We start from the raw sequence: 144179 nt of genomic DNA on the forward strand, positions 1-144179 counted from the left end.
TGAGAAGTCGGGCAAGAGGGATGCGCTTGAGAGCAATGTTTACTGAAGATGCAAAAGACCAAAATTATCTCTTTCATATACATAGATCTGTTACACACAACACAGTTGCAGAAAAGTATATGAATCATGGCATTTGAAGTTTTTTTTGTATCTGTAGAAGCTGCAATAGACGATCACACTCGTCCAGTAATGGCAAAACTACTGCCTAGTTTAATATTTAAAAAAGTTTGTGCAGTGGTAAAACATATAGTAGCATTTTATATCCAATCGCTTTTGCAGTTTGAAATAACCGTAAGCCATTTAAAAATATCTCTAAGTATTTATGAACAATATTGCTGTTCCGGTGAGCTGTTATGGCCTGCGACGACTGCTTTTAGGTTTATTATAAGGTGGCGCTTTATTGTACAAAATTTGTACCATCTCATTCGCCCCGCGACAGTAATAGATAAAGCAGCAGGCAACCGCTGAAAAATAGATGGGAAGAGGGAAAAGGGGAAGGGTGCGTTTCTGCTCTGTACAGCGCAGCAGTTAACCCATTGAGTGGGCACTCTTCGTCGAGACTGTACAAAATTAAATCGCGACCTGGATTTGGACGCCCGCTTTTCCCTCCCGACGGTCGAAAGTTACCCCCCCCCCTCTCTCTCGCTTAAAGCCGAAGAAGTCAACTCCTGTCCAAAGGGAGCAAGCGCCGTTTCCGTAACGTGCGCAGGATAAACACGCCATGCACTTTGTTTCACTTTTTCCTGCAGTTTCAAAAACGTGTATTTATTTGATTATTTTATACATGCGGTAGTTTAAAAAAAAACGGAGGCGGCCAGAAGAGGCAAGAGGGTTAAGGGAAGGGCCCATGTCCTGGTAACAATTGATTGCCCTTAGGAGAAGGGTGGAGACAATAGCAGTATCAGAGCAGGGCCCGTGGCCCTTATGAAAAGCTCGACACATCGATCCATCACTTCCAACCCACGTTTTTAGGGTGCACGCTTGCGAGCCAGCATGAAAAATAGAGATTTTTTTCCGTTCCCTTTTTTGTGTATACGCGTACTTCAAATGTCTCACAGGTCACAACCCTGTGATAACCGGCACTCACACTGCTCAACCCTGGATGACCACATTTTTACAAATTGGCACATTTGCAAGTTTTATATGTATGTCACTGATCGGCAAACACATTTGGGCACTTGTACAAACTTTTTCACCCAAAAAAATGAAATAAGTCATTCTAACTGGAAATTTTTATACAGGTAAAACCAACAATTTTAGTAATGTCATACCGTACGGTATTGTGAATTCAAATAATAATAATAGATTATATTCCATCAGCATATTTTCATACAGTGTACTATTACACGTTTATAGGTCACAAGACAGCATTGTATTATGTGTGAGCTTTAATCCCACACGTTTGTATTTTTTTCAAAATTGAAACGGTTAAATCTATTGATGTCAGTTCAATTTTAAATATCAATATACCAAATTATCTACATCAATTTCAAATCATGGTGGTTCCAGTTCAAACGGTGACCTTTGGCGACCCCCGAATGCTCCTTTTGGATCATTGTGACCCCCTTACGGCCTGAGCCACAAATTTTAAACATGTTTAAATAATTATATGAAATTTATTTAGAGACACACAATTTCTATTGTCATTTCAGAATAAATATTCATCAGAATACAATGATATATGAAACGTTTTTTAAAATACACATAACACTTGAAACAATCAGCAGATATACAACCGTTGACCCAAAGGTATTTGTTGTATTATGTAAATAATGACATTAATAATCCACAGCCCTATGTCAATCCACGACTGGACGAAGGCATCTTCGACACCGTGTCAGTCATTGGAGTTGTATGGCCATACTTCACCAGGCTGGTCAGTGGGGGTTAGCAAAGGGGGGGGGGGGTGTGTCTGAGACTCGTTCAGATATTACGAGCGAACAATATCAAGCCGTGGTTAGGAATTCAACTCAAATGTCGGGGTTCATAGAGCAGTGTGACAACCGCTGTGCCACTACTCCAAAAGATAAAGATCCCCCGTACAGCCTTAACAGACTGTAGGGTCAAGTGCTGTTAGCGAGCACCTATCAAGGCCAGCATGGCACATGAGCAGGTTGGTGGCCAGCCCCACGCCTTGGCCGCCTTTATCTGGCGGTACTCATTTGAGGCCTGACACTGGTTCAGGTAATCGTCACCTGTGTTGGCCGTGAGTGGGAGTCGAACTCAGGTGGCCGGGCTCGTCGCGCAGATCGTTAACCGTTGCACTGCCGACAACACTCCACTATCATGTACACAGGGGGTGCTTAATTAATTTAGTTTAAAATTTCAAAATGGTTGGGGAAAATTGGCCAGGCCAGAGATCTTATTGACCCGCAGTTGGATTTCAGCCGGGGCAATGGGGTTAATGTCCCTGCTGCTCTTTATTGAAGAGCGCCTCGGGATCTTTAATGTCCACCGAGTCGAAGGGACCTCGGTTTAACTTCCCATCATAGAGACGGCACCTTGCATAGCACAGGCCCCACAGGACTGGTCTTGGTGGTGGAAGAGTCTTCATTGAACAGTCAACAATTTCTCTAGACTAGTTACAAAATTGCACGGACATGTACAGTCCTTTTGCCAATTCACTTCTTGATGAGGGCCTCCCCATGCCACGTGGGTTGTGGGGGTTATTTTACCATACTGATAAGTACTGATGGGTAAAGGTGGGGAGCATTGATTTTACGGTATATAAGTACGGTAAAATAATATAATGTTTTATCACCACAACATTTTATGCATGGCGCTCGCCCGTTCCAGGACTATTCAGGCTCGGCATTCGGATCACTGGATGAAATGCGCCTTTCAAGTGAAAATTAGTATTATTTGCCCTGCTTAGCTTCTGAGATCTGATGAGACGGGGTGAAATGCTGCTGGTTTGGTCATTGGCACAAAAACAACAGCTCTGCAAATGGTGGATTCACTTATTTGTACTAAAGTACGTTTACATCAGTGTTCAGCTTTTTATACTAATTATGAAATATTAAGGTGCGTATGCTTGACTTAAAAACATTGCATCAATCACAATTTGATATTTGAACAATTCAAAGTTAAGTGGGCTTTACATATGCAGTGTCAGTGTGTGTGCGCGCGCGTGCGCGTGTGCACGCGTGTAAAAACAACGCAATTAACAGACGGCGTGCACGCACGAGTGGCCTCCGCTTTAAAATATAAATACAGAAATCACCGAGCGACGACCATCAATCATGACACAGGACGTAACAAAACCTGTTACAGGCCTCCAGAAGGGGTGGTGTCGAGATGACTGCTTGTGAAGGGTGCACACATTTTTGGCCTTGCATTGGCGGCGGGGGGGGGGGATGTCACAGATGTGGCTTCCAGAAAACTCCATGGATTTTTGTCTCCCTTTTCTCCGAATCCATCTGCAGTGCAAGTGAACAAGATGAATGAGGGCTCATCAGACAGGTTATTAATCAGGAAAGTGTTGGGGGGGTGGGTCGGGTGGGGTATTGAGGAATCACACGGGTTGGGGAGCTGGGTGCAGAATGAGCATGGCGGTGGTGGTGGTGGTGGCGGTGGTTGCTGGTGCCGCCACCACTGCAGCCATGGGTTTGGCACACACATCTCTTCCTCCACCCACTTCTCTTCCCCCCCGCCCACCAATGTTCTACCGCCCCTGCACCCAGCCGCTTCGTAGCTCACGCCGAGAGCCGAGCACACACCTCTAGGAGTGAATAATGTTCCCGTGTTAGGTGCCGATTGAGCGATCAATACGGCTGGACTGTATTCTGGAACGTCTCTCTGGCTACAGAGGAAATAAATAAATAAAACGACGTGCACAAACATGCTCCTGCAATGGACCCACGGCAACCAATTTAAAGCCAAGTAGTCACGTATTATTTGAATACTTTGGCGCACATTATGCAGCGATATATAACGCCAGTTAAGCTTGTATACCCATTTATCTTGTAACCCAGAAATAATGTAATGTTCTGTTCTGCAATTAAGCATTCTCACAAGGTCACTATATTGCCAGAAATGTGGTTGTCATGGACAACATGTGTCTATATAATTTCACAAGACTTTTACTCTTTAAAGAAAGTAATAAAAACCGCAGAAGCCATTAAGTGATATGCAATAAAGTACAATGCTGTGGCATAACTCCACCCCGGTCATTTTTCAGATATGATTCTCTGGAATGAATTTAATATTGCCTCCTCATCAAATGTGTATTAGCAATGTTTGAATGACAACCTGCACACGATATTCAGCACAAATATAATTGAACAGTGTGTTGTACTTAAAATAATTCCAGCATGCAGTGTTGTTGTTCATCACATTCACAGAATATATTTAACACGTGACTATTTCAACAACAATCATTGTAAATAAATACACGTATATACAACAATACACAGGACAATGCATGTGGCTTTGTGCATTATATGCGCACCCCACTTATATACACAACACGCATCGTTTGTTAATATTTTATATTTACACGAATACGTACAATATTGCATTACTCGATAAGACTTTAATAATTACATATTTTAACATAAACCAAAATGTCGCTAAACTTGTTTATGCAAAACAAGGACATCCTCACAAGATTCTAACAGGATGATTAGCACGGCTGATAACGTACGGTGCAAAAGAAGTTCAATGTACATACATACATACATATGCAGACGGCGATGCATTCTCTGCTCTAAAACATTAGGAAATGAGCATGACAGATATGATCAAAGTCAGTGATGTCTTTGCTAAAATAAAATATTCTCCATTAATGAAAGGAATTCATCATTGACACATGAGTAATATAGTGTTTGTGTGTGTTTGATATAAACGGTAGTGCAGCGGTTAGAGCGCTGCGCTACGAACTTGGCGACCAGAGTTCGATTCCTGCTCATGGCCAACACGAGTGACGATTATGTGAACTGGTTTTCGGCCTTCCCTCGGCCGACTGAGTCTCAAATGAGTACCTGGTGCGGTGTGTAAACATCGCCAACTGGGGAGACGAAGCCGGCCGGGGGTGGTGCTGGACACCGACTCCCTCACTTACCGTGCCGACCTTAATAGGTGCTCGCTTACAGCACGTGCTCCAAAAGTCTGTTAAGGCTTTCTTTAAGGGGGATCTTTGTCTCGATATGAACATAATGGCATTCTTATTGATGCTGCTACTTTACAGGTTTGGGGTAGAGAATACGTAAGATAAAGTCAGCAGACAACCTTTGGTAGCATTATAACCACAAAGTTAAATAAGGTTCCCTTAATTAATTTCTGGCCATGCCATTTGCAACGTGTGGGGCTTTGGGCCTAGTGCATTAGGGACAGAGGAAATGCTGCACTTTTCTGATCTCGTTTCCACCTATTTCTCCAAAGCTCATTTGGTAATTTTCAATCTGAAAATGAATAACAGCATAAATTAATTCCTCGAACATTTTGAACAGGATCACTGAACAGTTGAACACAAACGAACACGAATTCACTGTAGATTCCACATCAAATTCAAATACTTTAACTCAATTCAATATGGCACAAATTGGTTTATGCACGTGCTGCATACAGAATGGTAAATGTCTTTTAGTTCTCGTGGATTCCATTTAACAGTATCGAGCCACATTTCTCTGTGTGTGTACATGTTGGGTTTGATTGCTGCTCATAAATTATAATTGAGCAAAATTTCTCGAGATCAATTAGAATAGTTTGAAATTGATTAAAGCTTCCGCGAAATCAATGTGAATAATTTTACATTGATCTGCACCGTTTACCACGGTATCTTCCTCTTTTTTTAAGCACAACCTGCGTGATTAAGGATCTCTGCCCTGGGATGACCATAACGGACATGATTGTGGCAATTAAGTGCCGCGAAATCAAACGTTCGGTAAAACATCCAGCGGTCCGCAAAAACGGCCAATCGCACAGTCCGATACTTTGACCGCAAGCGGGCAGCATCATCGGCCTGCGTAGCCTTGTGGGAATGGCGGCTGGGTTGGACGTGCGAGGCTCACGGAGTTTTCTGGCAGAGTCCCCCGGAGTCAGCCGGAGCCCTCCGGACTAATTGGCACAGCGGCGTGAATCGTGCCGGTATTTCCCACGCGCGGTGGCTTTTATTGTATGTGCCGCGCTTATAAACCAAAATAACGGCACTAAAGAGGACGGGGTCAATCCACACTCAAAACGCCACGTTTTGTGGCCTCTCCACTTGGGGGCCGTTCCGCCGGGTGTTTTATGCGAGCGCCAAACTACAGCGGTGACGGTGGCGAAACCGGGGATCACCGTGGCGCCGTGAGCGAAGCCGCACAGGATGAGTTCATCCCGTGAATCTCTAACGACCTCCCTGCAGCAAGGCATGGCGATTCTGTTGTGCATCCACGGCAGCATTTCCGAATGGCAAAAGCCACTCAGGATGTGCCCGATGTTGTCCGATATTGGAAGCTAAAGCGCAGGATTGAGCCTTAATATTTGCTTCGATGGGTGACCACCGTGCCTTATAGGTGCATTGAAATCAGCTAAACACTCACTACCACCCCAGCCCCCATGATTTAATGTATTTAAATAATATTCCTTATATCTAAGTGGTAAAGAGACCTCTAGTAGAAAAGTCTCAGAATTCCCTTCAAGCATTGCCTTTCTTGGGATAATGGCTTTCTTGGGATGTTTGGACAATGTGTTTTGAATGCCATTGCACGTCATAGGAAACCAGAGTTCTGGAGAAAATCCATGTAAACAACCTGTACATATGTAGCCTTTCGTTAATCCACTGCTGGATGATGGACCTTGTGCTCTTGATGACCGTAGGGGTTATTTAACAAAACTTCACCATGCTGGTCAGTCCAGATTGGTGAAGGCGGCGAGCAGAGATGTTGGCTCAACGGACATCTGTGAAAAAGAGCTTGATGGCTCATCGGATTCCTCCAGTATAAATAAATATTCTCATTATGATTTTGATGCAATTCCCTCCGCTTCCCAGCCCTCCCACGCCTGCTATCCAGGAGGTTGTGGGTTCGATCCTTACCCTGACGCCTGCATGTTTGGAGTTTGCAAGTTCTCTCCGTGGTCGCGTGGATTTTACTCCATGTCCGTCTGTTTTTCCCTCCACATTTCAAATCCACATGCGTTTAGAGTATTTGGCTGCTAGAACTTTCCACGTGAAAAGCCACTTTGTTATCATTTGTGGCCAGGTCGCTTCTGAAAGAGAGCTATATAGCTCAGTGGGCCTTACCTGGTAAAATAAAAACAATTGTTTAATAGCTCTAACAATCTGCTTGTGCATGGTCACCCATCTAGATATAAAGCTTGTGACCCCCAGGTGAAAGGTGCTTTAAAATAATGTCTCATTATTATGAGCCAGGCTAAACGTTGCTTACCTTCTCAAATCTGATAAGATCGGGCACATGCTGGGTGATTTGGTCATAGGCTGTAAATAAGATGATGACATTAAAATACCTGAGTCGATAGGTCAGCCACCTATTTTCTGTTACCCCTACAGGTCTGAGAGAGGCACGGGGAGAGGCATGTCCAGACAGACAGAGAGAGGGACGGAAATTTTGACATGTGGAGAGTGACAGAGATACAGAGACACGTAAATGGAGGGAGACAACTTTGGCTGTCCTCAGTGAAATGGGGATTCCGCATTTGTACACAATCACACACACACACAACAGCATGGCAATGTGTGTCTTGCGTCCTCGATAATCTCCGCGTGATCCACCAACCCCAGCTCAAGAGCAGTAACAAGACCTCACGAGCACGTCACACTCCGCCGTGTGCAGTATACAAAGTGCGCTGCACGTTGGTAAAAATTGTTGAACGCGAAGTCATTTTTTGACCACAGATTTCTGCATAAAGTGTACATTTCAGTGTCCAGGCGTTGTTGTAAGCACTTCATAATTAAAGCGTTACAGCTTGCCAAAGAGAGTGGCAAGGAGAAAATGTGGAGGCGACCGGGGCACGGTCACACAGCAGACAGGTGACACGTTCTTGTCAACTCAAAAGCACGGTTGTGTTCAAATAACGGTGTCCATGTAAACACACCGCAATGCCAGCGTCGGGGGCGTCTGGACGGCGTTTGGACTTCCAGGTGAGGCTGCAGCAATGTCCCTTTGCGACAGGAGCTCCGAGTAAGTGGTGGGGGGGGGGCCCACGATAATCACGGCGATCTCAAAAAAAACCGCGGCAATGATGTTTTGTGGGTGCCTAGCAAATTAGGCTCCTTCCGTTTTCCTGATACTATATCCCCTCGACCGTGCACTTGGCCAAGCGCTACCCCAAACGGGCCCGACCGCCTCCCTCCTCTGCGATCTCCCCACCACCACCAACCCTCCCCTCTCCCCGCACAAACCATCCCATCTCCCCGTGGCTCACCCAGCTGTTAGGAGCCGTCAGTCAGGCGGACGCGGCTTGAGAAGCCTTCATTCTTCTGTCCTGTCAAACAAATCAAAGTTCACAAGCTGCTTCGCGGCTCCGTCTGGCGTCTTGCTCGCTCACGTCGGCTGCGAACTTCTCAAGGCGCTGGCACCGAAGGGCTACAGGACATCTGCTGTGCCTGCGCACGCGTAACTCACGCGTGCGTATATTCGAGAAAGAAAAAGCCATGATGTGTGTGTGTTTGTACAGCAATGCATATATATTCATATATGAAGCCGCAGCCCTCCACCGCTTAGATATGCTGTTAGCGAGCAGCTATTAAGGCTGGCACAGCGCGATGACGGTGTAGTGTCACCAGCATCGTGCCCCCCCTCCCGTCCCCAATGGCAATGTTTATACATCGCACGAGGTAGTCATCTAAGGCCGAGTCAACTTAGAGGGAGGGCAAGTTTTGATATCACTCTTGATCCGAGCTGAGGCCAAGAATCGAAACAAGGGTTTGTTGCACATTGTCCGAGTGACTGCACGAGCACTTACCATATACACACACACACAACATATCCTAATCATTTGGAGAATGAATATGCGACCACAGGTGCAACCAGAAGCGGAGGCACGGTGGTTAGCTCACGGCACTGTGAAATCAGAGACCCGAGTTAGATTCCTGGCCGCGGATAGGTGGCAAGTGATATCTGAACTGCTCGTGGGCCTCTGTTCCACTTACACTTCTGACTGCCATGGTGAGGAGCGCCACGGTGGCTAGGAGATGTTAACTCCCTCGCCCAGTACACAGGAGGTCGTGGGTTCAATCCTGACCCTGACGTCTGCTGCTGTGTATTTGGAGTTTGCGTGTCTCTCTCTCATCATCATCACGGTGGCTAGGAGATGTTAACTACCTCGCCTGGTCTACAGGAGGCTGTGAGTTCGATCCCGACCCTGACGCCTGCTGCTGTATATTTGGAGTTTGCGTCTCTTTCATCATCATCACGGTGGCTAGGAGATGTTAACTACCTCGCCTGGTCTACAGGGGGTCGTGAGTTCGATCCCGACCCTGACGCCTGCTGCTGTATCTTTGGAGTTTGCGTGTCCTCTTCCCGTGGTCGCATGGATTTATCTCCGGGTCCTCCGGGGTATTTGGTTTGCTATACATTTCCGTAAATGAGAGTATTTGGTTGCTATACATTTCCGTAAATGTATAAGCCACTTCGTTGAGCTATCATTTGTAGCTAGGCCACTTATGAAAAAGAGCTATATATCTCAGTGGGCCTTACCTGGCAAAGTAAAACGATGTTGAATAGTTTAGCGAGTATGGTCACACGGCCCCCCATGAATAAGCGACATGAAGTTGGGAGGAGCTTCGTCCAACAGTGGATTGACCAAGGACTGTGGCACATTATTTATTAAATGATTTTAAAGCTACGTGCAAGATGCACGTTCACCATTGCAGTTTTCAGCGTGCTCATTCGTAATTGTTTTCCCTTCAAATATTTCAGTATATAAATAGTGCATACGTGCACATGGAGCTTACACAGTAAATGTGGGCATTTAAAATATATATATCTTCTAAATATTTGACTGCCTCTCGTTTTTTACCAAATTCTTTAATGTTGCACACATCCATATTGATCATCTGCACTCGCATCGGTGTAACTGGTGCCTCTCAACGGGAGAGGCAGGCCAAACATTTTTGAAAACAAGATGTTAGAACAAATTAGAACCGTTATCCACCCAGGAAAGCCTCGCTGAGTCTCACTGTTATTGTTCAGGTGGGCAAGTGGCTCAGTAGTCGGCGTGCTTGGCTGGCACCACTGAGACAACGTGGGTTCAAATCCAGACCGCCATCTGTTATTAAACTGGGGTCTCAGGTGCAGAGATTTGATGCTCACAGCCTGGTTACCAATGGCTGTACAAAAAAAAGAAAAGGATCACGTGAAATGTGGTTCTATGCTTAGCTTGGCTAATTTTAGCTCTGGGAATTAACTTCGATTGTCACGCAACGAAATGTCACTCTCTCTCTCTGCTGTCCCCTGCTGTGTGGACCACAGGTCACTTGAAGTGATCTCAGATGTGGTTCTGTGATATCCGATTCTTGTGGGCTGTGGCCAGAGATCTGAACGGATTAATCTCATTACACCACACCAATATCACAATTGGAATATAATTAGGGGGAGGGGGGAAGACAGAAAAAAGTATTTCGATTTAAAGCTTTCGTGACTGCAGGGATTCATCTTCTTGGTTCTTTCGGTAAATTCACGTAGAAGGGAGATAATAAAATAATAAAAATAAAACATAATAAATAATACAATTCTCACGACGTTTCGGCCACAACGCAGGATGGCTGCTTGCGTTGTGGCCAAAACGTCGTGAGAATTGTATTATTTTATTGTTTTATTTTTATTATTTTATAATCTCCTTTCTACGTGACTTTACCGAAAGAACCAAGAAGAGAAAAAGTATTCTTAATGAGGAGGGTCCTGCATTGTAATCTTTGTTGTTTGTACGATTCCACAAACGGCCATTTGGCTTGTGTCCCGCATCCAACACTTTTCAACCATCTTTCGAACCTACACGTCAATGTCACAACACTGGGTTAGGGGACTTTGACAATTTAAATACACATTTGAGGACAACAGCGGTGGGATATTGCACGACAGAGTAAAGCATGGGGAGGGGGGCTCCACTTGATATAGACGGGGTGGGTGGTGAGCGGTATCGTGATGACCCCCAACGGAGAGGCAGCTTACAGCCTCGCCGAGCAGGCTGGGGGGCGTGGGGGGCGGGTGCATCGCTGAAAGAACAGCCACACTTGGCATTGCTGAGAAAGTGGCCACACTTTCCTCCGCAGAGTCACGCTGGCATCCTAGTGACGAAACTCCACGGGCGATTTGTAAAATTGGTCTGTGTTTTCCCTCTTTGTGTGCATCACTCATAGCCGATTGACATTCCATGACTGTGTCTCATCTGCAGCTTTGCAAGAAATCCCAATCTTCCAAACAGCTCAATGGTGGAGCTGCTTTGAAGTGAAAACTAATCAAAAATCTCAATTTCTCTGATTGGTTTGTAGAAATCGATGCCACACAGTATGGCATGGGAACAATAATGACTCAAAATCTGTGAGCGCCAGGTCTCACTATTTATGACGAGCCGCAGTCAATATGCACCGCTTATTTGTTTGATTAATGCATTGAAGCGTATTTTATGCATTCTTACGTGCGATCCAAAAAAACTGGCAGATGCATTAAAAAAAATACATCACATCGCAAGTTTTAATATTTGTAATCCAAAGTAAGGCCTCCGTGCTTCTGAAAGATTAACGTTTATGTTATGACAAAAAAAATGCCACGGAATGGTAACAGTTAGTGTACTAAATTTTTATATTAAATACTGGTATTAGATTACACAGTGGAATTACATTCCAGTGGCGTGCATATTTGTTGCATTTCAGCAGGAATGTCATGTGGAGGATAAAACCTGTGGCTTGCTACAACACCGCGTTTCTTTTCCAATCGCTGTAGTTTAGTCTAACCGAGCTGGGACCGTTCCAGAACGTCTGACGGGATAAAAGGGTTTATTATCAAATGCCTGCCAACCCTCATCTCTCCCAGTTCAGGCTCATCTCCCATCAATCAGTCGGCTAGCCACGGGAGAGCAGCTGGGAATCTGACAACTGACACGTTTCAGCCTTGCTCTGACTCAACTAATCAAAGAGTGTCAATACGGAAGATATTTTGAAATGCCTCACTGTGTGTCAAAGGCTCACCTTCTCAGAATGTAATCTGTGGCATGGTGCAGCGCTCTCTGTGATCTCATTATTCTCCATCTCCTTCTGTTTCAACTTATTGTCCCCTCCCTGTCACATGTGTAAGCGAAGCGCTACATTCCGGGCACCACTATGTTGCTGAGGGTGAGGAGGGAGAGAGAGAAGGGGGGCGATGGTTGGGATCAGGGGGGCGGGAGTGGTGGTGGTGGGTTTTGTCTTTTTGTTCAGAAGCTCAGAGCTTTCTTCAACTTTCCCTCAAGATCTGCGTTCTGATTAAAAGGCCTCTGGACAGAGTGAAGGACAGAATTATGGCTGCAAGAAATATAGAGGTTACACGTGTGTGCTTTGCTTCCATAATGCACTTGCTTTTTGTAGATCATGAGTTGTGCGGGTTTTTTCTGGGCCGAGGCACAGTGCCAGCGCACCTGTGACCTTCAATTCATCCTGGTTAGAAGCTGCCCTTTGTGATCATCAAGGCTGGCTGGTGCCATAACACTTTGCTGCAGACTCCCACCAGCCAAGGTACAATTGTGGCGATGGTGAAAGTGTTTTAAATATATCACTCAGCTTACTTAGCTCAGGAGAGAACCGTGAATATCAAATTATAGGAAATGTTGTTTCGAAAACACGCACGTGCAAATTAATTCTGGAGATACGTTATCCCTTGAAAATACCACATAAGCTACAAAAGAAAGAGCCCCTGGCTTCTGATGTCATTTTTTGTTTCCCAAGGACAGAATCTGCCGAAGAGCCTACAAAAGAAGACAAAACATAGCATGCCAGTAAACATTCTCAGTTTATTAGCCGATGTAGCAAAAAAGGGTTGATAACAATACAGTCTTTACATAACATAAAAAGAACAATTTTTTTAGAGTTGTGCTTGAAAAAAGTCTAAATATAATATATTCATATAAATGATCCATTCATTTTGTTTTTTTTTAAATAAGTGCAGATTAAGACTGTGTACATGTTCTGGCCTAATCAATCATTGGAAGCCATTTTACTCATTCAACATCAGTAACAACTGCAGTTTTTTAAAACAATGGCGGCAAATATACAGTAACTGCATGAAAATAAGTTGGGGCAATAAACATCCTTACTTACAGTTACATGGAATGTTCTGAAATCCCAAACCTGCAAAATGTGGCCTATTTTTTATGTCAAAAGCAATATGTGGCATTTTTTTTGCTTTAATTTTTTTCATTTTTTTTAATATATATATTTTAATTTCCCTTCATTAAAAAGCCCGAACGAGGGCGTACATTGTTAACCAGTAATATTACAGTAGATCTCTTGAACATAAAAGCTGAACATTTTACCATGCAAGTTTGAACTGATAACCACAGGAGTACAGCATTTTGTGACATCAGTTAACTACCGTACGTATCACACAGCCTGACTACATCTCTAGCCATACACTTCATACAATCAAGCCTACTGCATACCAGGGCTTAACTCGATCACATTAGCAAAGTCTCAATTTACTGCAGATGACTGACAGCATGGTACATCTATTGGTTAAAAGTACGCTACACGAAGCAGGCATCCATTTGTGCAAAAATCGAATAGAATTATAAAATATCGGCAAATGCAGAGAGAGATTTTTTATTGTACCGGTATGAAAACATGCCTTTTAATTAACAGCTTAATTCTATCTACAAAAGAAGTTACAAGGCCTTATGAAAATTGTCCACCATCATTTGTGGCAGTGCATTTTTTGGAACATGTTGAAACATGGTCCATGCCCTACGCCAGTGGCTTTCATTAACTTACCTTCCCTTTTAATTTGGCCACAAATGGGGATCAGCAAGGCTCAGTTTTGAAGTGCACACATACAGTACAGTAAGGTACATACATTGAAAGTATTTTATTTTTTACAAATGAACAGATCTGTACACTAAACTGCTCTTAAGAGAGTCTTTTTTTCTCTCCTTGTTTGTTTTAGTATATATAATGGCCTTTTTTGATGTTAAACAAAATGACAAATTGGTGTAGCCTTCATTGTTCACAGTAAATGCTGTCACGGGTGTTTATGCATTCATCACGAACGTGGCTGCGAGGGACACAGCTGCCGACGTGTCCTCTGATAACCATCATTTCACAAAATAATCTAAATGACATTCGCCCTCATCTGCTGCTGATTTGACTTCGAAGGAACAGCATCATATCTCTTGTCGGGGTGCCCTCCCCACCACCACCACCCCTCGCGCCACCGTTGTCGCGCGCTCTTGTAAGGAATCGCACAACACCTGTACGTCAAAGCCCCTCCTCGATCCTTGCAGGCAGAGCTCACGTCTGCACCGTCTGCATTCAGAGGGGTGATTGATGGACGGTGACAAACACAAAGGCTGCTGGCGTGCTACCTTGGAGAATCCGTATCAGGTGGCACAAAAGGTATATATTTTCACATGCCTCATTACACACTAATGGCAAAGCATCAATTCTTCTCTCTCCCCCCCCCCCCCCATTTATTTATTTATTTGCCCTCTCTCTCTCTTTGTATGTGTGTCTGCGCTGAAAGGATGAAACATTTCTCCGGGATGCAGCGATGTAAAGAAACACAGGAATTTGTGCTCGGCTTCCTGGCAACAAACAGCAAAAGGGTGTCTGCAATCTGCACCATCTTGTCGCGTTTCCGCGGAGTGACAAAGAGCTCAAGCCTTTCAGTCTGGGCCGCCCCGTTCCATCTCCACTAAATCCGCCACACGAGATGCGAAGACTGATGGGCAAGGTGAAGGACACCTGTAAGGCTAAAAAAAACAAGCCACAAATCTGTTTTATGCCACCTGAAACACCTGCACGTCCAAGCTTGCAGAAGCTGGCGGTGGGGAGCGGGCGGGCGGGTGGATGTGGAAAAAAATAAATAAATACACGGAGGCAGCTGACAGTTATTTTTTTTTCTTCTTCATGTGGGTGTCACCTGCTTGTCCCGTACATCTGAAAGGTTCATAGGCCTCCGCTAAGTGTGAGGCAGAACCGCCAGTGGTTTTTGCCGTCCCCACAATCAGCGCGTTACTGACCTCCCGCCGGCTTGAATGTCCTTGAAATCAGCGCCGTGGATGCGCCTCGAACTTGCAGCCTTTGTTCTATTCTTCATTCAGACAGAGATCTGCTAAAAGAGGTCACTTGTACCTCGGTGTGGAACGTTTTAAGCTGCGATATATTCTCTGTTTCCACTTATACATCGATTGATTCTGTTCAAATAAGCATTTTAAACACCTTGCGATGATCAATCACGGCGGCGGCTGCTGCATGCGAATGATTGAGCCCTTTTTGATGCGGGTCCACTCCCTCTCCGACATGTTGCAATGTAAGGTTGATTGTGTCCCGGAACAAGTGGTCATATAACACAAATAAATTTCCTCGGGAAAAGAAAGCTTCATAAGGCCGGTAAAAAATTACACTTCAGTCTGGACAGTATTACTGATATATGGAGCTGGATATTGCGCGCTCTCTCCCTATCCTGCAGCAGCACTGCAAATTTGTCAAATTAATACATCAGAGGCCATGAAGGCGCAGTTAGGCGTTTGACTGAAGCACTTCCAGCCCGCGGAAAGGAACGATTTATCAATGCAAACTTAATAACTGCTATTTCCATCTAACTAAAAATCAATATTTCATTACCAAATTGTTAGCGGGAATGAAGAAAAATTGCCAAAGTCTGGCTGATCTGGGAGGCCGAAGCGTCGGGCGGTTCAATCTGGAGACGAAGTGATTCATGGCCGTGAGGCCGCGGAAGGGCGGGAAGGGCCAGACGGCTGCGACTCTCGCACCCTTACGCTCTGACCTTGAAAGGAAAAAGGGGGGGAGAGGAGGAAAGAAAATGAAAGTAACTGTCGATTTCTGCTTCATGGAGAACAATCAATCAGACAGAAGAATCAAAGTGCGCAAGATTGCTGGGAAGAAAGTATTTTTTTAGTTTTTTTTTACCTTTTTTTCAGGTGAATTTATAGATGCGGTTTAGATTGGTCTGCATGATGTCCACATCACTGATAAGCTCTTGTTCAGTTTCTCATCAGGGAGGGCTCTAAACCTGATTAACAGCCGTATTTCACCCTGAGCTATCCGACTGCTGTGACCCACGCCACATGTAACGCTTGCGAGCCGCTGTACCCTTGCCAACAAGGACGGTATCTCTGCCATTGCACTGTGCTGCCACCTGGACAAAAAGGCTAAGCAAGAACGCATTCTGCGGAATCTAAAAAAAAACACAGAACAAATACTCGACTGTTCAACAAAGCTAATTGGGTCTGAATTCAACAGCATATTTTTGTGTCTGATGTTACATGAATGCTCATGCTATAAGGGCTTCAACTCCTGAAGCGTGACATTTTACACCAAATCAAACATAAAAGCTCCTTGATGTAAAAAAAAAAATCCCCGGTCGTACTTTTGTAAGGAGTAAACACGAAACTTGCTCACAAAGAAAGTACAAATTATTTTAACAAGCACGTTTTATTTCTATACCTGAAATCGGAGACTAATGTGTGCTTTCCAAGTACGGAACCCTTCCTATGCTTTCAATGGATATGGATTTTATTTCACCGGGATTCAGGATTGTCTTCTAAATCCAGAAACTTAACCATTGTGTTATCTTATCCAATCATTTTAAGCTTGGATAATTTTCATGCTGCTTGCCTTCTTTGTGCTGAGAATTAGGTTGATAAACGCTGGAAACCAAATGCTTAGACAAAAGTGGTGGTGGCCGTGGTGGCAAAACACAAGCAGGTGGGCAGTGTATTTTTTTCGTATTACCTTCCCAGCAAAAATGGCATATTATTGCATTTTGAAAACATTCTTATTTTGTTACAATACACCATTTCTCAGTCTTTCTCCTGTAGACTCATTAAAATGCTTACAACACAGCCAGTTAAACACACACACACACATATATTACGTATATTAAATCTCACTTTTCTTGATTTCTTCGTTTTTATTTTTTTGCAGACAAGGTTAAATAATAGCAAAATATGCAAAGCAGACTATCGAATGAGAATATGCATAATTCCACGTCTGATCAATGAGCAAGTGCATTAACAGCCGTGAGTGCAATTGGTCAGAATAAAACATCAGCTTCATTATGTGGTCCTTTTTCCGCATCTTATTGCGACCTTCATTTTACTTTGCAAATAAACCCGACCGACAGTGACGAAAATTGCCAAAAATGTGCATTCTTAATTTTGGGCCATTTTCAAATTGCCCTGCAAATTCATCTCAACTTACTTTCCACTCATCTACGTTTTTTTTCCTCCAGGACTTTCTGTTTTAAACACATGTGTTTATTCCCACATGGAAAAAATATGTTTTTGATTTTTGCAGTGCAGCTCTCTGATAAATTGCCACTGCGGCGTTTCCGGCCAAGACCCTGACATTTAGAGCCGGCGGTTTGCATATAGCCATACACTGACTAATTACATAGCCCCAACGCCGGAATGTCCAATTAGGCCAGGCCTTTTAAACTCCTTCCATCAGCACGGCTAAAAAGAAAAGTAGTCTGAAAATGCATCATACATTTCATTAAAGCCTTCGCTCTGCTCCAATTACTTTCCTTCATTTCTGTTAATTGCATGTGACTGATTTGAGTTTAATATGCTGTTGAGATGAGGCAATCTAATGTCTTGTCGAGCCGCCTTCATTACGAGACAATGAGCAGTGGGGAAGAATAGCACCTCCCAGTCGTTTCATCCGCTCGCTCGTTATTAGCACCCCCTTGCACAGTAATGATGGTTAGCCTGCACTCCCAAGCAGCAGCAGCAGCAGCAGCCTCCGTGGCCAGGCCAGCAATTGGGAACCTCTAAGATCCACATGTTCATCATTACAGTGGTGCGGTTATTTTGCTTAAAGCTTACACGGGGCACAGTCATTTATTAGAAACAATCGGGACGCAACCCGTTTCAGCCAATTATCATTGTGGGTAACAGGTCAACCATGAAGCCGTGCCAGCCCTCGTTCACAAAGCGCACGACGTTGCTCGATAAAGCGCGGAATCTTTGATCTTTGCTCGACGAAAGATCGGCTTGGTTTGTGTCCAAATTGGAGTGAATATTAAGGTTATGCATGCAGTGGTTTTTCGTCTGTGTGCCCTAAAGGCATTTTAATGAGCAATCGACAACACTCAAATCACCAAATCATCCATGAACACTTTTCACTCTTATGATCGCAAAAGTTCAATCCTATCATACTGGTCTATTTAACAAAATTAAATATGACCGAAACAATAACTCATCAGTGGTATTTTTGTTCTATTTTAAGCTAATACCAAAATATTGAATGAAGCTATTTGTAAAAAAAAAACCCAATGCTGCTTTTCCTCACCTCCGATGAGGTAGCATCCACAAGTTACATCGCACACATATACTTTGTATGATATATTAATTTTGCTATTAATCCAATCAAGCAACATCTGGCCCTTATTTCTGATACAATTCAAGGAATAGATATATATATATGTGTGTGTGTATAAAAACAATCCTTACATGCTTTATTCAGGTGCATCATTATTATTATTTTTCGACCATCAAATCTTCTTATACGATGGCCGATTTATATCAGTCGCGTTGTTTTGCGTGCTCGCCCGTCCGCGATGGGGCAGCGGCCGCTTCGTCGGCCCCTCGCGAGCCGGGCGCCGAAGACGCGGCCCCTTCCGTCTGCGCCGCGCTCGCACACCGCGGCGGGTCTGTTGCGCGCGGCACGGCACGCTGCGGTGCAGTTGCGGTGGCCCCGGCACAGTTTATTAGGTTTGAATAACACGACAGAAGGTGTCAATGCCGTTAGGCGCTGCCGGTCGTGGAAGCCTGACTCTACTAAAATCCAATTACGGCGAACGAACGGAACTCTCGCTCGCACCGCCGCCGCTGCCTCCCCTTTCAGGGGCGACGGCGCGGAGTTCGCACGCTCACGAACGCACGCACGCTCATGAACGTACGTACGTACTTTGAACTTCATTCGCACCATACGTAGCCAACCGTGCTTCATCGGAGGTGTGAGGCAAGGACAACAAACTAAAAGGCGAAAAGCAGTTCTAAAGAAACGAGTTTTCAATCTAGATTTTAAAATGTATAGCTCCAGTGGCTCCCTAATGTCATGCACGCTCATGCACACGTGCACGATCGCGCACGCTCGTGCACCCACACACGCAAACTCATGCATGTATGTTGAGCTTCTTTCGCACCGTACGTAGCCAACCGTGCTAATCGGTGGTGCGGGGGAAGGACAATAAGGAGGCCCACGTTCCGCACACCGCACTGGACATACACACTTGGATTCCTTGCTTTGCTGCGAGTCCCGGACATGCCCGTGGATGAGTGACAGGCACAAACCCACTCACGTTTCCACGACCGCTTTGTTTGTTGTATGTTTATTCATCTCTCTGTTGCGATTTGTTTTCTGTAGCATTGTTGCATCTACAAGAATATCGTTTTTAAAAGTAGACCGTGAATTAAATTAATAAATATCCGACAGAGCTAATATGCCCCCCCCCCCGTTTATTGGTGTAAATATTTTCGAATTTTTTATGAAAAAGTACGAACGGCGGGTATTTGTTGCTCAACACAAGTAATTTCTCATCGTCAATTTTACAGCATGGGCTTCGAATGTATTTTTCTATAATTAAAGTTATCAAAGTACACTCAGTTACAGTTTTTTTTTGTTTGTTTGCCATTTGGTGGTAATGTCCTGTTACCCCTACAGGCAACAGCCTCATATTATGCATCACATCAGTATAGCAATCAATTTATATCCCTGCAGAGAGTTTTCTACCATAAAAGGGGGTCAATATCAATTGCATTTTGGTAGATAAATAGATAGCTAGGGATCCCATTGCTATGGTTAATTTGAACTTCAGGCCCTGGGCTTTTGAATTGTTTCCAGAACAGCCGATCAATGCTGTTTTGACCGTCATGTTTCCTCAATCTATTTTACGCTACCTACATTGGAGGGATTGTTTATTTTATTTTTCTTGGCAAAATGTATACCCAGCACATTCGGACTGGAAGTTTATTGGATTTTAATTGTCTTGCAAACTAAAACTTAATTTAAAATGCTATTCACAAACTATTGCACGTTCCAAGCAAGTTGTGTGGCGAATCATTCTGGTTGTTAGCCCACAGGTTTAAAAAACAAAATGTATTGTGTCATCGATGAACACAATACATTTTGTTTTCATTTCAGCCAACTTTGAAATCTACATTTTGCATCCTTAAAGCTTCCTTAAATATTTGAGAAGACGAAACGTAGCAGCAATGTTCCATTCCTTTGTTGTCTTTAGCACTCATTCATTATATATTAAATGAAATGTATTATACATGGGCAACTGCTGCTGCTGCTATCAAACTGAATCCAGTACAAGTATTGCATGTTTATGTGGTTATGGCCTAATGCCATTTAAATTTTTATTTTGCCGGGATTTTTTTCTCCCATTTAGTCCGGCCACGATGTCGCTATTGCAGCGGCGATATATCACTCTGTCTCATGTAGTTAAAATTAGCACGACAGGTTTCGTTCGCGCCGCAGCCACTACAATTTCGCATGGAAGTGCATTTCCTTCCGTTATTGTTTTTTTGTTGTTGTATATATTCCTCGCCAACCTCTCTATCTCTCGCTTGTTCCCCAAAACACTGAAGAGACCCCACCCCACCCCCCCCCCGTTTTAATTTACAGAGCAAAAAAAATCTCACTATCGAAAAAAGTAAACATCCCCCCCCCCCCCCCCGTCTCGCAGGCCATGATGTACCTGTGCGCAGATAATTGCGCTCGGCAATGAGAGTGGGTGCCGAGCGCGGTGTCGGGGATACAATCGACGTGCCGCGAGCCCGTGACAGTGACTAATCCCCATCCAGCCTGCAGCGCGGAGAGAACCCAAGCCCAGGAGAAATTAACAGGCTTCACAGCCCCCCCGCGCCCCCCATGGCCGCCCTCTAATGGTGGTTGGGCGGCCACCGCCGCTGATTGATTCGGCCTCGCCTATATGGCACAACTTTCTTCAGTGACAGTCATAACAGAGTTGGTATTGAAATCTCCGGCGCTGCCAAACACAATTTGAGCTTCCGTGATGTACGCACTCTCGTCCGGAGCCCGTTCGAACGCGTCTCGCGGCACAACAGACGTGTGAAACGCACGCATTATCGGGTTTTCTGGGGTGGTACCTTAGTTAGAGACGCAACTCGCGATGATTAAACATGTTGATCAAATTAATAGTGCAAATGCACACGAGCGTGGTCGCCGATTCATTTATTACGAGTAAAATAAAACTTTGCGCGTGCATTATAAATTGGGCGGGACACATGGCAATCACAAGTGTTCATTATATATATATTATAGAACGTTGATTGGTATGTCAGGTAGTGTATAAACGGCCGTGTGTGTGTATCTCTTGAATGTGGGGGCACTCGACATTTTCTGTTTCACAAAGTAGGAAGACCATTTATTACACTTACAATGCTACGCAATAATATTACGTAGAGTGATAGCGTAATGAATAGCAGACTGTGCTTGGAACCTGGCGACCCGATTTTGATTCTCGGCCACTGCTGATGTCAGTGGCGAGAAATCTCTAGGCTGGGCCCTGGGTGCTTCACCCCCTTCACCACAAAACACACTGACTAGCATGGTGAGGCATGGTCAAACAACCGACATGACCAACACGGTGTAGGGAGGCCTTCTTTCGGCAGAGGATTGACACATCTGAAAAAACGGTTAATTTGTTTGATTGACGGTAGACCAAGGTGCACTTTTACCATCATCGTTTAAACACACTTTGACCTCGATCCGAGATCTTAAAGGCACAGATGAGCGTCAACCTTGCCCTGACAAGAATCCCAAATGCATCGTACAGGATATACAATGAGTGAGGTTTGTATGAACACTAACGATAACACTTTATTTCAAGCATAAGCTGATATTCTGTCCAGTAAATTACACACCAAGGTACGGTCCTTTGTGTCAATCCGTTACTGGATGAGAACCATCCCGCTGCGAGGGTTGTTGTGGGGGTTATTTGACCGTACTTCACCGCGCTGGCCACGTTGAGAGCGGCGAGAGGAATCGAGATTGCGCGAGACCAAAATAGACGTTGGGATGTGTTCTACTGCACAGTGGAGTGCTGTGCCAGTCGTGGACATTTCACATTCCCACAATGGGGAAGTGCGCACATATAGGATAACCGCTTTTGACTTCTAAAAACAGCGGTACACTATTTAATACAACCTGCATGAGGCAACCTTCTGGCCGAGTCAAGTACACTTCGTAACTGCGGCACATGGATATCATTATCAAAAACGTAACTGAAATTATTATCTGATTTTCAATAATACATCTAGATAATTTTCAACCCTTTTTCCATCGATTGCTGGATGATGGTCTCCCTACACGATTTAGTCATTGGGATTTTTTTGTTTGTTACCCAACTTCACGATGCTGGTTCGTGAATGAAGGGGGCCTACGATCAGTGCCTGGCTTAAAATGGAATTTGAGAAACCAGGATGATAACACAGCACACTAACTACTGTGCTACCACTCCATCCCAGCGTGCAATATGAATACAAAAAACTACAAGAGCAAAAAACAATGTGTTTTTGGGTTTCCGCAAGATACCAAACAAATGGGATCCCAAAAATGGGAGATCTGCTGTTTCACCCTGTTGGATTAATGTCAGGGTTCATTTTAAGACTCCAGGCACAGGGCCTAAAACGAAAGTTTTTAATACTACAACAATGTTGCAGTGAGTACAAAAAAGAAAGCAATGGGTACTACACATTTTTTGAAATGCTTTTCTTACATTTGTTCTCCATTCGTTATAAATGCAAAATTGATCCAAATGGGCCACGTTGCAAAACAACTTCTAGCCATCCTCAATCCCACCAGTGGAGGAGGCCTGCTGCGTTGTTTAGTTGAGCCATGCTTCACCCCGATGGTGAGTGCGGCTTGGTGAAAGTGGCGGAGGAGGGTAGGCACCAGTTCAGATATCACTTGCCACTAATGTTAGCCATGGCCGGGAATCGAACCGGGCTCCTCGGGTTCACAGCGAAGCACGCTAAACCAACGCTACGCAAAAGTTGACAAGAACAAGGGCGGACCATTTTTTGCATATATTTCACGATTCAATATTTTGCACGAACCTACGTATTCTGTTGTTGGCTTAATTTGTTCATGGTGGGTTGGTTTCATTTTTGCCAGCACTGTTTCTTCTGTCGTCTGCCAGAGAAGAGGAGAGCTTCTGCACCATGTTTTTTCGGTAGCTACTTGATACGCTGGTGTTTGACATGCAATAATGATACCACACCGTTGGCGACAGAGGGAAACTCGCCTACTTTACGGTAGGAACATGCTTCAGATGAAAAATAAATCAATTTGAAACACAAATCAATTGCCCCCTGATGTTTACTTTCTTAATAACAAAATCGCCCAACGATGTACCACTGCAGAGCCTTGCAACAAGTAATGCACTGCGCAAAGAAGTATCTACGATTTCTGCATAGTGAAGCATCTTGGGTAGAGACAAACAGGGTTAAATTCGCTTTATTTGTGAGGTCAACGTTAATTAGGATATTTTATCTTGTTACGTCTTAGCACCACAAGCACTTTAGCGCCGTGCAATCTGGTGCATGCCCCCTCACCACCACCACCCCTCCCCCCCGTCCAACGCACACGATTGCAAATCGATGGTATAACAGTGATACATTTCTTGAAACTTTACCGCTGGTGTGATCTCCTTATGAATTCTCTGTTGATGTCGGTAATATCCTCACATCATCACCCCCATCATTACTGGTTTAGTGATCTGCAAATTCAATTTCCACTGATTTAAAGACTCGGTGAGGCAGACTCCAACCCATTTAATTCGAGACACCCCTTCTCTTGCTCGCCGGGACTCCGTAAATGCCAGAGCCCCTGTCCCACAATCTCGCAGCCGTGGGCTGTCCCAGAAGACCGCGCGTGTGTGTGTGTGGAGCTACAACATGCCGGACCAACACAAACCCCCTTATCCGTAGCAATCTCTCAAAAGCAATGACGGCAACGAAACTAAACATTCGTGCATTCTGAACTTGAATGAAAAAAAACGACTGGAAATATGAATAATTTTTAATACTGCAAATTATTATTTTAACACATCAGTGTATGGTTTAGAAGTCACTGAATTAAACATGTAACTGCCACAGAAGTGAAGTGTTTTTAACATGATAAAATTATAATTTGCTAAATTAAAGAAATGTATAACATTTTTCACCATAATATATTTTACTGTTCGTGATAAGTTGACAAGAGACATTTCAAAACCATTTCAGAAGCGACAGACGTGTTATTTCATCTCAATTAATTTGTCTACCTACTTTTTGCAAAGCTGTTAACAGCATCTAAGCACATACACATTTCACTGGTAGTAATGCGCGTGTGTTTACGTCTTCATTTTGTCCCAGGCACATATGCATTAGCCATGTTTAACTGATGGTCCTATTTGCTTCTTTAGAATTGCTGCAGACTCTAAAGTGGCGGTGTCGTGGGGTGGCAGGGGGACGGCGGGGGATTAGAAAGAACTGCCATTTAAGTTAGTTTACTTTCATGTCATGAGACCGTCTGTGTTGGCAGGACAATTTGATTTGATTGAGTTTTCAGGTTTTGACAGCATATTTTAAAAAAAACACACGCATAGCTATGCAAACTATGCACGACCTAAATGCCACCATAAGGCTCCAAGTATTTGTGGCCCTTACCAGAACCATGAAGCCTCCAGGCAAGGGTGACAGATGGCCTGGCATCACACAGCAATCTCAGTACACCGGTCAGTGTTAGATTGCTCTGCTTGTGTTTGGCACAAGTCGGCTTTACTTGATGCTTAATATGTATGGTGTGCTTTTTTGACTGCCTTTCTTTGATGCGATTACTGTATTGTCGTGTGGATTTTTGTAAACTAAAAAACCGATGCATATAAAACACACACGTACATTAAATTCCACGAGATGAGCAAGGTAACGGTCTGAGAGCCATGATCTTGCTACACACGGAGGACCTGAGCGTAGCATCAGGAGATGGTTTTCTTTTTATAACACCGTTGGCTCAATGTTAAGCTTTGGGATTCAGACACGGTGTAGTCTTGTAAATAAATGTCACGAGCTCCTCACCGTCCAACTTAACTGCAAGGCATGCAAGCTTTGGTTGCAATGTACCGGTGTTTTTGGGCGACTGGTCCAATGCAGCCTTCCGGTGTAAACGATAACTCAGGTGGTGAGTACATTAGCAGTTTATCCATTCACCTAATGTAGACCACAGTGCATGCTCCAGACTGGACCACCATTGCGGAAGTTATATTATATCATAACATCATATTGGCTGCTTTGAAAAGTAAGCGGGCTTGGGCAGAAGGAATGGTGGACCGGCGGTTGAGACTAATGACAGAGCGGCAGCCAAAGCAGGGAAAGCACCATGGAGAAGGAGCGATGAAGCGAGCTCATGTGCCGGAGCTAGGTAGGTTGCTGCATCGCGAAACAACGGGGGGAGACCTTCATCCAGCAGTGGATGTCCTTGGCCCCCGACAATTGTATTGCAATTGTCCCATCATCAAGTCTTGAGCCCAAGTGTCCATGTGAAACGTTCAGAGAGCAGTGCATCACCCTGTGCGTTTGAGAATGGCCCACCGGTGCTGTCCCTTCGTGTGACCTCTCACCCATACTAAGGGATGCTGCACTGTCCTGCGTGCCATACTCAACCGAGATGTTTGTCGCATTTCAGTTAAAATGCATATTCTATATCTCATAAATTAAATGTTCTTACACAGCGAAGAATCAAATTTCACGACAGGGTTTTTGTTCTTGTTGCAATAATTGGTGACTGGGCTGAGCCCTTTACCTCGCCGCTCTTGAAAACCCGGTTTAACCACAAGTGGCAGAGATCTGGATTCAAACCGAGGTTCTCAGCGTTGGCTGCTCAATTATCTGGCTCGTGAGCCACCCAGCTACCTCTTGACCAACAACTTCAATCGTGTTAAGAGACAGTACGTGCAATTATGTGCATCATTTTGGAAAAAAAATTGGGTAGATTATTTTATTTTTAGTTTGGGAGCGGTGCTTTTTGATTTGTGTGTCACTGATATATTGTCGCGTGTTTTTTTTCTCACTCGTGTGTTTTTGTAACCATAATTAAAAGTTTTGTTATACTGTACGTAGCTCTGAAACCTGCTTGTGTTCTGTTACGCTAATATTTAAAAACAAACAAATAGAAAAAAACTAGTTAAGTACTTCTTAAAATACAGCAACATTCATATTAGTATCTTCACATCATGGAGTGCAGTGGAGAAATAGTGGTTAGCGCCCTGCGCACTGATCCCGGTGGCCTGAGTTTGATTCCCAGCCCTGACTAAATTTCGTGGCAAGTGGTATCTGAACCCATCGTGACCCCTGATGTCACGAACCCTCCTCACAATTGGCACGGTGTGGGGAAGCCTTAAAACAGCAGTGGATTGACAAAGGGGCGGTACGTTATTATCATCATCATATGTTTCATAGTATTTGTGAGATATGAGGCTCTCTATTGACAGTAAATGTCAACGTCGAATGAGCATCAAAACAAGTGGCAATTATAAAAATATCGAAATTTGCTATTAACTTTCACTAATTAGTCCTGGTAATTTTTAAACAATTTTAAAGCTATTTTGATAACAGTAAAATACAGTAAAAAAAGCACATCTTGAACGCGTTTTTAATTGATAAAGTTGATCAACTGTCTAACCCATTTCTTTAACATTAAACGCGAGTAAACGATTTATCATTAAGGCTTTAAATAAAAAACATCCTCCTTGTTCTAAAAGTGATCACAGCTTTTGCAGGATGGGCATGTATTGACCACTTTGTGGGGAATATGCGATCATGTTCTTGCGGTTTAGCTGCAGACATATTATTAAACACGGTGATATCATTGTGTATGTGACATCACCTTAGGGCACGTAACTCCTCTTACGCCCCCCCCCTTCCACATTGCACCATTTGTAAAAATGCGAACCACTCCCAATTGCGGAGGTGGAAACTTTCCTTTCAGTGTGACTTTAAAATTAGCCGAAATAATTGCCAACACTGTCGCGACAACCGCACCTGCGCGCGCGGGAGACGCGTTCCAGAAATATCGCCGTCAATTACGTGGTCCATCGTCGCAGGGCTGGGAATGCCTCGATTGTGGCCTAGCGCAGCCTTAGCGAAGCCCGGCTCCCTTCGACATTTGGACTCTCCGAGAAAAATAACTCCAGACGGCCACTTGCACAAGCGGTAAAAGGTCGCAGTAAAGAGATGAGCATTGCCAACAGAGCTACCTAGACCTTAAGCAAAAAAAACAGAGATGGAAAATTCCATTGGTGTTAGGCCCCAGCAAAAAATGGCAAAGGTATACGGCCCCATAATTTTACAATTTAATTGCACGCTGAGAGGAATATGGCGGGGTTTTGGTGAGAAAAAAAATGTGCACTTATTTTTTTATATTGCCGCATTGCCTTTGGGGAGCAATATTGTGGCCTAAGCGGACATCACCGAGAGCTTTGGGAAGTGTTATTTAGGAGCAGGGACTGCAGCAAGTCATCGCAGTCGAGGCAAAATAGGCAAATTTGATCCCAGGAGGCTGCGCTGGGTCCTGTTGCTCACAATATCCATTGTCGTGGGGCTTGCATGGCTACTATTAATGGGCGGACACATATAATCAACATCTGGTGCGATACACCAGCAGTGAAAATGTAGATGTCCAGGACCTTTGCTTGAGAGGGCCACAGAGTGGCCCTGGACATTTAAGACTAAACTTGCTATCAGCGCTACCTGCGTGATCACGCATTAACACTGGTACAAATGTATCTCGCGAGCCAAATTCTCTCCTTTCCCGAATGTGCAACACACTGGACAGTCTTGTTGAATAAACCAGAAAAATATATATTTAGTCGTATCGACAATTTATAATCCTATTGTCGTATAAAAAATATTTCCAATCATAATTTGCACATTGCACAATTGGTCTCAGAGCATAGAGGGTTGGATTAATTAGTTATAAAAATTCCAGACGCAGAGTGACATTTATCACTTAGTATTGTTGGTTCCATTGTCTGACACGCATCACACGCACAGTGGTGGCATTTAAAGAGCCTGCATATTAACCACCCATTACGGCAGATTAAGAAGGCTGTTTAGAAGGGAGGACGAATTAATATTGTTTGTATTGTTTCCCAGAGCATATTAAGCAAAGATCTGACCCTATCAATCACGCTGAGCGACAGACTTAATGTTTTCTGACCTTCCGTAGCCCAGCTTCAAAGCCAAAATGCAAATGAGTTTCTGGCTGTTATAAATGCTAATTAAGGCTGACTAATCGAGTGTCTGTGCCGCAGTTGGGACGACGGGACAGGCAGTAAACAGGTACCTGCTTGATGCTTTGCCACCAGACATCTGCCAGCAACTACACGCAATTACCACAAAAACTACACGGCGCGTTGCGCGACGCCGAAAGACGGACTTTTTTTTCTGCAAGTTGCAAGTATCTTGGCCAAAGCAAACCGTGAGCGAAAGCGCAGTCGTATCCACAGCCAATATTTATGCAAACGGTGAAACAAGGTAATACACTTACGCTCATTTACATGTTTAAACATGTATATATCTGCATGCGACATGAGGGCTTTGCTGAAGCAATGCATCTCGGACAAGGGTCAGGTGCTAGCTAGCTATACAGCCGTGAATTGCTTAATCAATAAGTGCCAGTATGCTATTACTACATGCGACGCAAGATTCAAACCAATACATTACCGGTATAACCCAATAGTTGCATAAAATGTCAAGGTAGTATTTAAGCCTTCATTTTTCCGGCGTGATTTTTGATCAGCGCTACTCTATATTTTTTTATGCAGTCAAGCTGAAAAAAAGGCGCTGAAATTTATATGGATATTTCATTCTCACCCCCCCCCCCCACTCAGACAGCACGCCCACAAGGGAGATGGTCTTCATGTTGACTCTTACACTTCTGACACCTCGAGCAGGCAGAGTATATAACCACCTATTTCCAGAAGATGCAAGGTAGCTGTCAATGATTTTCATGTGCTGTTAGTAGCAAAGGGCCAACAGTTGCGGTTAAACAAGATGAAATGTCAGCGTAAATAAAGATGTATGTCGTGTTCGTAATGCAAATCAGACTGCGATGCAGCAGTGCAAAAACCCAAAGGGAAAACTCAAGCTTACAGATTTCAACTTTACCTCCCTAAAACTATGCCTTGCATTACTCGGGAGACGTCAAGAAACTCAGCCTCACTTTACCCGTGGCTAAAGACCATGCCTCGCGTTTGAGGTTACAGCACTGAAGTTGTGTTTAATTAACCAACGCACGTGAAAATGGTAGCCGGTGACCCGACGCACTGTTTTCTGAGAGGAGATGGATGGCCGTGGTCTTTGGGACCCCCACGCTAACATTTCTGCTCATTGCTCGGTTCGCGAATGTCACAAAGCGCGCAGGGGCTGTAAGGCGACGAGGTTCGCGGAAATCGGGCAGCCTCCCTCTGAATTCGGCAGTAAAAATCAGTCTTTGCGAGATATGCTGCTTTAACAAGCTGCGCTCGCCTCTTCCGACCGGGTTTTTTTTTCAAAGCCGGGGCTGGGGAGAAATTCCTCTACCCCACCAACAGTGCCTGCCATGACTCATCTGTCACATGCCCAACGGTTAATCCAGCGCTGATTTATTGACTGACATCAGCAAATCCCAAGCCGGTGCTTATGAAACCCACTCTTTTCTGGTGCCCCGGTTTATTTTACCAGTGTGGCTCGCCTATTTCTGGCCCTTAACTTTTTTGTCCAAAAACATCAGGCGAGGAAGTGCTGTGCACACAACCGTCTGTTGGTAGTTTCTCTTCTTCTGCTCACGTATCATTAATGTAAATCTGGTAGGTTACACATTTCGAACAAGTGGGGGGGCATCTTTAGCCGCAAAGAGTAGAGAGAGAGGGACAGTGTCAGCGGCTGAGCCAAACAGACCGTGGGCGGTACGGGGGCCTGGATATTATTTACGGGGGAGGTGAGAGTGCCAGACGTCAGGCGCAGATGAACAGGAGAGACATCCAGCGGAACCGTGGCTCTTAAAAAGCAGACTCTCTCACGAACACGGCGTGTCCCCCGCTCTCTGCTGCTCGATTCCACGGTTGTTTGCATGTCACCGTTAAGGTGTAAACATCGAATACCGATCACACCGTTTTTACAAAAGTGGGCAAAAAAAATCTTTCCGACTGGATTCATGTTTCCACGCTGCTTCATAAGATTAATAGCCATGATGTAAGTAGCCCACAATGTGTTGGATGTATTTATTTGCGGCTGTGATGCAATGATAAATGTTTGCACAACCCATTACATACAAACCCCCCCCCCCCAAAATATTGCTTACACCGTCCCTCCAAAACTAAAGAAATGTTGTGTTTGGGTCATATTAATCACATTTAATTACACAAAGCTCTCGGAAATATTAAATGCCTCGCCACTGATTTCCAAAGAGGTTAAAAAACACACAAATATTTTAAAATGTGCAGTAATTAATACTTTTGTATAGCGTGCTACAAATGACGGAACTTCTGGGGGTATCTCATGACTCGCTTTTCTGTAGAGTTCCTCCGCTGCTGTCCACCCCGCAGTATGAATGGTTACCTTGCCGTCGGTTTCCTGGAGGGGTAACGTGTTGGTAATCTCGCCTCTTTCAAGATGTCTGGGAACTAAATACCCTGGAGATGGATACTCTCGAGCTCCTCGATAGGAGGCCTTTGCGGCATCAGTGGTGTAAAGCAAGCATTTGCAGGGCAGCACCTTCGCCTTTCATCCGTGCTTATTGAAAGACGGCGGACAGGACAATATCATTTCTCTTTCCTGCCGTCAATTATTTAAGCGCGTAAAAACAAGTGTACGGAAAACTATAAATTGTTCCGTATTAACACCACTGTGGGAGAAATTCATTAATCAATGGACGGATGAGCAATCAAATCAACAAGCTCAATCACCCAAGCTGCATTATCCTTCATTAAGGAGGTTAGCGTGGCACGAGATGGGTAAAGGGGGTTGGTGGTGTTGGTGGTGGTGGTGGTGGGGGGGGGGGCAGCGGATCGGTCCGGTCTCACGCCGCGGGGCCAGCGGCGACGCAGGGGTGAGCGTCGTGGGCGACGGGCGGGACGACGGGAACGACGGGAACGACGGGAAGACGTATCTGATGTGTGTCAGCAGCGCGGAGGCCGCGGGGCTTGCCGGGGCTGCCCTGGGAGCCGACACTGGCAGGACCGGACAGCTGACAGATTGGAACATCTTCCCGTATCGCTGACAGCTGTCAGCCTGCCGAGCCCCCAAGGTGGGCACGGCCGTATGCATGACGCATCTCACTCATATCACTGCAGCCGCCACCGCAGCGCTCGTTAGATCGCCGAGATGAACGAAAGCCCCCCACCCGCACCACCCCCCTACCCCCGCCACCGCCCCCCTAAAAAAAACCTTCATGCGCTCGGGGTCGGGCCAAGTGCCGGACACAGAGAGATTCATTTACTGCGCGAAATACAACATGCCAAGAATTTGTCTTTTGACTTTTGAATAACGTGGCGTGTTGAGCTTTCTAAAATCCCCGAAAAGTAAATTCAAAGGAATGCTTCACTGAAACGGTGGGCCTGGCGGGCAGGCGGGGGGTTGGAACTAAGCTACACAATAACAGAACGGTTCGATCAGTAAGAATTTTGTTATCTATTTCTGGATCTACGGCCTCAAAAGTCTATACACCGCGAGACAAAACTTGTTTCTCGGCGTATGATGGTGAAACCTAATTTGATACGGAATTTTTTTTAACCTTCCCCCATGAAGCATACTCAATTCAAAATACCATAGGGCTGACAGTCGTGTAAGTGAGACAGGAGGATAATAAATCGATGTCGGGGTTGGGGAAAAGGCCGCTTTGCCTTGTGAAAGCCTCAGCAGACCGTTGTGTGTGGGGCGGGGTGGGGGGGAGACGGGACGGGACACAGTCAGGGCTCCATGAAAGAATCGTGACATCTCTTCTATCACTCTCGTCAGCCGTGGTAAAACGCAGCTGCAAACAGCAGACGTGTATTTCATCCGCGGCGCATTTTTGGCATGAAAGCTTGTTTTCCTCATGTCCGATATCTGGGGACCTGATGCAATGCAGTTCTCCCCCCCCTCCACCCCTTTCCCTCCCTTCTACCCCTAGGGGGCCAGGCTTGTTACTGGCGGCTTGTGATTTATTGGCAGTTGGAAGAGTGTTCATGTACACTTGTCATTCAATCCATAACAAACCAGAGGAGGAAAGAATTCAGCTCAAGTTCATGTACCGGCTGAGAAAGGCCTCGGCGTCACTGCTGTGTGCTCGTTCTCAGTCGCCTTATAAACTTCTGCGCTGGCGGGTATAAGTTGCTACGGCTTTGTGGCTACATTCCTGCCAATGAGAGAGAGGCCACTCTTTTGCGCACTAACCTGGTTTTAAAACGATTCTCAATTTGGAGTTGTCTAGTTTAACATTTTCACAAGTTGTAAAAAAAAAGCCCGAGCCTGTCTGATTAATGCTCAGCTTTGTATAAACAATGTTTGTATCGTTTCTGCCAACTGGCACTGAACAAAATGCTGTAGTATTCTACTGCTAATATGCCTGTGTCTGGCAAAGATCACTCCTGTTCCAACAATGGATTCTCATGCCTGTAATACATGAATCAAGTGGGTCTACGAGTGAAAAACTAATGTATTTTTAAAAGAATGCACCGTTAAATATTTTACTATTCCTACCTTTTTTCGGTGTACTGTAGCGCAGCGCTCATATATCTATGCCATAAACGTATCCATGTTTAAAACTGTTTAAAGCTTCAAAACAAATTATATTTTATCTTTTAGTTACACACAGCCCGAGTAGGGACACGCATTGTATCGGGTGAACGCACCGTTAAGCGACACTTTTTTTTTGAAAGGCAGGTGAGGCTCAGCGCAAATGTGCCATTCATGTGTGAACCCTTAATTTGATGCCATCCTGGGGCAAGCCCCCGAACTAGACAAACAAAGAATAGATCTGAAAACCGTCAACTTTTCGTCGACCGTTCACATTACCGTGGCTGTAATTAAAATCAAAGTAAAATTCTGCGAGCAAAAAAAAATTACAACTTTCCCCAGCATCTTGACGAAAGAGGGAAGTTGGCCTTTTGGCAAATAAAAACGTGGCGGGGTTTAATGGCGGGCGGCCCTTCGTGTTTGGACGGGGCTGACAGCCCTGACAGACCACACAGGGAGGCTGGGCTGGGGTCAGGTGGGCTCCTCTTATACCATCTGCCACCCCCATCTCGAGCTCCCAGCCACCGCCCAACGTCGAGTGTGGGACTGCACGGGCTGGCGCGAGCGACCTCCCCGGCAGAGCCCCGTGCCCCCCCCCCCCCGCTTCTCCCCCTCGCCCCCCACCAACTCCCTCTCTTGCCTCGTTAGGAGTACGAGGGAGCTGTGGGCGAGTCGCGACTTTTGGAAGGAAAATAAATGCGAGGGGAACATATTTTCGCGAAATAAAACTTAACCTGAACTTGTTTAAATTGCTTCGGTCTAACGGTTTTTGTGAAAGAAAAAAAAATCTAAGCAAAACCTCCCCCAAAAAAAGGGGGAGGGGGGAGCAAAACTTTTAAAAACGGGGCATGCACGGTATCCGATAAAATATAGATAAACTAATAATCACGGCCCGCTGTTGTCAATTCGCTAGGTGGATAAAGGGCCGTGTCAGTCACGTGTATTTGTCGACCATACTTCACCATGCTAGTCGATGCGGGCGGTGTTCAAGGGGTATTACACCCAGGGACGGTTCGGACATCACTCGCCGCCGGGATTCGCCGAGATCGGGGATCAAACTCAGGTCGCCGGGTTCACAGCGCAGAACCCTCATCACCGTGCCACCGGTGTCTCTGAAAACATTTCTCAATTCCATATAATTGTTCACGTAGACAAATTGTTCGGTATATTTTCAGACCAAAAAAAAACGCGCTTCCGAGTCACGAAACCAGATCAAACAGCGTGCGCGGAGAGGGGCGGGGGTGTTTGTGAATTCAATTTTTTTTTCACAACGTTTCTTTTTATATATTTCCTAATTTCCTCTCAAATTGGAACATTGGCTCAGAACAACCTTCGAGTCTGGCAGATGGGTGGGTAGATCTAAATTTTCCCTGATGAAAATTCCCTCAAAAGTCATGAAGACGATGGGGGGGGGGGGGGGAGAATGATCTCGCTGCATACGCACTCGGGGAGCTATTCACGCCACGGCGGGCAAAGTCGGCTTTGCAGCCAATCCTCACAGAGGCCCAGGCACGTCCAACCAATCAATCAGCCGACGCCATCGCACCAAACTTAATCACGTAGGGTCGTGTCGGGGAGTGGGGAAACAGATTTAATTAGCATACTATTAGACATGGAAAATGAGTCCTGTCAAAACCATCTCCTGCACAATTATAATATGTTAATTATGTATTTCATTAAGGAAGTGCATTCTGGTTCACAGATGAAATCCCTGGCAAAAGGGTTATGGGGAAAAGAGACAGCTTGTGATTCCCCATCCGTGCACAAAGCTACACTGTCAGACTAACCCCCCACACGCCGCCCCCCCAAGCCCCCGTCCCCCGTGCCCCCACCACCAACAGCAGGCTTAGCCATGTGACGCTGTGGTGCACAAACGCAGCGCACATCACTTAGCAAAAAACCCTAACAACCCGCTGCAAAACAGCACCATTTTAACCCTTTTGTACGCGACACCTTTAACACGTTGAGGGGGGGGGGGCTTGCCCTCTCGTTCAGCCGGTCACTTTTTTTTTGTAGAAGCTGTGCATTCGTATTATTTATTGCGGTGGGTATGTGGGTGGGGGGCTGGGAATGTTGAGGGGGGGGCAGGGAAGGGGGGGGGCAGACGCGAGGTGGCGACTGGCAGTCTTGCGACCCGTTCGCGAGCCGTGCGGCGGCGAGCGAGCGATGCTCGGTGGGCCACTCGCCCCGGGGCCCGGGAAACGCTTGTTCTGCTCTCTCTCTCTCTCGCCCACCCGGTCCTCTAAACGTTCGCTACAAAAGAGAGAGAGATAAAAAAAACCCTCCGCCACGGTTGCAATGCAGAAATACTGCCGTGTATGCGAAAAGGGTTAACAGTGCTAACGAGTAGTGAGCTCCAGGGAGGATAAAAGGTGGTGTGCACATAAAGTTGGCCAGAAAGGACAGAATGGCAGCAACGAAGATGAGCAAATCAGGCTCTCCTGGGGGATATTACCTTGCTCATTATTCCAATGATTGGCCTTATTTCTTCTGAGCATTACGGCGCCCATGCAGAATTGCCAAACCTCGATCGTCGACATGAATATCCAAACCGCCGTCAGGGAGGAGATCCGGGACCCGCATGATACGCCAGCGACTCGACTTCCGAGTGTGACAGCCAAGAATGCCAACAACGATGGCAGATTTTTCAAAACAAAATTCATTTTCTGGGTGGCTTCTATTTGGCTTTAGATTAAGAGATACATTCTTCTGTTATTTAGAAAAAAAATAACCACAACAACCACACGCGCAATTTTCACCCGAGACTTTAGCTTCCGAGTAATACTTCCATGCCAAACTTCGGCGACTGTAAGGTCTAAATAAACTACTCTTAACCACAGACAAAACAGCGTTAGCAAAATTTCACTCTCCACGCATTGTTAGGCTGTCAAGCAGGATTTCCAGTCCGCATTGGCAGCCAGTTATTACCACATATATCTGGTTACATTACAGCCACACACAACGTATCTGGAGCAGTGCTAATATCAAAACACCCCGCAAAAGGGGAGTTTCTAGGGTTACAAGGTGGGGGGGGAGGAGGGGTGTTGCCCCCACTCCCCCCCCCACTTCTTGCTGCCTCCGCGTGCAACAAGTGCTTTGCTATTGACAATGAGACTCAGCCCTGTGGGGAACCACTGCCAAAAAGTATACAGCAGCATTCCTTTAACAAATTAACCGGTTCCAGGTCACTTGCAGGTAATATCTGACAGCCAGTGACTGGCTTCTTTGTCTCGTATCCCTGACAACCTTTTCCCAGCAGCCAGAATGAAAACGAAAGGCAGGGTGTTCTCTCTCTCTCTCTGTGTGTGTTCCTGGGGGGCAATGAAGGCCGGGGTGGGTGTGGGGAGCACTAGAGACGTAATGAAGATTTAGCTGTGTTAATAAATTGTGAAATCAACAGAAGGGTGGGGAAAACATTTAAAGGATGGTTTAATAAAGTGCATTATGCCTGGAAATGTCAAAACCTTTTCTAGTAATTATGTCTCCCTAGATGGAATTACGTTATCCGGATTTTTGCGCGATAACTTTGGTACACAACGTATAGATTTTATATTGTTTTGGTAAATCATTGCCATCGCTATTATGGTGTCGGAAGAAATAGCAACACCCTTCTAATCTATAGGGGTTGGAGGCAAACACTGTGAAATAAATTAAACCGCACAGAGCACAAACTCGTCAGTTTGATGCACGGTCCCTGTTTGTTGCTGTTGCTACATTCTGTCCACTGCAAGATGCTTCTAAGCCTTTAATAATAATAATACAAATTTAAACTCCAGCTCAGATTTTCACGAATTTCCAACAATGTGAACGCGAAGAATTTAAATCACTTCCAGTAACAATAACCACGGGAAAGCCTCCGCGTCTAGCTTTGCTCCAGCATGTTGCAGCAGACATGATTAGGTCAATTGGAGTCCATTCCCCAGTAGCATACTCGCTCCCCTCCCCACAGCTGTATTGCGAACAAATTTGAGCGGCCCCAACACTGGACTCTGACCACCCCGTCCACCAGCAGCTCACACACACCCCACACGGTCCTTCAACGACTACCTCCCCATCTACTCTGTCATGAACCGCCCAACCCTACCCTGTCCCGCTTCTCCATACCCCCCCCTCCACCCCCAACCCGCCCATTGCCCTCCCTCGGAATAGCAAAGCGATCCGTCACGGGAGGCTACCGCTGAGCCTCGTGTTACGGAAAGCAGGAGGAGCTCACGGACTGGCCGACCAGCCCTCAGGCTCGCTAACACCCATCGTCACCAGTGCGGCTACAGTTATTCATTTCCATGCTGAACTTTGTTTGACCCCCCCCCTCTCTCCTCCCAACTACAGGCGCACCGAGCAAAGGGCTGCAGGGATTATAAGAAAGGGTACCCGGGGTGCACACTGGCTCATCGAAAAATTAACTCCATAAACAGCGCTTCCTGTTTAATGGTCCGCAATTAAAGTGCCGGCGGTTAAAACCTTAGCCGATCCTAAAAACAACCAAACGGGTTGTTTTCCTTGATGATCTCGCGCGAAAAGGGGCCCTCTCAAAAGTTTATCTCGCCGATTAAAATGTGTAACAACAAGCCATGTCGGAAATCGACGACCACTGTCGTCGACTCCAGAGGGGAACGGGCGCGCGGGCACACGTCCGCCCGCGCGTTCACACGGGCGGACGCACTTAGTGCGTTAAAATGAAGACTTAACAGGAAAATGAATACATCACAACAAATGGGTAACTGCCAAAAGGCTCTCCCAAAAAAAACGGGGGGGGGCGGGCGGCATTAAAATACTTTCATCAAACAGCTACGGTCACATTAGTCCTGCTTTGCAGCGATCACTTACAATAGCGTTAAGGGGTTGGGCTGATCAAAGGCTGTTTGGCATCTGCACCATTGGGGGCAATGCAGCCAAAACGATGGCCCGGCCAGGAGAGAAGGGGGGGGGCAACAACGGAGATGGAAGTGGTGGGGAATATGACATTATGGCAAGCACGGTTAATTTGCCCATTCCGTCGTTAACAACAGTCCACTTCTCCTCAAGGGGGTGCCATGGGATCTTTAAAGTCCCCAAAGCAGACGGGATCGTGGGTTAAACATCCCGTCTGAATAGCGCGAGGCACCGGGGCTCGATTGGAAGTCCCCGCGATGGCTTTCCGTAGGCAAGGCAGAGTGCATCGAGCCGTCGTCCCAGAGAGGCGAATATCTCTACGGCCTCTCTACGGGCCTCCGTGCGATGGCGTTTAAACACCGCCGGACAAAAGGCATCGTGTCACCAACGGCAAGAGTGAGAATATTTCGATTTAAAGCTTTCGTGACTGCAGGGATTCATCTTCTTGGTTCTTTCGGTAAAGTCACGTAGAAGGGAAGTAATAAAATAATAAAAATAAAACATAATAAAATAATTCTCACGACGTTTCGGCCACAACGCAAGCAGCCGTCCTCAGGTGAAGGTCTGTCTCCCCAACAGACCTGGTCTTCACCTGAGGACGGCTGCTTGCGTTGTGGCCGAAACGTCGTGAGAATGATTTTATTATGTTTTATTTTTATTATTTTATTACTTCCCTTCTACCTGACTTTACCGAAAGAACCAAGAAAAAGTGAGAATATTGTTGAGGATGAATCGGGGTTACAAAACGAGTGCAGCCAAATGGCAAAACATAGTGGGACGACGCTGCACTGCAATTGGATTGAATTACCCGTGTTAAATCATCGGAATTGAGCGCATTCCTTATATCGTGAGCAGCATCACATCCACCGTCTCATCTCTCTACATAAACATAGGCGTTATAACATTTGGTAGTGGATTCATTTGCTTCATGAAACTTTTCTCTTTTTTTCCCCCCCGATCAAAAGTCACCCGTCGCACTATGAAAGTCAAGCTGCTTATTAATACAATAAATGTTTATCCTCTGATAGTTATCAAAAGTAATCTCTATTCATAAAGCCTTTCCCAACCGCCGCGTTTTGTGAACATAAAAGGCACGAGTCGGTGGAAGGCGCTGCAGCTGCCGCGCTTTCAATCTCTGCCATGGGGGGGGGGGGGTCTACAGTCAGTAATCTAAACAAATCACCGCTCAAAACGCGAAGGATATTTATGTATTTTAAATCATATTCATATTTCAAACACCGCCGCGAAAAATGGCCCGCTAACAGACTTGCAAAATAGCAGTTGCCGATCGCTATTGATATACGTTACAACAAAACGTATCTTACACATCTTTTGTCACACATTAACGGCAAAAAAATGTTTGCACGCTATCCGTAAGTTAACTTTCTATTTTTCTAAACATGATTGGGGAGGGGAGGGGGGTAATTAGCTTCAGTAACCGACTGAAATGCTCTCGAGGTAACAACCAACAAAATCATACGAATCTGATTGCATCTAAGCCACATTGGCCTCCTATCTGAAGTGAGTTTAGCAGAAAGATTTCAGGCATGTTTTTCGATATCTCAAGTGTGATATGAATCCAAAAAAATAAATGCCTTTTCACAGTGAATTTGTATGCCCTGCTCTGCATGTGCGCGCGCGTGCGTTTCAGCTCCCAGTGCAAGGGACCTATAGATCCCAACCCGTCACAATTTTGCTCAAACATGCAATGTGGGAAGAATGAGTGCAGAAAGATTCCTTGAATTTATTTTAGCACAATCTGACTGACAAGCACAATTCATAATTCTTTCACTCAAAGCCCATTTTCTGTTACTCTATACCCTCTTGTGTCGTCTTGCATAGCACAGAGGCCCTCCACAAGTCTTTTCCACTCAGCGGTCCGCAGGTAATGTATCGTACCGGCTGTGATCATTTCCGTAATCGCATACATTTCGTGTGCCGTAAAACAAAACCAGCAAGCAGCCTGCGCGGACCGTACGTCTGCAATTTGAACAAAGCCTAGTTCGGAGTGTTCGCTCCTTGTAAATACCCGTCTTCCCTTTCTTTTGTGGCTTTACCCAAAACAGCTAAACGTGGCAAAAAGCATTGCTCGCTAAATTATTAACAGCGCTATAGGCGAATAATGCTCACTGCCTTTCATAACCTACTTAATAAAAAAAACAAATGAACAAAAGTCCATCATGGTTGTGTAACGGCGGGCATTTTTTGGTTGGCAAATGGTTACGTGCCATCGATTCGCACCAACTTTTAATGTATTCATGCGCTTAAAACGGTTGCATTAAGGTGAATTTCAAGTTACTTTCCGTCCCTTATAATTTCATTAAAGCTTGAGCATTACCGGAACTGTGATGTGCACCCATCTTTTACCCCCACTACTGCTGCATTATACAGCGAGTTTAACTGAACCTCAGAACATTTAACCCTGAAGTGGCCTTTGGAGCATTGTAAAAATGGCAACATGTGCTGTAAGCTGAACATTATGTCAAAGTCGGAAATCAATTATAGTAACACAGCCATGCAATATTTATGCACCTTGTAATTACAGTAACAACCAGCTGTCTTCCAGAGCTCAATTTCAACGGCTAACAACTGCGGGCGTCAACAACGGAACAGCGCGTCCCAAATAACTCTGCATTATACCGATAATGCCCCGATAATGGCCGGGCGTATTAGGGATGTTGTACTGCGCATCAATTGAACCCAAACAAAAAAAGTGCCCCAAGTTAGAAAGTGCTTTGCGGAATATGCTTTCCCTATGGGGCAGTATTTCGTGCGGTGGAAAGATCCCAGGGCTTTTCAGCAGTTTTTTTATTGCTTTCTCCCCCCCCCCCATCTCTTTACCGCCTCCGGGCCAATCTATGGCTCTTGCGGCTAATAGGCAGATTTGTCGTAAGCTATTCTATTTTCGGCGGCGTGACTGGCAGCCTCGGATGCTGCAAACTGTCTGCCTTCTTCTGAACTTGTCAGCGCTTAATTGAACACTTGGAGACTACCGTCTTGGCAAGTGGTGCGCACCGGTCAATCGCGGCGGCAAACTCTTCTCCCCGCCACGAGTTCCGACTCGCCGGAGCCAAAGCTGCCATGGAGCGGTCGTCGCTGACCGCTCTCGGGAAGCGGCGGTCCGTCTGCTTTGTTTGGGTCAACAGCTCTCGTCACTTGCACCTCGAGACGGGGGGGGGGTATAGGATTTCTCTCCCCCCTTTCCCCCCCAACTTTAATCTACTGTCACCCTCCCAACCTCCTTGTCCTCAAAACCAGTACTAGCAGAGTCCTTTGAATTATAGAAAGCTGAAGGATATTTGCCAAGACGGCACAGACATTTTTTCTTTGACATCACTCCCCCCCCTACACTCCACCCCCCCCACCTCCCATATCCTTGTAACACAGAAGATGCACAATCACTTGTTAGATCTCGTGGTCTTTAGTCAAATAAAATATACTTCACCAACCGCATTTCTTAATACCAGTCGCGTGTACCTGGCAGGCAACTTTCCGCAGTGCAACAATGTGACGACGCGTGGACAACACGGGAGATCAAACTCATCCTGTGACGTCCGTTTCCTTGAGCTGCCGAAGCTTTCCCCCCTCCCTCCACTTTCCCCACTGTTTGCCTGCTTCCTGTCAATAAAACTCCGAATAATCGCGATGTGCTCACGGGCCCACAATAATAATACAAAAACATGCAGGAATTAAGAAGCCATCAGCGGTGAAAAACTACACATGGAATTTTAAATGATGTTCATTACAAGGCTGACAGTAGGCTTGTGTGAGAGCTCTGCTAGGGGCCACTCTGTCTGCATGCAAGCCTGGCTGCCGTGGCCATTCATGCATGCTGTGCTCCGCACTGACAAGACATGATGAGTTGTGCGTGATCTTCCTCTTTTATTTATCCACAAACCCCTTTCCCGTCTGGACCGGCCTGATTCATCTTTGTGTTCTGCCTCGCAAAGGCGGAAAGAAAAAAAGAGGAAACGAAGATCGGAAGGACGATAAATGTGGCCTCGTCGGTCGGACGGTGGCACATTGGCTCCCAGCAAATGAAGAGATTTTTTTTTAAACGAGCTTGGCATTGTCTTTTCCATTTGCAAATTGTAATTTAATATTTAAATATTTCACCGGAGATTTTTCGACAGGACTGGCCGAAAGCGATATATTTAAACAACACTATTCGGTGTTGACTGCCGGACACCGATGAAATGTCAATACTGAAGATATTCGTTCAACCACCCCCTAGCCCTTGGGTGATACTGAGATGTTACACGATAAGTGACCGGCGGGCCGGAACGGGATAGTGCCCAATGTCTCCAGCCATTCCCATGTGCCTCAAACTGCCAGCTCTCCATATCAGACCGCCGTTTAATTAATTGATCGGCCAATACGATCATCGTGTCCTTATGTGGGTTCTTCTTCTTCTTCCACTGTTTGTTAAACATGGCGCTGCCGCCGTTAAGCAGCTGATGCAAAGTGTCAGAAGACGTGCACGGGAGGACCGCATGGGAAGCTGTCAGCGGTGCTAACGCGCGCGAGCACAGAAGCCCATCACGTGCGATCCCGACTTAAATAAGAACGCATACGGATGATGAAAAAGTCCTTGCCTTAACATTGAATCTAGTTAATATCAACTGCTATAGAAGGCTCTGCCTTTGTAAGGGGATAAGCCTATTACCGCTTATACACTGTTATCCCACGGTTGATAACCTCATTAGCTTGTCACATATCGATCCAGAACCTAACCCCCATTGCCACCAAGTCCACCCCCTTCCCCCCACTCCTCGCTCAGAGTCCACTTCACAAGCTCCATCAGAGATTTCAATCTTGCGCTCTCCCACTCCAAATCGAGGGCAATAAATTAGGCAAATTGCACTTTTACTCTAAACTATATGTGGCCGATCGGCTGAATTCAAATGGACTCAAAATGCAAAAGGCTTCTAATGTCAGCACCTGCTGCTTGTTGCAGTGTGTGCGAAAGGTGTTAACCGCGATGTGGCTTCCAGCACTGTGATTATCTCTTTCCGATAATGCAACCGCAGACATGCAAAAAAAACATACGCCGTGACAGCACAATAAACTTTCCGAGGCACTGCCTGGTCATGCATAATTGATGATTTTAATATGTTCAGCGAGCTGCAAACGCTCTGCCGACCAAATTATCAATGCAAAAAAGAAATTATTGTGGAATATTTTATGCCTGCGTGATGAGCAATGATGATGACTCCTCATTTGCAGCGGCAGAAGGCAGGGGGAGATGGTGTCAGCTCATTAGAATACTGAGTGCGCCATTTGCGCTTGATCTTTCTGCATGGCGTGAGTTCTCAGTCGGTTGTCAATTAACACTGACAATAACTTAGAAATTGGTCGGATGAGGCTGCGAGCGGCCACAGCTCGACAGCGCTGTCACACTGCGCATGCAGGCGGACGGGCGAGCCGTGGGGAGGGGCGGTCATGGTGCAGGGGGGGGGTCAGGCACTCCGGAGGTTAGGAGGAAGTGACGAACTGATCTGACAGCTTTCGTCTGCGGCGCTGCCCATTAGTCCAGAGTAAGCAACGTCCCCGTTTAATGGAGTCGGCTGATTTGTGGTTAACTTCTGTAGCCTTCGCCCAATTTCATATCTGCCCAAAATGAACCTCGCCTCAATAGCAGGTGTATTTCACCGCTCGCGTACACTAACATTACAGGGTAAACACGCTAACGGATCCAAATTGATTTGCTGGAGCATTAACCCCTTGTTAGACTGGGTCACCCTCCTGTGTAAATGCTTAAGGATCCAAAGCGGGTGTTGGTGCTTAATTCGAAAGACCGGATGTTTTTTTTAATCCTTCTTCCAACGTGACAAGACGATCCATGCCTCGTTTATCTCATTCTCTCGTTCGTGGGGGGGGGTTGCGGTAAAAATAAATACAACTTCGCGACTTGAAAGGGCACAACTTTAAGCGTGCAAATGCGTTTTGTTTTAAATTAAATTTGTATTTTGAAACGAGGTTTATTTTAATTAGGCTAAAGAAAAACAACATCGGTAATACATTACCTAATCTTGTTTATTTCATATTAGTCTAAATGTACTTAAGGTATACAAGAGCTCTGAGAATCCAATTTAGCAATTTGATCTAAAAAGCCTGGGTTTTATTTGAAGGTACTTAAGCTCATTTTCTAACTAAATTGCTTGTTTTAATATACAATATCTCTCACTGGAGGCAACCCATTTAGTAACCAAATGTTGTAAAATTAACTGTCTACAATTTCAATGTTTTAATTATAATTGGTGCATCACACCAGTAATTGTCACTAAGCTACTAGCTATTAAAGATAATCACTTTAAAACTTTAACATCCAAATATACAAGACACTGTCTTATAGAAAAGTCATTATTGCGCACACACACGGCATTTTTTAAGCCGACGGGACATCTGTGTGTGTGAGCACGTGAGCAAGCATGTGTTCTACAAAAAAACAGTAACACGGCGAGATGGTTAACAGATAAGGGAGTTAAGAGATCAAAAGGAACTTGAACCATAAACTGCTGAAAGATGTTAACATTTTTTTTGCAGCACAGATGTCCTTGATAATTATTGGATGCTGGGCTTGAGACTTGAAGTGTTTATGGATGTTTTTCATGAAGCTATTCATTCACACAGGATTTCAAAGATGATGCAAATTACCTCTGACTGGTATTTAAAACTGACAAATACCACTTACTCTTGATGTGTTAAATCGTTCCTTTTAAGTCATTGGTGCATAAAATGTGAAGAAAAATTGTCAAATCATACCGATGATACTGAACTTGTCACGAGAGAGCTATTTTTTTTTGCCTAACCATGGAATTACAACCCAAGCAATCTGGCTCCAGACCAATGCATTTTAAGGAAATTTGCAAGCATTTCGGAAAACCTAATATTCTGATTATGTAAATTAGGAAGGTACTACATTATATTCTACTTTTTCTCTTGTTTATTTACTGCCAAGCGGCTGCACAACAATCCTTTGTTGAGCCCTGCATACAGTGTTGTAAAGTGCTAGCGATAAAATAATGAAAGAAAAGAATTAAACCGATTTTTTTTTTCACGTGGAAAAATCACGCAATTTAATTTTAACAACCACGTTAGAGACACCATTCTATTTGTATAAAAATATACCACCTGCTCTGCGAGGTTTCACATTTCAAGTATTTAATGCAACTTGGATTTAAAATAAATATATTCCGGGGAAAATTTCTAACAAAAATCACTTCTGTATTTTATAGGTACGGTATGTTTTAATTGTGACGTGGACTGGATGTAAAAAATGATTTCTGGATTAAATGAACAATAAAGGCGAAGGTGGAAATTTCTCATTCCTATGGTGTGAGCGAGGCTATCCATAGGACAACCAGTGTTGATTTTCCCACAAATTGGCACCTCTTTTAATCACCCTGGAGGGATGATGGGCCCATGTCAACCACACTAGACAGGATTTTAAATCACAGCCTTCTCTGTTTGCAAGCCGCTCGCTCTATCGCTGCACCACCTGGGCATTTGGCGCTCTCAATATACATCTCTCTATGTATTGCCACAATATGGCGGTGATGTTTCAATTAATAATCTGGGGTTCATTGTAGCCTCAGCAACATAAACTCTCTATTATCCTAATTATTTGGTGATGCTGCATTGCCAGTGGTGCACAACCACGTATGACATATATAACTGAACACATTCATCAATAACAGTGCCTTGAAAGGAAAACAATATAAAAAAAATATGTAACGTTTAGGACAATGGCCGTTCTTTCATGGCACATGGATAGAAAGTCCAGAGGGATCGTGGCTTAGAGCCGGAAACTGCACTTTGCAACGTCCTAGAATGTGTCTATCTGCCGGTCGAGTCACCCTTGTACAAGATAGCGCAATGGGCTGTACACTTCCAATTCCTCCGATTCGGTCCTCTTGACCCTCGCTGATCCACCTGTCCATGTTTAACAATCGTCTCCGCCCAAGTGCACGTGCCGGTAAACACGTCCCACCGCGACGCACGGAGCGAGCGCCGCTTCAAATGAAGACAGACGATCTTAATTATGAAAAAAAAACTCGACACACATATTCGTCAATAACGCTGCGCGAAAAGTAAATTATACACATAATAGGTTAACGTTCCAGGCGATGGGCCTTGCTCATAGCAGAGCGAGAAGAGCAATACTGACGGATGCATGCAGGGTTTGTTGCTTTTGCTCACGCGTCACTCCCAATGCAGTACGACAATTTTGTTTCATTTTAATCAGCACTAATACACACATGCACGCACGTACACGCACGTAAACGTGCGTACACGCACGCAAATTCACGTACACGCGCGTAAATGCACGTACACACACAGGCGCGCAAGATCTCGATCTTAATTTGAAGCAAGCAGCGCTATACATCACGTGGAAAGTGTTTACTATTCATCAGGTTCATGCAGCGTGCAACAACTTAATATGCATTTGATCAGGGGAGATTGGTAAAACGTGGAAATGTGGGCGGTGGTGGGGTCAAGGCACGCAGCATAAAATACTGGAATCAAAAATCCCCACAATGTACACCTCCTGCCATTATAACAATTTAGCGGGGTGCACGCAAAGTCAAGCTCTAGGGCGGAGGCCACCCATTTCCCTTCGATAACAGATGGCACCGATATGAAAATGACTTAAACAAATTATTCAATTCTCGGCAATTTTTTTTTTTTGCGTCACGATAATCAAAGGGAGATATAATCTAAGGCAGCAGCAGTGTAAGCGAGTTTGTAAAATAATTCAAGATATTTTTTGTGCTACATTTACAAAAGGGTAAAAACAACAACAAAAATCCCCTAAAACTAATTTAGCAACGCTTATGTGAATTTGTTTTCGTGCTTACGTGGTTTGTCCATGCGTGGCGAGGCAGGTGAGAGGTAACGTGAGCCCAGGGTGGGCTATGTGCAGCACCAATAGCCCAGCGGTTGTTAACCTCCTTCAAAACTGCATGTCCATTCATTGCGCCCGTGCTTAATTGCAACCGCACACTACTTATTCTGGCTTACAAGGAAAAGCGGCGATTTGTGGTGGGTTTCAATGCTTGTAACGATCACATTTAGCGAGTAGCGAGATTTACCCTGTGTGTGCAGCCCCAATGCACTTAGCGCTTTTATCCGTAACACAAAGAGTAAAAAAGAGCGTTTGTACAGTTATTCACGTGCTATTTGAGGACTAATTGAGCCAAATACAAATTGAAATATGGGTACAATGTAAGTTTATTCTATCCAAGTTTTGAGAAAGGTAATTTCAACGTTTAGTCAACTTCTTTTCTCTCCCCAAAAATTGTGCACACCGATTTTTTTAACATTTAAAATCTCACGGAGAGGGCGGGAGAATAACCAAAAAGCTTATACGCTGGCCGCACTCGTCCACCGCGCTCGCCCCGTCAAACCTTACGGACGCTCACCTGTGCTACGGTTTCTCCAGCTCGGTGACGTACAGCAGGTGATCCTCGGGGGACTTGCCGTGAGCCTTGCTCAGGTGAAGCTTGACGGCGTGGCGGCTCGCAAAGCTGCGACTGCACAGCTTGCACTGCAGCGTCACCCCTGTCACGTCCTCCTCCGAGCCGCCCGCCAGCAGCGACGGGGACCGCGCCAGTGGCAGCTTCGGGAGCATCATCTGCTCGCAGATCTGGTCCGCCGAGAGCCTCGACAGGTCCCTCAGGTGGAAGCCCAGGTGGGTCTCCAGGTGGCTGACGTACGTCGAAGGAGTCCTGAACTGAGAAGCACAGTCGTTGCAGTAGAACACCGGGTGGCCAGTGTCCATGTGCTTCAGGAACTTGGTGCCACCGGTCCTCCGCAGCTGGTACTTGACGTTGGCCAGCCAGTGGCTGATGGTGGTCATGCCGAGCCCCGTGAACTTGCTGATGTGCGCCCGGTCCTGCGGGCTGAGGTCCGAGATGACGTACTTGCCCTCGGGCGTCTGGTGGAGGCAGGCGACGAACTGCGCCTGCAGGATGAGCAGGTGCTGCGGGTTCCAGTTGGACTGGCGGCCCTTGCGCTTGTGCGTGGAGGACACCTCCTCCACCTCCTCCAGCGTGCTGCTGCTCGCGTCCGTCTCCGAGCGCTCCGAGGTGGTGCTCGCCGGGGTGGGCGGCTTGGGAGTCAGCCGCCCGGTCAGGTTCTTCACCATGTCCGACATGTCCGAGAGCGCGTTCTCCCCCGACGCGGACGGCGACATCAGCACCCCCGGCGACGGCTTCGGGCTCTTTGGCGCCTTCTTGGACTTGGTCAGGTCGATGGGCTGATCGAGGTTCGTCTGGTAGTAGCACCTCTCGACCGGGTCCGAGTTTCTGCTCTGCAAGGCGGGCGCCGACACCAGCTTGTCCAGCATGCCGCTGCTCATCTTGTACAGCATCGCCATCGGGTCCGGGACGGGCAGCGGCGGCTTCGATATCTTCCCCAAGTGGAGGTTCATTATCGACTGCAGCGCGCTCAGCGGGTTGACGAGGGACTCCTCCGAAGGGTGGTCAGTGATGATGTTCAAGCTGCTGCTCTTCTCCACCGCGATCTCCTTCTTCACGTTCGTCCCGTTTTTAAAGAGTTCGTTTCTGGCGCTGCCGTTCGCCGAAACTTTCTCCGCGGGTTTTTTGCTCGCGATCTGCTGCCGGAGCTCCCTCTTCGAGTCGTGGCTGTCGTCGCTCCTGCACGGCGAGGAGGCTTCCGAAACCGAGGACGGAGACTTCACCTCCGTCTTGATTTTCTTGCCCTCCACCTTTTTGAGGTTCTCGGAAACCTTCTTGACGAGCTCCTCCATCGCGTGGACGTTGTTCTTGAGCGGTGGCGGCGAGCCGGCGGTCGGCGACCGGCTGCACGGGACGGGCGCCGCCGAGCCGGCCTTGGGCGCGAGCGGCTTCACGTTGGCCCCGTACGCCGGCTTCAGCGGAGTTTCCTGCGCCGGGTTTTGAATGACGGACTTCACGGCCCCCGGCAGCTGGTACGCGGCGTGGATGCTGGGGTAGCCGCCCCAGGTCGGCGTGCCATTCTGCGCCTTGTTGATGGCCGAAGCCACGGTGTTCTCCAGCGACTTGAGGATGTCCAAGCCCGTCGTGGATGTGTCCTCGAGATCCTCCTCCCGCAGATACTGAGACGAGAGGTCGTAGTCCTTCCTCTCCCTCTTGTCCTTTTTCTCCTTGTCACTTTTCTCCTTCTCTTCCTTCTTCTCCTCCTCCTCCTCCTGCTGCTGCTCCACCTCCATTTTGAGCTCCTTGTCCTCGATCTTCAGCTCCTCCATGGAGAGCTTCTCGGACGAGTTCACCGGCGACACGGCGGAGGGCGGGGGTGACCTCGCCGGAGATGCCAACGGCTTGACGGGCGAGCTCGGCGGGGACAGCGCCAGCTTCGGCGGAGAGTCGGCGGGGCACGGCGCGTGCCGGCCGCTCGCGCCGGGAGGCGACATCACGGGCTGCGCACCCGTCCTGGACGGGGAGAGAAGCGGTTTGGACGAAGTGCTGGACGGGGAGGAGAGCGGCTTGGCCGGGGAATTCGCCGGGGTTATGTGAGCGTGCGAGATGTTGGTCGGAGGCAACGGGACGGACTGGATTTTCACCTCCGCCAGCGGGTCAAAGATCACGTGCTTTCCCTTCTTAATGTTGGAGTTGGTGACTTTCATGAAGTGTCCCGTCACCATCATGTGGGCGGTGAGCTGCTGCAGCGTGTCGTGGGAGCTGCCGCACTCCATGCACTTCAGAATCTGGGACTTTTTCGCCTCGAACTGCCAAGCGTAGCTGGCGCCATTTTGGTAGCCGTACCGATTGTTGGGCGTCACGTAAGGGTTGGAGGACTTGTGAGACATCCCCGCGGCCGAGTCGGACGAGCCGGTGACCATGTGGGCAGCGCCACCCCGCGTGTCGGGCGTGCTCGCCAGGAGCGGGTCCATGTAAGGCCTCTTCTTCATGGCCGGCGTCAGCTTGGACGACGTCACGGCCGACACGGGCTCCTTGAGCGGAACCTTCTGGTAGTGCTTGGTCTTAATCATGTGCACGCTGAGGTCCTGCAGCGACTCGAAGGAGTGGCCGCAGTACATGCACTTGAGCACCTTCTGCGCCTCCTCCTTGCCCTCCATCTCCATGAGGGAGCGCTTGCGTGGCTTGGACCAGCGCCGCGTGCTGCTGCTGTCCTTGTCGTGGTTGTCGTCCCGGTAGTGCCCCGTCTCGTTCATGTGCACCGTCAGCTCGACGAGCGTGTCGTACGCCGCGCTGCAGTCCTTGCAGCGGAACTTGCTGGCGCCCGTGAAGATGGAGCCGTAGATCTTGCCGCTCTGCCGGTACAGCTGCACGGTGCTGAAGAGGCTCGGCTCGTTGTGGTGGTGCGACATGGCGACGGGCATCGTCTGCTGCAGGGACTTCGCCAGCGCCGCCTGGTGCCAGTCGAACCGGTGGTTGGCGGCGTTGCTGGCGCTCGTCGTGCTGCTCGTGCTGCTCGTGCAGCTGTCCGTGTTCACGGTCGTCGTCGTCGCCGCCGCCGTCGCGGTGGAGGCGGCGGCGGCGGCGACGGTGGCGGCGATGGGCTGGTTCAAGCTGTAGCTCAGCGCCGACCAGTAGGGGTTGGCGAGGAGGCTGGCGTACGCCGCCTTCATCTGCGCGAGGCTGTCGGTGGCGTGGCCGATGGGCACCCCGTTCTCCTTCTTCTTCGGCTCCTCCTTGGCGGCGGCGCTCTCGAAGTCGGCCAACCTGTCGCTGGACTCGCTGAACTGCGACTCGCTGTCGGCGTCGCGGCTGGACGTCTCCGCTCTGCTCGGGTCCTGGCAGGGGGGCGGCTGCGGGTGGTCCTTGGCCTCCTCCTTGCGGTCCTCCCGGAGCTCCTCTTTGCGCGAGTCGTCTTTGCGCGAGTCGTCCGCCAGCTCGCCGGGCTCCTCGCGGAGCTGCGGATCGTCGCGCTCCTTGTCGCGCCGCTGCTCCTTGAGTTCCTCGCCGGCGTCTTCCTCGCCGAGCTCCTCCTTCATCTCCTCGTCCGTGCACTGGTAGTCGCTGGCCGATCCGTCTTCCGTGTCGGCCCCATCGCCCTCCTCCCTCTCGAACTCCCCGGACTTGAGGTCCTCTTCAGAAAGGTACGCTGCGAAGGACACACGCACGCACGTGCACGTTTAAACGGGCGAAGTTGGGACGTAAGTTCACGTACCAACATCGTTTCTGCAATAAAGTATTACGCGTATATATATTTAAAATCACTATAAAGCACGATAGTGAATGATAATTCCTCTTGCAAATTATCAATGTTTGGCACGTGTCGTGACGGGTACTGCAAGATCAGACCATGTCCGTCCAGTGCTCGCCGAGCTGCATTGGATTCAGGTTTCCGAACGAATACATTGTAAGGTCGCACTCACACACAAAGTGATTGCCACAAATCAGCCACAAATGAGCCACGATCCCTCGCTGATCTCGTCAAGGGGCATACATCATCACGCAAACTCCAGTCATCCTCTCAGCGGAATTTGGCTCGCCATCGAACATGATGATCACTGCATCGCGCGCTTTCAGATGCGCTTCTACAGCCGTCTAGAACGCTCTAGAATGGAAACTCATTTCTGTAGAACTGCTTTTTTTGCGCTGAGTTTATTGTCCTCCCTCCCCCCCCAGCAGCTCCGATTGGCACGGCTGGCTACGTATGGTGCCAAAGAAGTTCAACATACACACGTCCGTACGCAAATGACCAAAGGTTACAAGTGCAGAGCAATGGAAGTGTTCAGGCGTGGTTCCAGTCTTTGGAGCAACGCATTATGTAACTGCAGCTGGGTTTAAAGGTAAAGAGGTTAAAACATTACAAAGAGTTAAGAAAAGTACATATCAAATTACAAATGTTTTATGTTCAATTGAAGAGATCTTCCAATCCGCCCCAGTATCCACAATTTAATTACACAGACCTTGAAGGAGCATTTGTCACTAAAAAATCTGATCAAGGAACTGTCAGGTAATGCTGAGCTCTCACTCTGTCAATTATTCACTAATGATGAAGCATTCAGCAGGGCAGTGGGGTGTGCATGGAGAGGCCTGCCTGCTAATCTGCCCTGGGCTGGTCACTGCCTGTCCCTGCGCAGAGGTCATTTAAGTGTCAAATAGACAGGTTCTCAGTGGTATTGCTCACGCCACTGTTCGAAAAGGCAAAAAAAAAATCAAATCCGCGTGGCTCCCCTGCTCCTACGGCTCGCCGCGAATTCTCGCGTGGCGTGCGTGTGCGCGCGTGTGCGTGAATGCGAGCGCGCATGCGTTTTCATGCCGGAAAAACCGAAAGGAAACGCTTTCTTGGAAGAAAAAAAAGTACCCTGCAAAATACTGCATCATCACGGGCGGAAAGAGGCGAGCCAATTTGCGCAACTAATAGCCAAGATTATTTTTGTCAATACAATTTTGTCGCAGTCAATGATTCGGTGGCAGTCATTTGTTCCTCGCTGCTTTCTCCGCCGCCGTCGCAAGGAGCCTTGAACTTGTCTAGATTTGCTCACGTGACAAAACTCTCATCTGACAACCAATCTCGCTTTCTATTTTTGTTTCGCAAATCTCGTTTCCCTATTTGCGGGCACCTTAATTTCCCCATGGCTTGCGAGATATTGCAAGCAAATGCCCTCAAGCACTGCTCTCTTATAAACATACACTTTAATTATTGCCATATTTCGATTATTTGCATATTAACCTAAACTTTTGCAAGAAACGCCGACAGAAACTGGATTCAAAACGTCCACACGATGATGTGGCCTACGCAGTGCTCAGCGACGACTCGTTGTGTGAAGTTAACTCTTCGTGGTTTATTGCGGTGCAGGAACATGAGATGCGTGTTGTAATAAAGCCAAGTGAGAACCCACCGAGTCAGAATATCGCTTTAGCAACAAAAAAGGGACCTCGGATATAATAGCAGACTGGACAGCAAATTAAACGTGAATTGTGAAGAGGGGGTGAAAAGAATATCTGGAGAAAATGTTTTTTTTATGACAATATAAACTGTTAGTAACACGCGTATTAACAATGGAATTAAATAACAAAAGACAAGTTATTACTTTAATAAAAGTAAAAATCAAGGGTCGGTGATCGCAATACTGTAAGAAGCCAACTGCCAAATTGACTTAGCTATAATAGATGCGTAATCAATGTCCAATTAGTTGTACAGGAGAACCTTGTCTTTGCAAACTTATTGTTCGTATTTTTACAAGAGACTTTCAAGATGTGTACAGAGAATCTTCCTGCTTTGCACCAATTTGTACGTTTTTTTATGTCCTTGATTATATTTTCACCAATTTCCACCTGGGTATTTTAGGCTTTACATTCAAAAAATTTGTCTTACAATACCCCAGTAATTAAAATGTATGGCCTGGAAAATGTTAGTGAGGCAGTTTGCTCTAAAGATCGACTTTTACCACAGCGCAGCGTTTATCCTCTTCAAGCAAGGAGATGTCCTATACTTTGGACTCCTATCGTGTTTTTATATTGTTTGTTGTTGTAACAAGACAGAGGCTCAAAAGAAAGCTGTGGACCAATCAGTTTCAAGGACAATGCATATATTATCAGAGTATCTTTTTTGTTTGCATTCTGACCACAAGTACTGTGGTTAATGCAGACATGATTCCTTGTAAAAGGTTTCAGTTTGGTGTTTAACAACTTAACACATCTGTTTTGTTGCAGAAAAAAAAGGAAAACCCTATTTTCATGTTCTGATTTGCTCCTTCTGGACATGTGTGAAAAAGAGCTTTATATTTCGATTTAAAGCTTTCGTGACTGCAGGGATTCATCTTCTTGGTTCGTTCGGTAAAGTCACGTAGAATGGAAGTAATAAAATAATAAAAATAAATAATATAGTTTTATTATTTCCATTCTACGTGACTTTACCGAAAGAACCAAGAAGAAGAGCTTTATAGTTCATCGGATTCCTCCAGTATAAATACATATTCTGATGACTCAGCCCAGCATCCCTCTGGGTCAACATGAGTGACAGTTTGTGGGGAAGTGAAGAACAGTTATCCCAATGTAGAGCACTCGCCTCTGTCATCGTCACGTGGAATGTTACACCGTTGACTCATGTGAGATGACCACTGTCTGAATACTCATATGGGCAACAAATCACTTAGACAGATTTTTTTTGTTCAGCATTTGTTTAATAAAGCAACGTCCGGGATGGGGGTTTGAGCCCTCTCGGTCTCTTCAGCAAAGCCAGGCTTGTTAAACAAAATGCTGCTGGATTACCAGATGTTGTTGGCGAGAGCACTCCATGTAAAATAACGGAACCCGTCCAAGCCAAAAAAGCAACACTATACACAATCTCATTATACGTTTCCATGGAGTTTTATGGGTAAAAACGAATATAAGCAGAACTCCATCCTGAGTCCCCACATAAAGATAAAACACGTTATTTGAAACCATCACGCAAACTCCGATCATCCTCGCAGCGGCTTTTGGTTAACCATCGAACAGAGACGGTCACAGCACGCACGCTTTCAGATGCGCTTCTGCGGCCGTCTGGAACGCCCTTCCTTCCGATATTAGGAAGCCACTGGAGCTATGCACTTTTCAAACAACTGCTTTTGTGTTTAGTTTGTTGTCCTTTCCCCGCACCTCCGATCAGCACGGTTGGCTACGGTACGATCCGAAATGAGTCCAACATACACACATACAAATGATTGGCTTTCCACACCAATATTCTCAAGCAGCATGTCGTCAGCAGTGAACACGACACTCACCACCAGGTAAATAAGTTACGAATGATGTGAGATGGCTGAAGGTTTAAATTGTAACAGGAAATTATCTTGGTAAAAAAAAAGCCATACCAATTTAACCATCTCTTCACTCATTATTTGCATTTTTTCCCTTCTTGATTGTTATCCTGTTTGAAAAAAGTTAATGATTCAAAAACCCACAACGCCTTAATTATTAACCAAAACACAATGAAAACACCATAAAACTTTAACTCAACTATAGTTATAGACAAAGTGCCAATGGGCACACTGTTTTTAAGAGAGACCAACTATTTTACAACCAAGATGCACAGAAGCCACCACCATCACCAGCACCAGCAGCACTACCAGCAGCACTACCAGCAGCACCACCAGCATCAACTAACCAGCCATGTGGCAATAGTTGCTTTCAGAGCGCTGTGTCTTACTGTATGATAATGATGCATGATTGGTATGAGGCGGAGGAGGAGATGGCAAAACACTCAAGAATGCCTGAGTACACATGTGGTGCAGGAAAGAAAAACAAAATGTTTTGGGAGTTTGACATTTTAAGCACATTTCTACACCAATGTAAAGTAAAAAAACTGGACACAAAGTCAGTTAAAAATGGGCCCCCCCCCAAAAAAAATGCACGCCAGGTGTGATTTTTCAAGATCCGTTAACGTTAACAAATCAAAGACGAGGCTGTGTACATGCAAGGCAGGAGGTCAAACTGTTGTGGGAAGGAGACTTAATCTTAAGGTCAGGCGAACCTAGTTCCTGGCTTATATAACGCCAAGCCTTACACGAATCTATTTCACGTGGTCACACAACAGGGGGCGGGGGGGGGTCAATAAATATGAATTTGGGCAACGAATAAATTACCCAAAATGCACCCGATATTGTCACACGTGTCTTGGGAAAGCCATCCAATAGTTGTGGCCAGGTTGTCATAGACTGCTGTGGGGCTCTGTGGTGGTGATGGTGGTGGCCGTCAGCAGGTGGCGGTGCAGCGAAATCACGGTTGTATGCCACCGCAATTTTTGCTCCCCCACCTTCACAAAAACCCTCACTGGCGATTCACGGTGGAAGTGTGGTCCAATAACTACCAAGACCCACGGGGCATGGAGGATGCCCTGGTCCAGCAGATCACGGTGGAAGTGTGGTCCAATAACTACCAAGACCCACGGGGCATGGGGAAGCCCTGGTCCAGCAGATCACGGTGGAAGCGTGGTCTAATAACTCCCAAGACCTACGGGGCATGGAGGATGCCCTGGTCCAGCAGATCAAGGTGGAAGTGTGGTCCAATAACTCCCAAGACCCACGGGGCATGGGGAAGTCCTGATCCAGCAGATCACGGTGGAAGTGTGGTCCAATAACTCCCAAGACCTACGGGGCATGGGGAAGTCCTGATCCAGCAGATCACGGTGGAAGTGTGGTCCAATAACTCCCAAGACCTACGGGGCATGGGGAAGTCCTGATCCAGCAGATCACGGTGGAAGTGTGGTCCAATAACTCCCAAGACCCACGGGGCATGGGGAAGTCCTGATCCAGCAGATCACGGTGGAAGTGTGGTCCAATAACTCCCAAGACCTACGGGGCATGGGGAAGCCCTGATCTAACAGTGGTTTAACAAAAAAGGGCAGTAAGCGTACACACTGTACAAATATCAACAAAGTAAGAGTACTTTAACGGAATTGAGCATTGAATATTTTTAACACCCTGCGTCATTTCCCCCATCACATCCATGCTGTTTTAAGCTTGGAAATAGTTTTGCCATCCATTACCCACACGTGATTCTGAGGTAATCTAGCCGAATTTATTTTACAACGCACACACTGTGGTAACAGCACACAGTAACGGTTCAACAAGCAAGGGAAAATAATCAGGAACTAAAAAAGTACAGGATTTTCAACTCCAGCCCTCGGGAACCATGAGGAGGAAGATCCCCTTGGTTTTAAGTCAACATCTGTACGATAAAAAGTCAAAGTGATTTCTTGAGCATTGAGGAAGTGCTCATCTCCTTTTGGCAGTCCGTGATGCAGTGGTGGAAATTCCACATTCCTATACCAGGGGCGAGATAATCCATACGACATCCTCTGCTGACTTCCCCACAAAGTGGTGTCAATTTTATCGACCCCCAGCGGGATGATGAGCTCAGTGAACCCCCCAACCAGAATTTGAACTCACAACTTTCCAGATTGCGAACAGCTCGTTAGACTGCTGAGTCGCTTGGCTAGTCATAAATAAATTATATGTGAATAATGGCCATGACAGACACGTCCAGTATATAAAATCACAACAGTGTCTTTATCTGTTTAACATGTAGACTTCCGTGACCAATATCATCCATAATACAGGTTTTTCTTGGGTTAGATCGAGTAAATATAAATGTGTCGTTAAACCCGCCACCACCCGACACAGCCAATTAGTAAGGTTTGTTACGTAAACAGAACATGCCAATTCATTACTTGTACAGCACACTGGTGTGTTGGAGAGTAAATCCACAACATCATTAACTAGCATCATGCCGGTTGTAATTACTGGCGAAATGTCGTACTCAGATTGTAAATGTTGTGGATTTACTCTCCAACACACCGGTGTGATGTACCAGTAACGAATTGGCACGTTCGGTTTATGTTACTGATTGGCTGTGTCGGGTGGTGGCGGTTTAACGACACATTTATATTTATGCGATCTAACCCAAAAAACCCTGTATTATGGAGTGTCTTTATCTGTAACAGACTTGGGGAGAATAGTGGTGTTGACCTTTGACCTTTTTATGTAAAATATAATCCACACCGAGAGTGCCTTAGACTGGATTATGCCTCTATAGCCCCCTGGACATGGTGAATTATGCCAATACTCTATAACCCACTGGACATGGTGAATTATGCCAATACTCTATAACCCACTGGACATGGTGAATTATGCCAATACTCTATAACCCACTGGACATGGTAAGGAGTAGAAGCAATATTCTTTGGGTCTTTTGGTAAAGTCACGTAGATAGGTTAAAAAAAATAACAAAAAACTACGACGTTTCGATCGCAACACAAGCGGTCGTCGTCACCGCTTGTGTTGCCATCGAAACGTCGTAGTTTTTTGTTATTTTCTTTGAACCTATCTACGTGACTTTACCGAAAGACCCACAGAATATGAATTCCTGCAGTCACGAAAGCTTTAAGTCAAGTATGAGCAATATTAAGAGCGCACATGCTTATACAGGAATTAAGCTATTTTGTCATATTTTTACCTTCACCTTTAACATCTTTGATGTTAACAAAAAAATTGCTCACTGCCTTCAATGGCCTTTCATACCACACTAATAATAGACGGGTACAATGATTTGAACTGCTTTACATCATTGGGGGAGGCAGTTTATTTACATTACCTTCATCTCCAGATTATATTCAAATTTATAAATGACGATTACTAGTAATAAAAAAAAGGATATAATTTTAATTGATTAATCACCGCCACGCTTCTATTTAGTTACAAACATCTGATATTCCGCGTTTTAAATAATTAAACTACAGGACGTTCGCTGTAAAAACATTATAGACGTCAAGCAATCGGTGTGGGCTAGGCCTGCCATTTAATAATGGAATTTAAGATTCTAAATCTAAGCGCCACACTTTGATAAATTACACGTCCATTATTAAAACACTCCGACATTTGTGTGCTAATGAATTACATCTTACATTTCACACAGCAAAAATCAGGAGCATAAAACCACCATTAATCTTAAACAGATACAGCAAACCAACCTGGAACCGGTCAAGCCGACGCGCTTCGTATACATTGCCCTCTTGTGCAGTGACCGACCTACCATCAAAACCCTTTAACGCTACACCCAAATGTTTCTGTGCCAATGAGAGCTCAGGGCTCATTTCTGTTTACCTTTTTTTCCGCAGGACTAATGGGATAGAAATTTAATCCATCTGTTGACTTTGGCCGAGAATCTACTTTTCTACGCTCATTGCAGGCTCGGCTCACGAGCGAGGGTTAGGTAAGACCTGAGCGAGGTTAAGCAGATCCGGGGTGGTGTGTGCCTGTCGCGATGCAGTAAGGGGGTTTGTTATCGGCTGTGCAGTCACAGGAGCTCGGTTGCAGATCACTTTGACAATGCCCCACTGCATCCAAGCCTAATCAAGCCGGGATAATTAGTCTCATAAGAACACATTTCCACTGTCAGCGTGTAAGGAGTCGGCTCGAAGATCAGAGGCGTAAATATCACGCGTTGCCACAGCTGGTCCAGGGATGGCAACTGGACTTTATTTCTAGACGCGCGGGCCAGGGTTATGAGGATAGCGCCAACGCGAGTAGGAAAGGAAACATTGTTTCTCAACCGCAGGGAAAAAAAGGTAACTTTTTTTATTCATTATCTCCGCGTATTTGTGTTTAACCTCAACAACGCGGTGTGACATTTTCTGTGTGATTAACGAGTGTCGCCGGGATGATGGTTATATAATGAAATAATTAAATCGCATGTACTGCCAAAAGCGTGCTTGTTGTGTTATTTAGAAACACGAACAAGCCACCGTGCTGATATTCACACGCAATGCTCATGGAACTTCTCGCTGTTATATTCAAGCTTGTTTACGGAGCTGGGCTGCAACCCAAATGCTCGTGGCATTACAAAAGTAATGCACAATCATAGTTTACGGTGCCATTATGCAAGCGGCAACCTGATATTTCAGTAACAAGGATTTGCCTGCCATGTGTTTGAGCCTTTCAGCACTACTGCATGTGGTGCGCTGAGTTATTTGAGGGGCGGGAAGGGTCGAACTTTTCTCATAAAGTACTGTACTATGAGCAACAAGCACAACCTGTACACGACATCAGGTCACGATGATGTGCTTCTTAACAGCAACAAGAGAATTGAAAGATAATTAAAGTGCTGTCAAGGAATAAAATTAAGAATGCAAGCCATCAAAAGTATTTCTGAGGCCCGTTGTTGACAATAAACGAGCGGTATATGGTGTGCAATTATCAGTGACAATTAACAAAAATGTGGAGTGGTTAAATTTTGTCAATGTATGAATCAAAGCAATTTAGCTTATTACCCTACTTGTAGTGATTAAAATGAGACTAGGTCACCAATAGTCTTTCTAAGATGTGGGTAAATCCTGTGGATCATAATTATTCGATTTTGATTTTGTCATGACACGTTTTAGTTGGGCATTGAAAAAAAAACTATCATGAATGGATTGATAGCACTTTGGCAGAGATTGGACATGTCACTTCCACCATGTGCTGAATGTACAGATGGCACTCCCTATAGGATTACAGCAGTGGCCCAAAAAGTTGACCATGGCCTGATATTTGAACATATCAAGTAGTGTATTGTGTGCCAATCCTTAAACACACTGAACTGTATTTGGTCAAAAATCCAGTGAGATTTTAAAAAAACCACTGTTAGCTCTCGAAACCTCCCCCCGCTCGTCCCATTAAAAGAGACACAAAGTAAAGGCGGGAACTCTTTCCCATACAGATGGAATGGATCAAAATGACATCGCAGCCTGCTAGCCTAACACTCACTTAAGTATCTGGAGACTATATTATTTAACAATTTTATTTTCTCTATAATTTAAATCCGGCATAAAACTACACCCATAATACAAACGTCGTCTACTCTGAAGTCGGCCTACAGTTTTAGGCCTTTGGTTTTTTTTTGGCGAGAATAAAAATCACGAATGATTTGTGAGCGCGTGAAATATGTTATCAAATTGGATGGTGAACATCTCGTGATACGATTCCCAAAGACAACGAGATTCGCCCAATCCTTAAAATTTTAAGTACATTTTTATACAATGCAAAAAAAAGTCTTCGTATGTTGGCATAAGGGAGAGAAATCACTCAGCGAGAGATAACTGCATGAAAAGGAGTGCTTATCTACAATTTACTAGCATCTCAAACTATAGCATATCCTATGGTAAAAAAAAAACTTAGTACATGTAATTTTTATTTAATGCTACTATTAGATATGGAATGAGAAGCATTCAGTTGCACACGATATTACAACCTGTCAAATCAAGTCAAAACATGTCATCGTTTTGAAAATTATAACCATCTTGCATTCACGACAAACTACTGCTTGGGCTGAGAGAAGAAAAAAAGTATTTTTTTACGTTAAAGTTGATTCCTATTTACAATTTTACGATGACCCAGATTCAATAGTATGAAATGCTTCTGCAAAGCTTGCAGCTCCACCGCTAATTTGTTTAAAAATAACAATGGTTACATTTTTATTTTACGTTGCTCAAACTAAGAACATTGCGTGTTTATACATTTGAAAAATATTAAAGATGCGGTAACAAAAAAGGGGGTACAGAAAAACAAATTAGTTAATTTCCAGAAAAAAAAATAGAATACACTATAGATAGAGAAATTATATATGGTGCATTTGCCTCACACAAGCAATTAAAAAGCAAAACACACGACAAACAGATTTACATGCATCTGACCCAACCAAATCAGCACCGCGCTACATCATCAGACATGGTAAATTGCAAGCACATTCTCCGAGTGGCTTCGCAGTTCATCCTGAGCTGTAATATTCTTATGCGGGCAGAACCATTAATATTTAAATTTACATAATGAGTTGAATAATTTGCATTGGGGGAAAAAAAGGGTGGGTGGAATGGATTTAAAAATCACATGACTGGTGAGAAATTAAACAGAACCCCGTGTGCTGTATATCAAACCGGCGCCACACCAGTTGGATGAAAAAAAGATTAAAGCAGCTGTCCTTTATTTTGTTAAAGCCCTCAAATCAAATTTAAAATTATGCCATTAATAAGTTATATCTCTTTGCAATGATGTGAATCAACCAATTTTGATGGAAAAAAAGAAATGAAAGTTTTTTTTAATGAAAAAAGCAAGTGGTTACGAAAGTCAACGAGGAGCAAAATGTGTATATTTTAATGATTCCCCTGGGAAATGAAAACTGCAAGTGTTAGAACAAAGTTCAACAAACAGATAGAACCAAGGCCCTTCTGAATTTATTTTCCACATTACCCTAAATCCACCCATCAGTCTTAGGTTATGGAAAATATAAACCACGGCTATGCATGCAGAGCTGCCTGTAATTAAGTATAAGGGTAAAGAAAATGGTTGTAGATTCTTACACATGCCTACGTGTCACCTTTGACAATGAGTCTTCCCGTGGTGATTACATTAATTTTGTTTAGACGATTGCTAAAATCTCAAGAAAATGAGAAAATAAATTATATAACCCTATCTCCCCAAGGTTGTGGGCGATATGGAGATTTAAAAGCATTGTGTTAAAAAAAAGACATCCCCATGAACACTAGTGCATCCATAATACACCATCTCCAAGGACTGCACAGTAAGCTTGCATAACAATAATATAATTGAGACGAGAATGTGACATGTTTAATGTGACATATGCATGCACGCATCTGTGGCTAATGTGACATACTGTATGTATGGGCTTCGTATAAATTTAAAGGTATGCTAATATTACCCCAAGTTGCCAAAATCAGCCGAATAATTATAATGGTTGGGTTCAGAGATTCACTGAAATATGAGAAGCCCTACAGAAACATAAGATCAATGCAATGACCTTGTTTCTGTCAAAAAAAATAAATTGGCACACGTTACGCCGCTTTATGATATTACACGCTGGTCAAAATTTCTTCGCAATTTATATAGCGCGAATAAAAAAAAATGTTCAGCCATGTTAGTATCGCAGAAATATTAATTTTTTGATTTTACGCATTTTTAGCGTGCTTGTGAAAGTCCAATGCAACACATGTCATGATTAAAAAGCCACGGCCGCAGATATTTTACGTCGAGTGCAAAATATATACGCACACGTGTACAAATATTGTGTACTGTACATACATACAATCTGCATATCCTTTCATCATACGATCCATAGCCTTCTCCAAATGTGATCCCCCTGATGATTGTATAGCAACATGCTGGGGGTTCTTATAAGAGTGGGAAAGCAGAACAAGCATCAAGACAACGGCTCCGGATCATTCGTGAAAATAACAAACACATGCACAGCAACAACCACACACATGGCTGTACCATGTAAATGTATAAACGTACAAAGACACGCACACACACGCGACGTGTACACGGAACAATTTATACGAAGCTCGGTTAAGCACGAATAACAAATAAGTATCGACATAATATAGTGTTATGTACCCTTATGCATACCAATGTCACAATGCTATGACAGCACTGTACTGTGTAGAACTTATATACGGCTACCTTGAGGCACAAGAAAGTCGACAAACGGTCAGAGGACCTTTAAATTGCCGAGTGAGTCGTGTTGAAACTGCAGGATGAGTCTTTGGGCGCTGGGCACAGTGGGTAAAATGCACTCGGTTCCACAATGCACCGCTGCTGCTGCTGCAGATGGCACTCTCTTTGACGACATAATATAACGACAACAGACACCAATATTGTAATCACTGCTCCCCCGCGATAAGTGACTCGCATGTTTCCTTGCCATCACCAGCACACAGTATATGAAGGTATGTGACAATTATTCAGTTATAATTGGTTGCATGAATACACCATAAACATTTCAGATTTTTTTGCAGATGTCACGATAGTTTTTTTTGCAGACACTCTTTGATTCCACGACCTTTTCAAGAAATGGCCTCTGTATTCTCACAAAACAATCATGAACCTATTCCGCTGATATTTGGCCACCATTAGCAAGTTCACATCTCCCTGCAGAACACTGCCAACATGCGCCGTGCTGAAAAGGGGGCTGCCACATGCGAGAGAAGGAAGCCTTCTATGAAGCATGCACATTAATAACAGTCCCATTGTAACAAGAGGGAGAGGCCTTCATTCAGCAGTGGATGGATCATGGCTGGTGATTATTATGATGATAAATCCAATTGAGTGTAGCGGTGCCACACTGCTTAGCAGACTATGCGATAAACCCAGCGTACTTGAGTTAAATTGCTGGCCATGGCTAACATCAGTGATGGGTGAAATCAGTGGTGATTTCACTCATCGGTGGTGGGTGAAATCTCAAACAATGTCAAGCCCGCCCCCCCACTCAGGGTCACAGGCTTGACACTGAGTGGCAGAGGCCTTCATCCAATAGTGAATTGACAAAGAGAAAATTATTCATTTATTATTTAATAAAGTACACTTCAAGAGCAACACCTTTCGTGCAAAAAAAAATCTACTTGCAATTAAGAGTATGTAAAATCCAGATGTCACCGTTCTATTCATCATTAGCTTGTATGATTGTCCTGCTGGCAATGCTGTCACCATTAATGCAGAGCACAGATGTTTTTTGATTGGCGCAGCATAGGGCTTCATTTTGGCCAGAACTGTCCAGGGCTGAGCTCTAGAAAATAACCCCCCCCCCCTGCCCCCCACCCTCTCGCTGTCGGGGATGGGGCGAGGTCTGAGAGTTGTGGCTGGGGAGGTTTTGAGGGACCCCATGAGAGATTGAGCTCTGGGTACATCACAGAATGAGCGAGGGGAAACCGTTCGCCTTCCTATATGCATTTGCAACTCTCTTTGGAATGCTCAAATGTGTAATATGCACGCCCGTATTCATATTGGGCTCTAATAAATGCTGAATTTACATGCACTTGACAGTTTTTATTTGCTTTACTTGCATCACACGCTGCTCAAACAAATGCACGATGCTTAGATTATATGTATATTTTATAAGTACAACTCTGCGAATATTGTACCTTCGCGTAAAAAATATCCAAATTGTGCAAACATTTCATTTTTAACAAAACCTTCAAACGATTAAGCATAACAAAAATTATCTCATTGGTATAATGGCGATGCAACGATTTAATGTTCTAGACTTTATTTAAATAGTGTATTTTGATATTTAAATTATTTGCAGTTTACATTTCTATTGTATTTGGTAATTCACCGTATGCATTGGTTATACGAGTGCTTATGTGTAATCCACCCTCTTCGTTTAATAGTTTAAATATATTGCTACAACAGCCTTTATATTGTTAATAGTGGTTAATTGAAAGATTAGTTATATTGGAAAAAATATATATAACAATATTAATTTATCAAACAATTAAACCCGATTACAACTTATATTAATTCTTGTTTTCTCCACCTCAGGCAAAAATATATATAAGTAATAGATCTCCCTGCCTTTAATAGCAGTACATGTAAATCTTACTTTTAAACCGATTGACAAAAACTGCGTAGTTTGCATGGCTGTATAACAAATAAAAAAAATGTCCAACGTCACACTTTTTTTCGGGTAAAAAAAAATTGAAGGTCAAAATGTCCCCCAATAACTCTAATTCCTCCGCGATTGCATCTGCAATGTCTCTTGAACGGTTTGCGCAATACTGTATTTGTCAAAAAACAGTGTCACAGACAGTCAGTCCAGTGCCACACAACCACGAGATGATATCACAATGCCCAGCGGATGGTCACGTGGGCTATGGTGGCGCGGCCTAAAGGATACTTGCACGGTGTATCCCTCAAGGTGCTAGCTTATTATTCTGGAGTGGCAGTAGCACATCCCCTATCGTGCCGAGGGTATCAAACGTTCGTTTATTAAAATGTACGAAAAAATATATCACACAACTCCTAAATTACCCCATTTGCTGCTAAAGTGACCAAAATACTCGTAGGATGATAACATTTAGAAAAGTATAGCTCTCTGATTTAGAGAAAATTATTAAAAATTGTACAAAACCCATCGACTGTCCAAATAATCATTAAAGTGGTTAGCACAATCTTACAAAAACAAAGATGCTTCCTAATTGACCAGTTCTCATCACGCTTGATAATTGGGTCCATGATTAAATAGTGGCTATGCTACTTTATAACGATCCTATCATTTGTTTACTGCATGACAGCACGATTTGTAAAAAAAATATGCACTTCGAATTGACATCTTATTTTCCGGCGTATAAACCAAACGACCATTTGGTTTATACGTGGCAGTGGTCAAAAAGTTTTGAGCTTGATATAAAGTTTAAAAAACCTAATTTTATTTCAATAATTAGGCCTAATATATGTTCCGCTATATGATAATTGAGATCGTGCAAGCTGGCGAGTGACTTAAAAATAAAATGCCATAATTACGTGTGTAAGCCTAGCCGCAGTTCTCCTGTGTATTTATTACCCCTGCAGTATGGTATATTGAAACATCCTATCCTAGCGCAGCCTTCGTGCATTTCATCTAAGGTTACATCGCTATTTTCAGTCATTTCCCCCCCGTGTATGTCGTGTGTAAAATATACGGCGACTAATTGACTTAAATCAGTGAAAAATAACAGGCGCTGGTTACTAAAATAATCACATGTGAAATGCCTGATTTTGCATTAAGGGCCCATTCGTTTTGCAGAGCGAACCGGCCTGGAGCTGCCCGGGAGGCATGTGATTGGCCGCGATCTGCTCGCTTCACTGCCCAGGCTGCCCTTGTACTCACTAAACCTGTCCCAGGGCCTCAGCACGGGCATCCGAGACGAGCTCGCGCCTACCAAGTGCTCGCCAACGACGAGCGGCAAAGCTTACCGGAACGCCGGCAAAGAACGCATAACCGGGACAAAAAAATGCCCCCCCTCCCCCCAAAAAATTGATACATTAATATCAAGAAGAAGAGCCACCACTCGCGCGTCCTTTTCACAATAAAGACATTATTTGGTTCGCAAATTAATGTATTTGCAATTGGTTAAAAAAAAAAAGATTTAAACAGGCAGGCTCGCTTGAATCCTGAACGCCTCAAAAAAAAAAACCCCCAAACGCTGGCTGCTGCTTTGGAAGCAGTGGTGATGTCACGACACGGCCCATTAGCCCCGTTAGCGTCGAGGCCAGCCGGACCGCTCTGCGTGCCGCTCGCTCGCCTGTCTGTGGCTGCCGGTCGCCGCACCTGGAATGCTCTGCAAACAAATCACGGCGGAAAAGCGGGCGCGCGGTGCGCGCACGCACCACCTCCAGGAGAAGCTGTAAATATTGCCGACACCCTCACCTACAGCGGTTGGGAACGCCCGCCTGCACCGCAGCGACACAAAAAAAATTGTGCATTTTTTTTATTTATTCATAAAGCGTCTGGATGTTTTTGTAATACCCAGGTGTCCCTTGCGAAAGATATACAGCTATATCTCAACGGGCTCACACACCTCTACACTTTTATATATACATATTAAAAAACAGTATATATGCCAAGGGCCCTTCTTATTGCTACGCTTGTCTCTCTGGGGTACTATGCAGAACCGCCACCACTTCTGACGATGGTTTGCCTTCCAAATTGCAACGACACTGTATTGCCCGAGTTGGGGAGTTCACCGCCGGCAAAACGGACGGGCGGCCAAAGAGGCGTGCGACCGAATCATTCGAGGCGAGCGGAGTTTCGGTTTCCGCGCGTCCAAATTAACATTTTACGGCCAACACGCACGAGTCGAAGAGTCGGAACAAACTTGTCACACTAACGGCCAAAGACAAGCTGCAGATTATCAGCAGCAGGCGGTGCGTTGTGTACAAAATGTCCCAAGTCATTGACTTGGGATGCACAACAGGCAGATACCAGAGGAGGAGAGGAGGTAGCGTAAGCGACGCGAAATTGAGAGTCGGAACAGATCAGTCATACGAGGGGGCCTCGGTACTAGCTGGTCCAGACAGCCAACATTGTGTGTATATCATAGATCATGCATACAATGTGTTGTACGTACGTATATGTATATAGCAACTAATATATATTACTTAACATACATGTAGCTTCAGCTGCATCGAGGTTAACGAGTGTTTTGTAAATAAAATAGATTCAATGAGCAGACTTGCACCCCTCTCTACACAAAAAAAACAAGATACGTTTTTGTCTATTAGCCTCTTGGCCCTACAGACTAATGTTATCCAGCAGCATTTGTTTAAGAATACACAAACTATACACACCATGCTGTTTATTCATTTTACTACCCACGGTGATCTGTGACTGCGCACAATGAGTTTTTAAGAAAATGCACCTCAACTTGAATCAGAGCTGAAACGAGTCTTTTTTTAGTCTCAACGGGCCACCCCTCATCACCATCATAAAGCCATGGTCGATCCACTTCTGGACGAAGGCACTGCCAGGCCCTTGCCATAGTTCACAATCCAGCTACAGTCATCCACACGTCACTTGCACACGAGCCGATTCCATCGCTCCATCTCCTCAGTGAGCGCGCCCTCGGATACTTTCAATTCCCTTGGCCCCCACTCGGTCATTCTTCTTGACCGCTGTGCGACCATCCCTTCTGGCGATGTGTCCTGCCCATGCACGCGCGTCCTTTTCTCGACGGTGTTAACGATGTCATTGACACGCGTATGTCCTCTAACCAATGTATTGCTATTTCTGCTCTTACCTGGATATGATAAATAAAGCACCGATTATGACGGAGAAACGGCCTCTGATTCAAATTTTGATTTCTCAACGCACCTTTCTATGAAATCAGAAGTGCTTGGTATCATCTTTGGTGGATAATTCAGCGTTTATTTTTATGCCAATTGTGCACCATATTCTCTACCACATTCAGCAATTTAAGCATGCAATATCATGCAAGGCATTTGTCGTGAATTAAATTACAATTGAAATTAAATGCATTCCTCAAAAAAATCGACTGGTCAATACATGTTGCCATTTTATTTACATGATACATATTTTATAGTTTGCAATATGCTCTTCAAGCTGTATGAAACATTTTCCTGGTGGCTGCTGTTGCTGATCATCAAATATTGAGAAAAACATTGGAATGAGATACAACGTTTGTTTAATCTGTCACCACAGCGATCATGTACTTGTATAATGTGCCAAAGTTGTGTTTCCTAATGTAGATACCAAACTCAAATTATACTTGTTTTTAAATCCCATCCTTGCGTACTTATTCATGCCCCGCAAAGGAATGTTTTGCTGCAAGCACAGCGTGCTACAACATTTACAGGGAAAGAACGAAGTAACTAAATTTGTACATCGGTTCGGACTTTAAATTAATAATCCCTTCTCAAAACTTTCCGACCAGCACATCACGCGTTAATTTTAACAGCAGAAGTGAAATGGAGCGGGAACGACAGCTGGCAAAATGAGGCTAAATTTCGCAAGAGAAGGCCTCCCAATCCATTTCCATACAGATCGATTCATTTAGGGCAGTTAACACGTGTATGAATTTTCACATTGACTTCACAGATTTTTGTTGTTGTTATTCCCATAGGAATTATAGCCAATCAGGTTAAGGTTCCTATTGATATTTGAATTGCTATTGTGAAGATTGTACAGATCTTCTCGTATGGGAGGAGGGGGGGGTATTGTCCTGTAAAATACGCCTATGTCTATACTTTTTGTAAGCAATGCAACAAATAAATATGTCATCGGTGCATATACGTTAAAAGGACTCCGACAATTAAAAGCACATGAATTGAAACTAATTCGAGGATTAATTTGCTTGGAATCACCAAACAGGTACACAAATACCCACCGCGATTACAATGTTTTCACCGTTTTAAGAAAATAAGCCGCTTAGTCACTGTACAATTGCTGTACCCGTTTGCTTAATGGTGCAATCATTACTGAAGTTGTTAGTGAACGCAAAATCAAAATAAGGGTCATAATTTATGGGCGTGTAATCATCTTTATAGATTGAGGATTATATTTTAAAAGTGAACATAAAACGGAATTATTTTATTATTTTTACTTTTTTAAAGGAACGTCGCAGGCCGCATATACCAATACGAAGGAGATGCGTTATATTATCAGTAAATGATATTTACTATTGACTTGAATTCAAAAAGTAAATAATTACACCGATTATATATTTATTTTCAATCTGATTTAAAGCGGTTTCTACAATTGCACTTTAAAGGCATCTACGGGCGCGCATTTACGAAAACGCATTCATCTGCGGCAAGGCGCGAGAGGGAGAAAAAAACCCCATTAAACACGACGGTCGCGATGCTGTAATTAGCATGCGTAAAGTATCAATAAAGATCCCCCCCCCCCCGTTCTCTTTTATAAACCTCGTTTTTTAATTATGATAGGGATTATTAAGTTAACAGAGCAAACTATGTGCATTGGCGGCGTACCAAGGGGCCGGACTCGGAACGCCACCGCATGCAACCGCCCGAGATCCGAGCGGCACAAGCGCACGGCGGACGCGGGCGCCTGTGCATCGGTCGGTCGGTCGGTGGGTCGATCGGTGGCGTGCCGCTAGCTCGTTACATGAAACGCACCGCGACCGCCCGAGCCGTGTCCGGCGCGAGAAGCTCAAAAAAAGGCGATTGGCCCCAATTTGCACAGAAAAAAAAAATGTTGTCAGCACGAGTTTGTTACTGGATAGGTATGCGCGGACAATGCCGACTGTAAGGCTATGTTTTGGGTTACACACCAATTGTGCACGTACCCCTCCTCCTTTTTTTTGAAAAAAAAAACCATAAGGTCGCTACTTACACGGTACAACGGAAATGACATTAGAAAGCGTCCAAATGCGACCGCCCCACTGAATATGCTGCGAAAATAGGGGAAGCGTGCCCACTACCTCGAGAGATGTGTTGGGGGCATTTCCTATTTTTATACACAGCAGGGAAAGCTGGGTAGAATTATACAGGCCAGACAGGGGACTGGAGATGACATCATGGCTAAAAAAGCGCTTATGAAGGACACTTCATGGCGCAGTTAGTCATACGCTGTCAGTTACTTCATTGTGCATGTTAGTTGCATGTTATCGACATGTTAAAAAGAGCCCCTTATTATGGACACCATCGGTCCGGGAGTAGCATGTGCGAACATCTGCAAAGCAAAGTACTGAGGGATTGCAGGACCTCTCCAAGCAAACTAGAGCATTGATTTATATGTGGCAATCCATTAGGTCTTAGGCATTTCCACTTAATCCTAATACAGAAACCCCCTGATAATGTGAGCTTCAGTATTCCGTACGCTCACACAATGCCCGTGGAGCAAACAACCAAGTCCACATGTTCCATTTGCAGCGAAAACTCCAAAAACCCGCGGCCCGTTCCTGCAACGGGTTGGCCACTCGTCTTCACCGTGTCACGGTGGAGCACGGCGGTGGCACGGCTCTTACATTCAGAAATGTCTCAATATTCTGAAATGTCTCAATATTCTGATGAACGCTTTCAATTGTCGTGTCGTCAGACAAAACGCCGTCACTGGGAAATGATGGGACCCATTTTGGCCAGTATGGAGGAAAAAAAGGCTTAAATAAAAAGGTGTTAGGATGTTTAAACAGCAAATAAACACCAATTACAAGATGCCATGTCTGCGTAACCACACATACTTGTGGCACAACTACAAAAACCGCGAACAAATATGCTTTGATTATCTACGCACTGTCCTTGAAACTGATTGGCCTGCACCAGAGATAGCCTCCTTTTTGGCATCATCTCACCAGTGCTAGACCAAAAGGCTGCCAAAAGGTGAGCAGTACAAGGACAATGCAAACACCAAAGTATTAATAGCATGGATTGAACAGGATCAACATCTTGATGTCGGCGAAAGGCTTTCAAAGCTATAAATGCTAAACCCGAGCTCTCAACGCTTTGCCCGTCTCTGACGTATCATAAAGGGGTTACAATGTTTAGACATGTCTGTCGCTGGGTACACACAGGTTCCTGTGGATCCATTTCTTCAAATTTTATTTTCCGCTGCTTTCCGCAAAATGCAAATATGGCGGAACGCCATTCTTTGCCCCCCCCCCCCCCACATTTAAGTGAAACAAATGTTTAGACCTTTGGCCTATTGGCTTTAGAGACCAATAATATCCAGCAGAATTTGTTTAAGTGAGCACGTGCCTGCACTTACATGTTGATTCCATAAAAGGACGCCACGATTGGACAGTGCACACACACACAGAGTTGAGTCAACCGGCCCTACCCTTTCCATTGCACTTAGTCGGGCGCAATTATTTTGGCATCTCCCAAGAAAACTCAGATCGCAGAATTCTGGCGGCATGCCTGCAAGCGGAAAGACGCGAGGATTTTCTCACCATCTTTACCCACTGCTGTGCGACATACTATACCCAGTGGCCCAATGCAAACCCACAATGCATTGTGCAATCACTTTACATATAGTGTTACTGCCCTGGGCTTCACTGTGGCTCACTTGCAAACGGGCGCTTTGGAGATGCACGGAGAGGCATGCGGCCAATCACACGTGTGCATTCGTAATTGCACGGGCTTCACAAACGGTGTTTTTTGTTGTTGCTTTAAATGTTCTGCAAACGGGACATTTAAAAATAAGACCATATCACTACAAATTTTTTATCAGATGACTATGATGTCAAGTGTATACATGGCTATAAATACTCACATGAGATTCACGGAAGGCGACCCCCCCCTCCCCCCCCCTCTGCTTTTGTGCATCGTAGTTTATTTTGAAGTGACACAGAGCTGCGGCCATCAGTGACCGTACAAACACGCGTGTTTTGTGAAATAGATGTTGCAAACACGTTTAACGCGGTCTGGGCTCCATCCCGGAACGCGGCTATCGTTGAATATGCAACGTGCCCCGGCACAACGAGCGACGCTGTAATGATCGTTGTTGTTACGAGAGTCTGAAGACAAGCCGACGAGTCTTAGGAGACCGAGTCTGAGCGGGAGAGACGCGGCTCTCTGAAGGAGCACTGTGAGCATCCGCGGTTAACGCCTGCCACTCGGGAGAAGGGTGGACAATAGCGGTACATCCTCTATCACAACACCGGCGCCGCCGCCGCCGTTACAACCGAGGACGAGGCATTGGCAATCTTTACCGCGGGGGCTCTAAAACAGTGGCACAAAGGGGGCAGTAATTGGCACGTTGAAAGCAATGCATTGCGCTATCTATGAAGGTGAGCAGAATTCCCGTGCCTCCACCGAAACGCGGATCTTTGTTTATGCACACACACTCCACTGAACCCCGTTTTTAAAACTGACAGTGCGGAAACTATTTACTAAATCCTCCTCCGGTAATACATTATCGGAGGCCATAGGCCTTGCACAAATTACATTTGGCGCTTGTAAAACAGTGCTCGAAGATGTGAAATTTAATAAAAATTTAGTAAAAATGTATATATATAAAACTAAAAGAATCCACGAAACTGAAACAGCATACAATTTGGCACTTAGCCACATCCAAGCGTACTGTTACTATGTATAGCTGTATAGTTTTAGGTTTCCTACTGATGTAACTGCTGCCTACTCCACAAAATTACGCCACTCCATTTTGCGGTTGGAAAATTCACTTTGTTTTGAAACATGTCAGGCAACATCACTGCGGAAAGGTTAACCATATTTGAGAATTTTAAGGCGCAACAACATCAAAGGCCTCGAAGAGAGCCCAATTGCAACTAAAACAGTTTGACAATAATACACCACGTTTATTAAATATCATACGCAAAACGTGCATCGCATCCATGCACATACTGCAATATACAGACACGCGCGCACGTGCCGTGAACGTGAGCGTAATTTACAGTGACCAATTACTGCATATCAATTGACGTGCATTAATTTTAAAAAATTCCCATTTGAGCATAATGCTCATTCACACGTCAAATCATTACTTTGTTAAATTTTGCTGTGCGGTCTGCGGCGGGAATTTTTGTTGATTATTAAAATTATTTCAAGCATCCGCAACAGACGAGGGTGGCAGCACAAAGAGGGTAGCACAGTGGGCGCTACTTTGCGACGATGCAATGCCGTCCCAGTCTACACCGGGGATGCAGCTCCCGCCCCCCGATTCCACACGCCACACGCAATTGCACTGCCACAGCTTCTTCAAAGAAATAAACTCATTTAACGAGAAGACGGCATGCGGCAGCGGGAGATGGCGGAGGAGGGGGTGGCGTGGTGGTGAGGTGGGGGGGGGCTGATGGGTGGGTTGGGAAAAAAAGGGGGGAAGAAATAACGCAGGAAACACAAACCCGCAAAAAGTCACTTATAATCTCGCGGGCCGCTGCCAAGGGCCAGGTAACCATTTCCAGCAATAATTCACAATTTTCTTAGTGATGCCCTTTTTCATTTAGGTGGACAACAGGGGCCCTTGGTAGTGTCGGAAAGCCCTGGCCAGTTAGCGTAGCGCTTAATGGGTAACTGGCAGCCCCATTTCTCTTTTAGATTTGGTTTGTCACTAGATATCCATTACCTGCCAGTCTTCTTTGATCCCTTTGGACAGCCCTGATCAAAAGATGTCATTTGACCTACTCAGCTTGGCAGAAACTTGTCGAAGTCTCGTGGAGAGACACCCCACTGTAAATAAAATGACATTATTATTTTTCCGTCCTATCATCCAGGAGAGCCAATTATGTTAATGTGCAGCGTGTCATGGAAAAAGTCATGGGCTTCACGTTCTGTCCGCACTGCGTGATGGCTGGGGTTTTCATCCACTTGGCGTATGGCTTTGTGCACGCTACATTTTGGGCAAAAATTCCTGGTGAATGTATGCACGCGGGTTGGGGGGGGGGTTTGCCAAGCAAACATATTATTTCGCAGAAAAGGTTATAGGAAAGTAATTAAGGGTTTTAAATGCAAACCAATAAAACATGCACAATATCTGTGATTGGGAGACATGATTTATTTCTTTAATCCACGGTACAGGTTGAGACCACGGCTATTTCTCCCGCTATCACTTGATTGGCCAAATTGATTATGGTAATAATAACAGACGTGCTCTATGCTTTAAAGCATTGCACAAATGCGGGTTGAGAAAAAAAAATACGAGCATTAGCGAGGTATGGAATAATTGAAAGGGTTTAGAAAACGCTGAAATTAAGTTGGCTGCTACATGTCCCTAAAAATACATTAGCTGTAACCTGGAGGTTTTGTGCAGCTTGGCAGTAATGGTGCTGAACCCTTTAGAGACCGCAAACGCGCACCAGCAGTGTGCACAGCTCCAATAATAATAAACAGGTTAATGACCTTTCAGGTTAAGTTTTTTTTTTAAGGAAATACACGAATCAAACCCCAAGTTCAACGAGAAGCGTGTCCTACAAATCAAATATTTAGACGGAAAACTCTGGGGCACGGTCACCTAAATTTTCCCTTAACACTGCAGGAAAACACGAGACAGATCAGTCTAATCGAATAACGAACGTGAATACAAGGGGTACACGGTCTAGTCAGCTGTGATGTCAAATAATAAAGCAGGCTGTCCGGCGGAAAAGCAGAGTATGTCATGTGGCTTCAGACGGAGAAGGGGGAAAAGGCACCGCAGCAGTCTTGGCGAATTTCAGTGACAACGCTAAAACGATGGCAGAACCGCAGTTGGGACGCCCGCGGCGGGGCAATACGACATTGCGGAGCACAGAATCCTACATCAGAGTGTATAATTAACTCTGACAGTAAAAGACCACGATGGTACGAATGTCTACAATATATTCGAAAAACAAAACCAAAAATACCAAGTTAATAAGAGGAGCGAACACAAACGGGAGGGGGCGGTGGGGGGGGGGTTACTTTTTTGGGGAAGAAAAAAAAATCCCAATTTTCGACAGATCTTTTTCAACACATTTGCTTTTGTGTGGATTCGCCAATTGCATATGAACTTTTCACAGAAGATGAAGCAACCAGCAGGCTAGATGTGGGAAACCGTGCACTGAGCAACGCTGAAATATGGCAGCAAACAGCACCGTTCCAGCCAAGTTTGGTGCAGAGCAAATCCAATAAATGCTGCCACTTTCTTTTTAATGCCCATCCGTTTTTTATAAATATATAAACCAACGTCTCAAAAGAAATAATTTAAATGAAGTAAACGCGTGACAGAAACACAATGCACGCCGCTCCGTAATGTGTGCGCGTTATGGATCCGTTTGATTTTTGTTGCAAAGTTTGCATCATCGCAAAGCTCGGGAGCCAAATGTGAACCGTCGCACATTTTACTGGAAAGGAACACAGAGAAGGAGCAGCAGCAGCAGCAGCAAGGGATGCAAGGCAGGAGGAGGTGCTCACGATGTGCCGGGGTGCGTCAGTACTGGCACGGACGGGCCCTCGGTGTTGGAGCTGGGCTCCCAGGCGGAGAGAGCCAAGCCGGCACGGCGCGAGGGATAGAGGAGAGGACGGACACACACGGAGGGACGCACGGAGGGAGGGAGCGAGCGAGGGAGGCAATACACGGCACTCTGGGAGCGCCCCACACACAGCTGCCACGCCCGCTCATGTGCCTTAACCTGACACATTCAACCAACGCTAACAAAATAATAAAAGATAATAACAATATCACATCTGTACTGAACTGGAAAGACGCTTTGAGGAATGCGTAGGTTTTTGAGCATCTTGAGTTTGGGTTTCAGACAGCTAAAATCTTAACAATGAGCATCACAATATTCCATAGCCCGTGCAATAGCCTGCACAATTTGTTCTTGCATAAAAATGAGTTGTCAAAGACATCCAAATGTTCAGATCACGGAATTAATCTTAAACGCTAATTGATATATTGAAGACATTAATATTTGACGGGGGGGGGGGGGCAGTGTGCCCACGTTATAATGGCTATTGCCATGGGTTTAAAACATATTATTAATGTATATCTTTAACATGCTTTCTTACCGACTGCAATTACCGATGCAAATTACAATACGCCGATTGTAACGCGTTTATTGTTGTTCAAACATTAACGCAGAACATTGGCTCCGGTGGGTGGATAAGGGGGGGGGGAAACAATTTTCTAGACTCAAATTTGATGTGACATAGTGTAAAGTTTCCTCAAGGTCTCAACTGCAGGGAGCGAGCACCCGGTTTCATTTGTCACTGCCTTGGCAGTCAGTGGCGCAGGTGATGTTACACTGGTACTGTTAGGGCCGTGATCACGCAAAGGAGTTACCACTGTGGACAGGGACTCTCTCCCCACTCCTGGGTCCTCCTGATCCACGCTGGTCATTCATCAAGGAGGACACCGGGCTGCCGATTCCGATGGGGCCGAAAGCGGGAAATTTGTGAGCAACACACGCAGTCGCCCGCCAGCCAGCCGCTTACATGATTTATTTGGCGATCGGCAGTGACATGAGACTAATCACAGTTGTTTGCGCAATTACAACATCCGTGGACAGCGTACCTGGGTGAGACATTTAAGTAGAAGAAGAACAAAAAATGAATAGTCATAAATGTTTCATTTGTACGTACACACTCCTGAAAGTGTACGGGGATCAGGAAAAAAAAAGACTCTTGCTAAATTTAGATGCGTGTCAGGTCATGAATAAAAATTAGGCTGGCCATCCACAGGTAACTCAGCTAGCCCACTCCAGTGGCAGTACTTTCATTATTTTGATAATAATAAAACTGATCCCCGGTGTGCATTTCATCAGCCCGAATCATTCGAGTGGCAAAAAAAACCGCGCAGACTTTGTTCTCTGCGAGAAACCCCCAGAACAAACACTTCCTGAGGTCATATCTTTTTAATTATCTTTCGTCCTTTGATTAATTATTCCCACTGACAATAGGGTGGTTTTTGAATGCTTTTCACCTGCTCCCGATGACTGACAACTTCTCTTGCCAGACTCAAAGCAAACAGCTGCTGCCGTGATCGCTTAGCAACCATGGCCTGATGGATGAGCCGCAAAGACGGATGGCCACCATAAATCAACGGGGCCTCTCTACTCGAGCGGACGAGCATAAAAAAAAACCTGGATCCTACCATCACAACCCAGCACCACCAAACAATGTGCTTTTGATTTCTAAATATCATGCCCTACGGTTGCTATTTCAACAAGGTGTTTCGAAATGACAGAGGAGGGTTGGTGGGGGGGGAGACCACACTTTATCTGCTCGAAGGCGAGATTTCTACAACAACAAAATTATAATGATAAATCAGACGCGTTAGTCTAACGTCGGGCGCATTCGGCTGGGTCAGCGCACTGTAACGTTACTGTTGTTGTCAGGTAAATCATCGCTATAAGTATCACATTTCAAATTGCAATCACGTCTGGGGCGTTGGCAATTTTTCATCACCGGGAGTCAAACCGAGCGCTTTGCGTCCCGTTATGTACGCAGAGTGGCCGAGACCGGGGCGAGTGGCTTACACGCAGAAAAAAAAACCCTGCTGGTAATGTACCACGAAAGAGTACAACATTGTTTTTCTTGGAATAAGTTGGCGGGGAAGTAGCCAATCGCCATCCGGTAACTAATGCACAGAATGCGTGCCCATTCATCACAGTTTGAACGTCCACCCCCAGTACCCGCCGCTTCCCCTCCCCTTTCCCCACTACCCAGCTCTCCCCAGCTCATCCAAATCTCAAGTTACAGCTTTATACAATAAGTCTAAATAATGTTCAGGATGATAAATGGCGCCATACGGCTGATATCCATCATCGAGCCCTTTTTTAAGACACATCCATCTTCGATAATGTTGATTCAGACCATGCGATACTGAAAGGCTAGGCGCTCATTTGCACCCCCATCCTCCCGCCGACCAAGCCCTCTCCTCCCCCTCCTTAAAGTGAACCCCGCCTGTGAATGATACCTGCCATCTCCCACCCAACTTCCTGAGAGACGTTTGCGACGGATGACAGATCGGTCTTTTTTTTTATTACCCAAAGCACGCAAGCTCCACCGTGTACCCCCCCCCCACTTCGAAACCACTCCCTCCATCCCTCTGGCCACCCCCTACCAAAACAAGCTTCTGACACCAAACAGAAGTTGGGAGTGGAGAGGGCCTTTAGCTGCTTTGGGTGGGTAGGTGGGTGGGTGGGGGCCGAAAATGTGTGTGGAGTGGGGGGGGGGTCAGGGCAGAGAGGGGGGGGGTAGGCAAGGTGGGGGTAAAGTCGCAGCCAGAACATTCCGTGACTCGCGCTGGCTTTTCATGTCGAAACTGTGCCTGAGACCAGTTTGATAAATGACACGCGTCATTCTGTCAGGAAGAGACAGTGGAGACGGGCGGGTCGCTTGATAAATGACTTGGCTGAAAAGGAAACAGACTGTTTGGCACAGAAAAAGGAACGAGCCCAACCTCCATCAGGAACCACTTTTCACGAGTCCCTGAGAAAGGAATTATGGGGGGATTTCTATGCAGAGGCTCTGGGAAGGCTGTGGGATTTTTTTTACTGTCAACTGTAAACTTTCTAATTCTTCATCTGCTTTTGGAATATAGATGGATGGTAGCAAGCACTCTACCACGCACGTTGGCCAAAGGAACACTGAACTAAACGTTTCATATATTAATAATATATACTGTACACATGCAGGGACAGATGGATAGAAATATATTACAAGCAGTTCAACGTATCGGTGTGTTCATTCTCCTAATGCAATGAAAACTGTGTCAAACAGGACCTAAGCTTTTCGCTGTTCTTGTGTTCACCAGTGTGGGCTGTGTCGAGACCAAAAATCATAAAGGATGGTTTCCTTGTAGGCGCTGCTTTAAGCTGGCACGTCCTGTGTAACTAAAATCTCCTTTTCACTGTAGCTTACTATTGTGGGAAGCAGCTGTTCTCCAACTAGAGGGGAGATTTGCGAAATAATCCGTGCGGCAAAGAAAAGACATCTGTCAATAATTGCAGCAAAGGCTTCACAATCTGGCCAAATATGGAGGCCAAGAAAATCTCATTAAGCACATGTTTATCAGACCTAACGATCAAAAACATTCATCACCAATGACAGCGCCTACTGGACTGAGATCAGTTGCTCTTGAAATAAAAGGTCGAGCCAAAGTTTGGTATTTAGAGTGAAACACACACACACACAAATCTGCTTGGGAAAAGGCCGTTTAATGGAGGTGCATGTTTTGAAGGGCGTTAACTGAGTCTGCCTCGTTGCGTGTAAAAACTAGCTGTCACGGCTGCCCCCCCCTTCTTGTGCCATCAAAAACATGTCTCTTCCGGATGACGGATGGGTGCCATTCTTACTAAAACTCGCCCTAGGCTTGCATTCCTGGCTCTCAGCAAGGGCATGATAAATCTTTAATCCACACAAAGGCAAAGGGAGGGAGAAAAATAATAAAATAAATAAACATAAATTAAACAAAAACATAAATGGTGAATGCGATCTTCCATCGAATTTCGACGTATGCACATCGCTTCGAATTATTTTTCGACCATCGACATAACAAAACTTTTGTTATGGCTGCATTGTTTTAGAAAAACGACGTTTGTTTTTTTCGGCAGTAGCACACAGGGCAAAACAACCCAAGCTGGATTGCACCAAAGGGTTGTTATATGTGCTGCTCAGTTAATGATTCAACGGCCATTACCAGCTGTCAGTGATTACGCTGATTAATTGACGTGGCTAAGGCTTTCTGGCTTATTCCCACCCTTCAGTGTCTCATCACAAGCATGCCCCCCCTCCCATCCGGTCCCTTACTAGCCTAAGTTTTCTTGCCAACAGCGGACATGCCAAAGAGATGGGGATAAACAGGGGGGCTTATGGGATGCCATGTGGGGAGAAGAGGATATGAGAGCTCAGTGGCATTAATACAGAAGGCAGCATATTAAATCAGCTGCCGATAACGGCCTCTCTGTGAAAGGATATTTTATTTGTATGCTCTCAAAATAGAAATGAGTCCAGAAAGATGCAAACACAAGCCCAATCGATATTATCAAGAGAACGAGAAAAAAAGGCAACTCTCATCTAAATTGCAGGTGTAAACAACACTTTTTCGGTACATCAGACACATTTATATACATTACATGAACCGGTGCGGGTGATACTGGCGTACCGTATTCCACAAAAACGTTTGAATTTTACAAGGTATCACTTTCTACATTTGGTCAGGTCTACATGACCTTTTTGGCAGTCGCTTGTTGTATGTGTCAAGTTGCTTTTAAGCCGCGTTAGGTGTACACTACATTTACAATGTCAAAAATGCGTTATTTTTATGCACTGTAAAGTAGTCCACATTATCAACAGATTCCTGACACAAAAAAAAATGTTTCATGTGTAGGTGTAAGTGCCTAAGCGTAGATTCTTTGCAACAAAGTACAACCAAAAAAATCATTAAATTATTAAAACAAGTGTTAATATTCAAATATTCATGAAAATAGGGAGCCCTGGTAAGTTCAAAAAATGAAAAGCGCTCAGGTTGAAGAGCACGAGTCCTGCCCACAGCAGGTGGTCACTGCCTCATGAGGCCCTGCCTGGCCTCAGAAATGATGATGAGCAAAATGGGAATGATAAGTCATTTTTACTATTTATAAATTAGCTTTTATTATCAACACAGCATGGGATGCAATGGTGAGCTCATTACCCGGCTATGACAAGATAACAGCCCTTTTGAACACCAGGTAATGCTCAATAAAATCCATAAGTGATTCTTGCACGTCTCGCAAAATGACTGTAGAAGCCCCTAATCTCGGTATTAACATTACAGTTTGAGGTACTGTAAATGGGGACTGTCGTGTGGAGATTTCGGTGTCCACGCATGATCAATGAAAATGTTCTCGGCTACGGCGAAGTAAACCAATGCCGATATCACATTGCCTCCAGCCAACGAGAAGCCAGGCCGTCAACAGTGCTGATGTGAACGTTAAAATATTGCTCAGGGAATCTTTCAAACATTACCCTTAATAGGTAACCCACTATGTGTGTATGACACGAATGTAAACAAATTAAAAAAACATCACGAGAAGAAGAATGGTAGCAGTAAACATTTCAGCTGGTTAGACTTATTTCGGGTACAACTGATAATACCTATGTTCTATCATCATCACCACCACCACCATCATCAGCCACCGTCCATCCACTGTTAGATGTAGACCTCCCCACACCATCGCCATCTCTCACGGTGCCGTAATGCCATAATACATCTCACTTCTGCGCAACAACGGATCTCACGACTCCATCTCCGTGGTGGCCAGCCTTTTGGGCACGTTCTCTCTTTCAGCTGCCATTTCATCACCGGTCTTGTACATCGACCACCATTGCTGTTCGCAGTATGTCCTGCCCAGACCCACTTTACTCTCCCCGAAATGTTCTGACCACCAAGGCCTTCAATTAAATTTCACGTTTATTTTGGTTAACCAGATGAGAACTCAAAGAGACCAGGATTGTTTTATTTGCAAGAATGACCTAGGGTATTAGTCTGCCATGAGGGGGCAATGAATGCTATGTATAATCCCAATTGAGTAATTTGCATGTAGTTTTATTTGACATATTTGGACCCTGACGCAGGCATACAACAACATACTCGTGCAGATAACGGCAGGGGATCGTTTTTTTTGTATTTCAACTCCACACGAGCCTGGTACAGAGCACCGATCACATAACAAGTAGGCGGCGGGGGGGGGGGGTCAGGGGATATTTAACGCCCGTGGTATTAAATCGGGGGGCGGCCGCTGGATTCGAACCCACAAACCTCTGCAACGAGTGGCCACCGCCAATGACGTCAGTGGCGTGTAACGTTAACGCGCCACGAAATTTCGCTCATCAACTCCTGAAGATGCCCACCAGTAGTGCGTGGCAAGAAGCTCGAGAAAAGATATGGCTAACCCTGGAGGATGAGAATTGTATCACGAGCAGCTGTGAAAACCCGACGTGATAAATGTGCACCGGTTGAACCCTACGGATCGGTTAGTGAAGTAATGGCCACGGTGGCACAAACAATGTCAGAGCTAAGGGCTTTGAACATTTTAGGCAACCACGATGATCGTCTAATTAAATGAGAGATTAATAGAACGGAGGATATGTCCACAGCTGTAGGACTGTACAATAACTGCTTTCAAGGAAGAAAGGGGAAAACAATTTAAGGGAATGTGATTCAATCTCTTGAGTTCACGGCAGGAGTAGGAGGTTGTTGGGGGTCTGAGCCTGGTCAATTTATAGGAAAAGTGTACTTTTTAAAGAAATGAAATTGCTGAAACACAAGACAGAGCTATTGGTAGGATAAACATTATAATCGGTCATGATAATTTGATCCAATGCATTCGAAAGAAAAATGTACAGGGCTTCTTGTTGTGCCTGTCTAAAAGTTTGTTTGGGCCTACCTTAGGCCCTAACTCTGAAAACGTGCTTTAAATGTTTATAAAGCTCCACTGTGGTGGTGAAAATGTATTTTACTTAAGACACATGCCACTCATAAATTGCATTTGTTAAACTATGTGCTGCTCTTCCCTCTCTCAGCGGAATTCCAAGCATGCACCTCTCCATATTGCTATGCACACTTTTCAGATTTCGTTCCATATTCTTTGTCAGTGTCCACGTTTCTGATCCGAATGTACTAGCAAGCAATATGCATGTCGTTTAATATATGCTGCAATTATCCTGTGCAAGTTCAACGAGACAGCCTCTGCTTATAGTGTATTTATCAGGGATAGAACCTAATGATGACATTTGTACGTTGTATATATGTTGAACTTTTTTTTTTGCACCGTGCTAATCGGAGGTGCGGGGGAAGGACAACAAACAATATCATAGTAATATCAAATTACATTGATATTGCTAAAAAAAATCAAGCTAAGTGTGAATTATTGATAGGTAAAACTGTTGGCGGGGTTTATATCCAGTACTCTGGCAATACGGAACCCTTTATTATGATTCATAGTGCATATATGCATGCGGCAATACGGAACATATCATGTTTAAACGTCGCAACTAAAATTAGTGCCCTCTTTTATTAGTTTTAATTTAGACTCAATGCACCACGTGTGGACCAATGAAATTTACAAAATGGTGAATCGCTGCCGGAAATAATCGTACATTGCGGCAGGCTAAAGCTTAGCTGGCAATAACACTTCCTAAAATATGATTTCGTATAATGTCCAATTTGTGTTTTTTCTCTCCCTTTCTTAAATTGCCGTAAAGTACGTTGCCGTTACATTTTTTAGACAAATTTTTTTTTTACGATAAACGGACTTACAGGATTCCTTCGTTTTGACTTAGCATCGAATACGCACATTTACTTCCAATTAAAACGCACGAGGTAACGATATTATTATTAAGTATTTCACAATGGAGACCACTGTACAAACTGTAATCGATACATTTCAATACATCACGGTTTTAGTTCATTATTGATCTCCAAAACCCCATCGATTTCAAGTATACATACGGCATATGAATGAACAGGGACGATGTATACATGCATGTCGCATTACCAGTTACCCCGCCCCCACGAAGGGAAAGAATTAACTTATAAAACATTACCGAACCAAAAATGGTAATTGCCACCAAAAATTGCGTGCACTTTTTTCTTTCTCAGCGTGCTCACAAGGCTTAAACAACAAGCATTGATCCCAGCAGTTGAGATAACGACGACTTCCATCTTAATCCCAGCCTCCCCCCTTTCCTCTCTCCCTCCATCCCACCAAAACAGCTGGTGCAGGTGACTCGCTCAGAGCCTCATAATTGATAACATGCACACGGACAATGCAGATTAATTATTCATAATCACACATGAAAGGGAGTTGTTTGGTGAGGCACTCTCACACAGCCCTGCCTCCCACTTAATAAAACAAACCCCAGATCACAGGCGGTGCTTTAGGGAGGGAATAAAAAAAAACCTTCCCCCTGAATCAGTTACATGGCGAGCCTGTTGCTGTACTGTACCCGACACATCCCCGTATTGTTACTGCACTGAGATGATCGGTTCTTCTCCCCCTCCCTCCATCCCTCTGTTGCCATTGACCCTCCGTGTTTCCTTTGTGTGAGCGTCTCTGCCCATAGCTCAAGTGCAAGTCTACGCGGCGCACAAAGCTGCCGTGCGCTCCTGACAGCCTTGGCTGCCTTTAATCAGTATCAAACGATCATAAAGGGAAGAACATTTCAGATTCATAAATCAATGGCCAAAATAATTGCTCGTATATCAGCTATCGATTTTCCTTGCGCCTGCACGTATTACTGCTTGGGGGGACAAAGCCTCCGTGGAATGACAAGGGTAAAGTGTTATTTCATTGGCTCCCTGACATCTGCAGCGCCAGATAAAAACCAGCCTTTGCTCTTAATTGACATCTGTCAGGCTTACGTAAGCAATGCGCAGCTGCTAAGCGAGAGGGCCCCATAGAAAATGCGGCGTTTGATGTATCGCAAGAAAACGGCCAAAATGCTGAACTTTTTCTTTTTTTCCTTGTGTACAGCCAAAAAAGTGGCGGCTGGTACAGAAGCTGGGAGAGGCCATAACTAATCATGTTGTCAGACATCTGCCTGGGCGAGCCATCTCCGTGACCAAGTTTAACTGTGGAAAGGGGATCAGGAGTGGAGTCAGCAGAGTTTAATAAAATGGTTTGAGATGAGATCTGTTGCCACATCAACGACTCTTGTTTCTTTTTTCCCCCTTCTAACTTTGTCTGACAGTGTGCTCCAGTGTAAAGGTTCACAAATGAGAGGTTTGCCTGCAGCGTGAACAGAATCTGGCGATGCACTTGTGCATACACAGGCTTATGGCCCGCCTCAAAACATTTAGGAGTTGAATGCTACGGGAACACAAGATTCCCAATAACAAACAGTAGCTTAGAGCCCTTTGTCAATCCACTGCGAGATGGAAGGCCTCACATCACACTGTGTCAGTCATGGGGATTTTGTTTGACCGTGTGACTAGCCAAGAAAGAAACGTAAGGGACTGTTTATTTGGATGAATTTTTTTTTTTGCGGACCAAAAAACATCATTGTTGACGGCAAAAGACGACTATTTAGCACCCACTGTTTTGGGCCAATGGCCAGGAACACTCCAGAAGGGCCTTTGAATGTACCTTCAACGTATATAGTACTTAGACAACAAAATCCCCTATTTTAAATGTACATTGTTCAGTAGAAAGTTATGGGGCTTTGACAATTGCCATCCACTTGGTCTACACAATTATACTTTACTTTGAGCTGGCAATCATTATAAATGCATGGCAGTATAATTGTTTGAGGTCTAAGTAAATATCTATAATATATAAATATAAAATTTGCCCGTTCGATAAAATAGTTTTAAAATGTCATACATAACTAATTAAATGATTGATGAAATAAATTGCCATATGTTAAAATGTCCTTGCTTAATAGTCACAAGGTTCCTTTCGGCATGTTACTTATTACAAACATGTTATTAATGCCGAAATATATAAATAAAGTATGTTTGCTGAGGAGACTGACATGCATGTGCATTTGTGTAACCAAACTCCCCTCATCGTCTAAACAGTTTTAAATCAGTAATTCCAATGCTTTTATTAAAATAAGTGGGCCACTACCATTTTTAGTTTGTTCATACAAATGTTAATCATGTTTTTTTCTTCATCCAGCCCATGGTGCGCACAGGACAGCCGCAGTGTTATTATGAAACAAAAAAATGTCACCAAAATAAAAAGAAAACATTGGCAAAATAAGTGTCTACAAGCATGTTAAAGAAAGAAAAACCTCTACAGTGCACAACACTTGTTAGAACATGTTTACACAGCTTTCCCTTATTTTCTCTTTCATGGCAGAACAATTGATACGGGAGGGGGTACCAGCGAAAAAGTACGTACAATATTAATATTGGTCATTGTGGCACTGGCCACCGAGATGCCTCTGACAATGAGTGTGGCACGGTCAGCGAGTCTTGACCCGAGTCTGCCCACTCAGCAGAACATCGCCGCCGATGCTGATAGTACGGATTTTAACTTCGGCCCCGACAGCGAGAGGGTTTCTGTGCCACGGCGTGTTCGCAGGCCTTCACAAAAACACACATTCTTTTGACGAGCAGAGACACAACACAGCCCGCACGAGACGGGCAGCAGAGTACGAGCACTTCACAGTGTCCTCGATTTAGAGACCTCCTCCACCACCACCCCCCCACCCAGCCCTTTAATGGTTTCACACACGAGGCATTTAAAGTTGAAAACATCTTGCACTAAAATCTAAGACGTGTAAAAAAACCAACACACCAAAGCCAGAGACACCGGTGATGGCTGAACCCATTTTTTTTTGGGACGATATTATTTGAGCGGTTTTCGTCGCTGCTGTGTTTTTAAAAGCCACGGCGCCCAATACTGTCCCCTCTGACACGATTACCCAGGTACACGAGCTCATTTGTCACCTGCACTGGAAAATCAAGTTAATGCGCCACTCTGGCCCGCCGAGACTGCATAATATCAACTTGATTACATCAAACTGGCTGCAAAACTAATTCTGCCGTGTGACAGCCCGCTGGACCCATCCGCCATCGTTCCCGCGCCCATCACAAATCCATCATACAAGCGGCTAATTAGGCAAGCTCTAATGAGGTAGTCTCCACAACCACTCTCTGGTCATTCTGTCAGTCATAACCCAGCATTTCTCTCTCTCCTCCCTCCCCCGTCCTGCCCTCTCTTCCTCCCTTCTTATTTTAATTATATACCATGCATATAGTGTCTTTAATTACTCGAGCACGGAACACGATGCAGTGGTTTATAAACCAAGAGGAAACAAATTGTGCTTAATTAGGATTTTTAAAAGGTTTCTTTCACAAGGCTGGTCTTTGTCTGTTGGTTGACAGCCTATCTTTCTCTCTTCTAGCTTCCCCCACCATTTGCTGCTGCCAAGCAATCAATGTGTCATCACTCTGAACAGTCAAAGCTTCAGTCATAAATGTTACACATTGCAGCTGTGGGTGGGTGAGAGAAATGTAAAAGGCATAAAAAAAAGTTGACATTCCACAGAAAGTCACTCCGATTTTATTGTATCCAGTGGTTTGCCCCGCTTTTCATAAATAACTGCTTTAAGTTCATGGTTCAGCAAACCATAGCATGCACCAAGGAGGTGTGGGTGGGTGGGTGGGGGAATCTGTTAATTTTTATCTTTGCAAAATAGCTGATCAGTCAGCCGTCAAGTCCTCACGCCCATTAAGCACGGAGGCATTTTGATAAAGTATGCCAAATCAGTCCATGGGAAAAGAATGAGAGCACTCAGTCTGCCAACTTTTGATTGACCATTAAGCTGTTGATGAATGTGCCTGTCAGACGGCGGACAATTAAATCAGAATTGAGACAAAGTCGTTGTGACGGGCTTATTTTCTCCGAGCGGGCAGGTCCCCGTTCCCCTCTATTAAGGCGGCATTAAGTTTTGTGTTTGAGCACGAGATGTGAGAGGCAGACTGTGAAGCTGACCGGACCCACAAAGTGAGGCATCAGCAGCAGCAGCAGCACCACCGGGGAGAGAAGAGGGCCTGGGGGGTGACGTCACGGCAATGTGCGTTGCCATGGCGAGTGATTTATTGATGTTTATCAGGAATGAATAGATCAAAGCTCGCCAGATGACAGGCAATCAATCACGCGTCAAATCAAGGATGGCAATTGTCTATAAAAACCCGTTCCAAGCGGCAGCTGCACAGTTTTTAAACACTGCCCCCCATTTTTCGACTTCTCCGAAGCTCTCTCCATCACTCCGGCCTGACCCCCCCCCTCTTGCTTCCCCACCAGATCACCCTAGCACCCCCCAAATAAGAATAATATAAATACTATAAAGCCTACACTTTTCCCCTAAATATAACAAGAGCAGAGAAACACGAATGCGCGTTCAAACAAGGCAGAAAGTAATCGACTGTGACAGACGACCTGACATTATTATTATTATTTTTTAAAAAGCTTCTTTTGCCCTTGCTTTTAATACACCGGGCCGGAGAGGGGCGGTTTAAAGTAATTATATCGACAATAGCAGTAATATTGCACTCACAAAGCAGAAGAGAACAGAAAATTATGTAACTGTTTGAGAAAATAATAAATTAATTCTGCATCATGTATATATGCCAGACACAACTGTACACACACACTATAGTGTGCGTTTGTACTATCACAGACACATGCTATAGACCGTATTAATATACACACGGAACACGCACATATTGCACACCTATTATATGCACACACGTTCACACACACATGCATGCAACATTCTTCATTCTCGTCCCTACTGTGTTGTTTATTCTCGTCGTGTGCAACCTGGAGCAAGCACACAACACAACACACACAACACACACAACACACACAACACACACAACACAACACACACATATCGCCTGGCACGTGGGCCACGTGCGCCGACGTTCACGTGGCAGGCGACTGCTCAACAGAGAAACGTGGAAACACCCAACACGACGAGGTGCAGAGTGGGGCACATTGTAGGGGGTGAGAGGGATGGTGGGGGGCTGAAAGGTACATTTAGATTGGGGGGTGGGGGGTGTTAATGATGGTTATGTAATGTCTGTAAGTGATGTGTGTATGTAATGTGTGTGTGTAATGTGTGTATGTAATGTGTGTATGTAGTGTGTGTATGTAATGTGTGTATGTAATGTGTGTATGTAGTGTGTGTATGTAATGTGTGTATGTAATGTGTGTATGTAATGTGTGTATGCAATGTGTGTATGTAATGTGTGTATGTAATGTGTGTATGTAATGTGTATATGTAATGTGTATGTAATGTGTGTATGTAATGTGTGTATGTAGTGTGTGTATGTAATGTGTGTATGTAATGTGTGTATGTAATGTGTGTATGTAATGTGTGTGTGTAATGTGTGTATGTAATGTGTGTATGTAGTGTGTGTATGTAATGTGTGTATGTAATGTGTGTGTGTAATGTGTGTATGTAATGTGTGTATGTAGTGTGTGTATGTAATGTGTGTATGTAATGTGTATGTAATGTTTGTAAGTAATGTGTGTATGTAATGTGTATGTAGTGTGTGTATGTAGTGTGTGTATGTAATGTGTGTATGTAATGTGTATGTAGTGTGTGTATGTAGTGTGTGTATGTAGTGTGTGTATGTAATGTGTGTAAGTATGTGGGTGTGCATGAGGAATTGGAGGAGGGTGGGAGAGTTGAGGTGGTTAAGGAAGATCGAAGTGGGGGGGCTAAGGAGAAGGTGCAGGGATCGATCGATTTGGTGGGGCTGGGGGGGGGCCCTCCTGGGATAAATTAAATTTGGAGGAGGGGGGGGCTACCATTAATGCCTATCGAATGTATGTGTGTATCTATGTAACGTGTGTGTATCTGTGAACAAGTTGGGAGGGTGGTAGGGGGGGAGAGATGCAATGTGTGGGGGTGTTCAGGAAGAGAAGAAGAAGAGGGGTGAGAACTAAGAGGGAGGAGGAGAAAGTTGGGGAGATTTGGGGAGGGGGGGGGCGCTTGGGAGTGTTTATGTATTGAGAGGGGGGGGGGCTGGCGAGCAATGCTGGCTATGTAGTGTCTGTGTGTGTGTGTTGTATGGACAAGTGTGAGGAGGAGGGAGAAATGGGGGGGGGGTTAAATAAGAATATGCAGGGGGTGGAGCGGGGGGGGTGTGGAGTGGGGGGGGTGAGGAGCGGGGGGGGGAGCGGGGGGGGGGGGCGGGGGGGGGGGAGCGGGGGGTGTAGCGGGGGGGGTGTAGCGGGGGGGGGGGGTGGAGCGGGGGGGTTGGGGCTGGGGGGGGTGGAGCGGAAGGGTGGAGCGGGGAGGGGGGGGTTAGGAGCGGGGGGGGTGAGGAGCGGGGGGGGGCAAAAACGGAAGACGTTCAGAGTTGAGCGCATTGGGGGGGTTGGCTCGTGATGACGGCTGTGTGAGTATGGGGGGGAGTACAGAAGAAGATGAGACGACAGTGGTGTGTGTGGTGGTGTGGCCGTGGTGTGTGTGTGTGGTGTTTGTCTGGTGTGTGTGTGGTGTGTGTGTGTGTGTTGTGGTGTGTGTGGTGTTGTGTGTGTGTGTAGCGTGGTGTGTGGTGTGGTGTGTGTGATGTGTGGTGGTGTGTAGTGTGTGTGGTATTTGTGGTGTATCAGGCGCGCTGTACCTGCTACACGCCGAGGCGCTTGCTGCTTGCGGCGCGGCATCGTGGGCGAAAGTGGCGGAGGAAGAAGAAGAGGAGGAGGAGGAAGAGGAGCCACGGAGGCGGAACGAGGAGCAGCACTCCCTGGCTCCCTCTCTCCCCGTCTGCAGACAGAGGGGGGGCTCCAGGAAGGCGCGCGACAACAGGGGCAGCCCCCCACCACCACCACCACTCCTGCTGCGGCTCCTTCTCCACAACGGCCCCCCACAAATCCAACCCCGCACCGAGACGGAGCCCCCCCCCCCTCTCCGTAGCCAACAAACGCAGCCAAGGCAGCAGCGAGGAGCGAAACAAACAAATAAAGAGCAACACGGAGGGGGCAAGAGAGGAGGAAGGATGACGAGAGAACAAAATAAAAGCCAGCGGAGCGATGTCCTCTTACCCCCCCCCGCCCGTTCCCTGTGCCCGCGTGTTACGACTGTAATAATGGCAATGATGCGTGCGTGTCTGTGTATGGTGGTGGTGGTGTGTGGTGGGGTGTGTAGTGGCGTGTGTGTGGTGGTGTGGTGTGTGTGGTGGTGGTGTGTGTGTGTGATGGTGTGTGTGGTGCGTGTGTGTGGTGCGTGTGTGTGGTGCGTGTGTGTGGTGCGTGTGTGTGGTGCGTGTGTGTGGTGCGTGTGTGTGGTGCGTGTGTGTGGTGCGTGTGTGTGGTGCGTGTGTGTGGTGCGTGTGTGTGGTGCGTGTGTGTGGTGCGTGTGTGTGGTGCGTGTGTGTGTGGTGGGTGTGTGGTGGTGGTGGTGTGTGTGTGGTGGTGGTGTGTGTGTGTGTGTGGTGGTGTGGTGTGTGTGGTGGTGTGGTGGTGTGTGTGGTGTGTGTGGTGGTGGTGTGTGTGTGGTGGTGGTGTGTGTGTGGTGGTGGTGTGTGTGTGTGGTGTGTGTGTGGTGTGTGGTGTGTGTGGTGGTGGTGTGTGTGTGGTGGTGGTGTGTGTGTGGTGTGTGTGTGGTGTGTCGGTGTGTCAGCACGCGTGTGCGTGCCTACATGTGTGTGTCAATGTGCCTGTGTGCAGGTGTACAGTATGTGCGTGTGTCATGTGTGTTTGTTCGGACGTGCGTGCGTGTGTTCGTAAAGGCAGCAGTAGGTGCACGTGTGCCTATCACGTACACGACGTGTCTGTGTGTGTGAGCGCACCTAGGTATCTTCACGTGTGTGTGTGTCTACGCCTCTGTGCCGTGCACGCTAGGTAGTGTACACACTCTTCACGTCCGTCCGTATGCGTGTTGTGTTTGTCAGAGTCGTGTCTTGTCGTCTATCAAAAAAAAAGGACGAGCAGGTATCGTGTCTCTGTGTGCGCTTGTCGACAGTCACACGCGCGCACACACAGGAACAGGCGGTGTAACACGCACTTGTACAAGGCACACACACACGCACATGTACAAGACACACACACACACGCACATGTACAAGACACACGAGCGAGCGAACGGGAGAGGCGGATGGAAACACTTGTACACCGTAGAGTGGAGCAAGAAGACAGGCAGCGAGGAAGAAGGAGTGAGCGATAGTGGGGGGGGGGGTGCCGAGAGTGAGTGTGGAGTGCGAGAGAGAGAGCGAGCGAGGCGCGTGTGTGTGTGTTGAAGCGGTGTGTGTGTGTGTGTGTCGAAGCGGTGTGTGTGTGTCGAAGCGGTGTGTGTGTGTGTGTGTCGAAGCGGCGTGTGTGTGTGTGTGTCGAAGCGGCGTGTGTGTGTGTGTCGAAGCGGTGTGTGTGTGTGTTGTATGTGTCGAAGCGGTGTGTGTCGAGGCGGCGTGTGTGTGTGTGTGTCGAAGCGGTGTGTGTGTGTCGAAGTGGCGTGTGTGTGTGTGTGTCGAAGCGGTGTGTGTGTGTCGAGGCGGTGTGTGTGTGTCGAGGCGGTGTGTGTGTGTGTCGAAGCGGTGTGTGTGTCGAAGCGGCGTGTGTTTGTGTGTCGAAGCAGTGTGTGTGTGACGAAGCGGTGTGTGTGTGTGTCGAAGCGGCGTGTGTGCGTGTGTGTCGAAGCGGCGTGTGTGTGTGTGTCGAGGTGTGTGTGGCACCTGCTGGGTCTGCCCCGTGACCTCCTGTCAGCGGGCGTTCGACACTTCACGTGGCCTCAAGGTGCACATGGCCTGGCACAAGCGTCGTGGTGATGTCACCGCCACTTAGTGGCGAATGGCGGTTGTTGTTGTTGTTGTGTGTGTTGAAGCGGTGTGTGTGTGTGTCGAAGCGGTGTGTGTGTCGAGGTGTGTGTGTGTCAAAGCGGTGTGTGTGTGTGTCGAAGCGGTGTGTGTGTGTGTGTGTGTCAAAGCGGTGTGTGTGTCAAAGAGGTGTGTGTCGAAGCTGTGTGTGTGTCAAAGCAGCGTGTGTGTGTCTAAGCGGTGTGTGTGTGTTGAAGCGGCGTGTGTGTGTTGAAGCGGCGTGTGTGTGTTGAAGCGCGTGTGTGTGTGTGTCGAAGCGGTGTGTGTGTCGAAGCGGCGTGTGTGTGTGTGTCGAAGCGGTGTGTGTGTGTGTGTCGAAGCGGCGTGTGTGTCGAAGCGGTGTGTGTGTCGAGGTGTGTGTGTGTCGAAGCGGTGTGTGTGTGTGTGTGTCGAAGCGGCGTGTGTGTCGAAGCGGTGTGTGTGTCGAGGTGTGTGTGTGTCGAAGCGGTGTGTGTGTGTGTGTGTCGAAGCGGCGTGTGTGTCGAAGCGGTGTGTGTGTCGAGGTGTGTGTGTGTCGAAGCGGTGTGTGTGTGTGTGTGTCGAAGCGGCGTGTGTGTCGAAGCGGTGTGTGTGTCGAGGTGGTGTGTGTGTGTCGAGGTGGTGTGTGTGTGTCGAAGCGGCGTGTGTGTGTGTGTCGGTGTGTGTGTGTGTCGGTGTGTGTCGAGGTGGTGTGTGTGTGTCGAAGCGGCGTGTGTGTGTGTGTTGGTGTGTGTGTGTGTCGAAGTGGCGTGTGTGATGCGTCCCGAGCGCCTCTCTCTGGGTTCCCCAACGCCACGACGCTCGCAACCCGGGGGCAGACGCGGCCCAGGAGCGAGTAGCCGAGCTGCGAGATCATCGTCATGGTTCGTGTGTGGAGGGAGGGAGGGAGCAGGAGGAGCGGCGGTGGGGGAGGAGGAGGAGGGATGGAGAGAGAGAGAGCGAGAGAGTGGAGGTGGTGATGGGGCAATGTGATGGTGATGGTGGCAGTGACGGACGCACGCACGCACGCCAGAGAAAGAGTGTTTGTGTCTGTCGTGTGTGTGTGTGTGCTGTTGTTGTTGTGTACATGTGCTAATGTACACCGTGTTGTGTCTATAGTATGTTGTCTATGTGATGTGCGTTGAGTTGTGTGTGTTTTGTGTACGCGTGATAATACAGTACATCTTGTGTTTGTAGTGCACATTGGTGTGTGTGTTGATGTGTATCTGTCGTATTGTGTTCATGTACAATCGATACTGGGCTATTTTGTGTCTGGGGTAAAGTATGTTGTGTTTCCAGTGTGTTGCGTTTTGTTAACACGTTATATACACAATATGTGTGTGTGTCTGTTGTATGTGAACGTGTGTGATGTTTGCTGTATATTGTGTAGTGTATGTTGTGTGCGTTGGCTGTGTATGCGTTATAATACAAGGCAATGCATTTGCGTTGTGTCTATAGTTTGAGTTGTGTCTATAGTGTGTGTTATGTGTGTCTCTAGTGTGTGTGTGTCTATAGTGTGTGTGTGTCTCTAGTGTGTGTGTGTCTCTAGTGTGTGTGTGTCTATAGTGTGTGTTGTGTGTCTATAGTGTGTGTGTGTCTGTAGTGTGTGTGTGTCTCTAGTGTGTGTGTGTGTGTCTATAGTGTGTGTGTGTCTAGAGTGTGTGTGTGTGTGTCTATAGTGTGTGTGTCTATAGTGTGTGTGTCTGTAGTGTGTGTGTGTGTGTCTATAGTGTGTGTGTCTATAGTGTGTGTCTGTAGTGTGTGTGTGTGTGTCTATAGTGTGTGTGTCTGTAGTGTGTGTGTCTCTAGTTTGTGTGTGTCTATAGTGTGTGTGTGTCTGTAGTGTGTGTGTGTCTCTAGTGTGTGTGTGTCTATAGTGTGTGTGTGTCTGTAGTGTGTGTGTGTCTGTAGTGTGTGTGTGTCTATAGTGTGTGTGTGTGTCTCTAGTGTGTGTGTGTCTCTAGTGTGTGTGTGTCTATAGTGTGTGTGTCTATAGTGTGTGTGTGTGTGTCTGTAGTGTGTGTGTGTGTCTGTAGTGTGTGTGTGTCTGTAGTGTGTGTGTCTATAGTGTGTGTTGTGTGTCTATAGTGTGTGTGTGTCTATAGTGTGTGTGTGTGTCTGTAGTGTGTGTGTGTCTATAGTGTGTGTGTGTGTCTATAGTGTGTGTGTGTCTCTAGTGTGTGTGTGTCTGTAGTGTGTGTGTCTGTAGTGTGTGTGTGTCTCTAGTGTGTGTGTGTGTCTGTAGTGTGTGTGTGTCTCTAGTGTGTGTGTGTCTGTAGTGTGTGTGTGTCTGTAGTGTGTGTGTCTGTAGTGTGTGTGTGTCTATAGTGTGTGTTGTGTGTCTATAGTGTGTGTGTGTCTATAGTGTGTGTGTGTGTGTCTGTAGTGTGTGTGTGTCTATAGTGTGCGTTGTGTGTCTCTAGTGTGTGTGTGTCTGTAGTGTGTGTGTGTCTCTAGTGTGTGTGTGTCTGTAGTGTGTGTGTCTGTAGTGTGTGTGTCTGTAGTGTGTGTGTGTCTGTAGTGTGTGTGTCTGTAGTGTGTGTGTGTCTATAGTGTGCGTTGTGTGTGCGTTGTGTCTATAGTTTGAGTTGTGTCTATAGTGTGAGTTGTGTGTGTTTGCAGTGTGTGTGTCTATAGTGTATGTTGTGTGTCTATAGTGTGTGTTGTGTGTCTATTGTGTGTGTGTGTCTATAGTGTGTGTGTGTGTCTGTAGTGTGTGTGTGTCTATAGTGTTTGTTGTGTGTCTCTAGTGTGTGTGTGTCTGTAGTGTGTGTGTGTCTCTAGTGTGTGTGTGTCTGTAGTGTGTGTGTCTGTAGTGTGTGTGTGTCTGTAGTGTGTGTGTCTGTAGTGTGTGTGTGTCTGTAGTGTGTGTGTGTCTATAGTGTGCGTTGTGTGTGCGTTGTGTCTATAGTTTGAGTTGTGTCTATAGTGTGAGTTGTGTGTGTGTGTGCAGTGTGTGTGTCTATAGTGTATGTTGTGTGTCTATAGTGTGTGTTGTGTGTCTATAGTGTGTGTTGTGTGTCTATAGTGTGTTGTGTGTCTATAGTGTGTGTTGTGTGTCTATAGTGTGTGTTGTGTGTCTATAGTGTGTGTTGTGTGTCTATAGTGTGTGTTGTGTGTCTATAGTGTGTGTTGTGTGTCTATAGTGTGTGTTGTGTGTCTATAGTGTGTGTTGTGTGTCTATAGTGTGTGTTGTGTGTCTATAGTGTGTGTTGTGTGTCTATAGTGTATGTTGTGTGTCTATAGTGTGTTGTGTGTCTATAGTGTGTTGTGTGTCTATAGTGTGTGTTGTGTGTCTATAGTGTGTTGTGTGTCTATAGTGTGTGTTGTGTGTCTATAGTGTGTGTTGTGTGTCTATAGTGTGTTGTGTGTCTATAGTGTGTGTTGTGTGTCTATAGTGTGTTGTGTGTCTATAGTATGTGTTGTGTGTCTATAGTGTGTGTTGTGTGTCTATAGTGTGTTGTGTGTCTATAGTGTGTTGTGTGTCTATAGTGTGTTGTGTGTCTATAGTGTGTTGTGTGTCTATAGTGTGTGTTGTGTGTCTATAGTATGTTGTGTGTCTATAGTGTGTGTTGTGTGTCTATAGTGTATGTTGTGTGTCTATAGTGTGTTGTGTGTCTATAGTGTGTTGTGTGTCTATAGTGTATGTTGTGTGTCTATAGTGTATGTTGTGTGTCTATAGTGTGTGTTGTGTGTCTATAGTGTGTTGTGTGTCTATAGTGTGTGTTGTGTGTCTATAGTGTCTATAGTGTGTGTTGTGTGTCTATAGTGTGTGTTGTGTGTCTATAGTGTGTTGTGTGTCTATAGTGTGTTGTGTGTCTATAGTGTGTTGTGTGTCTATAGTGTGTTGTGTGTCTATAGTGTGTGTTGTGTGTCTATAGTGTGTTGTGTGTCTATAGTGTGTTGTGTGTCTATAGTGTGTGTTGTGTGTCTATAGTGTGTTGTGTGTCTATAGTGTGTGTTGTGTGTCTATAGTGTGTGTTGTGTGTCTATAGTGTGTTGTGTGTCTATAGTGTGTGTTGTGTGTCTATAGTGTGTTGTGTGTCTATAGTGTGTGTTGTGTGTCTATAGTGTGTGTTGTGTGTCTATAGTGTGTTGTGTGTCTATAGTGTGTTGTGTGTCTATAGTGCGTGTTGTGTGTCTATAGTGTGTGTTGTGTGTCTATAGTGTATGGTGTGTGTGTTTATAGTGTGTTGTGTGTCTATAGTGTGTGTTGTGTGTCTATAGTGCGTGTTGTGTGTCTATAGTGTGTGTTGTGTGTCTATAGTGTATGTTGTGTGTCTATAGTGTGTTGTGTGTCTATAGTGTGTGTTGTGTGTCTATAGTGCGTGTTGTGTGTCTATAGTGTGTGTTGTGTGTCTATAGTGCGTGTTGTGTGTCTATAGTGTGTTGTGTGTCTATAGTGTGTTGTGTGTCTATAGTGTGTGTTGTGTGTCTATAGTGTGTGTTGTGTGTCTATAGTGTCTATAGTGTGTGTTGTGTGTCTATAGTGTGTGTTGTGTGTCTATAGTGCGTGTTGTGTGTCTATAGTGTGTGTTGTGTGTCTATAGTGCGTGTTGTGTGTCTATAGTGTCTATAGTGCGTGTTGTGTGTCTATAGTGTGTGTTGTGTGTCTATAGTGTGTGTTGTGTGTCTATAGTGTGTGTTGTGTGTCTATAGTGTGTGTTGTGTGTCTATAGTGCGTGTTGTGTGTCTATAGTGTGTGTTTTGTGTCTATATTGTGTGTGTGTATAGTGTCTATAGTGTGCGTTGTGTGCGTTGTGTGCTTGGATCGGTGGCGCTGCGGTTCCCGCGCGCGCAACGCGCTGCGAACCCGACCCCCCTGGGTTCGATTCCGGACCACGGATCACGTCCGCGGCGGTGGTATCCGAACGGGTCTCGGATTCTTCTTTCTCCCTTCGGTCGAATGCCCCCTGACTGGTGCGGTGTGTGCCGTGGCTGCCTTAATAGGTGCTCGCAAACAGCACTTGGGACAAATGTGTTTGTCTGCCTACACGGGTGGTCTTTGCCTGTCATCCCTGCGTATACACGGAGCTATTCTTGCATGTGTGTGAGTGGAGGGGGTGGGGGTAGGTAAGCTATGTATTCAGTGATGACATACATGCACGTTCCTGTGTGTGTAGGTAGATACGTGTGCGTGGTATGTATCGATTTGAATCTAACCTATCAATGCACGTATCGAAGTGGCACGCGTGTATCTCCCGCGTATACACACACGGCTTTTTATTTTTGAGAGATATGGCGGTGCTCGTTTTCGAAAGTATGTGCGGCTTTGATGGGTCGTTATTCAGCGTGGTGTGTGTTGTGTGTGACGTGAGCCTGTCCGTATGCGTGCATTTGTCACCAGCGCGATGCGAGCTTCGCTACGTCTATTGAACGCACGTGTACACGTGCGTGGAATACAGTGCACGAGCCCGTAATGTGTTCATTAGTACATGACATCTCTGGGAATACACGCACGAACACACACGAACGCGCACAACCAAGAGGTGACGAACCAACACGCCAGGGCATGTAAAGTCGGAAGTCGGAGTATCATGCGCAGGGGCACTGTGTAATGTGAGCAATAATGGAAATAAGGAGAGAAACCAACACGCGTAATCACAGCAGGCAAGTATCCACAATTAAACAATAACAACAGTTTAAGATCATTCTTTGGATGCCAGTTGTGTACAAGGCCGGAGTATTTCTGTTTTAAAAACCCAACGCACCCCATTAGTAATGAACGTTGCTTTACGGCATACAAAATCCATTTTTGATGTAGGGTCTAAGGTTTTAGGAAAATGCGGTTTTCAGATCAAAGCACACTCCACACAACACGCACGGACAAACAAGAACTAACTTAAATGAGCACGCACACACGTGCACAGGTAGTTAAGGTGTTGATGTTAAATCACTCGCTACATGCCTGCTGCGAAACGGACCTGTTAACTTACTTCCCGTGCCTAAAGTTCCGAACGCGAATGTAATTGCTAAACAACTGTTGTTGTTGTTGTTGTTTTTTTCCCCACCCCACTGTTGTGTTTTTCAAAAAATTAGTTAAGGCCGACATGTCCGGTCATCCTTAAGACGAGTTAGATGAAGTTGCAACAGATTTGATAAATGTGATGAGGACGCGTTGTCGAATGATTCATGCTGCATTATACATTGGCGAAGCTTTCTCGGCATTTCAATTGTACGTAGATAAATTCTCTATAAATGTAACGTTAGCGATACGACGAGGACTATTTTATATATGCGAGGTGTAACTCTTAATACGCCAATTAGCGGGTATGTGAGCTCATTCGAAATGACGCACCGACATACACGTGACCGAATCTGACTTGTTCAATGTAAATGACTATCTTATTAAAATTGTAAATGATAAGAACAACATAAACGGTTCCTTGTAGCAGTGCGTATTGCTTGTCTAAAAGGTGTGTATTAAGTTCAATGTACTCACTTGTACCCTTAAATACACACAGGCTAACTACCGACCTACCACATCCCTAATAATATCAATCGCTATATGACGTCTCAACTCCAGTAACATTTGCGCATTTTCCGTTCATTGCGTAATTTTTTTTTTAAATGCAACATTTTAAAGACGTTCAGAGTCCGATGAAGCCGATGGGTTATCCTGGCGTTTGCCGGGTCCATCAATTAATGCATTTCATGACTTTATAAGCACGCCTTCCTGTGCCAGGCTCTGCTTAACTAACTGTATGTCAACAATGTGTGCCAGCGATAATTAGCGAAAGGATGCGCCTCTTAAAACGTGTAGACGTATTGCCACCACGCACGACGGATATGTGCACGTGTGGATATTCCTCGAGTCGTTCCACACGCGATCAAATCGACATTAATTGGACTTGCAAATTCGTGGTTGTTCCTGGGATGGATAACGGTGGAAGGGAAATTATAGCGGATCTTAAGACGAATTTGTACAGGCTGAATTGTGTAAGCCCCTAAATTAGCGCAGGCAATTCTCTATATCACAATGTGCCAAATTATATTTGCAATGAATTAAAAGTTGGTAAACATGCCCGGCATAATTATGAACGTGCGATAAAATCCCATTAATGTAATTTATGCGTCGCCGCTGTATACTCATGCATGGCAGCAAGTACCACACTTGTTTCGACAAAATACGGATTTAATTATAGCCTAATAATCAATTAAACGCGGCATATCAATAACAACTTTTAAGAGAACGCCAAATTATACCGCGTAACAATTAAATGTATTGCACACGGACAACAGCATATCGTTCGCTAAAACAAACGTCTTAATGTTCAAGTTAAATAGCCCTTGCTCTGTGCGTAGATTAAAGCGCAACAAACGATCATAATAATTCAATTTATTCTTCGTTCTTTCGGGGCACGCTTCTTGGGGCACGTAGTCGTAGCGGTATCGCGATTTTAATGAATGGGTTTTTTGGTTCAATGGACCCCCCCCTCCCGCAGTTGTTAGGCTAATTAGCATGACAATGCCGTTTAACAATTAAAGATTAATAATTATCAGCTGGTCAATGGGGGCCGCTTGTGGTGGAGCGGTGTTGACCAAATGGGCCCACATCGGCATGGCATGTTCGCGGTTTTGCAGGTACTTTGGAAGTGCGGGGAAATTTGTGTTTAACTTCACGGTGGAGGTGGATTTCCATTCGCCCGTTCGTCACTACAACTGGCTTGGCTAAAGGGCACCGTGCAATTGTAACGAGACCGGGGAAATAAACTCGCCTTACACTTACCTCGGACATTATGGACATCTGTACGCGATTATGGTCGTTGCCAGCGCGCGCTGGCAAGGTGGTACGCAATTCTCCCAATTGGAAGCAGCGCTCGGTGATTTTTAAGAAATACGCAATCCTCTCCGCTTATTTATTACCGCCGAGCGAATGCGGCTGATGCTATGTTCACGTGCCAAGTCCCCGCACATTATCCTCAACTGTTGAGAAAGGTAAAGTGGCCTTGGCATGGCGAACGTCGCCTGGAGGGGGACGATGTCCGATGGCCGAGTTCCACTGCGGAATGGCAGTCCAGGAATGGATCTTGTCCGAGACAAGACGTCCACCACCGAATTGACGTATGGCGATGAAATCTGCTCGGTTCGCGTGTGCGTGAGGTGGACTGTCTACGTCGCGGGCTCGTGAGAAACGACGAGCGCTTGGGAAGACCTTCACACAACAGTGGATTAACAATAGCCGTCGTCGTTGTTGATGGTGGTGGTGGTGGTGACGACGATGACGATCTCTGACCATGCAAGGGGGCACGATACGCACGCACACTGACTCGCTACGATTGCCAGCGAGCCCTGGCATCATCTCGTGTGTGGAGCATTGGTTGCCCTTCCTACCCGCTAATGCAGTGGGCTGTTCTTAAAACATCAATGAGTACTGAACGGCGATACAACTTGTATGTTAACCTTTGGAGCTGGGATCCGGGCGTTCTATCTGTCACATTTTTGGTTCATCATCAGCAGCTGTAGCCATGATTAATCCACTGCTGGAGGGAGTCCTCCCCAAGCTGTTGCCAACAATTCACCAAGCACGTGGACGCAAGCTGATTTCATCTCTCCGTCTCCCCGGCGGACGTGATCTGGGGCACGTAAGCGCGAGTATAATGATAGCTAATCACTAGATACTAACAACAGCGAGACGGCAACACGAAGGTACGCACGGATATGCCGCTATGCGGATGGAGCGTCTCGTCACGACCATTCGGCATTGCCTTGTTCCGAATCGGCTGAGAGTAAGAACAGAATGTGCGCTGCAGTGAGGCTCTGTGAGTCTATGTGTACTCTATGAGTCTGTGTACCGGTTGATGTTTTGTAAGTGCTCAGGATATTCGAAACACCAACAGAGGCTATAACATCCCGACTTACTGAAGTAAGGCTATTCGAAACCTACGTCGCGTCCGGACATCAACATCACGTACACACACGTATACAGTACACACACACGTACACACACACACGTACACACACGTACACAGACACACGTATACAGACACGTACACACGCGGACACACACCCACGTACACGCGGACACAGACACACGCGCATGCAGAACAGCCAAGTTCGGAGCACGCTTCGCCACCGCACGCTGCACCCCACTTTGCAAGTCGTTGCAGCGCGGGGTATAAAATAACAACAATAACAACAACAATAACAACAACAATACTTGTACAATGCTGCACCAACGGCGCTGCTCGTGCACTCGCAAGCGAGCGGGCTGGCCAGTCGGCGAGCTCGGCTGGCTGGGATCGATCGACCGGCTGACCGAGCGACAGCGGCTGTCTGGTTGGTTGAGTAACCGATCAACGCCTCTTTCGTTGGCTGACCGACTGACCGGCTGACTGGCTGATCGATTGCCCGGCTGACTGGCTGATCGATTGACCGACTGGCTGACCGGCTGGCTGACCGGCTGACCGACCGACCCACCGACCGAGCGCGCGGGCCGGCTGGTTGCACGAGCAGTACGACATCGAAGCGCATCGCCCGAATAAAGAAGAAGAACACGAACACGAGTGAGCAGAGGCAGGGACGTCTCGTGATACCTTAGTGCGAAGATGCGAGTGGAGTCGCGACGGACGTGCAGGAGGCCTCCTCCTTCGCGCTCGCGGCAGCAGCAGCAGCAGTCTCTGCTGTGACCTTGCAGCTCCACATGCCTGGCGAGAGCGACACGGCGAGCCCCAGCGTCGAGAGCGGAGGGTGTCGAGAGAAGGGTGACCAACAACAAAAAAAAGAATGCTACCACCCCCACCTCCTCCTCCTCCTCCAACAACAGCTCCCCCCCCCCACCACCACCACCTCAATCAAAGCAACAAAACGCGGCGGAGAGAGGAAATAACTTTGGGGTTCTTCCGACGCAAAGTGCTGCCGTTGATCGCCCCGGGTTCCCCCCCCCCTCTCTCTCTCTTCCCCCCGAGCTACTCCTATTATTATTATTGCGACTACTACTGCCGCCGCTACTGCCGCTACTACAGCTACTACTATTAATTATTATTATTATTGTTGAAAGCGGTCTGTGCGAGTAGCGGCGTTGCGCGTTCTGCGTCTTTAGCGCAGCGCCGACGGGAGCGTCGGACTCGGCGAGTGCCGTGCGCTGATGCCGCTGATGCCGCTGCTGATGCCGCTGATGCTGATGCCGCTGCTGGGTCCAGCGGCTGCGCTTCACGCACGACAGTTGTTGGGCTCGCAAGAAAGAAGAAGATGAAGAAGACGACGACGACCGACTAAGACGTCGGCACCGGCGATGGCTGGGGGACGGTAGAGGGGATGAGAGGCGGGGGCGAGTCGGGGTTGTGGTGGGGGCGGCGGCGGTGGAGGGGTGGTGGGGGGGGTGGCGAGAGAGGTGGTGGTGTGGTGGTGGTGGTGGGGGGTTGAAACATGTGTCCATCCATCCATCTCACACAGGAACCGACGCGCCCATTTGAGCCCAGGGAGCAAGGGAGGGGTCTCGGCACTCACCGTGCCGAGCGGAGGTCAGCCCCGTGACGCCGCCGCCGCTGCTAAGCGTGCCTCCGAGTGTGCCGCCGGGCAGAGATGTGCTTCCTACCCCAGCCCTAATCACCACACCTGTGTTTTACACCCTCCTCTCTCGCTTGCTTTTTTTTTTAATTAAGGCGTCGAATTAATTTCACTCCCCCCCCCCGTGTGTGTTGTTTTCTTCTTCTTTTCCTGCAAATGACTTTTAAAGCAGGGGGGCTCAGCTCGCCAACTGAATGGCCGTGTCTTCAGAACGTGTTGCTCTCTCCTTAGTTCTTTGTTTTCCAGGGACAGTTTTAATGCGGCGCTTGAAGGCGAGCGGGGTCCACGTGTTAACAGAGATAACAACTTGAATGCGTCATTGTTATTTTCTCTCTCTACGCGAGTTTAAGAGCGGCATCGGCTCGTGTCTAAACATCCTGCTTGCTTTGGAATAGCGCGTAAGGCATCTCTGCAGCATCTGGGTGCGTGGTTGGTTTTTTTGTACATTACACTATAAAACGTTAATACAATAGCATACACGTACAAGTTTGTTTTAAAACAGCGTGCAAAATAGTTTAAAGGTCTGTGAATATGATATGCAAATGATGTGCCGTACGCAGTCTGTTTTTATTGTAGGGGGCGGGGAGGGCGTAAGGAGGGAGGGGGGCGGGAGTGTGGCACGGGAGCGCTCCAAATATTCCTTTGATTTAGTTTCCTTCATTCATTCATTCGCCTCTTTTCATCATTGTTTGAGTAAACGTTTGCCGGCAACGTTGGGAAGTGTGCGATTGTGTACTTAGCGACGTTGTTGGGATTTAAGTTGCTCCGGCAGTCGGACCGCACGGATGAGGCAAGTGCCTTTTGCAGGTACCGTTACGATCACTGCACGGTGCAGGAACGTTCACTACCCTGGGCATCGGTGCTTAAAGCATGTTTTGTGCAGCTGCTTCGTAGCGTCGCGACTTTCCCGGTACTCAATAAGGATACTTTGAAGTTTCGTAAGGATTAACGAGTAATACCGGACTTTTAAAACATTGTATTGTAATCCTTTTTTGGTGGTGTCTAAACGCCCATAACGGTATATACATTGTTAACGCTGCGTCTTGCATTTCACGAATACCACCACTAACACGCTTACCCCCCCACACACACATTATTCATTCGGGTTCAATCAATAGCCCGGGTCATCGACAATTCCGCGAGTGAGCAGCCTGGGAGAACACGCATTTTAATGGTAATCCCCGACGTTCAGAAACAAGTTTTATAGGGCGCTTACATTTTTCCCCCTACCACTTTTCACCGTTCCCCTTGTAAACAACAAACAGCGACAACAATGCGTCAAAGAATTGCGCACGAACGCAACCTCGCTCTTTGATCTTTTCGCTCGAAGTCGGCTGCTGCGAAAAGGCACGCGCCTTAGGAAAGATGAACTGGAGAGCAATACCTGGCTGTGCGCGAGATATCATTCGGTGGCGAGTTGCGTCTGAAGATGTTTTTTCTCTCCTCCACCCCATCCCACAATTGTCCGGCAGCGTGACATGCACACAGGGACATCCCGTGGCAAGCACCGCGTTCGGTAGATGCCGTTGCACGTTAACAGGACGCACACAGGAACGCACGTTCCGGTTTTTATTTTTAAAAGGCTTGTAAGATTACACTCACGCGGAGAGCAATTCTAGGATTTCAGATCATTAGGCGTTTGGAAATTAGCTCGTTTTTCTGCTGTTGTTTTCACCGTAAAAAAGGGCAACCTTCGAGCGTAATTAATGCACAATTATACCCGCGACGCGGACAATGCGCATCCCGTAATGATGAGCCGCCTTCGTTGTTGCATTCCGGCAAGCAAAGTTATTTGCAAACAATTTGGAACGCGAAATGTTATATACATATATATTTTTTGGAAAAATAATTGTCACAACTGCTATGCAAATGTAATTTGCTCGCTATGCGTAACTTAAGGTTTTATTTGTGTAAATAAATAACCACCGTATCAATTTCGTCTTTTCGTGCCTATGTGCGTTTAATATAAATCGGCGAACACTCGCATAATGTGAGAGAGGAAATTGTCATCATGAACCTGCACCAATTAAGTATATACCGCTCAAACTTTACCACGATAGGGCAGCAGTAGCAGCAACAACAACAACAACACTCGTATAAGTGCGAAAGAATACATTGCACACGCAAGCAACAACCAATCAACCAACGCACCTGTCTTTCGAAAATCCAAAACATCCAAACCCCCTTCCTCGTGTGGCTCCAGCAGCGCTCGGCTCTCCAGCAAGCAGCCTTTGCTCATCTCAATGCACGCGGTATGGGTGCACTCCCCCCCCCCTAACCGCTTAATATAATCAAAGCGCCGCCACTGCGGGAGAAACACACAAGACGCAGTTGACACTTGACCTGAGGTCAAAAGCTACATGTAAACGCATGTGCTCTATTGCTGCGCTATTGCTGAAGGGCGGACTGGAAACGTGACATCTGATCACGCAATGCTTGCTCCACCGCCCCGTGATGGAAGCACTCGTACCTAGGGGGCATGCGGCGTTCTTTGCTTTTATTTTTTTTGCGCGGTGCCGCGCGTTTAGAGTCATAGTTTTCTTTTCAAAGCGGTAGACTGTCGGCTGTGCATCTATATATATACACACACACACATACGCGGGGACCTCGGGTTCGTAATGTGTTCTAAGTTAATATCTTGCTCCTCTGTGAATTGCTGGTCCGCACTCCTCCGTTTGCGATAGATCCGACTTGTAACAGCACGCACGCACGCGCGCCTCGAGTAATATAAAGCTCACTTGCTCTTTGGAGTTACAAACAAAGAACTACAAAAAAGACATTTGACGTAATTATCAAAAGCACAAAGAAGGCATTAACGATCGAACCTGCCGATGAAAGGCGGCCAACCCCGGACCCACAATAAAAATCGAGGGAGTTGTCAAAATCCTCCGCGGATTTTCGTGAAGTTTCGAGGCTGCGTGTGGGTTCGGGTGCCATCCAGAATGCGTTCTCCGCTACTGCCCCGCTCGCGTGTTTGTAACACGCGCACCGCGTGCCGAGCCCTTGTCACGACCAGTCTTGAGACATTTCACGTACCGAACCTTTCTTTCAAGACGTGCATTCCTCACCGCCAGTATCTAAAGCAGATAATAACGTGACGCACACGCACACGGTAATTACTCGTTATCGCCCTGAATAATGCATTACGCGCGCGTGTATTTGCTTACACGCGTGCAACTAATTATGACGGCGTTGCGCTATGAACCCAGCAAACTGGGTTCGATTCCCGTCCACGGATCATTAACATCCGTGCCGAGCGATAACTAAACCTGTCTTCTGGCAGCCCCCTTCACCAAGCCGCAGTGACCAGCGTGGTGAAGTATGGCTAAACAACACCCACATGACCGACACGGCGCGGAGGGTCCTTCATCCAGCAGTGGATTGACGACAATTATTTAAACAATTCTTATTCCTTACTGTTCATTTTGAACTCACGATCGTAAACCCTTCCGCAAATCTATTCCCCAAGATGAGCAACAACAACAAAGCCATACGAAATGATACATATACGTAGCAAAAAACAAACTTTTGCTTCCTATTCACGCACTATACGATACGTCAATCAAACAGTCGGCGTAACGACGGACGGTCACGACGCTGGTGTCTAACGGGTTGAGAGAGAGACGGGGGGGGGGGGCACCACTCACTTTTGTCCATCCTACCACGTGCGCTGTCGCTCTGAGAACGTCGACGGATCCATGAACGTGGCGGCTCTTGTCAGCGCAAAGCGTGACCCGCCAGGCTTTGCGCGCGCGCGCGCACGCACGCTGTGATGTCGCAATGTGCGCGGTGGAATTGTCGCCTCTGCCCACAAGATACCGTTGGCACGGACGTTTGTGTTGCCACCTGCACCGCTCACCCCCGCCCGCACCATACCCCTCTTTCCATCTCCGCGGTGGAGGTTCGAGGCGGCACACAGGTGGTGACCGCAGTCGTCACCCAACCCCCCCCCAGCCACCGTATCGCGATGACACTTTAGCGTCAATCATCTCCAAGCGTCATCGTTTTCATCATCACGATCTCTCGGGCCAGGGTCGATCCACTGCCGAGTGAAAGCCTCCCCAAAGCCGACAGCACCGGAATACGGATTTAGAAGGGGAGTCGGACAATATGCCACGCTTTCGAACAACATTATTACCACCGACATTCACGCGATGTCCCGCAGCCTGCTAGCTCTCCGTATGCGGTGGCGTGTAGAGTGACTAACTGGGCGAGAGTTCCACCGTTAAATGAGTCCACTTAACACTCCGTGATGGCAATAGCTGGCATCACAACGCTTCTTCGCAATGTAGTCGTCGCCCGTTCGACACATTGCAGGTAAGAAACGCAGGCGAATGGTTCATTGTGCGTCGTGTTAGGGGGCACGTTGACTGCCACGGCTGTGGGGAGTTCACCACCGACATCTCCACGCCACTGAACGCTGTTACACACGCGGCACCCGCGCAGTCCGTCTTGAGTGCACGGGAATATCTGAATGTACTGCAGGTGGGGTACATATACACGGAACAATATCGTATAATATAACAACAAAATAGTCTGAATCTAAATGGTGGTATGTACAGAGTGTATAGCAGCACACGCGATGTGACTCTTGAGAACGTGGTAGCGTCTCGGCTAACGATGGCCATGGCGATAACGACAATGGTGCCCGAAGATAATGCGTTTTAATTTGGCGATTGTAATAACGGCGGTGATTGTATCGTTAATGACACAGGTAATTGGGGCGAAGGCAATGCTGATGAGTGTGGTTATGATAACAGAGATGACGAGAGTGGAGATTGTAACGTTGGTAGATTAATGGTTAATGATGGTTGTACTAAAGATGATGATGATGATGAAGAAGTCACGACGGTCATGATAACGGGAGTAATGTTGATGGTAATGGGTAATAGATAGTGCTGACCAATACATCTCAAATTGTCTCACTCGATTATCAGAGCGGCACCATACATGAAACAATTCCATTTCAAATTACTTGACAGGGCTGCCCTATGTCCGTTGAGGACAAGCAACGTCTCTTAGTGCTCTCAAAGAGCAACTTTGTTTCAATAAACCAAAGACCTACAATGAAATTATTTAAGGAAATCCTCATTTGCTAGCTGTATAAAATTGTCGAACGTATAAGTCGTGAGCACCAAAGGCAGCTCACACGGGCTTGCTTTGTATACAGCCAACAAGTCTGTGCCGGGCAGTAGCCGCGCTCGCAATTAGTGTCCACGGACGCTGATTAGAGATACAGTACGCAGTTACATCAACACAACTTGTTCACGATTCACAACCCGAATTGTAAATGCGGCGAATTTATATCGAGATGTCCCCATTGCGGGATTTTTAGTATCAGCGTTAAATACAAAAAAAAAGTGTGCGTGTGTGTTATGATTACATGTTTAAAAACATTGCAAGTGTATGTATATTGTTTTACATATCAAATGCATAACGGCAATAACGGAGACATTAGCAGCAAGTCGATGAATCTCGCTTCACACTCCTCGGCACGACGGATATCGAGGCAGTGTGACAAGGCGCACAACATTTGCACCGCATCGACACGTAGGGAAGCCATTTTTTTGATCATATATATTTACATGAACAAATTATGTGAAAGAATATAATTGTTTTAAATAACTTAACACACGGGCAAAGCGGTCACAATTCAGAGCCTCTATTGAAGAGCAACTGCAGTGAAACACCGGCGGGGAGGAGTGTCATTGGCACACTCACCCAAAGTGGTACCTCGTCCAATGGTGCAATAGCAATCAGATCTACGTATGTTGTTTATTTTTTACATTCACAATTGGGGGATGGGGGGCAGGCAACTGGGGGGGGGCAAGGATAGGTCAAAAGATTCATGAGTTATTAGGTGCAAATTCTAATCGAGACCAAGACCTTTATAATTAGCCATTGCTGATCAAAGTCAGTGCGTTAGTCCAGTGGGAATGAGATTGAAAAAAAACCTTGGCTTGTATATCAAGGATGTACAAAACGTTAATGGGAATGAGATTAAAAGTAAAAGTTGAACCAACTTTAACGTTTGGCCTACTCTGAATCCCCCATCTCTGTGTTCAAATCGAGAAACAGAATAATACCTGGACACGTGTTACTATTTACTTCCTAAAATTATAACGTAACAAGGGCGGTTTTTACGTTTACATACCGTACTCTGAAACTTTTTGATAATCTCTTATGAGAGTGGAATCTCGCGTCACTGTGATGTACAAATCAGTCCGTCCGTTTATTTCGGATAAGATCCATTGAGCCAAGCAGCTCTTTGTCAAGGCCAACAACAGAGAGTTAAACAGAGAAGCAAAATAGTTTAAGGATCTGGTGGCGATGGGGTACACGAGCAAGAACAGTCCTCGCCACGGTGGCAAGATGTTAACTACCTCGCCTGGTACACAGGAGGTCGTGGATCCGATCCCGACCCTGACGCCTGTTGCTGTATATTTGGAGTTTGCGTGTCTCTCTCCCCGTGGTCGCGTGAATTTTTCTCCGGGTCCTCCGGTTTTTCCCTCCAAATTTAAAACATGCATTTCGAGTATTTGACTGCTATACATTTCCACGTGATAATCTACTTTGTTGAGATATCATTTGTGGCCAGGTCACTTCTGCAAAAGAGCTATATAGCTCAGTGGGCCTTATCTGGTAAAAAAAGATGTTGTTTGGTTGATAGTTTTAGACCAATCTTAGATATGGAGGTACGTGCACACACCACATCTCCGACAAGCACAGTTGGCTAAGTATGGTGCGAAAAAAGTTCAACAGAAGTTCAACATACATACACGCACCACAAGTGAAGTGACCACTACACTCAACTAATTATAAATCATACATTTGGTATCCGTGGCGTTCTTTTATCGCAAAGCGTTGTGTTTCAGGACGCCATCTGCAGCAGTTTCGCAGTGGATGGACGATGTTGCGATTTGTAGCCGAGTAATTTGTAGGTATTGTTTTGAATTTGGTCAATTAGGATCATGATGCCGGCACACAATTATATATACATTGTTGACGATCTCAGGTGATCTATAACGTCCACTGCAAAGCGTTCGGAACATCTTGCGATGGTTAATACATCGACGGCACTAACCACCAGCGCGGCCTGTCAAGTTCGAACTGCGAACCTCGCAACAAGTGGTGATGGCGCTACCTCAGGGCCAGGGTCACCAACCCATATTGAGACCCCCCCCCCCCCCGCCAAGAGACAAACATAATAGCACACAGACTCGCGTACAGATCAATATTCTTACAAAGAGGCACATAACCTTACATGCAGACACACAGACCCATGTCCAATGATCCAATCCTGGATGTTCAGGTACGTCCGCAGGTACTTGCAACCAGTCGTCACTCGAGGGTTTTCCAGCCTCTGTTTATTTGTGCCAATGCCTCTACCCTGACACAATATAAGCAGGACTCCATTCGCTCTCTCCACATATAAATGCAAATGTTTAACAGATATAAATAACAAACATAGTCCATCAGTCATTGGCGTCCAAGCCAATACTATTAAGCAGAAATGGGTTTAAGCAAGGAAATTCTGGATCGGTTTTCACTTTCTGCATCTCATCCCACAGATTGAGGCTTGTTTCATAAGACGCCTGGTCAACGTAGAAGAGTAGACCAAATACCCTCGAGTGCGTTCTCGAGTGGAGGACATTTTTCCAGCAGTGGCACAAGCAAGTTAATGTAGGGCTACAGTTTTACCTTTTTACTGGAGGTCATTAATGCAAGTTTCCTTAAAAGGCCTTCAAGGACTTTCAGCAGATATGCTGCCAGGTACATCACGGACTAGAGCGGCGTTCTTCATGGCAAGGCCCGCGGGCCATTTGCAGCCCCTGGTGGCCTTCAGTGCGGCACATCACAGATGTGAGAACACCCCTTTACAGACGGTGTGGCGGCCCTCACACTGATGATGTCTGATCGGCGAAAGTGGCCGCCTCTGGAAATCAGTGAATAACACTGTATACATAAATTTCGATTTAAAGCTTTCGTGACTGCAGGGATTCATCTTCTTGGTTCTTTCGGTAAAGTCACGTAGAAGGGAAGTAATAAAATAATAAAATAAGACATAATAAAATAATTCTCACGACGTTTCGGCCACAACGCAAGCAACCGTGAGAATAATTTTATTATGTTTTATTTTTATTATTTTATTACTTCCCTTCTACGTGACTTTACCGAAAGAACCAAGAAGACTGTATACATAGGTTATAGGTGGAGTACAGTCACAAATGCCTCTCAAACGTATGGAATGTTTGATCCGTTAACGTGTTCACACTCTCTCCACTTTAGCACAGCAACGGCTCCGTATTCCGATAATTCTGCAAAGTTACCAGATGGCACCACCATTACGTCCTCTTTGGTTACCTTCATCTGCAGTGGAGTTCCACCTGAAAAATAAATGTGTTGAAGCATTTGGCATGAAAATATGCTAACGTGACCAAAAAATGTATACTCTATGCAATAGCAACTGGTAGTGTGTTTGCCTACTTTCAATTGGCTTCAGCGTTGCATTCCATGGGAGGTAATTTGTTTGTATTTATAGTCGAAACTGTTTATCACCGGATTAAATACAATTTAGAACATTAAGCTGAGTCAACCCTACGAGTAATACCAATCAACCTCTTTTTACGGGGGCCCGGCACATTTTACTTGTGGGGTTTATATTTTTCTCGTGATAAACATATACCTGACCGTAGAAGGGCTTCGTAGCCATTCTAAAACACAATTAGAAATGTCATCAGCCACTCATTTATGACCATCTCTATTTATTGTATTTGTCCGTGATCATCCTGCAATTAATGATATCTGAGAACGGTCACTCGTGGACTAAGTTTAGATGAACAACGATGACATAATTGCCAATACATTGGTAGAAGGACACTTTTCAATTACCTGTGTTGGTGCCATCTGGTGAATGGAATTAACGAGAAAAAAGAGGGTGGCAGATCACACCTTTGGGCCCAAAGAGAGTTTACGAACGACGCTGCACCTGAGCACCCATTGCAATGCGTCGTATAATGTTTCCACTGTAAGCACAGCTTGCCGCCGTGCAATGCCAGGATTTTCATCGCGGTGGCACAATGGTTATCGCCCTGCACCGTGAACCTAAGCGACCTGATTTCGACTCCCGGTCAAGGCTAACATTGCCGGCGTGTCATATCCGAACCTTTGCTGGCCGTCCCCTTCACCGACCCGCACCGACTGTATGTGGGTACGCACGTTGAACTTCTTTCGCACCGTACGTAGCCAACCGTGCAAATGTAATTATCAAACAACTTGCCGTGACCAGCACAGCAAGGCTTTCATAGAAACGTGGATGGACACACGGCCTGGTGGCTCGTAGTGCAAGTGGCTTGCAATTGAAAGGTTGCAAGGTAAAACCCTGGTTGAGGATCAACTCAGCCCATCATGCCTCTGGGTTCCATAAGATGGGTACCACTTTGTGGGGAACTTGTCATTGGTTAATCTGCGGATAGACTCGTTGCCGCTACACGGATGTGCAATGTCTCTGCCGCTGGCTCTGTGCCGTAAACAGGAGCTGTGCGCCACCTAATTTTAGCTAGGAAATCGGTGACGCTTATTTGTGTGCTTTGTACATCGGAGTGCTGTTTTACCCGCGTTCTCACTGCTCCCACAGTCCCCTCTTAAGCACACACCGCCACCTCCACGGTTCCACCCCTCGAAAAATGTATAAAACCTCACCGTCCCCACCACTGGCGTCAGAACCCTGCCGTTTCATGGCCCATCGTTTTAACTTTACACATTCACAGGGGTTCTTTGATATCTTTCCAGTCTGCCCAAATGGCCGAACTAACGCGCAGTCACAATTTACGGCCAAATATGTGTAAAAAAAAAATGTGTAAAAAAAATGTGTGTGTAGGACCCCTGCAAGGGGAACGTCGTCATTGGTGATGAAATCATTTTGTCGTCTCATGGAGAGGGTGGCGTGTGAAGCCGCTTAACGTCGCGCGCACCGATGAACATTATCGTGTCGGCGGTGCACCGCACATCGTTTCAGTCTTTTTAGGATAAAATAGTAATTCTGTGTAGGTTTACGCGGAAATCGCACGCACATGCATGCATATTTGAAGCCATAAGTGTAAAAAAAAATCTCAGTAATTTTTTTTACATTTATGGCTTCACATCTCAGATTTTTTTTCAGCAAAAGAAAATAACAATTAAGCGTAGAGTCAAAAGAATTACAGCACTCTAAACAAAACCCTCCCAAGTGAAAAAAAATGTGTTTGTTGTGTTAATGAAGAAGCATATGCTACATTTTCTGTAGATGTTGTTTATTTATCATTGTAATTAGTAGGCCACGGAATTAAATATTGTGGCACAAATTCACAGAGCATTTAGTTTTGGAGCATTACTGTCGTGGAGGAAAGGGGGGGGGGGAGGAAACCAAGATCTGGTACGTTGCCACGCGAGGTTGGCCACCGTCGTTCAATTCTTCCCATGACATTTTGTGCTACTAAGTGGGCACGCGATGCCAGCACGAAGGGCAAGTGGCCGTGATTTGCGTCTGGGTTTCACGCTGCGAGAGACGTCGGTTCGAAAGTGAATCTCCCAAGTCGCCGGCGGCCATTCGGCCAGGCGGCACGGCCTCCACGTTGGGCCTCTGGTACTTGCGTTGTGCAGGCCTCCAGCTGTCCTCTCTCGTGTGGCTGTGGCGTAGCGTTGGAGGGAAAATCTGTTACAATTAAAATAACTGCGCTCGGCCCAGCCTTCTGGAATGTGAGACCAGATGGGGAACTACAGCCTTGGGAAACGTTAAAAAGGGCCTGTAAAAAGCAGCTCTTTACTCGGCTCAGATAGTGCTTTTTCATCAAAACATATATATAATTTTTTTGTGGGAAGTGAATTTTAAACAGTCAAATGCATTATTAATATTTCATTATTGCAATAATGTTTTGTGGTAAAAGAAACTGCTTTGATGGAATTTGTTTAAGCGATGCAGGTTTAATGGAAGAATGAGCATTGGAATGAATTAAAATAATTATAAATATATATAATTAATTTGATTTCAAAGCCGTAACTACGTTGTTGGACTAAACGCATCATATGCATCTAACTCAAGACAATCCATAAGTGGATTATCCGAGTTGTGGATTAACCGTGCTCGCTCATAAATATTAGCTGCTCCTCACTTGTCGAGAGTCAGTGACTCCATGTCACAGTGACCGCACACGAGTTGGTAAGTAAATTGATCATTTTAAAAGAGACAATTTTATTCCGTTGCGTATGGCGATATGTTCAGTAGCTAAATGCCATAGTCAAGGTCTGCTAGCCACGTGAAGGCTTCAGCGTCAGAGATGGCAGCCTCCTAGAGGCCCACCTGTTCGGAATTGTCATTGTTTAGAATCCAGATACGGTAAAAAAAAAAGTTCCTTTAAGGCCCAGAAACCAGTTGGATGAAGTTTTAGGATGTACCACATGAGTACTGAAGTACTCTCAAGACCAAAATGTGATTTTGTGGCCAGAAGCCTAAGGGAAGAGAGAGGCAATAAACACATACGACGCATTCATCTTCACCCCTATTCTAGGTAAACAATAAATGGTTTAAGTCAAATGTATATGTTTTGCACGATCTGAATTTGTGTTTCATACGGGACCAACCCCCTGCCCCCATAACCCAGGATAATTGTGAGTTGTGGCCTCACATTGGGCCATCCTTCCATGTTTACTGGATATTATCTTTCAACTTAGTTGGAGTGTTCCATCAGATACTTGTTAGATTGCAGCGAACGAGCACGCCAGCCAAGAAAAACACGAAGCGTTGGCGTTGCATCCGCCATCGTGTGTCTCTGTTGCCCCACCGCTCGTGTCGGGAACACCATTACAGGTGCTCATTGTATGCCCATTTATAGTTTATGGTGGGGCACACCAGCTACAAGGGCACCACCGAATGCCAGTGGGAATCGTAGAGCGATGTTTTTTAATAGGGGCTGCTCAACGACACTCCAAACGTGACCATTATCACCCACGCACGTGCGCGCACGCCGACACGCTGCGATTCGATAAGCCAAGATGTCATGTGAAGCAAATAATCAATTGTTGTATTTTACGCAACGGAACACGGTATATGAATAAATATATTTTTGGGGAAATTTCACAATGACTGCGAGCTGTCGTTTTTTTTTTTTAAATCCCTTCTTTTCTTCATTCTTCTAACACACTCTTGCGTGTTGACCTTGTTTTGTTGAATGAAAGCAATGATTTGGTCAAGTACAGTGTGCAAAAGTAATGGGGAGGCAATGGCCAGTTCCAGAACATTACACAAAATGTACGTGGCTTTCCGCCTTACTAGGAATGTTTGGGAAACGGTCCTTGCCCTAAGGCTAATCAGCAACATGGGGCCAAATTAAAATTACTGTATTTGTTGCAGCGGTTGTGGGAAACTACGCAACCCGCTTTAAAAAAACATTTGTGGTGTGTACTGTACGATTCAGCTGTGTGGCACGGAGAGGTATAAACCTCTCCCTTTACAGAAGGTCCTTTGCCATGTTTTTAGGGCGAAATGCCCGTTGGTGTGTTTCTGCCGCTTCAAATTATTTTTACATCTATTTTTTACTAAAAAGAAAATATCAAATGGCAAATGTCAAGGTGTTCTCGAAAGAAAGTGGCGTTTGTTTGTAATCAGAAATGTGTTTTAATTTAACATATTTAACATATTCGTCTCATTAATAAATACAAAATAAGAGTATTTTATTTTACTACATATAAAACAATGGCATTTTGCTAAAATATACACGGCAATGTATTCATAACACAATACGATTCACTCGGAATAATGTAACAAATGCACTGTGCATATTTTCCTATGTAGTGTAATAAGCGCACCACCAAATTCAGAGAGAGAAAAAAATTACCAATGTGCACTTGGCATTATTCAAGTATAACGCAACAATTGATTATTTGCAATGTACTACGCACAATTAAAGTGTGCTTTCTACAACAACATTCATTTTCATGTTTGGTCAGTGCTCTCTCGTTTATATTTCGCATTAACGGCACTCTGAATAAGCATCGAATAACTTCCGTTACGAAAATTATAAAGCCGCGGCCTGTGCGCACGAACAAGCCCATTGCGGTTGTAAAAGAAAAAAATCGCTAATTGGAATTTCTTTCAGGAAATAATGCTGATAAATTGAAATATATTTTGCAAGAAAATATCTCATTTAACAACGGCGGAGGGAGCAACTGCCTTGTGTCCATTTACAGGCAAATGAAACAAATGAAACCATCGGTACGGAGTGCAGCAATGTGTGTGAGCACATTTCACAAGATTGGGGCTTATACGTCTATTTGTCTCACTGTAGCCATGTGGCCCCACTTCGCAATCCACAAGCCTGACTCCGAACCTTTTAATTGAGCCCCAGAACAAACTAATTAATCACCCAGCCGCATAATGCAAATGATGGGGTCACTTCTCAAATCCCCGTTCCCCACCTTCTTGATTGCAAATCCTCCAATATGCTTAGTTAATCTGTGATGCAGAACCTTTCTCTTCCTCCCTCATGTACTATCCCCTTTAAAAATATATATAGGGGTGGTGGGGGGGGGGAAAGTTATCTGTGCTGTGGACTCATTCAAAATTTATGATTTCTTTGCATAATGAAGAAGTTTCGCGTGCGTCAGGCGCATCTTCAGCACATTAATCAAGACAAACATCCTAATAATCCGTTGGATGGCTCTCCCAGCTCCTGAGCTTCGCCCAGGATAATGAAGTAACTTCATTAATCAACACTTTCTGATTAATTGTTGCAAAGTGTCATCCATAAATTTGGCTTCATTTTAATAATGGCTTCTGAACACTAACAACATCCCTTGTGATTTGGAGCCTTTATTGCGGTGGCGAAATCTTCGAGGTGGAGAAAGGCAACTCGCATTCGAAAACCCTCTGAGCCCCTTTTTAACAAAAAAAAAACCTGGCATATTTGATTGCTTTAATTAAGATCGGCATTTATTTTAAAGTTTATTACGTTTCTTTTTTTTTTAACGAATCGGGCGTTGAATTTCGGCCGAAATCGCTCTTTTTTAATGAGTTTTAAGGATGATGCAGAGCAGTAATTTCCATCCGCCATTAAGAGGCAGCAAGTCTGCAGCCGGTGCCTAATTATGCTGGGTTGACACCCTGGCATTTTCCAAGAGAAATCAACGGCACAATTATCCAAACGTGAGCGACATAACTTTAAATCTACATAAAAAAATATCTCATTTACTCTTGCCTCGTCATCACGGCGGCGCTTGTGTACGAATGAACATCCTCGCTGCTGAGAAATTCACGTCTCCAGGCTTAGCGGTGGCTCTGCATCGCTCATTAAAACGCTTCTCTCTTATATTTAATTAAGTGGCCTTCCCCAGTTTTGGTGCGTGGCATGTGTGGCAGCGTGTTTGTTTACCAAGCCTGCGATGCTGACATCAGGTAATTAGGGTCTAATTGTTTATTGTAATTGATATTGCCCATTGTAGAATGCGGTATCGCTTGTTAACGGAGTTAATGGGAATGCTGCCGCTTATGGTAATGGAAACTACATGCCTTAATGGAGTGTTTAAAAAGTTACAACAAAGGATGCAGTATGCTGCAATGAAAGTGCGGATGTAAACAATGTATCCACCGTAACTATTTAATTTCGAACGGCTAACACTGAATTGCATGCTTTCGTGTTTGTGTGTGCGCGCGAGATGCTGTGTATACAGACTACAACACGGTTACATATGCAGTCAATCCTGTGCATATGCTTGAGTATACATTTGTATGATTATTTCCGTGAAGTTTTCCGCGTGTGAAAATACAAAATAACCCATCTGCATGTTACAATCTATGCATGCTAAAATACTCACGTGCAAAAAATCCCGTTATCGCGCACTTAGGGTAAAAATGTAATGCAATGTTTTCCCAAAAGACTGACAATGCTGCCATTAAGACATTTCCACAGAACAGCTTAGCCTCCTGAAAGCGCTGGTTTGAATGCTACAACAAAAGGTTTGCTGCACTGGACAGTGTCTTTCCGGTGATGATTGAGTTACGTATATTAATAGTGTTGGTCTCACAAAAAAAGATATATGCATAGATTTTACTGTTGATTTTAGAGGCGGTCCTTATAGTGTCAGTTGCATTCTCTACGATAATCCAATCATAATCATTGCAATTGGCGATACATTTACGGTAGTGGCCACATGAGCCCCAAGGTCTCTGTCATCCTCCTGCTTTGGTGCAATTACCTCCATCACGGCTATTGTTCTGTAAATTCTCAGACGGGGCAATGGAGGTACCCTCCATGTAGACATTGTGCTGATAAGATTCCCACCTTGTTGAAATAATGGAACCAGATAACACTGATTAAGTGCTCACTTGGTCGGAAATTTGTAAAAACCATGTTCTTAGAATGTGCGTACACGCACGCGCACGCTACTGATTTGTCTCTCAATCGCGATTACCGATTTTCAGCACCATGCTGTCCTTCGAGGACGTATCAACCGTAGCAGATGTATGAAGTCAGGTTTACATATCACTTGCCACGTGGCGTTCTGCATCTTGGCTAGAAATCCAGCCTTAGGTCATTGAGATCGCATTACGGTACGCGAACCGCTAAAATAGTTTACATACACGTACGCAGGACAGGACACTGTACAACGTACACAAGGACACGAGATGTCCGTCGATGCTTTGCCAGCAGTGTGTCTCATTTATTATGGGCATAGACCCTCAACGGAGTCATTATTGTCAAGGTTGGTGTCACTCCTCGCACACCCGTCTCTTCTCGCGGTGTTTGGGGAAGATGTTTTTGTCTCGCGGCTTCCCTCCTTTAGCCGAAGAATGTAAACAGCCGACATCGTGAAGCACAACACGCCTCGCGAATTGAAACGGGCCTCACCTGAATGTCCAAAACACTCGACAGACACTCAGCCGTCCTTTGATTCGCAATATTGCGACGCATTGTATGGCAACCAGAGGCGCGCCCCCCCCCCCCCCTCAGGTTACCCAGTTTAAGAAGCCGCCACCCCCAAAGTGCCCCATTGTCATTGTTTCGTACGGTTTACGGCATGTAGCATTGATAATGATGTCTGTGCGTGTTGTGTGTTTCGTGGGGAGCTCCCTGATGGCACTTGCCACAACGGGCCGTGCACGCTGCTGCACGGTGCACTGATACGAGAGTTTGATTCCACGGCGAACATCGCCGGTTTTGGGACTCCCCTCGGTCGACTCGGCCTTAAAAGGGTGCGGGATGTATAAACATCAGCACAAGGGAGACAAAGGTGGCCCCGGGCTGGTGTTGGCCATACCACTCCTGCACGTTTGCTGTGCCGGCCTTCATCGATGCTCATTAAAGCCACTCGGCCTCACTGTCCCTGTACGCAGGATGTTTCTTCTTAGTCGCGTGTGTTTTTTATAGATGCGCAATTTAATTTATGTGTTCAGTAGGATACTTAGATTCAACATTTGTATCACTAATTATATTCTGCTCTCGTTAGACTAAATGAGCTGTGCTTTTGATTTCATCTTGAGAGGTTTTATTTCACCCCCCCCCCTCCCCCAACATTTTCAGTCACACTTTTACCAGAATTCTGCCGTCAAGGTTAAGTCGGCTTAAACTGCAGAAAGGCTGTCTAAATATTAAACAGTGCAGAATCTGAAGTGTTCTTTAAATTAAAACTATTATAATTTTATGCACGGGCGCCCCGATGATTGCACTGGGATTGGCGGTTGTTATACTACGGGCCCAATATAATCGGTGCTATCGCAGAGATGTGCACGTGCGTGCGTGCGGGCCCTGGTGACTCTCTCCGCCGGTGCTCTCGTCAACATCGTCACCTCGGCCGTCATCGTCGTCACCTCGTCGTCGTCGTCGTGATCGTCAAACGCGCGCACGTTATCGCCCGCCGTTGTACAGCGCAAATGCGCGCCGGTGAGTGGGATCCGTGATCGAGTTCAGTGACGTACACGCGCGAATTGCAGCAACAACACCGAGAAGGTCTCTCGTGCTCAGGAGGAGGTTTAATGCAATCGGAATTGGAAAAAAAAGAACAAAGAAACTAAATATTAGCAAACCAGCAAATGCTGAGAATGTTCAAGTGTGGAGATTTACGTGGGCGCTTTGAAGAGGTTTTCATCTCTCCAAATGTTATCCCAATTGTACTTTCAGTCTGTCTTTGTTGAACTTCTTTCGCACGGTACGTAGCCAGCCGTCCTAATCGGAGGTGCGTGGGAAGGACAACAAACTAAACACAAGAAGCAGTTTTAAATAAATTAGTTTTCAATCTAAAAGTGCACAGCTCCAGTGGTTTCCTAATATCGGAAGGAAGAGCGTTCCAGACGGCCGCAGAAGCGCATCTGAAAGCGCAGCGCGATGCGGTGACCGTCATTGTTCGGTGTCATGTCATAAGACGCGTCCTTTGAGAACGCTCACAGAGCAGCGCGACCCTTCCCAGATAAGTGGAAATCACCGACCCAGCTCTACATTCTGCCTCCAAGTGACCTCTGTTCCACACGGTGAGGGAGCAGCACTTTCCCATCCATTCTGCCACTCAGAGTAATGTTCTTCGTATGACAGTCAAACCAATACCGTATTTTTTTTTCTTCAGCGTTGGAATTTGTCCAAATTAAAAGCAAAACCAAAATCAACGTGAGTTTGTGTGTGTAAGCAACCATTATTGTCTGGCCTGTGACCATCAACTCACGAGGCTTGTGAGAACCCGGTGGAGGCATCGGTGGATACCTGGATTGTCAACCTAGGAGTCTCAGTGGGCTCCGCTTCGCGCTTCAATCTCTGCGCTGCCTGGTCTTCTCGGACGAGTTGTGTTTCACCCAAAACCGCACATTTTCGTGCACATAAAGTCACGATTGAGAGCAGAGCGGGGACGAAACTCGCGTGGGAATGAGGTCCTAGTGCTCGCACACCAAGTTACATGTTCGCGGATGAAACTTAAGAATTCAGAAGTCAAAGTCGTTGCACAAAAGTCACTGCTCAACCTTATTTGCAGAGAGGTGGACCGCGTTTAGAAAACGAGCCATCCTTTCTCGTATCTGTAATTAAGGTGTCTTAAATGTGTCTTGGTGCAATGCTCGTCACCAAGCAGGGACTTAAAGCGAACACTAAGAACTGACGTTCTACAAAGTATTCCCATTCTTTCCCCTTGTTGTACAGGAAATCATGTATTCCCTGTTGTTTAATGTATAACGGGACCAGAGAGTTAACCTTAAAAGGGGTGCATATTTGACATTTTATAACAATGTACAGAACTGGGATTCTTTTTAAACATGATATCTTTTTTGAGCTCCGCATTCCATATGATGAATTATACGCGCTTCTGGTTCCGATGAACTGCATTACAGAGGCAACATGTGACATGTGGTCAAATCCACCCACAATGTAGCCCACGTTCATGCTCGGTGCTAAGTGAATTATTTCGTGCTGCTGCTGCTGCTGCTGCATTGGCCGTAGTGCACAAACAACACCGAATGAAGATCAACACATTCGTCGATAGCACTGCCTGAAAATGAGAAACAAGTGTACACCAGGCGACGTTTCAGGCAATGGCCCTTTTTCACAGCACACGCAGAGAGAGAGAGAGCGCTTGCTGTGTGAAGGTCTCCCCCACACCTCTCGGTCACGGCGGGCGTTTGGCCATACTTCGCTGTGTCTTCCCCGTGGTCGCGTCCATTTTGTTCTCCGGGCCCTCCGGGGTTTCCCTACCACATTTAGAAACACTCGTTGAGATGATTTTGCTGCTGTAAATTACCACGTGATAAGCCACTTTGTTAAGCTACCATTTGTGGCCAGGTCACTTCTGAAACGTAAGTTCATACCTCAGTGGCCTTTACCTGGTAAGATAAAAAAAACAGTTTCGTTTTATTTGTATATCTTTAAAAAAAGTTATTTGTTTATCTTTCCTATGCTTTGCACTCATATCGTGTTTGTGTCATGTTTGTTGTTGTAACGTTCTAACCCGCCCCTACTGGAGATCTGTGAAAAAGTGCTTGATAGCTCATCGGATTCCTCCAGCATAAATAAATATTCTGATTCTGATTGATCAGTACGGGCTGGTGAAAGAGGGTCCCAGGACCGGTTCAGATATCGCTCGCCACTGGTGTTAGCCGTGGCCGAGAATCAAACTCAGGTGGCCGGGGTGTATAGTGTCGTACACTTATATCACGAACCACGACCCACCACGGCGACGCTGGTGTATGCCAACCGACATCTGCGCATATGAAAAAAGACACGGTTACAGTACTCATCTTTTTGTAAGCACCCTTGACATGAGCTAAACAGACTAGAGGAACACACGTGATTTATGACAAACAAGACATTGGACGATTGAGACACTGGGCAGATGAGTTATATAAAAAAACAAGTTCATGATAACAATCAAATAAATATATAATGCGTTGCCATCAAATGGAACGGAAATGCCACATTTTGTCAAATGAGCATGCGGTATAAAGGCAAAGGTGCAGCCCTGCAAATCTTGTTTTCTCGTGGTCATTGCTGATGGCAAAGAGGCCTCACTGGAGGGAGCCCCCCCCCCTCCTCACCGGAGGGAGCCCCCCCCCTCCTCACCGGAGGGAGCCCCCCACCCCCTCCTCACCGGAGGGAGCCCCCCCCCCCCCCTCTCGGGGTTTTATTTTTGCCCCAAAAGCGCCGGCCGCACATCGCAGGAGAGCGCGCTGGGGATTGGCCACAACTACGCCACCCTGACTCCCGCCGCACGCGCGCACGCACACACATGACCCCTGACGATCGACGAAGTGGCAGAGGAGGGTGAGCGAGATGTAAAAAATGAAGGAGAGCGGAGTTCAGGAATAAGTAATACATTGATAACGCTTTGCCTCAAACGGAGCGGAAATGACACATTTTGAGAAATGCATTGTGGGGCGCGGGGGGGACCAACTCCACCATTATTAACAAATAAACAACTTCATGCAAATGTCGAAACGTCTCCGTAACGTGGTGTGGGACACCGGATTAAGTTGTGCGGACACTGCCTCGTCTCTTTGGGCCTTCTCTTCATAACTCCACATTGGCAGTAGTTTTGCCTCAAGCCTTAAGCAATTAACATAACTCCTTTTAACTTTAGCTAATTCAACATCAAAGTTAATATATTCAATAATAATATCTTAATTACACACACAATGTCTTTGATGATTTTTTTGTGTCTGAAACCTATCCGTTGATTGCCTCTATCAAAGAACAAAAATTAAGCCACAAATATAAAGGCAACTCCGCAACAATAAACACGTTAAGCTAACATTTGAAATATATATTAAAGGACACATGCTTTGTTTTCATGGCAATCTTTTTAATTAAATCAAGTGGGGTGGGGGGCACGTAAACATTTAGAAATCAGGGTAAATGTTTCTCTGTGTTGCTATCTCTGTGTTGCATGATAGGTATCACCACTAAGGCTGACTTTTTATACAGTCCGGAGGGCATAAAATCTGTAGCTGTCATTACCTCGTACTGTCTAAAAGGAAATGCATCTTGTGGGTTATACTATGATTGTGGCATTTTTTAAATTAAAACTTCCTTTGCGGTTGTTTACAGTAGGTATTATATGCCAGTATGTAACTTTCCGGAAATTGGAGCTCACTAGCGTACAGTGGGATGTTGGTGAGTAGCCATGTCTAGAGCTGCAATTAACTAAATATATTTAGAAATGTTGAGCGCAGATTCGCTCAAACTTATACAGAAGTTAATATATTTATACAGCCAGCCTGGGCCACTGTAATATATATATATATTTTACCAATAAAGCACAATGTAAAATAATAAAAGTAATATATATGTTCAAAGAAACATATTTTATCAATGCAAACATTTCAGAAAATTGATATATGGCAATACATATAAAGTAGGAAAAAGCATCTTGTTTTAATTTTAAAAATATATACACATCTTTCAATGGACCGCTTTTGTTCCCTAAACAGGTTTATTAAATGCGTGCCCGCACCAAATCAAAACAAGATAGTATCCTTAAAAAACGCACATTAGTGCCAAACGTTTCAGCTTTTCGCAAGGCCCTCCGTCTTGGCTAACTTGTTACATGCTGATGTTGCACATCTTTTTTTTCCCTCGATGCACAATGAAATGTCACAGGCCGCTGCCCAACGGCCCGTGTCTGAGACCTTTTCACACACTGATATGTATACAGGACACACACGTGTAAGGTGATAATGGAACAAAGGTCCGGCTCTACGATTGTCTGGCCACTCGCCCGCTACACGCCAAGACCCAGGGCCATCAAGGCAACCATTTGTTTACGTAGCCTTGGCTGATCGACGTGATTTCTCACGCTCGGATTGTGCGACCCATCGGCAAGACGTTTTTATTTAAAAAACATTTCGGGGAAATCTGCCCGGGCATACCTTTCCGCAAATTTTCAGCCGTATAATTTCAAACAAACGCTATTTTAAACACGTGTTGTACATCGGGAGTAACAAAGGCCGAGAACAGATAATGTTATGGAGGTCTTTATCAACCCGCTGCCGGACCGAGGCCTCCCTGTGCTCTATCGGTCGTGGGGGATGTTTGACCATACTTCATCATGCTGCTCAATGTGGTGGGGTTGCAACGGGGGGGTGCTGGGGGGGACCCAGGACGTGCTTCAGAATCAGAATCTTTATTTAGACTGGAGGAGTAATCCGATGGGCTACAAAGCTATTTTTCATAGATGTCAGGTAGGGGCGGGTCAGAATGATACAACAACAAACGGTATGAGTGCAAAATAGAGAAAAGGTATGCAAGTCACGAAAAATAAATCAATTAGATATTAGGCTAAGATATCAAAATATCACTCGCCCCTGTCAAGAGCTGTGGCAGGAGATTGTACTCAGACTGGTGGTTTTATAGCGCAGTGCACTAGCCAATGTGCCGCCACTCCCCATAACTTTGTGACATCCCAACTTTAGTTAGGAATGTCGTAAAGAAGATGCGTACATCACTGGGGGTACTGTTATCGGTGGCTGAAGGTGGCACAATCTGACAAACAGGAATCAGACTATTAAACAAATTCAGCTGCAGTACGAGCACACACTGAGAAAATACAGCGACCCCAGAAGCACATTAACATTTCTCAAAAAAATTTGGGTACTTTTATTTCATTATTAATTCATTATTACGATATCCTTCACATATTCTTTTTTTACACTGACAATTTAGATCAAAAGCCACAATGGCAAAGGAGGAGAGCTTCCACAATTGCCTTTTTTCTTCATCAGAAACATGCAAAGATCGGGTCATTTGGAGGAAAGAACCACGTGGTTGATGTTGGCGACGTGACGACGATGGTAGGAGAAGGTGGGGTGGTGGTGGTGGTGTTTATAGTGCCAGACAGGCAAAGGTTTTTACCTTCTTGAAATAATTATGCATATTTTCTGATTAAAAAAATTATCCCCAGCATGCATGCGAGTAACCCAAGCTGTATTCTCTGTATTTTTTATGCAAAGAAAATATATGTATTCGGAAACAGCTCTTATTGAACCTAGAAATCTCACTTTAAACAATAAGCAGGAACATTAAATGTTAAAATTCTGTCAGAATTAACAACCAAATTACAGGTCTCTACACAAGCTTAAAAATAATCACCTACTGTAATGTTAATGATACCGTTTGAACAATATATTGAAGTGGTTGCTTCGGTTCAAAGATGAAGGGAAAAAAATTATGGATGCTTACACTGTAATACTGTCATCATAAAAGGTGTTAGGTAATAGCTAATGTGAGATGTGAAAAAGACTTTATAACAATACAAGCTGTCATCTGCGGTGGTGTTGCAGCTTTCTTGTTAGGAAGGCGAGGCAGGATTATCTTGTTACTGATGGCCCTTACTTAAATATACCATCAACAGCTTTTCAAACACACTCTACCATCTCCCATTAGGTGGCTATTAAGGACCGATTTTATTAGTGTGTATGTATATATCACATATATATGCAGAAGCTGGTTGTGCTTATCTACAATAGTTTGTATGTGTTCCATAAATGGCGCTCACTGCTAATTTTCAAGAAGATGCTGTGATGCTTTATAAAAACACACAGAGCGTGTGTTACGAGCGCGGTCGGTGCGTGGATTTTTATGACACGGTCGTATGTTGTTTATCCCGGATAATGTAACACAGCGTTCTCTGTTTAGAGTAATCTGGATCGTAATTGGTGAGCATACTGCGAGGCGGACTCACGCACGCCTCGTCGCTAGCACAGAGCAGAATTGAGCTCAATTTGAGTGAAATTGAAATGTTTTAACGCACGCCCGGCAGCTGATGTACCACTTGGTCTCGCTGTGTCACCAAACGTGTTTGCGGGATATTTAATCTCGGCAGGGATTTACCTTCGTGGGATTTTGTGACGGTGACGTAGGAGGACATTTTTTGTTTGTTACAGCGCTAAAAATGTCGCCTTAATCTTCTCGCGACGACATCTCTTCAACGCGCCCCATGCTCATTCAAAACGCTGCGCTGTGCCACGGACACATCTGTGCACCTGTGATTGTTAGATTGAATCGCTCTGAGTGACTGGGTCTTTATTTAGAGTGGGTGTACGTGACTACGTCCTGATATAACACGCTTACTTAAGTGCATTTTTTTTTCACTTCTCTTAGAATTCTTTAAACGGGCAAGTCACAGGCAAATCGCTTCCTCTAGATTTACAAACTTTTACAGTCCCTAAAAATATTAAACTTCCAAGAGTCTCCGGGTAACAAGTATATACGATTATGCATGTGTGCACAAGATACCGACTTTATACGTACATGATTCACTTTTGAAATATTCATATGTGTGGATAAATCACGTAGTTTATTCCTTAAAATGAACATTAAACTGTTTGCTTCGATAATAATATTCGAGTTTCTGTTGAGATAAGCAACAAATTGTAGCCTGAAGACAACATTATATTTTCACGTGCGTTTAATCAAATTTCAACTTCAACTTCTTACAAAGAGATATGGTTTCGGGTTGCAGGCATATCTTTAGATATTCTATTGTCAGATGTAAATTTAATCAAAGAAAGTTGCAAGCAACGACATGAATTTAAATTACATTTGTATGCCCCATGATTTAAACTGTGACACTTACTTATGGTAAATGCATTGGTCTGTAAATTTTGATTTTTGAAATAATGTAAAAAAAGACATTGTACTTTATGTTGAATTTTATGGCAAACCAGTTATGAAGAAGCACTTAGCAATTTTAGGGCTGCAGATATATATACAGTCCTCTTAAGCGCTGATGTATTGATTTTATGACTTTCTTATCTGCAGTTTAGTTTCCAGTGCATTTCAAACGATCCCTCGCTGCCTTTCCCAGCCATGCAAAACTCTTTACTAGCCGGTAATTAATGCATCAGGTCATGTGGAATTTTTCAAAGATTTTGCTAATAAATCCCGGCCATTTTGTGGACAAATAAATGTCGGCGTGAAATACGAGGCCTGTCCAGGGCATCATGCTGGAAAAAAAAAATCCTCTTGCAAGAGCAGGAGCGAGGCCCACAATAATCGGGCGCGTGTTAATTTACTGCATGCTGCAGTCACGGGGAAAGGGAGAGAAATGAAGTCGAAGCGGGTGGCGATATCTCATAAATTAAAATGATTGCAAATGCTTTGACCACTCATGTCTGCCATTAGCTCATTAGCTCATGCTTCCTACTGCTGATTTGCAACTTTTCGGGTCAACTTTTCCCCCTCCTCCTCCCCCCCCTCTAGTCCGTCCCCCCCCCCCTCTCTCGTTGCCCCTCCATCTCTGTCGATCCCTCGCACTCCAGAAATGCCACGGCCGGATCTCCCTCGTATGCAAATTGGACGCGCGGCGCTAACTGCAAATTGCAATGCTCGAAAGAACCTGCTGAGATAGACACGAAGATTGATAGGGATGTTCTCTAACTTTGGACTGGAAATTTCCACTAGAAAGGGTACGAGGCAAGAGAGGGGGTGGGAGGAAGTCAGTGAGGGCTGCTTATATATATACATTCTACACATCGTGTGTGTGTGTGGCCCATTCAAAGAGAAGAGGTCCTTGTTAAATTGGAACAACATTAGGCTTCCTGCTACATGCAAACGCGGATAATTCTCAACAAAGCAGCGTTTTGTTTTCATCCGTTACTCGATTGATTGTCAGTACGTCAGGTATATCTTGGGTTGCTTCATGGAAATCGTGATTAATATATGTTTTGGTATATATATATACCCTAATCTGCGCGTGTTTTTTCTTCATAATATAACAACGTGAATGATTAGCAGCAAATGAAAAAGGACGTCTGCGAGAGAGGTGGACCAATGAAATCGGTTCGTGAGCAGATGCCAGGTGGGTTGTTGCATGGTAGGATTGTGTGAGTTGGTGGCAGCCTTTGCAGGCCTTCATCCAGCAGTGGATTGACCATGACTTATGATGATATTCAAATTGAACAAAAAAAAAACCATGTCCCATACCTTCGTTTGCTTCTGGCAATGCGCAATGATGACACTTCCTTCACTTGTATTCGCATACCTGGCACCATGTTCTTGTCATGCAACTTCATCATCATCACCCAGGTGCTTAAAGCAATTTGGTAAAAAACCTGTCCCACATCGTGACACTCAGCACCAGAGGAGCAGAAGTTGTGATAAAAGTAGGATAATAACTGGCCACCTGCTTGTGTTGAGAGTTATCGCCTTTTTTTTTTAATATCGCTGGAAATTATAATTGCCAGCCTCCCATGCTTCTAGCCAGATTTCACACAACAGGGCTCATTCAGTAATGTCAATTGTATGCAGCCCCACAATTTGACAGCACATAAATGGCAGGCCTGTGGCAGATATTCAGCAGTCTTAAAGGGAAGATTCCGACCATTACATCTTAATGCTCAGGTTACATCTATTTAATATTTTTTTACATTTTCTCATTGGCTATTTCAAATACCTTACAGAGGAGGCACACACACACAAGAATGGTGCGATTATTCGTCAGAAAATTACAAGTGGAAATTATGAAATGGGTACAATTTTTAATTAAGACTTTTAATTTCATTTTTTAAACATTTATTTCATTCTTTATTTTTTGTTTAACCACTCAACCTTTCAGTGGTGTTAACAGGTCCATGGTATTGAATCGTAGTAATATAACCATTAGGCATTAATCATCTGAACCACAAGATACGACTGGTGCATGCTATTTGCTAATTTTTACACTTCTTGTTTTAATTTTGTGTTCTCACGTTCCGGATGTGTTTCTATTGAGCATCCACCGACTGCACGACACCATAGGACAGTTGCCAGAGAACATAAAACAAGCCTCATGCTGTTTACCATTACAAACGGCAAAATGCAGATGATGTGCGAAATGGGCATATTAATGATGCCGTGTTTTCTAGTGATACACTTTGTATCCGGCGAGTTTTATATTTCCCCTGACCTTATAAAGTACAAGCATTAGCGTGTGATTGTGTTGGGTGTCATGTTAGTTCACTATTAGTACTGACCTCGCCATGACCTCACAGTGTTAATTAGACACAGTTAAGCAATAACGAATAATTGCTCTAACAACTTTCCATGCAGAATAACTGCAGAGACATGTGTTTCACATGCTGTCATAACACCGAACAGTAATATATGCATCCCAATATATTTTTTAGCAGTTGCATAGATTGGTTGTGATGGGCTGTTAGTGAAATTATAAATTAATAACGCAACTTGATTTTAATGCACACATTTTTTCATAAACCGAACATGGGTAAAACTATTGATGCCTTGAACAATGGATGATAATGCTTGTCATGGAATAAAAAAAAATCATGCAATGTCAACAAAAATGCAGCACAAAAGATATTGATTGTAACACTGTACTACATCATGTGTCTTCGGATGGAAGGTTGCTATAAACCGTCATAATGCTGTTGCCCTCTTGAATGGAATCTGGGGCTTTTGTAAGGGGTACAATAATACACGTTGGCCAATAATCATCACATCCACATTTCCAAACGTGCATTGGTGGTCAGGGTACAAGCTAGACAGAACCATTTCTTTGCTGAATGGTTCTCATGCACTGAAAGCCCATCTGTTTTTTCATCAACGACAGCAGGCACTGCCCACAGCATTGTCCTCTGGATTTTGTCTGTTGTGCCGTTATTCATAGTGGAATACATTTAAGCATGCTTCACTCGATCCCACGGCTGTCTTGGGTACAAAGATAGGAACCCCTGTAACATCCCTGGTTGCATCTTTTCTGACTTTTGAACTTTGGCCCTTTACCGGTAAAATGTATACACCACTATAGATTTTTTAAGCTGAAATATAATCGTATTTATCAATGACGATCGTTATCACCATGATCATTATAACTGCATTCTTTCAACTGCAACTTAGCGACTCCTTGAAGTGAGAGTGTGTTAGAACTAATCACGACTGGTCGTCCTTATAAACGTGTATAGTTTGAAAAAAAATCACTTAAAAGGCAAGCTTAGTTTTCTCAACTCATCACCACGAGACCATCACATTCACACTGCGAGCCACACTACCCCCCCCTCCCCCTTTCTTCTAGTTCACTGACCAATGCGACCTTGAAGAGCCTTTTATCTGAATTCCAGAGACATGACCTACCCAACAAAGTCGGCCCCTCTGAATTATTGCACTAAGTGGTGTCCGTTCTGATCATTACATATCTCATCGCTTGAAACGTGTTCCTGGCATTTGGATTTAAGAACGCGATGACGACGAGGCTTTTCTGAAAGGTGTCGAATATTTCCTCGTCATTTTTACAAACCGACGCCTAATCCGTATCTCGACATTGAAGCAACAAATTAATAAAACTCGCTCATCTCAGTCCGCATTGCCATCCCCTCGCGTCTCCAGCTGGAGGTACGAAATTGCCGCGGTAGCTCCGTAGACGCCGTACACATTCCTGCCTGCAGGTCAAGCCATTCCGTCGCGGACAAAATGTGAGAATTTACATGTGCTGTGCATATGCCCGAGTGTCACTTCGGAGGGCGAGAGAGGGTGTCGCACCGCCCGGTCCACGGTGCTTGTCGGTGCCACCGAGCCGCACTTCATTCCACTGTCCAGGGACAGCATTTCAGACTGCTTGGAAAGGCCGTTCTGTGCCAGCCGACTGCTCCCCTGGGCCAAACACAACAAATAAGAATTGCGCCTCGTACCGACAAAAGCCCTTTTTGTTGTTGTTGTTGTTCCAGCGACCAGCTATGGTGTAAGGTGACTTCGATGTGGTTCCGATCACAATCTGGGTGTTTGCTGTGACCAAACTCTAAGACACTCAGGAAACGCTCGCTGGGTACATTTTTTTTCGTACGCGATTCCTCGTGGACCTTTGAGCGTGCCACCGGTGGTTAGTTTGCCGTCGTTGGGCTGGTCGGTTGTTCCGTTGCCCCCCCCCCCCCCCCGAGAATATCGCACGCGTTTCTGGCCAGCTTCTCCGGGGAGGGCTTCTCAGAGCTTTACGCCACGGGCGTCATTGCGGCAGTGACGTGGCTGCACTGCCTCCGTCGTTCCGCGATCTCCAAAGTTTGCTCTGCGCAACGAGGAACTTTTAGTGTCGCCATGTCCGGGGTGCAACAACAACAACAACAAAACAACAACGGGACATATCATGTGGAGAAGAACAATAATAACTCACAGCACCAGAAGATGGGGAGAACTATAAGCAAACGTATATTTTGAGCGATGTATTATTGCAAAACTGGCAAAAACTGGGACTTTTAATGTCCCAGGAGGGACTTACAGATTTCCCTGGATGGGCTACCTTACCAAGAACAGATGTGACCTTTCTTCACAGCATGAAGGGCCATTACCTGGAACGTCACCTATTATCATACTCTTATATAAGCGCACAACTTTATCTGTGATGAACGCTGCACTTTCCGTCGTTTTCATGCAGGGGTCGCTGCAAATCTACGTGCCCCCTGCATGAACGACGGAGGCGCATTGACAGACGTTCGATTACGTTGGAATCGATCTGCAGACGGCGGTCTTCTCGCACGGCCAACAGCTCCATGTCGCCTTCTCTCGATCCCGCAATCCCAAGCAGGTGAAAGTCCACATCGAACCGAACCCCCGGCAAAGCCATCGACTTAACAACGAGAGAAAATTCACACGAAATGTCCTTTTCAATTAAGTTTTCCAGATGTAAAATGATATAAGCTTTTAATTAAGAAAGAAAATTATCTAATTCAAAACATAATACAATTCAAAGATGTTTAATTTTAAAACTTAAAAACGGAGCATCGGGTGCTTGCGTGAATGCGTCGTTCGTGTGCAACTTTTTTCGTGACTTTTCTGGCCGAAGGCCGTGAACGGTTGTGAGGGGCCCCGCAGTCACCCCCGGACAACCCCTAGTTCATACACATCACTTTGGGAGCAGTGTTCATGACCGATGAGATGCGTTTTTTGTTATTCCTTCTCACCACCGCCAACGTAAGAGTATCACACGACCCCGTTGTATTACCACCAAAAGAGGAGAATCCTGGGGAAACCTGGACAGGTGGCAACCCCACACTGTACACTCAAGGAAAGGAACCCAGTTGGCTGTCCTCAAGGAGGTGGCCGATGGGGGGGGGGGTGCAGTTGTGAGGCAGAGTGGGGGCGGGATTCGGGGGGGGGGGGCTGGTTTATGATAGACCCGTCGCTGTTTTGCCCCGTTCCTCGCCACCTGACACTCCATCCATCTCCGTGGCCCTGATAGGGACTGCCCCATTACAGCTCTGCAGGCTGCCATCCCGCCGTACGCGCGCGCGGTGAAAGCGCGCGCGCGGGCACTTCCCAATCAATCTCCGCACCGCTGGACGTTTTCCTCCTCACGCACCAAACTCCCAGCATAAATTGTGATAAATGGCCGGTGCGGGCTACTCGTACAAATCAATGATATTACTGTCTGTGTCATTAGCTTCCACCACGGAGTAGCGGTCAGCGTTATAAATCTTCCCCGCGCCCTGTCTCTTGCCTTCGGGATGCAATGCGAAACTGCTTGCTTCTATCCAAACACCACGCCATAAACAGATAAACATGACAAAATGGCATACCTGGGTCTGACCCGTTTCTATTAAACGCTGGCATTACCCCCATAGTTGTTGAGGAAATAGTCTTTGGGAAGAAGTAAATAAATAACGGCACACAACAACAACAACAACAAATATCAAGGAAATGGTCGAGGCGCCCCGGATGGCACGGGGCGCGTTTATTGTTCAATCAAATTGCGTGCGCGTTTACTGCTGTCGGCTAAGTAATAGCGTTATCTTTAATTCAGTATTATTCTTATTTGGCACAGAGAGCCAATGTTGTAGAGAGCAAAACAACACAAATACGTCTTCATCGTGGGGGGCCTTAAATCAGCAGTGCATTGACAAAGGCCATGTACATAATTATAATTACTATTATACATATTTACATATCCATGAATAATAATGAAAAAAACCCCACATCTATGTCCGGAAATGCATGCATCATTATGGACTTCAGTGACGCTTAAGCTAAACAAATGTTGCCCTGTATTTAACATGCAACCCGTTTTTTTGGGCGATGTTTGCCTGTCGTGTATCGGTCCACACGGCTGTCACTTTCTGCGTACGCTTAATTTGCATTGCGGCCCAGCGCCGAATTACAAATGCAGCGCCACGTTTGAATACGACGGTACGTCTAGGACCGCGACGTAGAGGCTTATGGTAAGGAAGAGTGGGGGGGGGTAACGCCGAGTCGTAAACAAGTCACTAAGTTGGTGGTCCATAAAGCGATTCATAATGATAAGCTAGTGCACATACACTCCGTGTATAAGCTCTATTGCCCACTATATATTGCTATATTGCTTGTTAACGCTCACAAAGTTTGACTTCGGCTTGGTTTGGTCGCTCGCAACCCGATGGAGATGAGTTGTAAATTGCGAACATCGTTTAATTAAAAAAAAAGAAAACGTGTCTTGCTGCAGGCGGTTTAGCTTGGGGCTTAAATCCACCGGTTTCAATTAAAGCCCTCCCTTTTGTGTGAGTGATTTAGTTTGGGGCGTAAAATGTACACAGCGAATGCGCCGAGTGCTGCCTCCTGGCTCGCTGACGACCAGATAATATCCCGTGAGCGCGGGTTTGTCAAACCCATTAATCACGGAGGCTGCCTGACAGACCAAACAAAAAAAGGCACTGGGCGGCTATTTTTTCTCCCCTTTCCCCGCAACGGGCATTGGGAACGGCAGATGAGCCGAGTATTGGGGCACTGTAACCTTTCAGGGTGGCTTGCCGGGAAGGGAGGGCCCCTGGCCCAGACGAGACCAAAAACTCCACGTGCCCGGCATGGTGGCCATCAGACGGTTGTTCAGCACCTCTCTCCGTGAGTCGTGGGGCGTCGGCCCAACAAAAAAAAACACTCAGCGGCGTTCACGAATGCAGCGAATCGCGACGTGGATTTCCGATGCGGCTTAGAAAACACCAATTCCTCAAGTCGCAGATCGCTTCGGTACGGGGCGGCACTATTGTGCAGCACGCTGCGCGTAGCCACGGTATGGACTGGTTACTCTGTTACACAAGCGCGTTATGGAATACCACCGTCATCGCGCATGCTTATAATGCATACTTCCCCGACGTGCCTCAACGCGTGACGTGGTAGCCAAGCCGAGCAAGTGTTGCGTTAGCCAACACAATTTAAACTCAAACCGACCATGTCTGCATAAACCTACCCCATGCAACGCTTGGCATTAGCATGTTTATTATGTGTATTTGTTTGTTTAAAATGTTCACACACGACACACAGCTCTGATGAAACATCTCATTGACAGTGTGCTCGCTTCATGGCTAATGGCTCATGAATTGAACGGTTGTACCTCGAACGCAATTCAATACAATGCAAATTTCCCGTGCGTTTCACAGCAAAACATACCCATACATTCACACACGCCCACAAGTTATGTTTTATTCACATCTGTAAAAGGTCGCAGACCACTTTTTCAGGAAATTCCAGTTATGAAATATGGCATGTTGCACTTTTTTTCATTGAATGATTCTCCGAATCAGAGTAGAAATGCCCCGAGGATATTGAAATTTGGCAGATTTTGGACCGGCAGGTTAATAAAGGTCCTTAGTCCACACACAACCCATATGTTGTACGCTAGGCCAATTTTTTGAACGGCTGCTGTTACCCTTTACAAGCATCGCAATGTACTCGAAAGTAATCCGGAGTACAAATTCTGCCATTCACAAATTTCATTTGCAGCATGGATTGCCCAAACAAAATTTTTAAGTTTAAGCCCAGCCTAAGTGTAGTTAGCGAATTAATGAAATACTATCCTATTGATTGTGGATGCCGATTATGTTGGCCACATGAGAGGCGCTTGATTTTGGAAGGCAAATTATTTGAGCATGTATGAATAAAAAAAACACCTGCAAGGAAGAAGCAACATAGAGGGAAGCTGCAACTTGTAACTGCTATAAAAAGTGCCCCCCCCCAATCAAGCCCCGCCCCCCTCCTGCCCCCCCCTACCCCCCTCCCTTTGTCTTGTTCTCTCCACAGCCAGCCAAACCCCCACCCACCCGCACGCTCTCCTTCCTTCAACCCTCCTGCCGTCTCAGACTTGGCTGCAGTCATCGGCCAGCACTACATGTGTTGCTTCGGCTGAGTCGCTCCAGGCAACATTTTATGAAAAATTTATTACAGCAAGATGCCACAGGGGCACGTTTCATTAGTTACTTTACCCGGCTTGTTCTACTTACGGTTCACCAGTCAGAAAGGTCAGTGGGCACAGACTAACCCAAACACCACATGCAGGTTTTAACGTCCACTTGCGGTAAACAAAGACAAATTGATCATTTCCACAACTGTTTTATTAATGCAATGGCTCACGGTCACAACCCACCCCTCCACTTTGCCTCCCTTCCACACCCTGTCCCCCGTTCACCCCCTGCCACCCCCGGCCCTCGCACCCCTCCCCCCAAAGACAAAGATCCCCCGTGCAGCCTCAACAGACTGTTGGGGCAAGTGCTGCTAGCGAGTAGCACCCTATGAAGGCCGGAACGGCACGCGAGGGAGCGGGTGGCCAGCACCACGCCCGACCGCCTTTGTCTTCCTAGTGGCGATGTTTACACACTGCACCAGGTACTAATTTGAGGCTAAGTCGACCTAGGGGTGGTACAGGACCTGTTCAGATAGTCGTCGCTGGTGTTGGCCGTGAGCGGGAATGGAACTCGGGTCGCCGGGTTCGTAGCGCAGCTCATTAACCGCTTCATCGCCCCCCTCCCCCGTCCCTCATGAAAAAAACTCCAGCATTTGTAAAAAAAGATTTCATAAATAATGTATTAATGTCCTTATGTGTTTAATTATAATTTTGCTGCGCTGGTTTAGCAATTCAAACGCTGGATAATAATGTGCACGAAAACTATATTTGTGTTTCCTTTATCGACTGGACATTCCAAATTGTTATATATTAATGCCACGCGACTATTCCTTATCTGGGCCCTCTAAATGCGCAGTGGGCGTTTCTTCCCATTGACCCGAGAGGAAAGGCAGTACGGCGGAAGGTAACAACCGGTGTGTGTTGTGTGTGTGTGGTGTGGTGTTGTGTGTGGTGTGAAGAAGCCCTGTAGGAATAACCTGCCCGTGAAGATGCCTAACGCGCACTCCGAGTAGACACGCCCGCTCTGCGTGCACAGCTCTGCGGCTCTCATGGACGCCGCAGGTGAGGATGGCGAAGGTGTGCGGCCGCAATTAGAGACACGTTGTTTGCTTGTCCGAGTTGCAAGCGATCTAGCAGTTTCTGGATTATTTTCCTTTATATAACAAAAAAAGGGTACCTCAAATTATTCGTCATTTCTCACCCCCCCCCCCCGCCAAAGTTCTCTTTTCTCTGCTCGCCGAACCATTTATTATACAGCAGGAAAGAAGAAAAAATGTCCAAGTGAAATGCGCTGACACGGAGAGTTCTCAAGTTTACAGTAGTCCTCTCCCCCCCTAGGGTGTGATCTGCCAGAATTTCGGAGAGGAGCTGTGAGTGTAGAGCGAGACCCGTGGGTTCACGCTTGTAATGTAAGACACAGCTACCAGCATCAACAGAGATAAGGCGAGGGAGACGGGTGGGGAGGTAGGGCAGAGAACGCAGCAGCAGCAGCAGCCGCCGCGTCCCCCACGAACTCCCTTGTGGGGGGGTGGAGGGGTGGGGGGCTTCTCCCCAGGTTGGGGAGGCTCTGCCCCTCGTGCTCAGCCGCTTTGCTTCCCAGGCCGCGTCCGTAACCTGTGGAGCGTCCTCTGTAACGAGGTGACGGGGACGCCCGGTCGGAGTTTCTTCTTTGCGGCTTCCTTGAGCCGGGGCTCATCCTGGGCCTCGAGCCACATCTCTCGAAGGGGCTGTGATAAATGACTATTGACACTGGTAAAACAAAGGCATTATTATTAGATTACACACGGTAGGAGGAAACGGCTTAGCGAGGCCATTTTGCCAAAGCGCGGCCATCCTTTATGAGAAAATATAAATTAGGGGTCAAATGTGCAACGGCTCCTCCGGTGCCCGTGTTAATTCGCATTTTTAATTTAGTGAAATTAAAGTAAAGGCCATCTCATCCAAGGCTGCGTATTTTTTTTTCGATGTCCTGTGTACGCGCTGAAAGCCGTGCCATCTTTTGCATCCCTCCCACACGTTACCCAATTCCTCTTCCCTGTGTATTCTCATTTGTGTGTTGCGCGTGTGTGTGTGTGAAACTTACATCCTTTTGCACGATTCCATTTTTTTCCCCTTCTGCTATCTCTCGATTGCTCCCTCTCAGCCGGGCTCATCCCTCTCCTTGTTTCTCTCCCCACTCTCTCGTGCCTAATTACTCAAAGCCACGCGACTTTTTTTTTAACCAGACATGTAATTGGCCGGTGTGAACCTGGCAGGAAATTAACACATCACGCTGTGACAGCTGTTAATTTCTCCCCTTATTTGTCGCCGGGTGAGAGTGACACGGCCATTAACGGATCGCTGAGCTTGAAGACACCTCTCAATCCGGTACATTAAAAATGAAAAGAAATCTGGTCTTTTAGCATAGAAATCACGAAGCATTAATATAAACGTGCCATCTTAAAGCAGACTATGCTACTTTGTAGAATGTGCCAAACGGATTGCAAAAAAAAGATAAAATTAAATAACTAAGCAACCAAACAGGGTTGCATATGCCCCTAATGTAAACAGCTTGTCAAAGCAGCTACTTATACGGTAAAATTGTTTCGCTGTTTCGGATTAAGGGCGGGCGTGTCCTAGCCCCATAACAAGGTTTTTAAGAGAGATTTTTCACGCTAATATCAGCTAATTTAATCAGTCTCATGTCCTCTGCTACAACAGTGCACGGCGAGATTTGTGCACTGTAAGTCCCGGCAGGAGCATCATACAGTTACGGGTGTTCAGACAACGCTTCTTTTTTCCAGGAATTACAAAAAAAAACATTTGATTAGCACTCGGACACGTCAACTAAAAATGTGTTTTTTTTGGGGGGTGGGGAGGGGGGGCTGTCTCCCGCTGACACTCCCAGTGCGGAGCGGGCAGGCGGCCACGTGGCGTGCAGTCACCGGCACGCCGACTCGGTCACGTGGGTCACCCCCCGTGTCCACTCCGCTTCCTTGAGAGCCGCAAAGAGCGACCCTCGACCAAGTGGATTCGCAGTCGGATTCGGTGGCCAAAGGGAAATTGCGGTGCTGTGTGGTTTTATTTTGTTGTTGTTGTTGTTACTTGGTTGTTTATTGCTCAATTCAATTAATGTAGTCGACGGCCAAATGGAGATTTGTCCCTGAAATGAGTTTGTTTCGTGTCGCTTTATTGAGCATTACTGATCGCCTCGCTTAGTAATGTAAGGCCAATTATTGGGTGCAAAGGGGTTTGTGAGGATCAATACAACCAATTGGCAGATCAACTCGATTAATGCAATAATCATATATATCCTCCCAAGTAAGAGAGATCGCTGGTATATACTTAATTACAGGCATTTAATAATAGGTCGCGAAGGAATGTAGATGGCGTGCCCGTTATGATGTTAATTGTATTCTAATGTAAGATGTTAAAATATAAACAGGAACATCCGCTTCAAAGACTTCTTAAGTAGGCGATGACCATCAGGTCATCACGCTGAGCCTGGAGTAGAACGAAATACGAATATGTTATTCTAATATTCACGTCAAACGCTAAACAATACATCGTGATAATAACGCGCCCATTATACATTAAATTCATTAACATCGATGCTACATAGCTGGATAAAATCCTCCTTCACACCATGTCGATCATGGCTGTTGCTAAACCATACTTCACCATGCTGGTCATTGCTGGCTGGTAAAAGTTGAGGAGGGGGCGGGGGGGCCCTGGGAGCGCATCAAATTTCAGATGCTCGCGATGTAAGCCGTGGCTGGGTACCCAAATAATGTCACCAGATATGTAGAGAGCAGTGCGTTGCTAGCCGCTGCGCCGCCGTTTCACCCCAAACCCAAAGTCCATGCGACCATGGACCTTCGATGAGCACGGTTGGCTACGTACAGTGCGAAAGAAGTTCAACACGCACTCGACCACGTACGTATTTCCGCTTCCTTAACATTTCGCGGCACGCTTTTGTGAGCCAAGCAGTTGCGCTTGGCCTCCCGAGTCTCAAAGTTCACGATTTGAACCCCCCAACCCCTTGCGCTGGCATCCTGTGGGGGTACGCAATCGGTTCGAGATGGTTGTCTTGTCCAATTGGATATGGTAAACACCCCACCGAGACTTGGACAGGCCCTGGAGCCCCTCCCCACGCGTGCTTGTGCACTGGCCCAACCACTGCAGGGGTTCCAATCTCCCTCTGCGCCTCGATTGGGAGAAAGTGCGCAGCAGCGGACACCCTTGTCCTTGCGCATTCATTCAAACCGAACGCTCCACACCTGGCGCGTGCGGCAGGTGTGCAGCCTTTAGTTCAGGTAAATGTGCAGAGACAGAGGGGGGGGTCAGGCAGAGTTTGTTCCGTCCAATTAGACCGCGGCGTTCTCCGCCAACAAAAGTGAGACTCTCTTGTTGAGCGCACGCACGACGCTTGACAGCAGCTGCCTCGCACGAAGATGCTGAGCAAGTAAATACGGTGATGGTCAAGGAGGTAGGGAAATACATAAATACATCGATGCAATGATTCACCCCTCCCCCCTCCCACCCAGTGACTGAGCATTGTCGCGATTTTGAGTCACCCCCTCGATTAAAATACCCATTAATTCAGTCGCATTTTTACCGTCTGTTCGTATTGTTTTTCTCTCTCCCTCTCTCATTTTTTATGTATATTGTGGAAACCAAAAGGGTGTTTTAATGATATCACAACAATGGAAAACTGTAAGTTTGAGGTATACATCAATACACAACTGTGGAGTGGCAGTATTATTATTTTAATTGGGTATGATTGCATCAAAGCCCAGTTGTTTATTAGTTTGATGTTTGTTTATCACAGTGTGCCACCTGCAGTCAGCACTGGTGACACTAGCACCTTTTTCTGTGAATTCTTACAAAAGTTTAGTAAGAGTGGTGGCGCTTTGGTTAGCGCGCTTCGCTGTGAGCCTGGTGACCTGTTCTGGATTCCCAGCCATCGCCAACTTAGGCGGCGAGTAATAACCGCACCATTCCTGGGCACTCCGTACACCAAGCCAATCTTACCAGCGTGGTAAAGTATGGCCAAACAAACCCCATCTTCGACACGGTGTGGGAAAGCCCGCATCTACAAGTGCATTGTCGGTTTAATGTAACAGCTGTCAATGACTTATTATTATTGCCATCACCGCAAACATAACTTCGGCATGAACTTTGCACGTAATATGTCCCCATTGCAAATCATTCTCAAACGCACGAATCTACGGGTGAGTAGTGAACGTAAAAATCGATTTGAATCGACGAATCCACGCCTTGTTTCTCCACCTACAGCTCGGCAGGGTCGCTGCCGCACAGTGGACATCTGACACGTGCGTGTGTTTCGATTTAAAGCTTTCGTGACTGCAGGGATTCATCTTCTTGGTTCTTTCGGTAAAGTCACGTAGAATGGAAATAAAAAAATACAAATAAAATACAAATAAAACATAATAAAATAATTCTCACGACGTTTCGGCCACAACGCAAGCAACCGTCCTCAGGTGGAGAGCAGGTCTGTCGAGTAGACAGAGTCTGAATGACACACTCCAGGCTTGGAGCGACTATTTAAGCTGGGATGGAGGGGGGAAGGGCGCCTTGACAAAATAATTTGCAAGAAGACGTGCGTGTGTGTGTGCATGTGTAAGTGTGTGTGCGTGTGTGTGTGCGTGTGTAAGTGTGTGTGCGTGTGTGTGTATGTGCGTTTGTGTATGCGATGTGTGTGTGTGCGTACCGTGTGCGTGCGTGTCGAGTGAAGGATGCATGAGTGCTGCATGTGTGAATGTCTGTGTGTCGACGATGTAAATGATTGCATCTTTGCTGACTGTGTGAATGAATCCACGTGTACCGACTGTGTGAATGATTCCACGTGTGCCGACTGTGTGAATGCGTGCACGTGCGCGTGTGTGTGTGTGTGTGTGCTGGCCAGGGGCACAACATTGAGCGAGCGTCTCTTGGCCGTGTATACGACGGTCGTGTGTCGGTATTCAGACGCCCACAGCGGCGCGTGGCCCCAGTTCTTGCTACGGCGTGCAGGTGCGAAGGAGGAGAGGCTTCCCGCAATTCAGAGGCCACTCTTCCAGCTGTTCCTCCCAGCATGACCCCCGCGGCTGACCGGCTTCGAGCAAATGCAAACACTGCACCATTAGCGCTCTCAGACAAGCACACACGAGACTATTAAACAAACGACTCGATTCTCGCTCTATTTGCTAATTTTTTTTATTTGAAGCAAGTGAACACATTGTTGTATTTAACGGTGTGTGTACACGCGTCGAAGACCTGGCTTGCGTGTTATAGACTGCCGAGGGCTGTTGGTGAGCACCTATTAAGGCCGGAGGAGCAAGAGAGGAGCCATGCCAAGCTCTCTCTCTCTCTCTGTCTCCTCGGCGCTGATGCCGAGATGCTTATTTTAGGCAAAGTAAATCCAAAGAAGGTCAAGAGCGAGTTCAAACACCAATTGCCATTGGTGATGTGCATTGCCAGGAATTGAACACGGCATTGCATTGCAATGCACTCGCTTCTACTATACCATCACCGCCAATATATCATGACAGATACCCTTTTTCTTACAGACTGTTGTGGAGGGTACTGTTAGCGAGCACCTATTAAAGCTGGCACGGTGCGCGAGGTGGGGGTTGAGGTGTGGCCAGCACCACTCTCGGCCACCTTCACCTCTCCAGTGCTGATTTATCCACACCGCACTGGGCACTAATTAAAGGCTGAGCCGACCACATCGAGGACCAGGACCGGTTCAGATATCGCTCACCACTGACGTTAGACGCGGTTGGGATTCGAACTCGGGTCGCTGGTTGTGTAACCACTGCACCACCGCTCCCCGTACCCATATGTACGCACTCACCTACACACACTACGGTACAGCTTGTATGCACGTATGTCTCGATATCTGTTCGTCCATAAATCCAATCCATCCACTTACCCGATTGGAAAGGCAGGCAGAGCTCTGGCAAGCAAGATGCCTACTCTTTCCATCACACCACCCTCCCCACTCTCCCAAAAGAGCAAGCTAAAGAAATCCTATTGCTCATATAACATTTTGAAACTGAAATACCCAAAAAGGTCCCACTGCACCGTTGTTGTTTTTTAAAGGTCTAATGCCATTTACCAATCTTTAGTACCGCTGTCTCAGTGTCGTCCAACAGAATGAGCAACACTTCTGTTTTTCAAAACCAAAAGAAAGCGAGGCGTTCCAAACAACCAACGCGGCTTGGCTCGCGCGGGAGAAGGAGGAGGATGCTCATAAATTGCTCCTTGTTAAACGAAGACAGGGCGGCGGTTTGAGAAATACCAATCCGGAGTAAGTGACCTAAAGCTGGGCTGTGCTACGGGTAAGCATTTCAGATTAAAGTTCGCGACTGTCCAAGTTGGCAGCAGACCGCTGTAGATTGTTCAAGTTGCTCGATATTTGACGATCCCACCCATCCATTACAGGACATTTTGTTATCTAAGTGATTGCCCGACTGCGAGCGAGATGCGTGCACGTGAGTGTGCGGAAGGATTTTGTAAAAATGCACCGCCGCGAGATGTTAACTGCCTCGCCTGCTATGCAGGAGGCCGTGGGTTCGATCTCGACCCCTGACGCCTGCTGCTGTATATTTAGAGTTTGCATGTTCTAACCGTGTTCGCGTGGATTTTTCTCGGGGTCCTCCAGTTTTTCCCTACATATTTATAATACATGCATTGAGATTATTTAGCTGCTATACATTTCCACGTGATAAGCCAATTGTCTGTATGTATGTTGGAACTTATTTTGCATCGTAAATAGCCAACCGTGCTATCATTTGTGGCCAGGTCGCTTCTGAGAAAGAGCTGTACAGCTCAGTGGGCCTCATAGTTTTAGTTTTAAAAGAGCACGACAGTTTGCTCACACTGCGCACGGCAAACTGCGTGCGATGTTTGTGTGACAGGCGCTTTTGGCCACATCACAGTAGGTGGCAACAGCAGTGGAGTGGACATGTGAAGCAAACATTTTTTGCTGTTGATTTTTGTCTTTTTTTGTCTTTTTTATGCCCCCCCCCTTTCCTCACCTCCCTCCGATAGAACATGCTGGTCAACCTTTAACCACCGCAAAGCCTCAAACCCTTGACCTTTGGGTTCAAGGAGAGATGTGCCACACCACGAGATCGCATGGACCCCTGCAATTGCCTCCATGATTATCGCTGACCTACATGCACCTCTTGTGCTAAGTGCTCAGTAGGTTTCCATCAAACTGCTGCAAATAGCACTTTTGTCATTAAAGACCATAATTGATGCAGTCTTCACCGTTGCCACAGCATTCACACTATGAGATGTGGGCCGCAACGGCCTCATAATGGCGACAGCGTGATGTTATAGAGCGAACTGTTGTGGACACACATGCACACGCGCGCGCACGAACACGCGCACACACGGCGCTGGGCTGATGCTTCCCCTTTGTCGCACGTCTCTCTCCTTGCACAGCACAGCAAGGGAGAGAGACGTAAAAACATCGCCACGCGGTTTTTTTTTAACCACCACCGTTCAGTTGTGTGCTTTCGTGCCCTTTGCCTTATTAATGCGTGGAGTGCTCGCGAGAATAGCTCAAAGAGCATTGGCGACGGCGTCTTTTGGTAGGGAGTAGCGTTCTGTCGTTGCAGTAACGAAGGAGTTGCACCCCTAGAGTGCACCGATCAGTCGCAACAATCTTCTCGCAGTAACAGACATGTGTAGCGGGTCTAATAATACCAATATACATGCACGGTCTGGTTACATCCACTGGCCAAACCCTGCGTTAGATGAAGTATCAGCTTCCCCTTGCACCTCTGATTCGCACGGCTGGCTACGTGTGGTGAGAAAGAGGTTTAACATACATACATATATAAGCAGCAGGTCATTGTGATTCCTCCACCTGCTACAGTTTGAGTCATCGCTGAATGGACTGACGTAACTTGTCCCAGAAATCCGAGTGCATGT

At 45.8% G+C, this 144179-nt stretch overlaps 1 protein-coding gene across 3 annotated transcripts; it reads right to left on the reverse strand.

Annotated features, from left to right (window-relative positions):
- Positions 1 to 12918: 12918 nt before the first annotated feature.
- On the reverse strand, positions 12919 to 101920 carry TSHZ1 (teashirt zinc finger homeobox 1). 3 transcript variants are annotated; one of them, XM_078868505.1, is made up of 4 exons: positions 101708 to 101920; positions 90030 to 90169; positions 47220 to 50865; positions 12919 to 15917 (listed from the first exon to the last, which is right to left on the reverse strand). In XM_078868505.1, the coding sequence occupies exons 2-3, from the start codon at positions 90067 to 90069 to the stop codon at positions 47225 to 47227; spliced, it is 3681 nt and encodes a 1226-aa protein (XP_078724631.1). In that variant the 5' UTR covers positions 90070 to 90169; positions 101708 to 101920; the 3' UTR covers positions 12919 to 15917; positions 47220 to 47224. The 3 variants fall into 3 exon arrangements, with proteins under 3 accessions (XP_078724631.1, XP_078724630.1, XP_078724629.1); XM_078868504.1 differs by lacking the exon at positions 101708 to 101920 and adding an exon at positions 101332 to 101377; XM_078868503.1 differs by lacking the exon at positions 101708 to 101920 and adding an exon at positions 92073 to 93094.
- Positions 101921 to 144179: the final 42259 nt, after the last annotated feature.

Source organism: Lampetra fluviatilis, chromosome 26, assembly GCF_964198595.1.
Source record: "Lampetra fluviatilis chromosome 26, kcLamFluv1.1, whole genome shotgun sequence".
NCBI lineage: Eukaryota > Metazoa > Chordata > Hyperoartia > Petromyzontiformes > Petromyzontidae > Lampetra > Lampetra fluviatilis.

Excerpts from the sequence above, each read along its gene's own strand:
- TSHZ1 (XM_078868505.1), bottom strand. The coding sequence starts at position 90,069 with ATGCCGCGCCGCAAGCAGCAAGCGCCTCGGCGTGTAGCAG. Across the intron at positions 50,866-90,029 it reads AGCGCCTCGGCGTGTAGCAG|CGTACCTTTCTGAAGAGGAC; the intron begins GTACAGCGCGCC and ends TGTCCTTCGCAG.